A 144,179-nucleotide genomic window follows, 5' to 3' on the forward strand; every position below is an offset into this window, starting at 1 on the left:
AGGCCTGATGGTTTTTGAATGTGGAGGCAGCAGGAGACTTTGTCGTCCACACAGCAGGGGAACAGCAGACGTTACTGAACCCCATTAACACAGAAGCTAGTGTGTTTTTCTCTGTGAAGATGGCACTTCTGAACACCAACTGGCGTTGGTGGAGCCCAGGATCAAGCATGGAGCAGGCTGAGGCCTGATGGTTTGTGAATGTGGTGGCAGCAGGAGACTTTGTCGTCCACACAGCAGGGGAACAGGTGACGTTACTGAACCCCACTAACACAGAAGCTAGTGTGTTTTTCTTTGTGAAGACGGCACTTCTGAACACCAACCGGCGTTGTTGGAGCCCAGGATCAAGCATGGAGCAGGCTGAGGCCTGATGGTTTGTGAATGTGGAGGCAGCAGGAGACTTTGTCGTCCACACAGCAGGGGAACAGCTGACGTTACTGAACCCCACTAACACAGGAGCTAGGGTGTTTTTCTCTGTGAAGACGGCACTTCTGAACACCAACTGGCATTGTTGGAGCCCAGGATCAAGCATGGAGCAGGCTGAGGCCTGATGGTTTTTGAATGTGGAGGCAGCAGGAGACTTTGTCGTCCACACAGCAGGGGAACAGCAGACGTTAATGAACCCCATTGACACAGAAGCTAGTGTGTTTTTCTCTGTGAAGAAGGCACTTCTGAACACCAACTGGCGTTGTTGGAGCCCAGGATCAAGCATGGAGCAGGCTGGGGCCTGATGGTTTTTGAATGTGGAGGCAGCAGGAGACTTTGTCGTCCACACAGCAGGGGAACAGCAGACGTTACTGAACCCCACTAACACAGGAGCTAGTGTTTTTCTCTGTGCGGACAGCACTTCCGAGCGACAACTGGCTGTGTTGAAGCCCAGGATCAATCATGCAGCAGGCGGAGGCCAACTTGCAGCAAGTTTTAAATAGGTTGCAGACTACTACTGATTGTAACTGTGCTCCACTATGGCCTCTGGCTCCACTGTCTCTACTATTTCCCCTGGCCTCCAACCCCACCAGTTACTGCTCTGAAGTGGCGTCTGCACAATCCACACTTGTTCCTGAGTTACTGGGGCTCAGTCACGTCAGTTGATCCCCTGATGTTTGTCCGGCAAGGTCTCCTGCTCTGTCCACATTCCCACTACTAGTAATGGGAATGTGGACAGAGCAGGAGACATTGCCGGACACACACAAGGGGATCAACTGACGTGACTGAGCCCCAGGAACACAGGAACCAGTGTGGATCGTGCAGACGCCACTTCAGAGCAGCAACTGGCTGGGCTGGAGGCCAGGGGAAATACTAGAGACAGTGGAGCCAGAGGCCTAAGTGGAGCACGGTTAAAAATCAGTAGCAGTTCAATTGTGGAGGGAGCAGGAGACTTTGCCGTCCACACAGCAGGGGAGCAGATGGTGTTACTGAACCCCACTAACACAGGAGCTAGTGTTTTTCTCTGTCCAGACGGCACTTCTGAGCGACAACTGGCTGTGTTGAAGCCCAGAGATTACAGTTCAGGTGGTAGAAACATGAACACAACAGGAGACCTGGATTCTGTTGCCAACCAATTATTTATTCTGGTAGAGGACTGGCAAATTCTGGTGAGATCCAGGCCTTGTTCATTTTCAGAAAAGTAAGCCGGTCAACGTTATCGGAGGATAGTCGCGTGCGATGGTCTGTTAGTACACCACCTGCGGCACTAAAGACGCGTTCCAATAATACACTGGCAGCAGGGCAAGCCAGCACCTCCAATGCATACTGGCTAAGCTCTGGCCATGTATCCAGCTTTGAGACCCAAAACTTGAAGGGGGAAGAGCCATCTGGGAGTACACTGACAGGGCAAGACATGTAGTCTGTCACCATCTGATGGAAACGTTGCTTCCTGCTTACTGGAGCCGTCTGTGATGGTGTAGACATTTGTGGTGGACACACAAAACATTGCCACATTTGGGCCATAGTGGTCTTGCCTTGTGCTGAGGCGCTGCCTCTGCTCCCTCTTTGTGCCGAGCTTCCTCCACTGCCTCGATGCACAGAGCTGCTTTGTAAAGCACTGGCAACACTGCTGTCGGTTGGAATGGAAAACCAATAATCAGTCGTGTTGAGAATGTGGGCGATGCGGCGGTCGCTTCTCAGGCACTGCAGCATGAAATCAACCATGTGCTGCAGACTCCCAACTGCCAAAGAAACGCTGTCCCCTGCTTGAGTCGTCATCTCTGCGTGCTCTGCATCACCCCACCCTCACTGTACATACTGACTAGAGCATTGTGTACCTCCCTCCTCTGGAGAGATGTCTTCCTCCTCCATTGACTCCTCCTCATCCTCCTTACAAAGTATGCCCTGCCTAGGCCTTTGTGAGGAACCACGTAGCGCAGACTGTCCAGAAGCAGATGGCATTTGTGACTCGTCATCCTCCAACTCTTCCAAAACCTCCTCCCTTAGTGCTTTCAGTGTTTTTTGAAGCAGGCAGATAAGGGGGACAGTCATGCTGACTAGTGCATCATCTGCACTCGCCATCTGCGTGGAATCATCGAAGGCACGCAAAACGAGGCAGATGTCATTCGTAGAGGCCCACTCAGTGGTGCTGAAGTGTGACCGGCGCACAGTGCGACTTGTTTGCGCCTGATGCAGCTGGTACTCCATGACTGCTGCCTGCTGCTCACACAACCGCTCCAACATATGTAACGTTGAATTCCACCTGGTGGGTAGGTCACATATGATGCGATGTTCCGGAAGGTGTAATCGGCGCTGCAGAGCAGCAAGGCGCGATCTTGCCGTGCTGGAACACCGCAAGTGAGCGCACTCTATGCGGACCTTGTGCAGCAGTGCATCAAGATCCGGATCGTCCCTCAGAAAGCTCTGCACGACCAAGTTCAGCACATGTGCCAGACATGGAATGTGAGTGAGGTTGCCTAGGCCAAGAGCTGCCACCAGATTTCGGCCATTGTCACACACTACCAAGCCTGGCTGGAGATTCGCTGGCACAAACCACACGTCACTCTCCTGCTTGATGGCATTCCAGAGCTCCTGCGCTGTGTGGCTTCGATTCCCCAAAGAAATTAATTTGAGTACGGCCTGTTGACGTTTGGCCACGGCTGTGCTCATATTGGTCGTAACAGGTTCTTGCAGCGCTGTTTCTGAGGAACTTGAGTAGGAGGAGGAGTCAATGTGTAGAGACTGGATTCCTGCAATCCGTGGAGTTGGCAGAACACGTACAGCGCCACTCTCCAGATCTGTACCCGGCTCCACAACATTGACCCAATGGGCAGTGAGGGAAAGGTATCGTCCCTGTCCATGGTTACTGGTCCACGCATCGGTGGTTAGGTGGACCTTGCTACTGACGGCGTTTAGTAGCACATGTTTTATTTATCCCTCCACATGCTTTTGCAGGGCAGGGACAGCTTGCCTGCTGAAATAAAAGCGGCTGGGCACGGTGTGTTGTGGGACTGCCAATGCCATGAAGTTCCGGAAGGTGTCAGTCTCCACCAGCCTGAATGAGAGCATTTCAAGGGCCAGTAGTTTGGCAATGCCAGCATTCAGAGCCTGTGCTCGGGGATGGTTTGCCGAGTATGGCCGCCTTTTATCCCAGGCCTGTGCTACCGATGGCTGTAGAGTGGCCTGGGAGTGTGAGGATGACTGGGAACGTGGTGCTGTGGGTGGAATGTCACTGGGTCTCCGGACAACAGTGCCAGAGGTTCTTCCTTGGCGATCCTGTGAGGAAGCCAAACCAGCTGTGTGTGAGCTGGAGGAAGAGGCCCCAACACGAGCTGACGAGGTGGTAGGTGGTGCTGTACGTTGGCCTACGTCTTCAGTGTGTCTGTGTAACTCCACCTCGTGCTTGGTCCGCACATGTTTCCACATATTTGTGGTATTGAGGTTGCTGACATTTTTCCCTCTTTTAACTTTCTGATGACACAGCTTGCATTTGACAAAGCAAATGTCATCTGCAACTGTGTCAAAAAAGGACCACGCACTGCAAGTCTTGGGAGCGCCCATTTTGGCTTTTGAAAGAGGAATGCTCCTAACAGGTGCCGAAGTGGAGGCTACAGGCAACCAAGTCTGCCCCCTCCCTCTCCCTCATGTTTTGGCCGTTCGGGGAATCTCTTCCTCAGAGCTGCTCCCACCACCTTCCTGTTCCTCACGCCATGATGGGTCAAGGACCTCATCATCTACACTCCCCTCTTCAAACACCTGCTTCTCCTGGGTTGTCTCGCCAGCATCGTACGCACCAGAAAGTGGCACCTGAGTCTCGTCATCATCTGATGCATACTGAGGTGTGCTGACCATAGGCACTGGCCCACCCGCCTCTTCAGATTCAGAGGGACCAAGGTTGCTTCTCTAGGACAGATGGTGTGGCGCAGCAATGATGTTGAAGCTCCCCACAGGTGGAGCTGTAGTCCCAGGGCAGAGTAGATGAGGTTGGCAAGTGGGGAGATGGTGTAAAGAAGTAGATGTAGCAGAGTTGGGTGTAAGGCACAAGGATAAGTGGAGGACACAAGGGCATGTAGTTCCAATGCTTTACTCACAGTCTGGTGCACACAGATGCCCGCTTCGGTGCCGTGTCCTCCAAATCAGGGGCCCAGCCAACTCCCAGGCAAGGTAAAGTACACCTTTCCAGCACTCCTCCAACATGTGCCTTCTCTGAACGTGTTCACACTAGCACCTAATCTGAAGTACTTGTAGTTGCGTATTAAACTCAAGTTCCTCCTTCTTGATGTTACTTAGAACTCTACTTGTACGGCAGACAGCTGTAGCCTGCTTCGGGGACTCCTTGCTATTATGTCCCAGCTCACCCACGTTGCTGTTGTGCCGCCAAGTCTTAGATGGGAATAAAGTGGTGACGACTTCTATTCCTCCGGTTTCTGCTGCAGGAACATCAGTATCCATACAATCTCGGAGACCAGACCCCAGCCATGCGCTTCAAACTTGAGGAAGGGCTCTGCTCTGACCCTAGTCCTTAGTTCTCTTCTTCTCCTTACGTTCCGTACTAAACTATCTTCCTTCTGAAGAATCAGGCTTACTATGGCTCTTTCCTGTGCCAGCAGCTCCAGGTCACAGGAGTCTGCTGCAGCACTTCCTTCACTCCATCCCTCTCAGGGGATCTTCTCTCACAGACTGACCTTTTCCTAATATTCTCCCTCTCTCTTGTGCAGTCTAAGCTCCACCCACCTCCCAGCACTCTTCGTGTTCCAAGCAGAGAGCCACCAAGGTTGCTCTGTTACACTACTGGTGTGCGTGTGAAATGTGAGTGTTGGAGTGTGGTCAGGTGTCTCCACCTTACCTGGATAGTGGGGTACCACACCTCAGGAGGAGGTGCAGTACCTCTGTGGCAACTGAACCCTCAGGGGCGCCACATACCCCCCGTTAAACACAGCACGTCCACGGGCTGCAAGTGAAACAAAGATGTTACATAAGGAACATACAACATTTTTAAAATGCATTTTAGCAGGTAAACAATTTTTAAACTAAACTTCCCAATATGGGAGGCACTGATTCTTAAACGTTGCAGAACAAGTTAACAGACTATCTATAATTTTAACATTTTACTTAATTTAAAGTGCTATTGGCAGTAACCGTTGCTAAAAAGTTCACTACCAGTTCTGGGCCTACTATCCCTGCTGCAACATATTTTCCTTTATCATTCACATTTTCACATTCTGCTGTTTCTTCCAAACCCATAGGTGACAACCGCTGACTCCTGGTTTGTCACCTGGATTCAAACTTTATTTAAAACTTCGCATTTTTTTTTATTAAGCATTACTACGAGGCTCAGTTCTGCAAAACATTCATTCCTAATACTGCAGCTAAACGTTGCTACCAACATTTTCAAAAGGCACATTATAAAATACTTCACAGTAAGACAACAGTAATTCTTGCAAGGGTTGAACACCGCTCCCAGCCGGGATTTCTTGCAGTGCCTCTGTAGCTGATGTAGAACTTGGGTTTCAGGTAGTCCTTGTTGAAGACTGTTCATGTAAAACCAAGAGAGAGCACCTTAAGAGGCGCAAACTATTTCCATAAAGTATTTGGATCACTCCAAGTTTATGATCGCTCAGTTCAATAAAATGGGTGCCAACTGGGCGAACTGGGAAAACACAGAAAATGAGGGCACAATGGTGCCCATACCTCCCTGGGTAACAGTTCAGTTCAAAATGTACTTAGTGGTCTTGTCACTTGCATGATGAAATGCGAGGATAACGAATCTCTGGTAGGGGAAATCCGTGATGCATGGTAACACCCAACAGCTGCTCAGGCTCCTCCGCCGAGATCAGAAGACGCCGGATGGGACGCGTCTGCTCCAGCTTTGCTCTTTTCAGCAGGGACTTCTTCCACTTCTCCATCACAGTCAGCTTAGCGTCTTGGAGTTGAGAATACAACTCCGCCATTTGTTCCATGCGAAGTACTGGCCTGTTGAACGCGGTGGACGGAAACTCAGGAGTCAACCCGCTTGCAGGGGTGGTGGTCGTACCTGACATTTCCTGACGGTGTTGTTTTGGCTCCCGTGCAGGCACTGGACAGCAGCCAGTGGCAGCGGTGGTTGCTGGAGCTGCCCGGTCAGCGGGCGGTGACTGGAGTGGAGCAGATGCTGGTTCAGGGTTTGCGGAGGCCTCCGGTGGGATCTGCACGGCGCGCCAGGTCCAGGCAGGAACACGGTCCCTGCTTCACATTGAGCTCCCGGGTCCTCAGGTAACTCCTCCTGGCATGCAGCGCCCAGCGGCGGCAGCAGTGGGGAGATGGTGACAGGCGCTGCCAATGGCATGGCAGCGGCCGCGGGTTTCAAAGGTGCTGCCTGGGGGAGAACTGGTGCAGCGGCGGCAGGTACCAGTGGTGGAGGTACCGTTTCTGCAGGCCCCTCCTGGGTGCACTGCTGATCCAAGGCCTGCAGAGCCTTCTTGTCATGAACTCATTTTCTGCTCCACTAGTTGAGAGTTCCCCTTCCGTTCTCCCTCTGGTGGTGACAGGAGGTAGTGCGGTTGGTTTAAGTAGTAGTGATCTGCCACCTGATGAGGAAGATAACGATTGGATCTCTGGAGTATCAGACTGGATATAAGACAGCCGACGCCCTATCCGGGTGCTGATGATTCAGTCTGCTTCTCAAGTCCTGGACTTCAGCTCTCTTCCAGTCTTCTAAAGTTAAGTTTGTTTTTTGCTATTGTTCACACTTGCACTTGTTGGTCAATTCAGTTTTTTGTGTAATCAGCCTGCCCCTGCTGGGGCTATGCTGAAATTCCACTCCTATTAATCAGTATTTGCCAATCAGCTTTTCATCCCTTATTAGATTGGCCTCTTTTTTGCTCTGTCTCAGAATATTTCAGAGTGCTGATATAGGTTTACAAGTCTAGTGACTTCAGGGTTAATTTTGCTATCAGAAGTGTTGGACAATATTTTTGTAGGGTTTTTTTGGCAGATTGCAGACAGTGTCTTTCATTTTCTGTCCTTTTTAGTTAGCCGGGCCCCGTCGTTTGCTCAGCCTATTTTCCTGTCTTTGTTTGTATTTTCATCTTGTTTCACCGTCAATACATGTGGGGAGCTGTCTTTCCTTTGGGGTCTGCTCTGGGGCAGTTAGTTTTCCTCTTTTCCTGCTTTAGGCTTATGTAGTTCTCCGGTTGTGACGAGGCGTCTAGGACCAATGTAGGAACGCTCCATGACTGCTGCTAGTTGTGCGGTTAAGATCAGGGATCTCCAATCTGCATAGTTACCAACTTCTCTGGTTTTCTGAGACTTAGCTTGTTGTCTTTTTTTCCTCCTCGGTTTCCCATTCATAACAGAATCACCAGCCATACCGCAGATTCTAGGGTACTCAAAAGCAGGAAAGAAATGTTGGAGAAAGAACAAAAATAGTGTCAGAATTTTTTTTTTTTATTATGTATTTTTTCCTCTTTTTCTCTGGGGCCGTAGGAGGATTTTTTTCCTAATTGAGTTTAAGCAACTGTCTGATCGTGTTGAGCAGCTTGCTGCTGAAGTACAGGGAATTTCGACCTACCTTATTCAGTCACATGCTGCTGAACCCAAGATTCCTACTCCTGATGTGTTTTCTGGGGATCGGTCTAAATTTCTGAATTTTAAGAATAATTGTAAATTATTTCTTGCTTTGAAGCCTAACTCATCAGGGAGCTCTGTGCAGCAGGTTAAAATTGTCATCTCCTTGCTGCGTAGCGATCCCCAAGATTGGGCTTTTTCTCTGACACCTAAAAATCCTATTCTGACTAATGTGGATGCATTTTTTCAGGCCTTGGGGTTGTTGGATGATGAACCTAATGCCGTTGATCAAGCTGAGAGAACCCTGTTGGCATTAAACCAGGGTCAGGATCCTGCAGAGTTGTACTGTCAAAAATTCCGAAAGTGGGCGATCCTTACTACATGGAATGATAGTGCATTGGCAGCTCTCTTTCGGAAAGGTTTGTCAGAGACCGTAAAAGATGTTATGGTGGGATTTCCTGTTCCCTCTGGTCTGGATGGCTCTATGTCATTAGCCATTTAAGTTGATCGGCGTTTACGTGAACGTAAAACTACACGGGAGGCGCTGCCCTGCCACCTTTTGAACAAATGTCTGAACCTATGCAATGTGATGGGGTTTTGTCTAGGGCGCAACGTCGGGAGTTTAGAAGGCGTAATAAGCTGTGTTTTTTCTGTGGAGACACCTCTCATACTATTTCTGTCTGCCCTAAACGAGAGAGACATTTTGCACACACATTTGCTGCGGGCAGCATACAACCTAAGTTTCTTTTGGCAATTACACTGATCTGCTCCTTATCCACATTTTCCACGAAGGCTTTTGTGGATTCAGGAGCAGCGGTGAATCTGATGGATTTGGACTTTGCTAAACGTTGTGGTTTTTCCATGAAGCCTCTGCGGATGCCTATTCCTTTGAGGGTTATTGATGCTACTCCTTTGGCGGATAATAAACCTCAGTTTTGGACCCAGGTGACGATGCGGGTTGCCCCAGACCACCAAGAAAATTGTACATTTTTGGTGCTGCATAATTTGCATGATACTATTGTTCTGAGTTTTCCTTGGTTGCAAACTCATAATCCAGTTTTGGATTGGAAATCTGGGTCTGTGGTGAGTTGGGGTTGTCAGTGTGTTCTTAGGGACGCTCCTGTTTTCTCCACCTCTCCTCAGTCTCATGATATTCCTGATTATCAAGCCGATATTTCTGATGTATTTAGTGAGAGCAAGTCTGCGTCTTTGCCTCCTCATAGGAGTTATGACTGTGCAATTGAGTTGATGCCTGGGTGTAAATTTCCCAAGGGTCGGCTTTTCAACTTATCAGTACCCGAACATGATGCTATGCGATCCTATATTAAGGAGTCATTGGAGAAGGGTCATATTAGACCATCCTCGTCACCTTTAGGTGCTGGGTTTTTTTTGTGGCCAAGAAAGATGGTCCATTAAGACCGTGTATTGATTATCGTTCACTTAACAAGATGACGGTTAAATATCAGTACCCGTTACCTCTGATGTCTGATTTATTCTCCAGAGTTAAGAGTGCCTGCTGGTTTACTAAGCTTGACCTCATGGGGGAGAATAATCTTATTCGCATCAAGCACGGGGATGAATGGAAGACGGCGTTTAATACTCCGGAGGGCATTTTGAGTACCTGGTGATGCCTTTTGGGCTCACTAATGCCCCTTCTATCTTCCAGTCCTTTATGAATGATATTTTCCGTGACTTTGTGGATAAGTTTTTGATAATCTATCTGGATGATATTTTGATCTTTTCTAGTGATTGGGATTCTCATGTGGAACACGTCCGGACTGTGTTCTGGATTTTGAGAGAGAATTCCCTGTTTGTTAAGGGATCAAAATGCCTCTTTGGTGTACAGAGGATTTCATTTTTGGGACTTATCTTATCTCCATCAACTATTGAAATTTACCCGGCCAAGGTACAGGCAATTTATGATTGGGTTCAGCCTACTTCTTTGAAGGCCCTCCAGAAGTTTTTGGGTTTTGCTAATTTCTATCGTAAATTTATAGGTAATTTTTCCGGTATTGTCAAACCACTGACTGATCTGACCAAGAAGGGCACTGATGTGCCGAATTGGTCTCCTGAGGCTATCTCAGCATTTCAGGAGCTTAAGCGGAGATTTACTTCAGCTCCAGTTTTACGGCAACCTGATGTCTCTCTTCCATTTCAGGTGGAGGTAGATGCCTCTGAGATTGGTGCAGGAGCTGTTTTGTCCCAAAAAGACCCTGTCACTTCTAAGATGAATCCCTGTGCCTTCTTTTCTCGAAAGTTCTCCCCATCTAAATGCAACTATGACGTGGGGAATCGGGAATTGTTGGCCATGAAGTGGGCATTTGAGGAGTGGAGACATTGGTTGAAGGGAGCTAGACATCAAGTTGTGGTCCTCACCGATCACAAGAATTTGATTTATCTGGAGTCTGCCAAACACTTGAATCCTAGACAGGCTAGATGGGCTTTGTTTTTCACGCGTTTTAATTTTGTGGTCTCTTTTCTTCTGGGCACTAAGAATGTTAAGGCAGACGCCGTTTCTAGGAGTTTCTTTGCCGATTCGCTTAGTGTGACCGAGCCTACTACCATCCTAGGTGAGGGGGTAGTTCATTCTGCCATTTCACCCTATTTGAGACGCGCCCTGGAGGAATTTCAGGAGGATAAACCTGAGCGTTACCCAATGGGAAAATTGTATGTTCCTGACCAGTGGAGAAAGAGAGTGATGTCTGAAATTCATTTCTCCGCATTGGCTGGTCATCCAGGTATTTTTGGTACCAGAGATTTGGTGAGTCGGTCCTTTTGGTGGCCTGCCTTATCTCGTGACGTCAGGAATTTTGTACAGTCCTGTAGGACTTGTTCTCGGTCTAAACCCTGTTCTCATTCTAGTGGGTTGCTGATGCCCTTGCCGGTGCCCAAGAGGCCATGGACCAATATCTCAATGGATTTTATTTCTGATCTTCCTGTCTCTCAGAGAATGACTGTTATCTGGGTGATTTGCGATAGATTTTCGAACATGGTCCATCTTGTACCACTCCCAAAGTTGCCATCTTCTGCTGAGTTGGTGCCCTTGTTTTTACAACAGGTGGTTCGGTTACATGGGATTCCTGAGAACATTGTGTCCGACAGAGGTGTCCAGTTTGTTTCCAGATTCTGGAAAGCCTTTTGTTCCAATCTGGGAATTCAGTTTTCCTTCTCCTCCACGTTTCATCCCCAGACCAATGGACAGACTGAGAGAACAAACCAGACCTTGGAGTCTTATTTGAGATGTTTTATATCTGCTGATCAGGATGATTGGGTCTCATTTTTGCCCTTGGCCGAATTCTCGCTGAACAATAGAGCTAGTTTTGCCACTTTGATGTCACCTTTTTCTGTAATTTTGGGTTTCATCCTCGGTTCTCTTCAGGGCAAGTGGAATCTTCGTCCTGCCCAGGTGTGGACACTGTGGTTAAGAGAATGCAGCAGATATGGGACCAAGTGGTGGATAAGTTGTCACTTTCTCAGGAAAAGGCCCAGCAATTTTCCAACCGGCATAGGATCATTGGTCCCCGATTTAAAGTGGGTGATATGGTTTGGTTGTCGTCTAAGAATATTCCTATGAAGGTTGCATCTCCTAAATTTAAGCCAAGATTTATTGGTCCTTATAAGATTTTGGAAATTCTTAATCCTGTTTCGTTTCGATTGTCTCTTCCAGTTACGTTCAAGATCCATAACGTATTTCACAAATCTCTGTTGAAGAGGTTTGTTGAGCCAGTGGTTCCTATGGCAGCACCTCCTGACCCTGTGTTGGTCGATGGCAATATGGAATATGAGGTAAAGAAAATATTGGATTCTCGTTTGGTTAGACGGAGACTCCAGTATTTGGTCAAATGGAAGGGTTATGGTCAGGAGGATAATTCTTGGGTCTCTGCCTCCGATATTCATGCCAATAGATTGGTTCGTGCTTTTCACCGGGCCCATCCTGATCTGCCTGGTGGCGTGGATGAGGGTTCGGTGACCCCTCCTCATTGGGGGGTTACTGTTGTGAGTTCATTCTCACCAGTTGTGAGTTCCCCTTCTGGACTCCCTCTGGTGGTGATGGGAGGTGGTGCGGCTGGTTTGATCGGTGGAGATCTGCCACCTGAGAATGAGGATGATGATTGGATCTCAGGATTCTCAGATTGGATTTAAGACAGCCAATGCCCTATTCAGTTGCTGGTGATTCCTTCTGGCTTGTCAGCTCTTGGCTTTAAGCTCTGTTCCAGTCATCTAAAGCTAAGATTTTCTGCTAATGTTCACACTTGATTTTGTCGGTCTATTCAGTTTTTTGTGTGGTCTGCCAGCCCCGGCTGGGGGCTGAGCTGAATTTCCACTCTTATTTATCAGTATTTTGCCAATTGGCTTTTTGTCCCGTACTAGTTCGGTCTCTTTCTGGGATTTCTGGGATGATTTAGCGAATCCTGCTTTGAGCAGGGGGTTGGACCAGATGGCCCAGGAGGTCCCTTCCAACTCTACGATTCTATGATTTCTATGATTCTATGATTCTATGATTCTTTTTGCTCTGTCTCAGAATATTTCAGAGTGCTGATATAGTGGGAGAAGTCTAGTGACTTCAGGGTTAATTTTGCTATCATAAGTGTTGGACATTATTTTGTAGGGTTTTTTGCAGGTTGCAGATAGTGTCTTCCCTTTCCTTTCCTGTCTAGTTAGTTTGGGCCCCATCATTTGCTCAGCCTATTTTCCTGCCTGTGTTTGTGCCTTCATCTTGTTTCACCGTCAATACATGTATGGGGGCTATCTATTCCTTTGGGGTCTGCTCTGGGGCAGTTAGTTTTCCCTTTTCTTGCTTTAGGCTTATGTAGTCCTCCGGCCGTGACGAGGCGTCTAGATTCATCCTAGGCACGCTCCACGGCTACTGCTAGTTGTGTGGTAAGATCAGGGATCTGCAATCTGCATAACTACCAACCACTCTGTTTTCTGTGGCTTAGCTTGTTTGCTTTTTTCTCCACGGTGACCCATTCATAACATGAACCCCGGGGCCTGCTCCTAACGATCCCTGTATAGGGGTCGGCTCCACCTGGCAGCTCACCCGGGCCCCTCGGTGCCACGGTCCAGAGGGTCCACTCCTGGAGATTTGTCTCCTGACCAGCCATGGTAACAGTATAGATGTAACCGTAAAGCGAACAGCAGATATACGATACTGTTTGAGAAGCAGGCAGCTCATTACGGTGTATGGAGAAATGGAAATGTCCCTATATGTATTAACGGAGTCTCACACACACACGAAGACTCTGTATAGATGTGAACGTAAAGTGAACTGCAGATATACGATACTGTTTGAGAAGCGGACAGCTCAATATGGTGTATGGAGAAATGGAAATGTCCGTATATGTATTTACGGAGTCTCACACACACACGATGACTCTGTATAGATGTGACCTTAAAGCGAACAGCAGATATACGATACTGTTACAGAAGCGAACAGCTCTATACGATGTATGCAAAAATAGAAATGTCCGTCTATGTATTTACGGACTCACACACACGCACTGTCTATGTATAGATTGGACCGTAATCCAAACAGCAGATATACGATACTGTTTGAGAAGCGGACAGCTGTATATGGTGTATGTATGGACAATTTTAAATCTCCGTCTATTTTTTTACAGAGTCAAACACAGATAGCATGTATTTGTCTGTGATACTAGCCGGTACATGGCAGTGTGTGAGGAGTGTAAATCTCTATATGGTGTAGGTATGGAAAAATGAAAATCTACGTCTATTTTTTTCCATTGTCACACACAGATGCTGTCTCTGTATAGATTTGACCGTTATTAAACAGCAGATATAGGATATTGTTTAACAAGCGGACAGCTCTATATGGTGTATGTATGGGAAAATGAAATTCTCCGACTATCTTTTTATGGAGTCACACACAGATAGCATGTATTTGTCCATGATATCAGCTGGTACACGGTAGTGTGTGAGGTGCGTACAGCTCTTTACGGTGTAGGCATGGAAAAATGAAAATCTACATCTATTTTTTTCCGTAGTCACACACACACGCTGTCTCTGTATAGATTTGACCGTGATCAAACAGCAGATATAGTATACTGTTTGACAAATGGACAGCTCTATACGGTGTATGTAAAAATTTAAATTTCCGTATATGTATTTACGGAGTCTCACACACACACGCTGTCTCTGTATAGATTTGACTGCAATTCAAACAGCAGATATACAATAGTGTTTGATAAGCGGACAGCTCTATACGGTGTATGTATGGAAAAATGAAAATCTCCGTCTATCTTTTTACGGAGTCACACACAGATAGCATGTTTTTGTCCGTGATACCAGCCGGTACACGGTAGTGTGTGAGGAGCGTACACCTCTAAACGGTGTGTGAAAAAATGAATGCTCGCTAACTGTGCAGGCAAAAGGAATACAAGTTTTTTTGCTTTGAAAAAAGCAGTCTACATAGCAGTGTGCACACAGCAGTGCAGCTATCAGGTAGCCTTATAAGGCAGCCTAATAACCACCAGCGCTGCTGCACACAAAAGTGTGAAAAAATGAACGCTCGGTAACCATGCAGACAAAAGGAATACAATTATTTTTGCTTTGAAAAAAGCAGTCTACATTGCAGTGTGCAAACAACAATGCAGCTCAGGTAGCCTTATAAGGCAGCCAAATAACCACCAGAGCTGCTGCACACAAAAATATCCTCCCCTGTCACTGCACACTACGTGTTGTGTTGTACAGTGAAAATCGCTATCAGCAGAAGCACAGTTTTTTTTTTCCTGCCTAAACACTCTCCCTATTGAGAACGAGCAGCAGCAACCTCTCCCTATGCTAAGATCGGCAGAAGTAAGATGGCGGTCGGCGTTCAGGGCTTTTATAGCCACTGTGAAGCCACACAAAGCCAGCCAATCACTTCAATGCCCTTCTCTAAGATGGTGGTGGCCGCTCCCCATGTCATCACGCTGCCCACAGTGTGCGTCCTTGATCATTGGCTGAGAAAAGAGGTGCTGGAAGCATTATGGGAAACTCGACTTTGGTGCTCGAGTCGTCGAACTCATGGCCGACCTCACGCTATGGTCGGGTTTCGATCGGTGAAACTCAACTTTAGCAAAAGTCGGCGACTTTTGAATTTGACCTACCCGTTTCGCTCAACTCTACTTACAATTGCTTATTTTGCCCTTCTACACAGTTAATTATTTTCTATTCTCTGCTTTATGTAGAAATAGGAAGTGTCTTGTCCCCACATAGTTATCATCCCCTCTTCAACTTCTGACCCAGCTGCTTTGCTCCTCCCCTGCAGTGAATTGACTTGTGCAGTCAAAATTGACTTCCTGTTTCTACATGGAGCTTAGAAGGATTCAGCCAATCAATTTTTAATCGTGATGTTACAGACCTAATGGAAAAGAGAAGAATTAACAGAGTAGAAAGAGAAAATTATAAATTGTAAGTACACAGTGCTATATAATATGATGACTGCAATACTGTATTTATTAATGACCCTGTAAAGGGCATACAGAAAATTATAAGTGAGAGCCGCCTGATGACCCTCTAAAAACTATGAGCGAGGGTTGTATGATGACCCTGTTGATATGGTGGAGGTGGAAGAGGACAAGAAAAAGAAGAAACCATGAACCATATACCCTTCTTTTGGTGGGAAGGGGTGCATGGGAATACACCAGAAAAAAAGGAACATTTGAATTGGCTTTATGTTCTGCTGCTTACATGGTGGAGTTGAGAAGTCTGGGCCAATCCAGACCTTTTTCATTTTGATAGGAGTCAGTCTGTCAGCATTTTCAGTTGACAGGCGGATGCACATATCAGTTATTATGCCCCCGGCGACTCTAAAAACCCGTTCTGACAAAACACTAGTGGCAGGGCAGGCCAGCACCTCCAAGGCATAGAGGGACAGTTCATGCCACGTGTCTAGCTTGGACACCCAATAGTTGTACAGCAAAGAGGAATCACGGAGGATGTTGGTACAGTGGGCCAGGTACTCCTTCACCATCTTCCAAAACTTTTCCCTTCTTGTCAGACTACTCTGATCATCAGATCTTAGAAGACTAACCATCACATCTAAACAGAAATCAGGTGTGAAAGGTGCTTACTCAGGGTACCGTTACACATAACGATGTCCCAGCAATCCCACCAATGATCCGACGTGGATGGGATGTCTGGGACATTTTTAGCTGATCACTGGTGAGCTATCACATAGACAGCCCCTCCAGCGATCAGGACCAGCGAGCACGCTGGTTACCAACGTAAACATCGGGTTTCTAAGGGCTGCGCGGCCATCTCCATATGTAATCAACAAATAAAGTAGCACTTTGTAGCACTATAGCATGCAAACATGAAATATATGAAATTTGAATTACATTACTGCACTAGAAAATATGAAAATTTAGAATACTACCTCATAAATTTGCCAATTCATGTGTATCTGTCAGCCACGATAAGATGATTCTCGTTGCTGGCAACCTGCCTATTGTGAATCCTCTCTTAGGCTAAACCATATATTTATATGGGAAGGTAGGATCCTGCTGCAATCCCCACATATTTATTGACTAACAGCCTTGAAACATGCAGGGCGGGGACTTGAACATGCTCGCTCATCAGTAAAGATTAACATTACAAAGGGATTTTTGTAAAATGAAAGCTTGGACAGAGAAATTACAATTGAACTTTAACATATGGCAGAAAAGATGTAAGATCATATATTTGGACTGAGGAAACAAAATGTACAATTAGGCCGGTGTCACACTACCATAGAATACGGGTGAGTGCTATACTAGAAAACATCACATAGCACTTGGCCGAATGATAATTTATGGGGCAGCTCAAATCACATTTTATTTTATTTTCTCAGGCGTATTCAGTGTGCGTGTAAAATCGCAGCATGCTGTGATTGTACACGTATATCATCCAAGACTCGCCAATGCAAGCCTATGGGTGCAAGAAAAAATAAATAAATAAATCGCACAGCACTCAGACCATGCGAGTGCTGTCCGATTTTTAAGCACCTGTGTCCTTTGAAAAACCTGCAATTCATGTGTCATGTACAGTAAGATCACACTGACAAGCTAGAATACAACAGATAGAATAAATATATACACAAATATTACGTAGCTATAAAGATTTCAGTGACACACACACATGTATATATGTATTTATGTTTCATAGATAGAATAAAAGCCGGCAATTCATGTCACGCTTACGATAAAATCACTGCAGGAGACGACAGCATAGAAGAGATGGATTACACACAGTAAATACAAATAGAATAGATAGATATATAGATGTGAGTGACAAATACAATTAGTACAGTGTTTGCAGCTTTGTGTATATGTATTTAATTAATGAAAGATTTTTCGGAAAAAAATGACGTGGGCTCCCGTGCAATTTTCGTAACCAGCAGAGAGAAAGCCGACATCTGGGGGCCGATGTTTATAGCCTGGGAAAGGGGTAATACCCATGGAGGTTCCCAGGATATTAATATCAGCTCATAGCTGTATAATTAACCTTTACTTGCTATTAAAATGGGAACCCCTCCAAAAAATGATGTGGGGTTTCCTTATAATTAATAACCAGCAAAGGCTATGCAGACAGCAGCTGGCTGATATTAATAGTCTAGAAAGGGGCCATGGATACTGCCCCCCAGGCTAAAAACATCAGCCCAGAAAAGGAGCATCTCTAAGATCTAAGAAAATTACCCACTGCATGAGTGCCAATGTCGCATAGGTGAAGTGTATTCATTAGCCGTGAACTCGCAGGACCTGTCAGACGGCACCACGAGCAGGAGAACTGTCTCATGCTCATGGTGCCCTCAAGACAGGGAATAGCAGTTCACAGGCAGACTGCTGGATGAAAGGCTGCATGGTCACATCATGCAGCCTGCTATCTAGATGTAGCAGAGCTAAACCCGTCGTGGGACAAATGGATTAAAAACATCTCTGCGGAGAGATGAGCAATACTGTTTGTTTTTTCACCTCTTTTGCAGATGACGAGGGCATCGGGGGAATGGGCGAGGTCGTAAATATGGTTTAATTAAGATTATTAAACGAGTCTGTCTTTCTTTCAATTAAATGACTTTTTTCCGGCTGTCTGTTTTTTTACAATGTGACTATGGGGTTAGTAATGGGGGCGTCTTATTGATGCCTTTCCATTACTAACCTCGGGACTTGATGTCACTTGACAATACAAAGGTGACATCGACCCCACGCCTTTTCTAGGGCAGTTGAAAGTTGATGCTTTAGCCTGGGGGGTGTAATGCTGCTGCAGTGCAGTATAGCACAACCTCCATCAGGGGGTGCTGGTTAGGGAAGAGAGGTTGCAACATTGAGTAGCAGCACAGGCACCACATGTGGCGAAAGAGTGGTCAGACGAGCCGAGTCAGAAACAGTCAGGAGCAGAAGTAACAGAGGTCACAGCAATAGACGTGGTCAAATACAAGCCAGAAGTCAGAGCCAGATGGGAGCAGAGATAACCGAGACGTGAGACAGTCAAACAGGTCAGAAGACAAGCAAGGTCACATACCAAGGAGTCCTGGTACAGGGAGTGAACACTAAAACTAGAGGGTAGCAGGAAAGGGAAGTCATGGGAGCAGAGTAAACGGGCAGAGGACAAAACACGGTATCAAGGGGTCAGCTGCTTTATTCTGTAAGCATGGACTATCACTGACATTGGCCTACAGGCCACAGCAGACTGAATTATCCACGCATAACTCAATGAAGCAAAGAAGGTTAACTACCATATGACCAGATCGGGGCGGGAACAACAAGAAACAAACCCCGGCCTGGATCATGACAGTACCCATCTCTCAATGGGGGGGCATAGAACCCCCAGGTTTACCAGGTTAATGAGCGTGAAAGGCCCGCACCAACCGATCTGCATGGAACGAATACGCCGGCACTCACGACCGATCCTCAGGACAATAACCCTTCCAATGGACCAAATACTCAAGAGAATGTTGGAGCATACGAGATTCCACAACCTGTTCCACCTCATAATTGGTCTCGCCATCCACCACAACAGATGGCGGTTGCGAGGGAGACTCACCTGATGAAGACACCGACTGCTTCAGAAGGGCCTTATGGAACACATTGGCATCCTACATCGATGAAGGCAGGCGCAAGAAAACAGGATTAACCACCCCTAAAATTTTATTAGGACCAATAAACTTGCAACCCAACTTAGCAGAAGGATTCCTCAACCTTATATTCTTGGTGGATGGATAACCATACCTTATCCCCACCTGGTAAGCCGCCCTACCGAACGCCTTTATCTACAAAAAATTTATACTTGCCCTGAGCCTCCCCAATGTTTCTCTGAACCTCCCTCCAAACCTTCCCCAACCGCAGAAAGGCTGAATCAGCCCCTGGACACTCCGAATTCAGCTGTGAAAACTCACCAAAGTGAGGGTGAAACCCATAGTTACAGAAGAATGGGGAAGTACCAGTGGACTGATTGACACGATTATTGAAAGCAAATTCTTCCATAGGTACCGAAGAGCACCAATCATCCTGTCCGTTGATCTCGGGAGGATAGGCCGATGAAAAGGTCAGACTGCTACCCAGCCTTTCGCAAAAAGCCTTCCAGAATTTTGACAAATTGCACCCCTCTATCACACACAACACTGTCAGGCAAACGATGCAATCAGACCACATGCTCAATGAATAGTTTTGATAGAGTGTCAGCATAGAGAGACCCGCCAATGGTACAAAATGCACCTGTTTACTGAACCTATCAACAACTACCCAGATCACGGTTTTGCCATTAGAGGGGGGAAGATCAGTGATAAAATCTATGGACAGATGAGTACAGGGTCTATCTGGAATTGGCAGTGGCACCATTTCTTCGCGCATAAGTTTCACAGGAGGACACAAACCCAATGATGTCAGAAGCCAACGAGGGCCACCAAAACAGCCTAGTGATGGCTTTACGCATGGCCGAGATTCCAGGATGCCTACTCAGAGCCGAGTCATGGAACTCCCGAAGCACCCTTATCGATACTGGACAGGGACAAAGAACTTATTATTAGGTATGGACAGAGGAGCAAGAGATTGGGTCTCACGAATCTCTTATTCCAATGCCGAGGAAACTGCAGCCACCACCTCTCCACTCTGAAGAATGGAGGAAGGAGGTTCAGGAGATGTTATTGGATCTAGGCTGCGAGATAAGGCATCAACCTTCACATTCTTGGACCCCAGTCTTAAAGTTATAGAAAACTGAAAATCGGGAAAAAAAAGTGACCACTTTGCCTGTCTCGGGGTTAAACGTTTGGCGGACTTGATGTAAGACAGGTTCTTGTGATCCGTAATGACAATGATACGATGGACAGTCCCCTCCAAAAAATGTCTCCATTCTTCAAATGCCAATTTAATGGCCAATAACTGCCGGTTACCACATCATAGTTCCTTTCAGCAGAAGAAATTTTTTTAGAAAAGAAGGTACAGGGTCTCAAGTTAGTTAACGTGGTGGGCCCCTGGGACAACACAGCCCCACTCCCACCTCCAAGGCATCCACCTCCACAATAAACGGTTTAGACAAATCAGGTTGAACCAGCACAGGGGCAAACATGAAACAGTTTTTTTAAGAAGAAAATGCCACCACAACTGGAGCTGACAAGTTTTTGAGATCAGCTCCCTTACGAGTTAAATCAGTGACGGGTTTGACCACCTGAGAAAACCCCTAGATGAATTTTCTATAGTAATTAGCGAAACCTAGAAAATGCTGAAGACTCTTGAGATCTCTGGGTTGAACCCAATCCACAATAGCTTGTATCTTTCTAGGGTCCATACGAAACACCTCAGCAGACAAAATAACCCCTAGAAAGGACAATTCTTCAGCAAAAAATGAGCACTTCTCCAGTTTAGCAAAGAGAGAGTTCTCCCTGAGCCTCTGGAGAACTGCACAGAGGTGACCCATGTGACTCTGTTTATCAGAAGAATATACGAGGATATCATCCAGATAAACTACCATGAAGCACCCAATAATATCTGAGAAAACATGATTTATGAAATTCTGGAATACTGCTGGCGAGTTAGTCAGGCCAAAGGGCATAATCAAATTCTCAAACAAACTCTCAGAGGTAAGAAATGCAGTTTTCCACTCATCCCCCTCTCGCATACGGATGAGATTATATGCTCCCTTGAGGTCCAACTTAGAGAAGCACCTGGCCCCCGACAAATGATTGTACAAATCAGATATAGGTGGGAGGGGATAAGTGTTTCTTACAGTGATTTTATTCAATTATCGAAAATCGAGGCATGGGCGTAAACCACCATCCTTTTTATTAACAAAAAACACCCCACCACCACGGGAGAAACAGATGGCCGAATGTGCCCTTTACGAAGGCTATCAGAGATATACGCCTTTATAGCAGCCAACTCAGGGCCAGAGAGATTTTACAGAGGGGCTTTGGGCAATTTGGCACTGGGAACAAGATCAACAGCACAATCGAATGTGTGGTGTGGTGGTAGAACCTCAGCCTCCTTTTCGGAGAACACATCCTCAAAGTCCTTCAGGTACTCTGGAATACCCTCCAGACTGACAGATGACACAAGTACAGTAGTGAGGCAACTTCTACTACAATTAGGACCCCATTTAACAATGTCCTGAGATTATCACAGGATTATGTAACTGTAACCAGGGGAACCCCAACACCAGTCCCGAAGGCAGATTGTCCAGAACAAAACAAGAAATACGTTCTTGGTGAAAGGAACCCACTTTAAGGAGAAAGTCGTCTGAAACAAAATTGATAACATTCTTAGCCAGTGATGTTTTTTCAATGGCAACAACATGCCTAACTGTCCCTAACTTACACTTGGTCACCAAGTTAGAGTCAATAAAGAGTTAGGAGTCGGATTTCTGCGTTTACTCAGCAGGGATCCAAATCCTCACATTCTGCACTCTCCTCCTAATTATCCACTGCAGAGGAGATTGCAGAGGAGATTGCCTTGCAGCAAATCTCTCCTGTAGGCTAAGTCCTTCTGTCCTCTTACTGGGCATGCTCATGGGACGATCTCCCATTGGAGATTGGGAGTCATGTGCTCAGGTCCCGCTCCAGTTCTCGTTGGTCCATCTCAGAGATCTGGAAGCGTGCAGAAGGTCCCGGCTGCTATAAAAGGCGCGCATAGCTGTTCCGCCATGCACTAGTATAGACTATACGTGCTATGTGTGAATGGTGATGGATGTATGACTCTGGTGACTGACTCATTTGAAACCCCTTCCCTCTGATATTACGCATGGTGATAGGGAATTAGTTTAGTAGTCAGCGCCAGTCAGTGGCAAGCCTTAAGCCACTGTGCTCACCGCACCACTACGCTAGTGTCCGACATTGCGCTTGCTATCTGGCTTTGTCGTTGAGCGGCAGTGTCCTACACCGCGCTGCAGTTGCAGCCCTTCTTGGCGTTCGCAGCAGTGACGTCGCACACACGGTAGGTCTAGAGGGACGCAGCTCCTATGTCTTGGGTCCTGCTCCTGTGACCAGATACCGTGTGTGCATTAACCTGAAGCCTGTGTCTCTAATAGGTTCAGCGTTTTGTATGCTACCTGATGCCTGTGTCACTAACAGGTTCAGTGTTTTGTATGTTTTTGTTGCGGCACCTCTGTGTGTGAACAGAGCCCACTCTGCACACTCCGGGTGAAGTTGAACCCGTGTGCATCATACCGCCATATTGCTCCTCTGTCATCACTCAGCAGCGGTTGGGACACCTACTTCACGGTGGACCCCGAGCGGCGAACGCACTTTATTATTTATTTTTATTTAGTGCGTTCCGCCGTTCTTAACTTAAAGTTCATGGATGACCCGCAGTCCACGAAAGCAGTAGTGGGTGAGAAGCAACTCCCACAACTTAGTTCCACTTCCAACAATATCTTTGAAAATGAGGAAAAAGGTATCTGAGAGTATGGGTGACTTCCACAACAATCACCCTGACTCAGCTGCTTGTTAGTCGGTGGGCAGGAGGGGCAGTCCTTTTTCCAATGCCCAGGATCTCCGCAATGAAAACAAAGCTTTCCTTCTTGTCGCCATCTCCTCTTCTTCTCCTTGAGGTTGGTAGCCCTCACCTCCATGGGTTGAGACGGTGGCAAAGCAACAAGATTAGCAGTAACGAAACCTCTCACTGTGTAACTCGTCTCTCCTGCCGCCTCTGATCCATAGCCTGAGTCATAGCTTCCTTCAAAGAGCTGGGTTGTGGATGGAGAGCCAGAGCATCCTTCAGGTGAGCAGAGAGTCCTCTCATGAACTGACATCTCAGCGCAGAGTCATCCCAGGACACCTCAGTGGACCATTGATGGAACTTGGAGCTATACCACTCGGTTGTGCGCTTTCCGTGAACCAGACCCATGATAGTGTCCTCTGCCAACCTGACACGGTCCGGTTCATCATAGATAAGTCCTAGGGCCTCAAAGAAAAGAACCTATCCACTGATATCTGTTCAGGTGCAGTGGGGGCAGTGAGAAAGCCCAAGATTGGGGACCTCGGCATTGTAAGGAGATAATCCCCACCCTCTGAGTCTCATTCCCAGACGATCGAGGTCTAAGGGAAAACAATAATTTACAACTCTCTCTGAACATACAAAATTTATCTTTCTCGCCAGAAAACATGTCAGGAAGCTTAACCGAGGGTAAAACATGTCAGGAAGCTTAACCGAGGGTTCGGGAGAATGCAAAGCAACATCTACTGAATCACCAAGTTGACGAACAACATGAGGGGTGGTTCCCTGCATGGTCTTAACAGTCTCCGTCAGCTTTTTTTGTGAGTATGGGATGTGGCTAGGGCCCGATGTTCCACCGATAAATCCCGCATCATCTGTGTCAAACTGGACACCTGATCCACTAAGTTACAAAGCGGATCCATAACCAGAGAAAAAAAAAGCAAAATCCCCTTTAAATGTATGGGTCAGAGATACTGTAATGCTGCTGCAGTGCAGTATAGCGCAACCTCCACCAGGAGGTGCTGGTGAGGGACGAGAGGTGGCACATATGGCATACCCATAGGGGTATAATGTCACCCTATAGGGGTAGAATGCCGCTCCATAGGGGTAGAATGCCGCTCCACAGCAGTACAATGCAGTCCCATAATATAATGCAGCCCCACAACATAATGCACTCCCATAGTATAATGCTCTCTCATAGCGGTACAATTCAGCCCCATAGGGGTACAATGCACCCCATAGGGGTATAATGCAGCCCCTTAGGGGTATAATGCAGCCCCATAATATAATGCACCCCCATAGGGGTATAATGCGCCCTATAGGGGTATAATGCACCCCATAGGGATATATTGCAGCCCCATAATATAATGCACCCCCATAGGGGTATAATGCGCCCTATAGGGGTAAAATGCACCCCATAGGGGTATAATGCAGCCCCATAATATAATGCACCCCCATAGGGGTACAATACATGCCCATAGGGGTATAATGCGCCCCATAAAGGTATAAGGCACCCCCATAGGGGCATAATGTGGCCCCATAGGGGTATAATGCACCCCCAAAGGGGTAAAATGTGTCCCCATAGGGGTATAATGCGCACCCCATACCACGGCTTTACAACAAAATAAAAAAAGTTTCTCCTTACCTGGCCGAGCTCCAGCTATGTCTGCCATCCACGCATCTGAGGCACGGACCTTTGTTCCTGCATATGACAGTGATGTCATACGCCAGCAATGTGCCCGCTAACGTTAGCTGCCAGCCTGTGATTGGCCAGTGGCTGTTAACTGTTGCCGTGTGGGAGGAATGTCCCGCACGGCAACAAATTTGAACTGCCCATGCGTCTAAGGACACTTGGGCAGCTACTGGGCGGGCAGAATCCTGCCGCTGGGGCTGAAGACCAGAACAGAGGAAGCCCGCTGTGAGCCCCCTCTGGTCATCGGGTCCCATATGCCAGTCATGCCCTACTGCCGGCCCTGGGTGCAGCTGATTTATTTTGCAGGCAGCACTGATAATAGAGGCGATGCAGTGTAACACAACTCTGAGCGGTGCAGGCCCTGTCCAGTCACATTTATTGGTGTGTGACCTGTGAATGGTTGCTTGTGCTGTCCAACAACTCAACAAGTGCAATCATCTCCCTATTGTATCAAATCGGGCAGTGCCAAACCTTACTTAAACTCGGAACACACTGCTGAGACTTTTCAGTTATAAGTTTATATAGACCCTAATCTTTGTCCCATTCCTAATAAACTGACTCAGCTAGTTTGATACCTGCTGCTGATCCTGGATTAACTGACCTATGCATTTGCCTGATGATTTTGCCTTTGACTCTATCCTCCGAGTTCTGACTTTGGCTATCTCTTGACTTCGTCTCTGACTCACGATTTTGTATTGTATGTGCTCTCTGTGGTTTTCCTGGGCTATTCAACTATTCTATTACAGCATCTTCTTCTACCTTGCAATAACTCCATGAAGACAATCCGGGGGACCCTCTTTTAAGTCAAGATCCGAATAGAGGGGCAAAGGATGAATGTCAAAGTCCCTCTGGGAGTGGCTGATTTGAGTGGCTTGCGCAAAGTCTGTCCATAATAGCCCAATTGAATACTGGCAAGTTTCCATGTATAGTTCTCTCTTACCTCAAAGCTCTGTGGTGGAGTTCTTTTGGCTTGATCAGAGGTAGCTGGAGGTATTCTTGTTTTCTTTGCAAACATTTATTGAAAGGGCTTAATACTTAACAGGTGTCCAGGGAAGGCAATTGCCTTGGTCTAGAGCTCAGTCACCATGCATCTCTTCTCGTAAATTGCCAGGCCACACACCCTAATCACTGTTCTTATGAAGCACGCATAACAGATGAACCACAAAGTGGTAGACCATGCAAACTAAAAAAGCAAGTAGTTAAGTGCTGAAATGTGTGGTGTATTAAAATTGTCTATCCACTATTGCACATTTTATTACAGAACTCCAAACCATCTCTGTGAGTAAGAGCAGCAGAAGAATTATGACAGCTCCATAAAACTATGTTTAGACAAATTTGCTGTGGAGAAATTAAGCGGCCTACAGTGGGTATGGAAAGTATTCAGAACCCTTTAAATTTTTCACTGTCTGTTTCATTGCAGCCATTTGGTAAATTCCAAAAAGTTCATTTTTTTCTCATTAATGTACACTCTCCACCCCATCTTGACTGAAAGAAAACAGAAATGTAAATGTGGCGCCCCTGAGGATTCAGTTGCCACAGAGGTACTGCACCTCCTCCTGAGGTGTGGTGCCCCACCATCCAGGTAAGTTGGAGGCTCCTGACCACATTCCAACACCTGCACCAATCATCACAAAGTAGTGTAGCCACATTGCGACTCCCTGCTTGGAGAGTAGCAGAGCACCTTTGGTGGCTCCCTGCTTGGAACACGAAACGTGCTGGGAGGCGGGTGGAGTTAGAATACATAAAAGAGTGGGAAGGTTTAGAAGTTCAGTCAGTCAGTCAGTCAGTCAGCTGAGTGGAGAGAGTGAGGAGTGAAGATCCCTGGGAGAGGAATGGAAGAAGGAGGTGCTGCAGCAGATCTCAGTGACCTGGGTCTGCTGGCACGGAAAAGGAAAGAAAGAGAAAGACATTGAACAGAAACCTGATCTTCCATGGGACGGAAAGACTAGTACAGAACGTAGGAGTAAAAGGGAACAGAGGACATGGGTTAGCAGAGAACCCTGCCTAGAAGTTCTAAGCGCAAGGCTGAGGCCCGGTCCCCGAGGTTGTATGGATACTAAGGGTCCTACAGCAGACACCGGTGGAGTAGTGGGCTGTAAATGCACTACTCCCATCTAAGACTTGGGGGCACAACAGCAACTTGGATAGTGAGCCGGGACTTAGGAGTAAGGAGTCCCCGAAGCAGGCTACAGCTGTCTGCCGTACAAGTATAGTTCTTGGGAACATCTGTCAGGAGGAACTCCAGTGTAACTCAGTACTAGGAGTACTTCACACCAAAGGCGGTATAAGAGGAGACGTTCAGAAAGGCACATGTTGGCTGAGTGTTGGAAGGGAGCATTCCATCTGACCTGGAGGTTGACTGAGTCCCTGACCCGGAGGACACAGCACGGAGGCAGGCACCTGTGTGTACTACAGACTGTGAGTAAAGCTTTGGAACTACAAGCCCTGGTGTCCTCCATTTATTCCTGCACCAACACACCCTGTACCGCTACATCTGGGTACCCGCTTCTACACTGCCTGCGCCTCGCCTCTATCTGTACATCTACACTGCCCTGGGACTACAGCTCCACCTATGGGGAGCTTCACCATCTTGGCTGCAACACACCACCAGTCCCAGAGGATCTGCATGCAGCATCGGCTTAACATCTCACTTGCCGAACACCACATGGAGTCGCGAACTATTCATTCAAACAATTACATTTCACCATTTCAATTCCCCCATTACTTGGGCACCCAGGGCCATAGGCCGGGTCACCACCGCTGTGACACATCCCGCTGACACCGGCCCGGTACCGAGTACCCCACAGCCCTGGGAGGGTGACCCATAATCATTATTGCAAATTTATTACGAAAGAAACTGAAATATCACATGGCCATAAATATTCAGACCCTTTGTTCAGTACTGTAGAAGCACCCTTTTGAGCTAGTACATGTTAGGCACTAGGATTCTCCCGCTGTGTGGGATGGATCCCAAGTATTGTCTGGTACTGTGGTCTCCCCTTCAAGTCGAGCTGCTGCCATTGAAGCTTAGCATAGACGTTGGTCCCAGCATCTTGCTCAGGTTCATGGCATACATTTAGTTACTGCTGGCTCTCCAGCCAAGGCTATGGTAACTAGTGATATACAGGTGCAGCCTTGTGCTCTTTAGTCTAAGTCCAGAAATCACCTTATTGAGCATGTCCGTGATGTGGCGTTGTCTTATTGGTGGTCAGACGTTGGCTGCTCTAGTGATGTGACAGTTCCGAATTGGCCCGCGGGTGATGTCACGGCTGTCTAGGCGTGAGTGTTTGGGTTGGAGCTTTGGGTTGCTAGTATCATTTAGGTTCAGAGGTTGTGACTGGATACTCTATGACTCTGCCTCCATGTGTGTGTATTTGTCTACCTTCTGAGTCTGAGCTCCTTATTGTTTATTCCGCTTGGCTTAACATCTGTCTCGTTAATGTGTGCAGTTAGCACAGTTCAGTTACAGAGCAAGCCCGAACTATGTGCTGTACTTCTCTGTGAAGTCTACAGGGCTTTGTACCTAGCATCATTTGAGATATTTCTCTTGACTTAGCATCCTTTTCGTTCTAGTGTGCCGTTAGCACTGTTCAGTTACAGATCAAGCGCAACCCTTTTACACTACCTCTCTTTGAAGTTAATAGAGCTGGGTATTCTGTGTTCTGTTCATACTGTGTGGAGTTAACACAGTCTGAATAAGCTGAATGCTCACTACTTTGTTCCATCATTGTTCACTTGTAGCAGTTATATATCTCTGCACAGTGGACCCTGGATTGCAACTGCACTTTACTTTTATTTTTATTTAGTGCAATCCGTCATCCCTAACAGTACAGCCATGAGTCTTCTTGTGAATGATGTAACAAGTTTTTAACACCTGGATTTGGGTATCCTCTGCCATTCTTCCTTGCAGTTCCTCTCCAGTTCCGTCAGGTTGGATGGTGAACGTTGGTGGATGGACAGCCATTATCAGGTCTCTCCAGTGATGCTCAATTGGGTTTAGGTCAGAGGTCTGGCTGGGCCAGTCAAGAATGGTCACAGAGTTGTTCTGAAGCCACTCCTTTGTTATTTTAGCTGTATGCTTAGGGTCATTGTCTTGTTGGAAGGTGAACCTTCAGCTATGCCTGAGGTCCAGAGCACTCTGGAAGAGGTTTTTATCCAGGATATCTCTGTATTTGGCTGCATTCATGTTTCTTTCAATTGAAACCAGTTGTTCTGTCTCTGCAGCTGAAAAACACCCCTATAGCATGATGCTGCCACCACCATGTTTCACTGTTGGGATTGTGTTGGGCAGGTGAAGAGCAGTGCCTAGTTTTCTCCACACATACAACTTAGAATTATTACCAAAAAGTTCTATTTTCATCTCATCAGACCAGAGAATCTTCTCATAGTCTGGGAGTTCTTTATGTGTTTTTTAGCAAACTCTATGCAGGATTTCATATGTCTTGCACTGAGGAGAGGCTTCTGTCGGGCCACTCTGCCATAAAGGCCTGACCGGTGGAGGCATGCAGTGATAGTTGACTTTGTTGAACTTCCTTCCATCTCCCTACTGCATCTGTGGAGCTCAGCCACAATGATCGTGGGGTTCATCTTTACCTCTCTCACCAAGGCTCTTCTCCCATGATTGCTCAGTTTAGCTGGATGACCAGGTCTAGGACGACTTCTGGTGATCCCAAACATCTTCCATTTAAGGATAATGGAGGCCACTGTGCTGTTAGGAACCTTGAGTACTGCAGAAATTATTTTGTAACCTTGGCCAGATCTGTACCTTGCCACAATTCTGTCTCTGAGCTCCTTGGACAGTTCCTTTGACCCCATGATTCTCATTTGGTCTGACATGCACTGTGAGCTGTGAGGTCTTATATAGACAGGTGTGTGCCTTAACAAATCAAGTCCTATCAGTTTAATTAAATATAGCTGGACTTCATTGAAGGCGTAGAACTATCTCTAGGAGGATCACAAGGAAATGGACTGCATGTGACTTAAATATGAGTGTCTGAGCAAAGGGTATGAATACTTATGATCATGTGATATTTCAGATTTTCTTTTTTAATAAATTTGAAAAAATTTCTACAGTTCTGTTTTTTTTCAGTGAAGCTGGGGTGCAGAGTGTACATTAACCCCTTTACCCTCAAGGGTGGTTTGCATGTTAATGACCAGGCCAATTTTTACAATTCTGACCACGGTCCCTTTATGAGGTAATAACTCTGGAACGCTTCCATGGATCCTGGTGATTCTGACATTTTTTTCTCATGACATATTGTACTTCATGATAGTGGTAAAATTTGTTTGATATTACTTGCGTTTATTTGTGAAAAACATGGAAATGTGGCAAAAATTTTGAAAATTTTGCAATTTTCCAACTTTGAATTTTCATGCCCTTAAATCACAGAGAAATGTCACATAAAATATTTTAATAAATAACATTTTCCACGTGTTTACTTTACATCAACACAATATTGGAACCGATTTTTTTTTGTTAGGAACTTATAAGGTTTAAAAGTTAAACAGGGATTTCTCATTTTTACAACATTTTTTTAGGGACCACATCACATTTGAAGTCACTTTGAGGGGTCTATGTGATAGAAAATACCCAAAAGTGACACCATTCGAAAAAACTGCACCTTTCAAGGTGCTCAAAATCACATTCAAGAAGTTTATTAACCCTTCAGGTGCTTCACAGGAATTTTTGGAATACTTTAAAAAATGAACATTTAACTTTTTCACACATATTTTAATTCAGATCCATTTTTTTTATTTTACTAATGGTAACAGGAGAAATTGGACCCAAAAAGTTGTTGAGCATTTTCTCCTGAGTATGCTGATGCCCCATGTATGCAACTAAACCACTGTTTTGGCACATGACAAAGCTCGGAAGGGAAGGAGGGCCGTTTGACTTTTCAGTGCAAAATTGACTGGAATTGAGATCGGATGCCATGTCGCATTTGGAGAGCCCCTGATGTGCCTAAACAGTTGATGCCCCCCACAAGTGACACCATTTTGGAAACTAGACCCCCCAATAAACTTATCTAGATGTGTGGTGAGCACTTTCAACCCCCAAGTGCTTCACAGAAGTTTATAACGTAGAGACGTAAAAATAAAAAAATAATATTTTTTCTACAAAAATGATCTTTTCACCCCCATTTTTTTATTTTCCCAAGGGTAACAGAAGAAATTGGCCCCCAAGCGGTATTGTACAATTTATCCTGAGTATGCTGATACTCCATATGTGGGGGTAAATCACTACTTGTGCACATGGCAGAGCTCAGAAGGGAAGGAGCCCCAGATTTTACTGTTATGGTTTGCAGGTGCCATGACTGACTGGGAGAGCCCATGAGGTGCCAAATCATCACAATCCACCATAAGTGACCCCATTTTATGAACTAAACCTCTCAATGAATTCATCTAGGGTTGTAGTGATCATATTAACCCCATGAGTGTGTATACCATTTGGCAGTGAGGACAAAATAATCACATTTTTACAGCCAAAAATTTGTTTTATTCATAAATTTTACATTTTCACACAAGAAGTGGGTAAAAATGGCAACAAAATTTGTCCCATAATTTCTACTGAAAGTGGCAATACCCCATATGTGGCTGTACAGTGCTACTTAACCATGTGGAGAGACTCGGGAGGAACGGAGTGCTATTTGCCTATACAAATGAATGGGTCTGTGCACATGTCAGTGTGTTTCCACAGACCATTTGTCTGTGGGCAAAACATGCTGACATGTCTGTTTTTAATGTCAGCACGGGCCACAAAACATCCAGCACACGTGCATATGCATAATACACATGGATGTCATCCATGTAACACGCATCAGCGCTGGGGAAGTAGCGTTACAGTAAGCGCTGTTACCTGGCACTGAACACCCTGCTTGTGCCAATTGCCAGCAGAGCAGGGGAGAATGATGAGAGTTGTGTTCAGCACCCGGCGCTGGGGAACAGCGCTTACTGTAACGCTTCTTCCCTGGCGCCTGTCCTTGTGATACTGATGTGGCACACGCATGCCACACGTGTGCCGCAATTATTACACACACGGACACTGAAATCTCCGGAAATATCAGGACGAGTGAAAGAGGCGTTATAGCAGAGTTTTATGTTTGGCAGCTGTCACACACTAAAAGACGCATTTTATTGCAAAAAATAGTTTTTGCATCACCATATTTGGAGAGCTAAAATTTTTCCATATTTTTTTTCCCACAGAGTCATGTGAGGTCTTGTTTTTTTGCGGGACGAGGTAACGTTTTTATTGGTACCATTTTCAGGCACATGACTTTTTTATCGATTTTAATTCCGATTTTTGAGACGCAGAATGAACAAAAATCGGCAATTCATGAATTTCTTTTTTTGGGGGGTGTTTATACTGTTCCACGTGTGGTAAAATTAATAAAGCAGTTTTATTCTTTGGGTTGGTATGATGACAGCGATACCTCATTTCTAACTTGTTTAATGTTTTGGCGCTTTTATACAATAAAAACTATTTTCTATAAAAAATAATTATTTTTGCATCGCTTTATTCAACGAGCTGTAACTTTTTTATTTTTTCGCTGATAATGCTGTATGGCAGTTCGCTTATTACGGGACAAGATGACGTTTTCAGCAGTTCCATGTTTATTTGTATCCGTCTTTTTGATTGCGTGTTATTCCACTTTTTGTTCGTCAGTAAGATGATAAAGCATTGTTTTTTTCCTTTTTTTAAGGGATTCGCTAAAGGGCTTAACTAGTGGGACAGTTTTATAAGGCAGGTCGTTACAGATGCGGCGATACTAAATATGTGTACTTTTATTGTTTTTTTTATTTACATAAAGAAATGTATTTTTTGAAAAAATATTTATTTTTTTCTTTATTTAGGAATTTTTTTAAAAAATGTTAATTTTTTTTACATTTTTTTTACTTTATCACAGGGTGGGACATCACTATATAGTGACACTTTGCAGGGCACTGTGTCAAATCAGCAATCTGACAGGCAGTGCAGGAGGCTTGCCATTGCACTGAGAAGGAGGGAGGAGGCCCTCGGAACAACGCGATCACATCCCTGCGTGATGCTTCCCTATGCCACCGGAATGCTGCAATCTTGTTTGATCGCAATGCGCTGGGGGTTAAAGTGCCGGGAGCGGTCCGTGACAGCTCCTGGCACATGGTGCCGGGTGTCAGCTGTGATAATCAACTCACACCCGGCCATGATTAGCTACGCTCGCCCCGTGAGCGCTGCTGATAGCGTATGGCGTACTATTCTGTCCATGAGAATTAAGTCCCAGGGCACATGCATGGAATAGTACATCATATGGCAGAAAGGGGTTAAACCTTTTTCAATAAGGATTGAGTGACTGAAACTTTATCAGGATGTTGCAGGAATTTATGCATGGTATGTTTTTTTATATCAAGAATTTGTATCTGTCATAGTCTCAGTACGCCCTTCTTGCAACAAACACCAAGATACTATCTTCTAAGATCAGAATTTGCCTTGAGCTTTTATTACAAGGAATGTGTACTCAGTTTTATCTGACCTACACATAACCCTCACCTCAAGTCCATCAAACACCATTAAGATAAATTGGATATTGATTGCAAGCCAACTCTTTTTGTCCAACATTAGTGTCTTGAGTTTACAAATGATCTTTTAGCTGAATGACCATAAATTACTCCTAACTATTATGGAGACTGTTAAAGTTGCAAAAAGGATGCCCCAGAACATAATAACACCTATGGTGTGGAAATATAACATAAAACAAACACTTATAGGCGTGACAGTCAAGTATCTATTATTCTTGGCCAAATAGAGTTTTGCTATGCAGTGTTGTAGAGTAGGTTACATTTACAGTTACATTACATTTTTTTCCATTTTAACGCAATTTTAGCTTCTTGGTATATACTTTTTAAATATATACTGTATTTTTGAACTATAAAACACACCAGACCATAAGACGCACCCCAGATTTGTGAAATGGGGTTCCTTCTTACAGTCCGAATTCAGCTTACCCGAGGGAGATCAGCAGCACTGGTGGAGCGGGGTCACAGGACATGTTAGGTGGTCCGGTGGTATGACTCCCATTCCAGGCTGGTGCGGCAGGTGCGGTGGCCTCCGGGAAATCCCATTCCAGGCTGGTGGTTTTTGAGGCTCCGCCGGCGTCTTGTGAAAGCCCGGAGACCCTGCATATCCATTGCTGCGATGCGGTGGCCACCGGGAAATCCCATCCCAGACCGGTGCGGCAGATGCAGCAGGTTCGGCGGTTATGCTCTCTGGTGCGGAGGGGCTCTGCTGGCATCTTGCCCCCGGATGCCATTTTCCCAGAGGCCACCGCATTACAGAAGATTGAGATCTCGGCAACGAGATCTTGTCCTGAGATCTCGGGATGAGATCTCGTTGCCGAGATCTCAATCTTAGCATACGCTGCCCCGTCTGCCATTTTCCTGGAGGCCACCACATCGCAGCAATGGTTGTGCGTGGCCTCTAGGCTTTCACAAAATGCCGACACCAGTTGCACCAGCCTGGAAAGGGAGTATGATCATTGCCCGGCAACATTGGACTGGGACCGCCGCAGAATCGCCCGACTCCTGCTGCCGCCACAGTATTTGTAAGTATATTCTGACTATAAGACGCATCCCCATTTTCCCAAAAAATTTTTTGGGAAAAAAGTACGTCTTATAGTCCGAAAAATACGGTATATAAAAAAAGAGAAACACCGCAGAACTATCTCGTGTGAACATACCCTTACTCTTGGTTTAAACCTCCCTAAAAAAAGAATAAAAAAGAATGGTCATTTTATTCAGTGTATCTTGAAGAGTAATAAAAATATCCAATTGGCATTGTGTATCAACTGTGATTGGTTTCCAAGATTTCTGGTTGCTGTCATTTAAGAAGAACATTTGTTTACTTCTATTGAATAAAAACGCTAATATGGTTATATCATGAGAAATAGAAATTTGTCCAATGCTTACTAATAAGAATAGTAAGATGAAGATTGTACAATAAATATCAACCTAAAAACAAAGTAAAAAGATACATATCTACATATAGCAACAATCTAAAGTCCCAATACTTAACTAGCCATCACATTGACAAGCACAGTAAGATGATGCCAAGCACACCATTACCTTAAACCACATGTTCTGCCTTCATACAAATTGACACGGTGTGCAATTTAGCATACAGCATAAACCACCTTCTATCTTCCAAAATAAGCAGACTGTTTTCTGTAGTCTAACTTGTTTATTGGTGAAGAGTACAGAACATGCGGTAAAACTATAAAGAATACAAATGACATGGGTAAGTATTGGGCAGATGATCACACAGGAAGTATACAGTGTGATGCAAACTTTACATGGAATACACAGGTGTCTAATTACATCTGCTGTGTGCTGGCTACTAGACAGTTAATAACATCTCTGCACAACACTGCATTGCAAGAAAAGATATTAATCTTACCAAATATGCTTTACCAGGATAACGAATTCAAGTAGGGGAGTTACAGGAGGACAGATAAACACATGTGTCCTTATGAAATACACAGAAGAAAATGGCATCTTCCTCATCCCAGAATACATTGCTTCAATCCCACATTGCAACACTCTGTTAAAGACACAGGCTGTTAGTGCTATTAAAGACACAGCTATAAATTCAGCCACCACTAGATGGTGCTATAAGTAAACCAGCACATAATACAAACATATTTGCCCTATATTCAGAGGGCAGAACACCACATGGCTGAAATCTTTATGATCAAAAGATAAACATCTAACCTGATTCCAAGATCCAATATAAAATTCTGGAATTTAGAGTGTTTTGCAGATGTGGTTGATCTTCCTTTGCCGCTTACCAGAAAAACTCAGGTTTACTAAACCTATCACTTCTGTTGTCTCTTAATACATTTTGCTATAACTTTTGCTGTTTTAGGGGTACCTCTCTGGTCATGGGAGTGAGTATTAACTATCCCCAATTTATTCTGTTAAAAATAGTAAGTATGCTAAGAGACCGTATGAAGGCAATTGTGTAGAGCTGCTGGTTTAAGAGAAAAATCGACAACTGAAGAGCATGTTCCTACTGCCACTGTTGTGCCTAAGAGAGCAAAGGACAAAGGCTGCTGTAGAAAGTCAGCAGAGATGCCATATACTGCAAAAAAGTGGACCAGCTTCTATAAGCAGTGTAAAGAAAAGCAGCAGTAGTCTTTGAAAAACTACAGAGAGAAAAGAATGAACTATTATGTTTCACCAAGTGTGACCTTGGGAATAATTGATGGAGCATTTTCTGGTATATTCTGGTTATATGGTGGTGGTGGACAAACATGTGTACCGTGCATATATAGTTGAAACTAGAAGTTTACATCTAATGTATAAAGCTCAATGTGGATGTGTATGTATGTATGGCCGGGATTGGCATCCGCACCGTCGCAGCTACCGCAAAAAAATTTGGCACAGTCACACGTCTGGACCCCGAGAGCGTCATAGGCTATGTTGCGAGGTGAAATTTTAACCCCGCGTGTTCCAATTCACCAAACAATTTTACCCCTATCTACATAATGGGGAAAAAGTGAAAGGAAAAGTGTTGGAGGCAAATTGACAGCTGCCAGATGTGAACAAGGGGGACTTAAAGAATGAGAGCGATGGCGCCAAAGAGTATATACCGTACAGTTTCTAAGGTGGGGCCCTGACATGGGATACTCACCACACACGGGGATATGAACACACACACAAAATAAGCCACGCACTACCACGTGCTTCAACACATATACCACCCTCAGCCCACATTTCACCACACATACACTAACCTCGCCACTTAAAAGTCAAAACACAAAAGTCGCCACTCAAAACTCACCACGCTGTCCCAGAGCTGTTTAAAAGATGAAAAATGAGCTGTGATTGGTTGCTATCAGCAACAGTTTTCTTTGTAGACAGGTGTGGTAACTGAGGCCTATTATTCTTATAATTTCTATGGTGTTATCGTCCTTCTGTAAAGCTGGAAATAACACAATTTATTACCGTGCCAACAAAGACCACCCTCTGACACAGACTGCAGGGGGAGCCCAGTATCACACAGGATAGGATTAGATACCTGGCTCAGCAGTCAGTATCAGACAGGATAGGATTAGATACACAGCTCAGTAGTCAGTATCACACAGGATAGAATTAGATACACAGCTCAGCAGTCAGTATCACACAGGATAGGAATAGATACATGGCTCAGCAGACAAGAAAATAGAGGGGGAAGCCAGCACTGCTTAAGGTTAGAACGCATAAATTGGAGTGCATATGCACATAATGTCTAGCTGTATTCAAAAATGAGATATTTAGCAAAAAAATTGATCAATTCAATTGAGCCACCCCGCCGCGCCAAGGCAATCTCATATGGGGGGTCCTACTCTATATATTTTTAATAAATGCTGTGCCATTACGGCCTCCTAAATACATTTAGAGCATGACCACATCAAGTGCAATCTGTACCTGAACATTACTGGATCGCTCCCATGAAGCCAGATGAAGCAAGTGCAGATGAAGGCCAACCAGGTCTGAACACAGACATATCAGGAATGGCCTCCACACATTACCTGACCAGCAAACATAGATGAAGGGCGATGTTGGTCCAGACACAGGTGCACAATTAAATAAAGCTTGGGGCAGGGTGGGGCTGCCATGTGTGTGCACAGCAGCCTAATCCATCACAATGAACACAGAAAAATTATGGCGGACATAACCAAGCGTGCACGGCAACAGTGGTGGTGAGCCACAAACCAACAACAAGAAAATAGAGGGGGAAGCCAGCACTGCTTAAGGTTAGAACGCATAAATTGGAGTGCATATGCACATAATGTCTAGCTGTATTCAAAAATGAGATATTTAGCAAAAAAATTGATCAATTCAATTGAGCCACCCCGCCGCGCCAAGGCAATCTCATATGGGGGGTCCTACTCTATATATTTTTAATAAATGCTGTGCCATTACGGCCTCCTAAATACATTTAGAGCATGACCACATCAAGTGCAATCTGTACCTGAACATTACTGGATCGCTCCCATGAAGCCAGATGAAGCAAGTGCAGATGAAGGCCAACCAGGTCTGAACACAGACATATCAGGAATGGCCTCCACACATTACCTGACCAGCAAACATAGATGAAGGGCGATGTTGGTCCAGACACAGGTGCACAATTAAATAAAGCTTGGGGCAGGGTGGGGCTGCCGTGTGTGTGCACAGCAGCCTAATCCATCACAATGAACACAGAAAAATTATGGCGGACATAACCAAGCGTGCACGGCAACAGTGGTGGTGAGCCACAAACCAACAACAAGAAAATAGAGGGGGAAGCCAGCACTGCTTAAGGTTAGAACGCATAAATTGGAGTGCATATGCACATAATGTCTAGCTGTATTCAAAAATGAGATATTTAGCAAAAAAATTGATCAATTCAATTGAGCCACCCCGCCGCGCCAAGGCAATCTCATATGGGGGGTCCTACTCTATATATTTTTAATAAATGCTGTGCCATTACGGCCTCCTAAATACATTTAGAGCATGACCACATCAAGTGCAATCTGTACCTGAACATTACTGGATCGCTCCCATGAAGCCAGATGAAGCAAGTGCAGATGAAGGCCAACCAGGTCTGAACACAGACATATCAGGAATGGCCTCCACACATTACCTGACCAGCAAACATAGATGAAGGGCGATGTTGGTCCAGACACAGGTGCACAATTAAATAAAGCTTGGGGCAGGGTGGGGCTGCCGTGTGTGTGCACAGCAGCCTAATCCATCACGATGGATATTTTTGCCAAATATCTCATTTTGAATACAGTTAGATATTATGTGCATATGCACTTTATGTTATGCGTTCTAACCTTAAGCAGCGCTGGCTTCTTTTCTTTTTTTGCATGTTGGTTTGTGGCTGACCACCACTTTTGCCGTGCGCGCTGGGTTATGTTCGCTATTTTTTCTGTGTTCACTGTGATGGGTCTAGGCTGCTGTGCACACACACAGCAGCCCCGCCCTGCCCCAAGCTTTATTTAATTGTGCACCTGTGTCTGAACCTGCATTGCCCTTCATCTATGTTTGCTGGTCAGGCAATGTGTGGAGGCTAAACCTGACATGTCTGCATTCAGACCTGGTTGGCCTTCATCCGCACTTGCTTTTTCTGGCTTCATGGGAGCGATCCAGAAATGCTCAGGTACTGATTGCACTTAAAGTGGTCTTGCTTTTAATGTATCTAGGAGGCCGTAATGGCACAGTGTTTATTAAAAATGTAGAGTAGGACCCCCCACATGAGATTGCCTTGGCGCGGCAGGGTGGCTCAATTGAATTGATCAATTTTTTTGCCAAATATCTCATTTTGAATACAGTTAGATATTATGTGCATATGCACTTTATGTTATGCGTTCTAACCTTAAGCAGCGCTGGCTTCTTTTCTTTTTTTGCATGTTGGTTTGTGGCTGACCACCACTTTTGCCGTGCACGCTGGGTTATGTTCGCCATTTTTTCTGTGTTCACTGTGATGGATCTAGGCTGCTGTGCACACACACAGCAGCCCCGCCCTGCCCCAAGCTTTATTTAATTGTGCACCTGTGTCTGAACCTGCTTTGCCCTTCATCTATGTTTGCTGGTCAGGCAATGTGTGGAGGCTAAACCTGACATGTCTGCATTCAGACCTGGTTGGCCTTCATCCGCACTTGCTTTTTCTGGCTTCATGGGAGCGATCCAGAAATGCTCAGGTACTGATTGCACTTAAAGTGGTCTTGCTTTTAATGTATCTAGGAGGCCGTAATGGCACAGTGTTTATTAAAAACGTAGAGTAGGACCCCCCACATGAGATTGCCTTGGCGCGGCGGGGTGGCTCAATTGAATTGATCAATTTTTTTGCCAAATATCTCATTTTGAATACAGTTAGATATTATGTGCATATGCACTTTATGTTATGCGTTCTAACCTTAAGCAGCGCTGGCTTCTTTTCTTTTTTTGCATGTTGGTTTGTGGCTGACCACCACTTTTGCCGTGCGCGCTGGGTTATGTTCGCCATTTTTTCTGTGTTCACTGTGATGGATCTAGGCTGCTGTGCACACACACAGCAGCCCCGCCCTGCCCCAAGCTTTATTTAATTGTGCACCTGTGTCTGAACCTGCATTGCCCTTCATCTATGTTTGCTGGTCAGGCAATGTGTGGAGGCTAAACCTGACATGTCTGCATTCAGACCTGGTTGGCCTTCATCCGCACTTGCTTTTTCTGGCTTCATGGGAGCGATCCAGAAATGCTCAGGTACTGATTGCACTTAAAGTGGTCTTGCTTTTAATGTATCTAGGAGGCCGTAATGGCACAGTGTTTATTAAAAACGTAGAGTAGGACCCCCCACATGAGATTGCCTTGGCGCGGCGGGGTGGCTCAATTGAATTGATCAATTTTTTTGCCAAATATCTCATTTTGAATACAGTTAGATATTATGTGCATATGCACTTTATGTTATGCGTTCTAACCTTAAGCAGCGCTGGCTTCTTTTCTTTTTTTGCATGTTGGTTTGTGGCTGACCACCACTTTTGCCGTGCGCGCTGGGTTATGTTCGCCATTTTTTATGTGTTCACTGTGATGGATCTAGGCTGCTGTGCACACACACAGCAGCCCCGCCCTGCCCCAAACTTTATTTAATTGTGCACCTGTGTCTGAACCTGCATTGCCCTTCATCTATGTTTGCTGGTCAGGCATTGTGTGGAGGCTAAACCTGACATGTCTGCATTCAGACCTGGTTGGCCTTCATCCGCACTTGCTTTTTCTGGCTTCATGGGAGCGATCCAGAAATGCTCAGGTACTGATTGCACTTAAAGTGGTCTTGCTTTTAATGTATCTAGGAGGCCGTAATGGCACAGTGTTTATTAAAAACGTAGAGTATGACCCCCCACATGAGATTGCCTTGGCGCGGCGGGGTGGCTCAATTGAATTGATCAATTTTTTTGCCAAATATCTCATTTTGAATACAGTTAGATATTATGTGCATATGCACTTTATGTTATGCGTTCTAACCTTAAGCAGCGCTGGCTTCTTTTCTTTTTTTGCATGATGGCTCAGCAGACAGTATCACACAGGATAGGATTAGATACGCAGCTTAGCAGTCAGTATCACACAGAATAGTATTAGATTCACGGCTCAGCAGACAGTATCACATAGAATAGGATTAGATAAACGGCTCAGCAGTCAGTATCACACAGGATAGGATTAGATACATGGATTTTATGTGCAATATAATCATTATAATTTGTTATAACTAACCACAGTTGGTTACTATGCCCAGGCAACGTCGGGCTCTTCAGCTAGTACACTATATAAAAAGACACATATGCATGTTTTTCTCAATATCTGACATGAAATCAGAATAAACCTTTCCTGTTTTAGGTCAATTAGGATTATCATAATTATTAATATTTGCCAAATGCCAGAATAATGAGAGAGAGAATGTTTTAAAGCATTTTTATTACTGACCGCTTACCGCAAAGTCAAAAGTTTACATACATTTCATTAGTATTTGGTACCATTGCCCTTAACCTGAATGATTTGCATCAAACATTTGAGATATCCTTCCACAAGCTTCTCCTAATAGTTGGTTGGAATTTGGGCCCATTCCTCCTGAAAAAACTGGTTACCTGATCCAGGTTTGTAAGTCACCTTATTCGCACCTGCTTTTTCAGCTTTGCACATAAATTTTCCGTAGGATTGAGAACAGAGATTTGTGATGGCCCCACCAAAACATTTACTTTGTTATCATTAATCCACTTTCAGTATGCTTTGGGTCATTGTCCATTTGGGAGACCCATTTCCACCCAAGCTTTAAAATTCTTGGCTGATGGCTTGAGATGTTGCCTTAGTATTGCCACATAATCTTCTTTTCTCATAATGCCATCTATTTTGTGAAGTGCACCAGTCCCTCCTGCAGCAAAACGACCCCACAACATAATGCTGCCACTGCTGTGTTTCACAGTTGGGATTGTGTTCTTAAGCTTCCAAGCTTCTCCCTTTTTCCTCCAAACGTAACGATGGTTATTATGCCCAAAAAGTTCAATTTTAGTTTCATCAGACCATGTCTACAAAAATTAAGGTCTTTGTTCCTGTGTGCATTTGCAAACATTAATCTGGGTTTTTTTTATCTTTCTTTTGGAGTAATGGCTTCTTCATGGCAGAGTGGTTTTTCAGCCCATATTGATACAGTACCCATTTCACTGTGGATATTGACACATTCTTACTAGCTTCCGTCATCATCTTTACAAGTTCTTTTGCTTTTGTCCTTGGGATGATAGGCACATGTTGGACCAAAGAACGTTCATCTCTGGGATTCGTCTCCTTCCTCAGTGGTATTATGTCTGGACATTCCCATTTTGATTGTACTTGCGTATAATTGTTTGAACAGATGAATGAGGTACCTTCAGGTATCTTGAAATTGTATACAAGGATGAGCCAGACTTGTGCAAGTCCACAATTCTTTTCCTATCTTGGCTGATTTCTTTAGATTTTCCCATGATGCTACGCAATGAAACAGTGTGTTTCAGGAGTGCATTAAATACATCCACAGATGTGTCTCTAATTAACTCCGATGTTGCAAAAAAAAAAAAACATTCTCTCTTTCACATTTGGAAAATATTAATAACTAGCTGAAGAGCCCGGTGCTGCCCGGGCATAGTAACTAACTACGGTTAGTTAGAACTAGAGATGAGCGACTTTGCCTTTTGTTCGGGTCGAGTCGGGTTTCATGAAACCCGACTTTCGCAAAAGTCGGGTCGAACGAAATCGGCTGATTATCGTGAAAAGTCGAAGGCCGACTGAAACACGAAACCCAATGCAAGTCAATGGGGAAGAAAAGTCGGCAGTGAGTGGAGGACAGGAAACACCAACAGTGCCAATTTTAATGCCAAAAACATCAATTCTTATTACTTAAGCTTGTCAACCTTAATTTACTTTATAATAATAGTTAGGCATTGAAAACTGGGGGTTATTTGGCTAAAGTTGTGGGGGGGGTAGGGCTGGCTCCAGATTTTCGTGGGCCCTGGGCCAAAGAGTGTCAATGGGCTCCTTTAACACATGCCACAATTCATGATCCTCTGATACGGCAGAGAAATAGCGGTACAGTACAATGAAAAATACTTCACTTCTTACATCACATGACTGATATCCATTTTAAATTCTCCAATAGCTCCAAAAACGGACAGTATATTACTCCATACAGTATTATGGCCACGCATAGTGAGTTATACAGAGTAATGAGGCCCATATATTTCTCCATACAGAATCATTGGTCCCATATAATGTTCCATACAGTAGATGATGAGCTCCACATAATGCTACAGTATATGTTGGTCCCCATGGATGAAGCTCCACTGTCTTATGGGCCCAAATAATGCTCCATATATAATGGGCCCCATTTCTAATGCTCCAGTGTATAATGGGCCCTGTAAATGCTGCTCCAATGTCTGATGTCCACCTTTGGAATGCTCCAGTGTATGGTGGGCCCCATATATCATTCTCCAGAGTATAGTGCTCCCCAAAAATTGCTCCCAACCTTTAAAACAATTAAATAAGTCTCCTCGCTAGGGAATCCCTGTACTTGTCTGGACTCCTCGTCGTCCTCATCTTTCATCTCTCTGCACTTGGACTGTTTAGGCAGAGGGCGTACAGACGTGATGTCATCGCGCTGTCTGACCAGAATGTCACTATCAGGAAATGCGGAAGACATCACGGTGATGGAGCAGGGAGAGGTAAGTATTTCAACTTTGCAAGTGCTGTGATCCTGAGCAAGCAGGGGGGCCCACTCATTGGCGACGGCACTGGCACAGGGCCCCTCATAGTACGGTGGTGTGTCTGACAGCGGGTGGGCCCACCACCCTCCCACCGGCAGAGACACTTTTGCGTACTATGAGGGGCCCTGTGCCAGTGCCGTCGCTCATGAGTATGCCCCCCCCACCTGCTCAAGGAACCTGCACTTTCATCTGCATCTTCCTCTTTGTCACCGTGTTAGGTGGTATAGTATGCGGGAAGAGGAACCTGAGTTTCATCAGGGTCAGATTCTGGCTGTGTAGAGTGCGAGGGGAATGTAGTGGTCTGGGTCAATGTACCAGCAGAATCATCTAGCAGTGGCTGGGTATCAGTGCACTTGTGGCACCCCCAGGAGTATGGTCGCCACAGTGGCATTACCTTCCTCCTAGGGAGTGTGATGTCATGCTTGGGAGCAACGAAGGCTCTCTCTAGCAGTTAAACCAACACACAACACAGTTCCCACTCCAGGCCAGCAGGGAGAGCTCTGAACCTGACTGCTGAGGAGCTGCTCTCTGTGGTTGGGAGGATGGAAGTTAGGGCAGTCTGTGAAGGGAAGGGGAAGTGTGTGGATGTGAGAAGGAGAGCTGGAGGATGAGCAGAGTTAAGGCTCACTCCTAGCTGGAGCACATGGTCCGGATTCTGGTCCCCGAGTTTGTAGGGACACTGATGGTCATGCAGCAGAAACTGGAGGAAGTAGCAGCTGTAAATGCTCTGTTCCTGACTAAGGCTCAGAGGCCCCAGCAGCTACTTGTGTGAGCCAGAAGGAAAATGCTACAGCTGCCTGCCATACGAGAAAGTTTCAAAAGAGAGTCAACAGGGGGAACTTCAGTGAGCTCAGTACTGCGAGTACCTCAGATAAGCGCTAAAACGGAGGCCACACAACCTATCTGCAGAAACAGAATTTCTAATTTGCTTCCAGGCTGACCAACTCCTTCTCCATCTGTACTCTGGGTTCTGTACGGCACTTACCAAGTACAGGTAAAGGAACTGCACGACTGTGTCTGTCATCTTTCTCCTGCGCCTGGCGCATGGCTCTGCTACATCCTGCACTGCACATCATCTACCAACTTTTTCATCTGCCCTGTGACTACGGCCCTACCTGTGTAGGGCTTCTACATCTTAGCTGCACCACAACATCTGTCCCAGAGAAGCGACACTGCAGCGCTGGTCAATCTGATCAGAAACCACAGGTGGCGTCACGTATCATTCACCTATAAACGTTATTCACCCCTTTGCATGGATGCCCATGCCCACGGACCGGGTCATCACCATGACACATCCCTCTGAGACACCGGCCTGGTACCGATTAACCCCACTGCCCTGGCTGACCACCCACACTCGATGTCAGATTCATCTTGGACTGGGGAGTTCACGATTTGACTTGATAACCCAGGCATGGTATATGGAAAAGAGCTACATGGACTAATGTGGCCTGCTGCATCATTCACTTTTGGTGGGGGTGAAGGACACAAGGAAAGGGGTTCTTCCTGACCAGGAGCCAGCACTTGACGACTCAGTGCTTGCATTTTTTGAAACTTCAGAAGAGGAGGGCAAATTTGTTGGAGTCTGTTTCAGCAATGTAAGCCAAAACCAGTTCCTGATGCTCCGGCTTTGAAAGCGGTTAACCGACTCCGAGAAAAGGTAGCTTTCCAGGCGTTCCGGAGCCAGGCCATGATGCAGGCTCAACACCTCCTGCCTTAGCTGCTTTTGTGCTTTTTCCACTACCAGCAGATGCACCACCATCAGTACCAGCTGGCCCCCCCACGACCACATCCGCGGCCTCTTCCACCATACTTCCAAATTTTGGAGAAAATGTACTCAAAATAACATCAGATATATGGTATGGTATTGTATCAGAAGCTCTATACAGTCAAAGTATAATTGTCAATCTCCCTATATATTTCATGAGTGACACAGACGCTCACAGGCTCAGTATGGATTAGACAAGAATATAAAACATAGAAAAAGTGTACAGTATCATCAGATACCAGGTATATATAGTATAGTGTAAACATTCTAAATCTCCATATATATTTCAGAAGGCAGACACAGATGCTCTCAGGCTCAGTATGGATTACAACACAATATAAAAAGCCATAAAACAGTAATGGATCTGAAGCATTTAGCTGTACACAGTGTAGGGGTCATTGTCAATCTCAGTATTTATTTCCACAGTCAGAAACAGACTCTCACTTGGTCAGTTTGGATTAGACCAGAAATATAAAAAGCAGTAAATGGGTAATATATCACAAGCGTAGAGCTGTATACAGTGTTGGGGTAATTTTTAAATCTACATATAAATTGCAGGAGTAACCCACAAGCTTTCACACGCTCAGGATGGATCACACCACAATATAAAAAGAAGATCCGCAAGAAATAATCACACATGTGGGCCAATGTTCCAGGTGTCAATGATACACTTAGAGGGGTGGGTGGAGGAGGACTTCCTGGCAAAAAGGGTACAATATCACCAGATACTAGGTATATATAGCATAGTTTAAACGAACACCATCGAGCCCCATTGAAAACAATGGCAGGCAAACGCAAACACATACAAACACATAGGAAACAATTACAAAACACCTTAAAAGGTGTCCCAAAGCAGAAACAATGCTCAGAAGACAAGAATAACATATGGAAAAGGTTAAATACATATAGAAAAGAGGTGGAGGAGTAAAAGGAGGAGGAGGAGACACAGATATAGGCATGTCAGGCCCTTATAAAGTCAAGAAAGCCTGGACTAAAAATCTAAAATAAAAAAAATTTAAAATTCTAAAATCGAAGACGATCATATACCGTTGGACTTCCCACCATAAATTATGCCAACTGCCGATCGGGCGGCGTTATTCCCACGACCCTCCGAACAGCGTCCATGAAGGCAAAGTGTTTGGTTTCCGGGGGCAGTATGGTTGCAAAGCTGAACCTTAAAGGAATGTCCAGAAGGGCACCACCAGGAGTGGAGCCTGCGGCTTAATTGGACTCCACACGGGCAACCTCAACCATGCCAGCTATGGAAAAGATGGACAGATTGCAAGCTTTGTCGATTCTGTGGGTGGTGGTGCATGGCCGATGTTAGTTGTGCAAGCGATTTGTCAGCTTAATTTCGTTAACGAACGAGACTCCGGCATGACCCCGCGGTCCGCGTCCAGCTTACTAGAGGGACACGCGAGGCTCTGGCATGCGGGATCGAGCAATAACTGGTCTGTCATGCCCTTCCTTACATGTCCGGGGCTGCATGCGCGCTACACTGAAAGGACCAGCATGTGTCGCTTACAGGTGCGGATAACCCGCTGAACCCCGTTAATGATGGTGATCTGGGATTCCAATTCTTCCCCGTGTACGAGGATTTTCCAGTAAGTGCAGGTCAACCGGAATTCCGGAATTAGGCCTAACTAGCATTCCAGAAAGAATGTGAAAAAATTATTTGTCCAAACCATAGGTGCTGTAGCTTGCTTAACAGCTGGGCTCCTCTGCTGAGTAGCACGCAGTTCTTACATAAACAGGTGGGTCGCCCTCCCAGGGCTGTGGGGAACTCGGTACCGGGCCGTTGTCAGGGGAATGTGTCACAGCAGCGGTGAACCGGTGCGTGGCCCTGGGCGCCCAAGCAATGGGGAGATGTAGTTAATGGTAGAATAGTTTGTGATGCCACCCGTGGTGTTTGGCAATTATGGTGTTAGGCCAACGCTGCATACAGATCCGCTGGGACTGATGGTATGTGCAGTTTAGATGGTAAAGCTCCCCACAGGTGGAGTTGTAGTCCCAGGACAGTGTGGATGTAGCTAGCACGGGGATGTAGCAGTGCCTTAAGCGTAGCGCTTTATAGTGTGAAGCACCCCAGTCCTTAGTTACTCTGAAATGCCTCTCCTCCGATGTTCCTAGAATGTTACTTGTATGACAGACAGCTGTAGCCTCTCTCGGGGACTCCTCTCCTGAGTCCTGGCTCTCTATTCGATTACTGTTGTGTCCCAAGTCTTTGGTGGGAGCAGGGCATTTACAGCCTCCTACTCCTCTTGTATCTGTGGTAGGACCGTCAGTATCCGTACCACCGTAGAGACCAGACTTCAGTTCGGTGCGCTCTCAAGCTGAGGGAGCTCGCCTACTGCAGCTCAACCTTTCTGCTTCGTTCTCTCCGTCTGCACACTTCAACCTCCGCAGACTATCTGACCACTCCTACCTCTCGGCCCTCAGAGGACACCCTTCCCCTACATCCTGGTTCAGAGTTCCCCCTGCTGGCCTGGAGTGGAACTGTGTTGCATGTATGGATTGACTGTGAGAGAGAGCCATCATTGCCTCCAAGCCTGGCATTACCCACCCCTGGAGGAAGGCAAAGCCAGTGTGGTGACCATACTCCTGGGGGGCGCCACATTCCCCCCTAGTGAAAGTCAGCACTCCTGGGCTGATCAAAAGAAAACATAGATAACATATAAACATTTGAACAATAATATTTGTACAAGATTTGAAAAAGGAAAAATGTGCAAAAACCAAGAGCTCAAAAATGGTCCTATGATGATAAGTCCAGCATCAATGTCCATGGTCCATTCCTGGGCAAATGGTAAACTATTTATAAATAAAGTTTTTGACCACACACAAGTGCTGTGGTTCAGTGTCCATGAAACAAAACTGGTAACTTTTAAAAAGGGAACTGTTACAGGTTACCTGTAGGTACAAAACCTTGAAAAACAGTTACATATTTACATTCAATTTCAATATTTACATTTACTTTAGATACGGAACCTAACTGGTAGTACACCCTGTGTGGTACGAGTGGATCTACGTAACACTGGTACTGTAGTGGGTCTTACTGTTTGTCTGGTTCTAACTACTGGTGTTGTGTGCACTGCTCTGGAAACACTCCTAGTAATTCTACATGGCACAGGGATACGTGATGGTCTAGGAACTCTTGGACTCACCATAGGTACTACAGGTCACCACTGCCAGGGCGAGGGTTCTCTGGCTCCACTTCTGGTGTGGCATCTGCTACCTGATTCTCCTGATCTCCAGGGTCTTCTTGAGCCCCATCTTCCTGTGCTACTACTTGGGGAAACAACAACACCGGTACCACTACTGCATCATTAACTCTAGTCCAATTCGCAGGAAACTCTCCAAGCACTGTGCTGACTTTCTTTTCTTCCTCCACAGGTGGGACGATAGCTGGTTCTTCCGCTCTTTCCTTCAACTGGTCAGGGCACAGCTTCAGGTGGTCTCTGGAAATGGCTGCCGAGGTCTCTCTTCCTTCTTTGCTAACAAGGCAGACTTTAGTATTATCAAAATTCGAAGGCAGGATGGTATAGGGTTCAGCCTCCCATTGGTCATCCAGCTTATGCAATCTCCTCTTCCTCTTCAAGACTTGTTCTCCTTGCGAAAAGGGAACGGCAGGTGCATTTTGATTGTAAAGCCTTTCCTGCTTCTGTCTTGCCTGGGCCAGACTCTTCTCCACACACTCCTGGCCTGTTCTATACTGCTGCTGCCTCACCTTGTCCCAGTCAGCTTCTGGCGATGTTACTTCAGGCGCCAGGACTCCCATGTCCAAATCCACATGCAGCCTACCTGGTCTCGCTCTCATCAGGTATGCTGGAGTACAGTTGGTAGAGTTCACTGGAATATGGTTGTAGAGGTCTACGAGATCTGCCTGCTTTTTGGGCCACAGATTCCTCTCCCCCAAGGGCAATGTCTTCAGCAGGTCTATCACTACCTGGTTCATCTTTTCGCACATGCCATTGGTCTGTGGGTGATACAGTGTTGTCCGGATCTTCTTACAACCATACAGGTTACAGAATTCATGAAACACTTCTGCCTCGAAAGCTGGACCTTGATCAGTAAGCACTCTCTCAGGGTACCCATGTGGTCTACAGAAGTGCAGTTGGAATGCTCTGGCTGCCGTTCTGGCAGGTTGATCTTTGACAGGCACAACCACCAGGAATCTTGAATAGTGATCCACAATGGTAAGGGCATAGAGATAGCCTGACCGGCTTGGAACCAGCTTCACATGGTCCAGGGCTACTAACTCCAGGGGCTGTTTGGTGATGATTGGCTGTAAGGGAGCTCTCTGGCTGACTCGATCCTTTCTGCGCAGGTTACACTGTCCACACTCCCAGCACCATTTCTCAACGGCCTTCCTCATGCCAGTCCAGTAGAACCTCTCTCGGAGCAATACTTCCAACTTCTTCCATCCAAAGTGTCCAGCTCCATTGTGGTATGCCTCCAGTACCACCGATGTATCTCTCTTTGGTACTACTACCTGCCAGACTAGCTCATGAGTGCGGGCATTGATGCTTCTCTGACACAGCTTCCCTTCATATAATAACAGCTGACCTTTCTCCTTCCACAACTGCTGGGTTTCTTCAGGAGCATCTGAATCTGGGCGTGAGTCAGCTTGTAGCAGTAGCTCCTTCACCAGGCGGACTGCAGGGTCATTATCTTGCATTTCTGCCCAGTCATGATGGGGCAATGGATTCAGGGTGACTTCTCTCAAGCCAGACCGCGGGTCTCTCACTCCCTGAGCACGTTGGGCAGCCAATGGCCGGTGGAAGGGAGGCAACTCTATCTCTTCAAGAGCCTCAGGGTCTTCTCCTGCATCTGGCAGATTAGGTATCCTGGATAGCGCATCAGCATTGGCATTCTTGTGCCCTGCTCGGTACTTGATGGTAAACTCATAATTGGATAACCGAGCCATCCATCGCTGCTCCAGTGCTCCTAGCTTGGCAGTGTCCAAGTGGGTCAACGGATTGTTGTCCGTGAAGATTGTAAATTTTGCAGAAGCCAGGTAATGCTTGAATCTTTCTGTCATCCCAGACTATGGCCAGGAACTCCAACTTGAAAGAACTGTAATTATCAGGGTTCCTCTCAGTGGGACGCAGCTTCCTGCTGGCGTAGGAGATCACTCTCTCTCTTCCATTCTGTACCTGCGCCAGTACTGCTCCCAATCCAACGTTGCTGGCATCCATGTACAGCACAAAGGGTTTGGCATAATCTGGGTAAGCCAGAACTTCGTCACCTGAGAGGGCCATCTTCAGTCTGGTGAAGGACTTCTCCAATTCTTCAGTCCATTCAAACATGGAATTCTTCTGCTTGCCTTTCTTGGACTGCCCCACCAGAAGGTTTTGCATCGGGGTGGCTATTTCAGTAAAGCCTTGGATAAATCTCCGGTAGTAGCCTACCAATCCAAGGAATTGGCGTACCTTGTGGAGGTTGCTGGGCTTCTTCCAGTCCGGATGACCGTGACCTTGTCAGGATCTGGAGCCACACCGTCTGCACTGACCACGTGACCAAGGTACTGTACCTTAGGCTTCAAGAGGTGCCATTTGGAAGGCTTCACCTTCAGGCCAAAATTGGACAAAGCTTCAAATACTTCTGCCAGGTGGTCCAGATGCTCTTCATAGGTCTTGGAGAAAAAATTACATCATCCAGGTACAACAGGACCGTCTCAAAGTTCATGTGTCCCAGGCAGCACTCCATCAGCCATTGAAATGTTCCTGGAGCAGTGCAGAACCCAAACGGCATATAATTGAACTCACAGAGACCCATTGGAGTAGTAAATGCAGTTTTCTCCTTGTCTGCCTCTGCCATGGGAACCTGCCAATACCCACTGGTGAGATCCAAGGTGGAAAAGTAATTAGCAGTTTTAAGTGCAGCTAAGGATTCCTCAATCCTAGGTAATGAGTAGGCATCTTTATGTGTAATGCTGTTAATTTTCCTGTAATCAACACACATTCTCATGGCACCATCCTTTTTCTTTACAAAAACAATTGGAGCTGCCCAGGGGCTACAACTGTCCCTAATGACCCCAGCTTTATTCATCTCTTTCAACATACTCTTAGCACATTGGTACTGTGTTGGGGGTATAGGTCTGTACCTCTCCTTTATGGGTAGATGGTCTCCTGTGGGGATATGATGTTGGACCCCTTTTGCCTGCCCAAAATCTAGTGGGTGTTTGCTGAATACCCGCTCATACTCTTGTGTCACTCTGTAAACCCCATTTCTCTGGTATGAAGGTGTAGAGTCAGTTCCCACCCACAGTTGCTGACACCACTCTTCTAGCTGCTTTACAGGGCCATTGTCCTCCACCGGGTCGGATGAGACCAAAGGCTCTGCTGCCTGCAATGAGTTGCTATTAACGGTGAGCAGCTTGGCAACTGTGGCGTACCGAGGTATTGTGGCTTCCTCCTTCCCACAATTCAAAAGGCGTACAGGTACTCTCCTTTTTGTACATCAACCACCCCTCTGGCTGTCAGGACAGTGGGCCTACTTTCAGAGTATACTGGTTCCACCAATGCCTGGTAATCCTTCCCTCTAAGGCATATAGCTGCCTGACATCATATCAACATTTCACTCCTGGGGGGTATTACAATGGGGAAAGCATCACTCACTCTGACACTGCCAATCTCTCCGCCAGAGAGTTCTACCTGTTACCTTTGCATCAGGGCTCAGATCTCCTTCTGCAGGACTCTTTGTTCCTGTTACATCACCTGCTGCCACGCTCCCCGCTGCTCCCCCTGTGCCGCTCGTGGCCGCGTCCTCTGCTCCGCCTCACGAGCGCCGGCGCGCTCTCCTCTCCCGGCGCGCTCCCGGTAGGCGCGCGCATCCTCCTGCGTCCTCTCCTCCGCCGCCGCTGCCGGCCTTCCGTGCCCGCCGGGTGCGCCTGCGCACTGCGCGCCACTAATCCTGCTTTCACTGCTCCACCTCCTGTCCCCTCCTGACCCGGAAGCGCTGCTTGCCGCCCTTTATCTAGCAGTCCCGCCTCCTGCTCGGTGCCTGACTATCCATTGTGCCTAGCACGGCTTATTCAGGTCCCCTCTGCTCTGCACTTCTCCTGCCTAGCGCCTTGTCCTGTTTCCTCTGTGCCCAGTCTCCTCTTGTTATTGCTCTCTCTGTTTTTTTTCCCTAGTGTCTGCTTCATCACCGGTCTCCAGCTCCCGCCGCAGGGTCTACCTCTGTCTGCCTGGATCCGTACCTGCCTAACCTAACCTTGTGGCTATCCCTGTTCTCTCCCTACTGTGTCCCCGGGTACCAGCTTCCGCGGCGATAGTCTCTCCGAGGCTTGTCCCAGACGCTCCCTGTATAGGGGGTGGTCCACTTGGCCAGCTCGCCTCGAGGAGGTTCGTCGTCGCGGTCCTGCGGGTTCACTTCCGGTTCCCCTCAGTTCTCCAGCATAACAGTTCCCCGCAACCAGCAGTCTCAGCCACCTGTTGCAACAAGACAATAACTTCGGACAAACAGTTTTCAATTACATTTGTACCAAGAGTCAACATGGGATTACATTCACGTCGATCAATGTCAACAATTATCAGACCTTGTGATTTTAGCTCCACCCACCCCACTTTAACAGTAATTTCCTTGCATCCAATCTGTGGCAAGGTATGACCATTACTTGCAACTACTGTTAGTTCATCAGTTGGGCTACGGGTGAGTTCAGAATCAGCCCAGAACCTCTTGTACAAAATATACGGCATAGTGGTCACCTGGGAGCCAGTGTCCAGCAAAGCATTCATGGGGATGCCATCAATTACCACAGGAAGGAAAGGTATCCCTCCCACATACTTGGCTCTCCAGTTCTTTGGGCCTGCTGAACCTACTCCTGGGGGTTGGCCCTTTGTCTCAGGGGTTGCTCGTTTAAAGGACAGTACCTGGCCAGATGACCTGCCTTGTAGCAGCGGCGACAGATGGGACGTCCGTCCTGGTCATAGCGATCGTTGTTCCTTCCTCGAAGTGGTGGGGTTCTCCTCCTCCGGAGCCACGGGACATCCTCTGGACTGGAAGCAAGCTGGACCTTTTCTTTGGAGGAATCCTGCAGGGACTGCACGGTCCTGGTAAGTGCGGCCATTCCCTTGGTCAGCTCCTGGACCTGAAGACGCAGCTCCTCTGTTGGATCCTTATCCAGAGTCTGGGCATCAGCCTCCACTGGGATGGAAGGACAAGGCGTTGTTTCCTGATGGTTGGTGATCGCTAGGCGCCTCTGGGGTGCTGGACGGCTGTCAGTGGGTTCCTGCAGTACCCGTATAGCTTTATCCTTAAAATCAGCAAAGTTCAGACCAGGGGTTTGCATGGTTAGGATACGTAGCTGCCCCCTGTGGGTACTAGACAGGAGTCCTTCAATGAACTGCTCTTTCCACAGTTTATCTTCTTCTTTTACACTGTCAGGATCAACTTGCTCAACTGCTCGCAGCGCCTCCTGCAGGTTGAGGGCATAGTCCCTGATACTGTCTTGTGCCCTCTGTTTACAGCCAAAGAACCGCATCTTGATCTCAGCTGCAGTACGGGTGTCAAAGGTGCTCCTCAGCTTGGCCAGGACCTATGCAACAGTCTCTTTATCGGCAGCTTGCCAGGCCTTCACCTCCCTCAGTGCTGCACCCATTAGCTGCCCAATCAGGATATTCACTTACTGGTCATCAGACAGAGGGTAAACTTTAAACAAGCTGCACAGTCTTTCTTTAAATTCGCTCAAGGTGTATGACTCATCCGAGTATTGCGGTAGCCAGGCCGCTCCCGGTATGTAGGTCATAAACAGCGGCATTATGGGGACCGCTGCGGCGGGTGCTTCTCCTGGCGGTACCGCGGGGTTGGCGGCAGCGTCCGCCGCTGCATTGGCTTGTGGCGCGGACATCTTCTCCCCCCCTAGTTAACGTTAGCCAGGGCCGGGGGTTGCGGGAGCTCACCGGCGGCCGCTTCGCAGGCCCGATGCTCCGGGCTGTAGGCCTCAGCTCCTCCTCTCACGCGCTGTCCTCTCTTCCCGCGCGGCACTTCACTTCTTCGTGCTCTGCGGCAGGCTCCACCCACGAAGGCCATCCCTTTTTCTTCCCGCGCGCTCCAAGCAGCATGGCAATGGCGATTTCTGGCGCCAAATTCACACAGTTCACAATCACAGTCTATGGCACACAGGACCCGGGGATACCGGGCTCTGTAATCCTGTTCGTGACGCCAAATTGGGTCGCCCTCCCAGGGCTGTGGGGTACTCGGTACCGGGCCAGTGTCAGGGGAATGTGTCACAGCAGCGGTGACCCAGTCCGTGGCCATGGGCGCCCAAGCAATGGGGAGATGTAGTTAATGGTAGAATAGTTTGTGACGCCACCCGTGGTGTTTGGCAATTATGGTGTTAGGCCAACGCTGCATACAGATCCGCTGGGACTGATGGTATGTGCAGCTTAGATGGTAAAGCTCCCCACAGGTGGAGTTGTAGTCCCAGGGTAGTGTGAATGTAGCTGGCACGGGGATGTAGCAGTGCCGGAAGCGTAGGGAACACACAGCGGTTGTAGTTTCTGTACCTTTACTGAGTATATGCTGTCCAGGGTCTTGGTTACAGATGATATGGAGCAGGTTTGCCTGGAAGCAATTCAGGGTTCTCTCTCACAGATGGGCTGTGCAGTCTCCTTTCCTAGCGCTTTATAGTGTGAAGCACCCCAGTCCTTAGTTACTCTGAAATGTCTCTCCTCAGATGTTCCTAGAACGTTACTTGTATGACAGACAGCTGTAGCCTCTCTCGGGGACTCCTCTCCTGAGTCCTGGCTCTGTATTCGATTACTGTTGTGTCCTAAGTCTTTGGTGGGAGCAGGGCATTTACAGCCTCCTACTCCTCTGGTATCTGTGGTAGGACCGTCAGTATCCGTACCACTGTGGAGACCAGGCTCCAGTTCGGTGCACTCTCAAGCTGAGGGAGCTCGCCTACTGCAGCTCAACCTCTCAGCTTCGTTCTCTCCGCCTGCACACTTCACCCTCCGCAGACTATCTGACCACTCCTACCTCTCGGCCCTCAGAGGACACCCTTCCCCTACATCCTGGTTCAGAGTTCCCCCTGCTGGCCTGGAGTGGAACTGTGTTGCATGTATGGATTGACTGTGAGAGTGACCCATCATTGCCTCCAAGCCTGGCATTACCCTCCCCTGGAGGAAGGCAAAGCCAGTGTGGCAACCATACTCCTGGGGGCGCCACACAGGCAGCATAGCTTGGTTCACGGGTGGGCAACTCTGCGAGTAGCAGACAGTGCTTACATAAACAGGCGGCATAGCTAGGTTTACGGGTGGGCTCCTCTGCTGAGCAGTAGACACAGGTACTAGGCCCAAAGTATTGACTGGGCTAAATGGAATTAAAAAATGGTTCTTACATAAACAGGCGGCACAGCTTGGGTCACGGGTGGGCTCCTCTGCTGAGTAGCAGACACAGTTACTAGGCCCAAAGTATTAACTGTGCTAAATGCAGTCGAAAACTGGTTCTTTCATAAACAGGCGGCATAGCTAGGTTCATGGGTGGGCTCCTCTGCTGAGTAGCAGACAGTGCTACAAGGCCCAAAAGGATTTTCTGGACAAGATGTGGTAAAAAATTATTAGAAACATACACGGTGTAGCTCCTTGACAGGTGCACTACACCACTGGCTACCAGACACAGCTACTATGCCATGAAACTGTCTATTAACATTTAAAACCATTATTAATGTGAAAATAAAGTTACGCTTTGGATGAACAAACCGTTCTCGAACGGAACCTCTAACAGTCGAATTTTAAGCAAAGTGTTCGAGTTCAACGAACGGCTCGAACATCGCCCAAAACAGCTCGAATTTGAACTTGACGAACAGGTCGACTTGAACACCGCTCATCTCTAATCAGGAGGCAGACTCAGACGGTCTCAGGCCCAGTAAGGATTCAACAAGATTGTAGAAAGTTGAGAAAGGGTACAGTATCACCGGATAACAGGTATATATGTAGCATAGTTTACACATTAAAAATCTATGTCTATATATCAGGAGGCAGACTCAGACGGTCTCAGGCCCACTAGGGATTCGACAAGAATGTAGAAAGTTGAGAAAGGGTACGGTATCACCGGATAACAGGTATATATGTAGCATAGTTTACACATTACAAATCGATGTCTATATATCAGGAGGCAGACACAGACGGTCTCAGGCACAGTATGGATTTGACAAGATTGTAGAAAGTTGAGAAAGGGTATAGTATCACTGGATACCTGGTATATATAGCATAGTTTAAACATTAAAAATCTCTGTGTATATTTCCGCAGTCCGACAAAGACACTCACAGCCTCAGTATGGATTAGACAAGAATCTAAAAAGTAGAAAAAGGGTAATGTATTTGAAGTGTACACCAGTATACACTGTTGGTGTATTTTTCAATCTTCATATATATTTCAGTCTCAGTAAGACAGTCCAGACTCTCCACAAGAGGTAACGAGATGGACACAAGTACAGATGGAAAGTCGAGTGATTGCAGAAATTTGGGAATTACTAATCATGGGAAAAACTCCCGGGAGAATTCTCAGAGACGATGCTGACCCTCAATTACTTTGTCTGTGGAGACAGCGAAAACAGTTCTTGTGAAGAAAGGTTTGCTGTATCGCAGTACCATGGATCCCATCACTGTTACTCATCTCCATGAAATTGTGATCACAGGGAGAGATGTAGACATTGTCCTCACTGCCTATCATGATCTGTCAGGTAACTTTGAAGTGCAAAAGACAGAAGGCACAGGCCATAGGCGATTCTATTGGATTGGCATGAGAGGACACATTTAAAAATGTGGGCAGGAATGTCACACGTCTGTGAGTCGGAAAACCATGAAAGCTGATGATAAACCACCACTGCGTCTCATTGTGAGTCGGTGTCCATAACAAACGGAAGCCATTGATCATCTGAAGATAGAGCCCAGTAGGACAGGGCATAGCTACGTCTTAACCATCATCTATCAGTTCACCAAATTTGTTTTGGCAGTCCCAGTGAAGGATTTAACAGCCCTGACTACACAACGGTGGAGCAAGGAGAGGTAAGTATTGCAAGTGCTGGGGCCCTGAGCAAGCAGGGGGGGCCCACTCGTGGGCGGTGGTACTGGCACAGGGCCCCTCATAGTACGCCGGTGTGTCTGACAGCGGGTTTGCACCCCCACCGTCAGAGACACTTGATTGTACTATGAGGGACCCTGTGCCAGTGCCATCACCCAAGACTGGGCCCACCCACCTGTCCAGGGCAACGGCACTTGCACGGGTGCATGCGCTAGGTGGTGACCCCGGCCCTGGGGGGGAGGCAACCCAGTTAGGGAGGTTGAAAAAATGGCATATGTTGATGTTGGACATTCAGCAGCTGAAAATGGAGGAATTGGAAAAGTCAGAGGAAGAAGAGGACAAAAGCGATCCTTTTTCCGGGCAACCTACGTGTCAGCAGGGGAAGGTGGGACAAAATCCTTTGAAACCCATGCATGGTTCATTTTAATGAAGGTTAGATCATCAACATTTTGGGTCGACAGACGGGTCCTTTTTTCTGTCAGGATTAATCCAGCAGCACTGAAGACTCTTTCGGATAGCACACTAGCAGCAGGGCTAGCGAGCTCCTGTAAGGCATATTGTGCCAATTCAGGCCAGGTGTCCAGTTTAGCGGCCCAATAGTCAAAGGGGAATGACCTGTGTGGGAGAACATCGATATGAGAGGTGAAGTAGCTTGTAACCATAGTTGAAAACTGCTGTCTCCTGTCACTTTCAATCGATGCGGTATTACCAGTCATGTGAGCGGTACTTGAAAAATCTGTCCACAACATGGTCATGAAACCCCTGTGTCTAACGCCACTTTGGCTGTGAGCATCACGAACACCTCTTCCATGTTGCCCCCTACGGCTCATGGGAGAGCCATCACCGCCGCTGTGTGCTGGGAATGCCTCAAACAAACGGTTTACCAGAGTTGCTTGTTTGTTAGCCAGTATTAGCTCTAGGTTCTCCTGTGGCATGATGTTTTGGAATTTGCCTTTATAGCGTGGATCCAGGATGCTGGCCAACCAATAGTCGCCATCATTCATCATTTTGGCAATGCGGGGGTCCCTTTTTAGGATCTGCAACGCATAATCATACATGTGGGCCAATGTTCCAGGTGTCAATGATGCACTGCGAGTGCTGGGTGGAGGAGCACTTTCTGGCAAATCAACATCCCTCCAGTCACGGACAAACCCTGCACCTGACCTTGCCACATCAACATTTTCTCTTGTCCCCTGAGAAGCATCCTCCTCCCCTAAATAATCATCCCCATCATCTTCCTCCTCCTCTTCCTCTTCTTCCTCCACCTCGTCCACGAGACTTCCCTGAGCAGACAATGGCTGACTGTCATCAAGGCTTCCCTCCTCCTCTTCCTCCTCGGCTGCAGATGCCTGATCCTTAATGTGCGTCAAAGTTTGCATGAGCAGACGCATAAGTGGGATGCTCATGCTTATGATGGCGTCATCAGCGCTTACCAGCCGTGTGCATTCCTCAAAACACTGAAGGACTTTACAGAGGTCTTTCAGCTTCGACCACTGTACACCAGACAACCTTTATGTCTGCCTTCAAACTGCCTATCCGTGTATCCTCCCACAAATGCATTACAGCCTGCCTCTGTTCGCACAGCCTCTGAACCATGTGCAGGGTGGAGTTCCTCCTTGTTGCAACGGCGATAATTAGGCGGTGCTTGGGAAGGTGGAGCAATCGCTGCAGCTTCTGCAGACTACTGGAGTGTACGGGCGACCGGCGGATGTGCGAGTACAGACTTCGCACCTTATGGAGCAGGGCTGTTAACTCTGGATAATTATTGAGGAAGCACTGCACCACCAGGTTCAATGTGTGACTCAGGCACAGTATGTGTCTGAGTTTTGAAAGGTCTATGGCTGCCACAAAATTCTGGCCGTTATCACTAACTATTTTGCCTGCCTCAAGATGTAGACTGCCCAGCCTTGACTCAGTTTGTCACTGCAAGTAGTCGGCCAGTACCTCCGCGGTGTGTCTGTTGTCGCCCAAACACATCATCTTCAACACAGCCTGCTGACGCTTACAACTAGCTGTTCGATAGTGGGACACCTCTTGTGCAACACTGGCAGCTGCGGATGGAATGCTCGTGCGACTGCGCTCTGTGGACGATCTTTTGCTTCTGGAGGAGGAGGGTCGAACGCCTACAGCCAACTGTTTCCTATACCGTGGGCTAGGCAGCACTGTCCCACCGTCGCTGTCCCCTGTGGACCCTGCATCCACCACTTTAACCCAGTGCGCAGTGATGGACACGTAACGGCCCTGGCCATGCCTACTGGACCATGCATCTGTTGTGAGGTGCACCTTTCCACTCACTGATTGCTTGAATGCATGGACAATGTGGTCTTTCACATGCAGGTGGAGGGCTGGGATGGCTTTTCGAGAAAAGAAGTGCCGACTGGGTAGGTCATAGCGTGGTACTGCGTAGGCCATGAGCTCGCGGAAAGCTTCGCTTTCAACCAACCGGTAGGGCATCATCTCTAGCGAGATTAGTTTGGCAATGTGGGCGTTCAAACACTGTGTACGCGTATGAGAGGATGAGTACTTTCTTGTCCTACTGAGAGTCTCTGGTAGAGTGAGCTGGACTTGAGAGCTGCATATGGTGGAACTAGCGGTGGATAGGGCGGACTGAGGGAGGGTTGGTGATGGTGATGGTGTTGGTGGTCTTGCTGATGGCCTAGATTCAGTCTTTCGTAGCAACAACATTGTGATTCCCTGACTGCTATGGCCTTGCGACGACACCTCAACATTTGCTGCTGGTGGTGTGCTAACCAATGGGCTTACAGTGGGGGAAGCAATGTAGCGTTGCAGACTACCTTCATTCGGAGCAGGTGCACATGTGGCACGTGAGGTTTGGTAGTCCGTCCACGCTTGCAAGTGCATGGTGGTTAAATGTCTAAGCATGCAACTGGTATTCAAATTTCTCAGATTTTTCCCTCGGCTAAAGGTCTTTGCGCACCTCTTACAGATAACCTTTGCCTGATCATTAGGATTTTGTTCAAAAAAGTGCCACACTGCACTCTTCCTACTATGGAAGACATTTTGAGGCCTTGCACGCTGTGCTAATTTGACCGTCTGGCCAAGCTGTCCTGCAACTCTTTTGGTTTTTGTAAACCGTTTTTGGACTGCTATGGGCCTGCCAGAAAACAGCTGTTGCGATGTCGATGCCTGCTGCGGATCCTCCTCCTCCTCTTCTGAGCTTCTGGCAGCGGCACCCTCTTCCCCCAATGGATGCCAATCCGGGTCAACAACTGGGTCATCCATCACCTCCTCTTCAATTTCATGTGCACCTTCCTCTGTGTCACCATGCAAGGTGGTATAGAATGCGGGAAGGGGCACCTGAGTTTCATCAGGGTCAGATTCTGGCTCAGTACACTGCGAGGACAATGTAATGCTCTGAGTGAATGTACCAGCAGAAAAATCTAGCAGTGGCTGTGCATCAGTGCACTCCATATCCGGTTCATCTTGGACTGGGGAATTCATGATTTGACTTGATAACCCAGGCATGGTATGTGAAAAGAGCTCCATGGAGTAATCTGTAGTGTGGCCTGCCACATCCTTCACTTTTGGTAGGGGTGAAGGACACAAGGAAAGATGTTGTTCCTGACCAGGAGCCTCCACTGACGACTCAGTGCTTTTATTTTTTGAAACTTCAGAAGAGGAGGCGATAGAGCTGGAGGCTGTGTCAGCAATGTAAGCCAAAACTTGTTCTTGAAGCTCCGGCTTTAAAAGCGGTTTACCTACTCCCAGAAAAGGGAGCTTTCGAGGTCTTGTGGAGCCAGACGATGACGCAGGCTCAAAACCTCCTGCCTTAGGTGCTATTGTGCTTTTGCCACTACCAGCAGATGCACCACCACCATCAGTACCAGCTGGCCCCCCCCACGCCCACATCCGCGGCCTCTTCCACCATACTTCCAAATCTTGGAGAAAATGTACCCAAAATAACATCAGATATATGGTACTGTATCATCAGAAGAGCACAGCGTACAGTTGGGGAGAATTGGAAGCTCCCTAGAGATGTTAGGAGGCTGAACTATTATCTCAGGCCCACTATAGATTACACCTCAATGTAACAGGCTGAAATTGGCTGGTGTATGACAATGTTAGGCATCGGGTTCCAGCAGCTGCACAGCGGGAATCCAGAGCCTTGCATCCTGCGGTCTCCTATTCTTCTCCGACCGCTCAGGAGCCTGCACAGTAATCTCAGCGTCGAAGGCGCTCTGCTCAGACCAGCTCTGTAGGACTGGTTGTTGCTGTCACCTCTGGGTCAGCAGTAGCAGCGCTGGTTGCCCTGCAGCAAGCCACTCCAGTGGTTAAGTCCTCTCGTCACGCTTCTGGGCATGCTCACGAGACGATCTCCCATTGAAGATCGGGAGTCACGTGCTCAGGTCCTTCTCCTGATCTGATTGGTCCATCCCAGAGATCTGGAAGGTCCCGCACGGCTATAAAAGGTCCGCATGGCCGCTCGGCCATGCGCTGGTGTAGTCTCTAATTGCTACTGTGTGAATGATGATGGATGCATGAACCTGCGAATGACTCATTAAGATCCCCTCCCTCTGATATTACGTGTGTGGATAGGGACTTAGCCTTAGGGTCAGCGCCAGTCAGTGGCATGCTACAAGCCACAGTGCTCATCTCCACAGAGCTAGCGTCCGACAGTGCCCCCCTCCTGGGTATTGTCATATAGCGGTTGAGTCATTTGCTGCGCTGCGGTCAGCAGCACTTGTGGGCGTCCGCGGTCGCGACGCCGCACGCACGGTAGGTCTAGATGGACACCAACCCTGTGTCTTGGGCCAGAGTCCTGTGACCATATACCATGCATGCACACTGCTGAGACCTGTGAGGTCAACAGGCTAGGCATTTATGTTTATGCCTTAAGGCGACTCTGTGAATATAACAGAGTACGCCCAGTGCACACCGGGTGACGTTCAACCCATGTGCGATATACCGCCATATTGTGCGTCTGCCATTATATAGCAGCAGTTTAACACCTCTGCACGGTGGACCCCGGGCGGCAAACGCACTTTCTATTATTTTATATGTAGTGCGTTCCGCTGTCCCTAACATTACACTAGCGCCAGGGTCTTGCTAGTAATGGCGGACCTGCAGCAGCTACAACGGTACATTCGGCAGCTGGAGAGCAGGTTGGCGGCTATTGAGAGCTCCACCTCAGCTGCCAAAGCTACAGTGGCCGCTGCTCAGGCAGTCGCAGAGGCTGTCTCACGCGTGTCCACACCCACGCCTATGCCGACAATAACCCGCCTCCTGTTGCCAGATAAGTTTTCCGGTGACAGCACCTCCTGCAGGGGTTTCGTGAGCCAGTGATCTATCCAGCTGGAGTTACTGGCCTCACGATTTCTCACAGAGCAGGCAAAGGTGAGGTTTATTGTCTCTCTCCTAACAGGCAGGGCATTAGAGTGGTCTACGTCATTGTGGGAGCGTCATGACCCCGTGGTTCAGGGCGCTGCTCAGTTCCTCACGGCTCTGAAGCAGGTCTTTTTAGGACCACGGATCATGCACGACACCTCTCTCCAATTATTGGCCCTAACACAGGGGTCTCTCTCGGTCAGCCATTATGCCGTCCGATTCCGGACCCTGGCTTCCGAGCTGGAGTGGCCTGAAAAAGCACTCGTCCCTGTGTTTGGGAGAGGGTTAGTGGAGCATGTCAAAGATGCCCTATCGACCAGAGAGGTCCCCACAAGTTTGGAGGAGTTGATTGCCATCTCCACCCGCATTGATCTCCGGTTTACGGAGCGTGGGCTGGAATGTGCGCAATCCAGACGAAGGGTTAATTTGGGTCCCACCTTCTCCGAGCCACTAAGATTTCCTGCTCAGGAGCTTACACCTTCTGAACCTATGGAGGTGCTTCGCGCCGGCCCCAAGCCACGTCCGGTGCGAGGCTTCGCACGCTGTTACCAGTGCCGGCAGTTTGGTCACTCGGCTAGCTCGTGTCCTCTGTGGTCGAAAAAACGATCACGTCCAGTGGTCGTAGGTGGTGGTCTAACTAATATGAAAACCTTTTCCCCCTAACCAGTATGCCGAGGGACATTAGATAGCGGTGCTTCCACCTGGGAGGTAGAGGTCACGGTGGACTCCGGGGCAGAAGGAAACTTCATGTCCTCATCCTTTGCCCAAAAGCACGCTATTCCGCTGGTACTACTGCCTCGTCCCTTGACCATCAGGGTGGTTGACGGTGCGCCTTTACCATCCCAAGTTACACACCAGACAGCACCTCTTGGTTTCTCAATCTCACCCTCTCACCACGAGACGTTGTCCCTGTTCATTTTGCCAGATGACATCCACCAGGTGCTTCTCAGACTTCCGTGGCTCCATTACCATTCCCCTCATATACACTCACTGGCCACTTTATTAGGTACACCTGTCCAACTGTGTGTTAAGACTTAATTTCTAATCAGCCAATCACATGGCGGCAACTCAGTGCATTTAGGCATGTAGACATGGTCAAGACAATCTCCTGCAGTTCAAACCGAGCATCAGTATGGGGAAGAAAGGTGATTTGAGTGCCTTTGAACGTGGCATGATTGTTGGTGCCAGAAGGGCTGGTCTGAGTATTTCAGAAACTGCTGATCTACTGGGATTTTCACGCACAACCATCTCTAGGGTTTACAGAGAATGGTCCGAAAAAGAAAAAAAATCCAGTGAGCGGCAGTTCTGTGGCCGGAAATGCCTTGTTGATGCCAGAGGTCAGAGGAGAATGGGCATACTGGTTCGAGCTGATAGAAAGGCAACAGTGACTCAAATTGCCACCCGTTACAACCAAGGTAGGCAGAAGAGCATCTCTGAACGCACAGTGCGTCGAACTTTGAGGCAGATGGGCTACAGCAGCAGAAGACCACACTGGGTACCACTCCTCTCAGCTAAGAACAGGAAACTGAGGCTACAATTTGCACAAGCTCATCGAAATTGGACAGTAGAAGATTGGAAAAACGTTGCCTGGTCTGATGAGTCTCGATTTCTGCTGCGACATTCGGATGGTAGGGTCAGAATTTGGCGTAAACAACATGAAAGCATGGATCCATCCAGCCTTGTATCAACGGTTCAGGCTGGTGGTGGTGGTGTCATGGTGTGGGGAATTTTTTCTTGGCACTCTTTGGGCCCCTTGGTACCAATTGAGCATCGTTGCAACGCCACAGCCTATCTGAGTATTGTTGCTGACCATGTCCATCCCTTTATGACCACAATGTACCCAACATCTGATGGCTACTTTCAGCAGGATAATGCGCCATGTCATAAAGCTCGAATCATCTCAGATTGGTTTCTTGAACATGACAATGAGTTCACTGTACTCAAATGGCCTCCTCAGTCACCAGATCTCAATCCAATAGAGCATCTTTGGGATGTGGTGGAACGGGAGATTAGCATCAGGGATGTGCAGCCGACAAATCTGCGCCAACTGTGTGATGCCATCATGTCAATATGGTCCAAAATCTCTGAGGAATGCTTCCAGCACCTTGTTGAATCTCTGCCACGAAGAATTGAGGCAGTTCTGAAGGCAAAAGGGGGTCCAACCCGTTACTAGCATGGTGTACCTAATAAAGTGGCCAGTGAGTGTAGATTGGTTTTCGGGGAGTATACTTGGTTGGAGCAAGGACTGTGAGGGAAGGTGCATGAGGGGCACTGTTCAAGTAGCATCCACGGAGGTGCCCGCGGATCTTTCCGCGCTCCCTGGACACTACCGGCAGTACGCGGACGTCTTCTCCAAAACATCAGCGGAGACCCTTCCGCCGCACCATCCTTATGATTGCCCGATAGACCTATTGCCAGGCGTGGAGCCTCCTAGAGGTCGCATGTACCCTCTATCTCTCCCGGAGACAGAGGCCAAGTCACAATATATCCGGGAGAACCTGGCAAGAGGGTTTATCAGAAAATCGGTGTCGCCGGCTGGTGCAGGGCTCTTCTTTGTGCAGAAGAAGAGTGGGGAGTTGCGCCCCTGCATTGACTACAGAGGTCTCAACGCCATTACCGTAAAAACAAATACCCTCTTCCTTTGATCTCTGAGTTGTTTGACTGGTTGCGAGGGGCCCGGATCTTTACAAAATTAGATCTACGGGGGCGTACAACCTGATCCGCATACGCGAAGGAGACGAGTGGAAGACAGCCTTTAATACCAGGGATGGCCACTATGAGTATCTGGTCATGCCCTTCGGCCTCTGTAATGCGCCTGCTGTCTTCCAGGACTTTGTAAATGACTTCTTTCGAGATATGCTCTCTACCTCGGTGGTGGTCTATCTGGATGACATCCTCATCCTTTCTCCAGATGTGGCCTCTCACCGGAGAGACGTCTGCAAGGTCTTCGACCATTTGCGGGCGAATTCTCTCTTCGCCAAGCTGGAGAAGTGCCAGTTTGAGCAGGAGTCCTTGCCGTTCCTGGGCTATATCATCTCGGCCCAGGGGTTGGCTATGGATCCTGCCAAATTGCAAGCGGTAATGGACTGGCAGGAGCCCCATTCTCTAAAAGCGGTGCAGCGCTTTTTGGGGTTCGTTAACTATTACCGCCAGTTCATTCCCCACTTCTCCACACTGGTAGCTTCTTTGGTCGCTCTCACCAAGAAAGGAGCCAATCCAAAGGTTTGGTCAGAGCAGGTCTCCACGGCCTTTTCGGCCCTGAAAACTCATTTTGCTGGCACTCCCATCCTCCACCGTCCCGATGTGGATAAACCCTTTATCCTAGAGGTAGATGCCTCGTCCGTTGGTGCAGGAGCTGTCCTTTTCCAGAAGGATGCTAAAGGTCGGAAGCATCCCTGCTTCTTCTTCTCAAAGACCTTCTCACCAGCGGAGAGAAACTACTCCATCGGAGACAGGGAGTTGCTGGCCATGAAATTGGCCTTTTCTGAGTGGAGACATCTCCTGGAGGGAGCCTGGTTTTCCTTCCAGGTGTACACTGACCATAAAAACCTGGTCTACTTGCAAACGGCCCAGCGCTTGAACTCTCGTCAAGCTAAGTGGTCGCTCTTCTTCTCCCGCTTCTGTTTCACCTTGCATTACCTGTCTGGAGAGAAGAACGTCCGTGTGGATGCTCTTTCTCGCTCGTTGGTCTCAGCGGAGGAAGAGGAGGCTGAGCCTCGGCTAATTGTCCCCACAGAGAGCCTGAGGTGTTATGAATGAGTCACCGTAGGAGGCAAAAACAGAAATACAAGCTAAGTCCAGAAAACCAGAGAAGTTGGCAACTATCAGATTGCAGACCCCTGAACCTATCAACACAACTAGCAGTAGCCGTGGGGGGTTCCTACGATGCCCTAGAACCCCTCGATCACAGCCGGAGAAATAACTAGGCCTAAAGAAAGAAAGGGGAAATCTAAACTGCCCCAGAGCAGACCCCAAAGCAATAGGCAGCCCCCAACATATAATGACGGTGAAGCAAGATGAAAACACTAACACAGACAGAAAGATAGACTGAGCAAAGACGGGGCCCAAAACTACCTAGATAGGAAAGGACAGGAAGGCTGCTGTCTGCAATCTGCCAAAACCCTATCAAAGACATAAGCCAACAAGCTGATATGAAAAAGGCCCTGAAGCAGCTAGGCTTCAAAAACTAAATCAGCACTCAGGTATTTTCAGAAGACAGAGCTAAAGGAATTCAGCACACCCCAGCAGGGAATGGCAGAAATCCAGAAAAACAAAGCAAAACAAAGTCAAAGCACCAATGCAAAAGGCCGAGCAGCAAACTTAGCATTAGAGGAGCAGGAATTCAGACTGGTCTCCAAGGATCCCACAGAGAAATCACCCGCAGGGCAGAAGGGCGTCGGCAGCCTTATATCCAGCCAGTAACTCCACTCAGCCAGTCATCATCATCAGCCTCAGGTGTTTGATAATCAGGCTCACTACCTTTCTTCACCAGAAGAGGTAGTTCCTCGGGCCTCAGTAATGAAGGGGAAAATGAACTCACAACAGTACCTCCCCTTGAGGAGGGGTCACCGAACCCTCAACTACGCCACCAGGGCGATCAGGGTGAGCCCGATGAAAGGCACGCACCAATCTTTTGGCATGAATATCAGAGGCAGAGACCCAGGAATTATCCTCCTGACCATAACCCTTCCACTTAACCAAATACTGGAGTCTCCGTCTAGCCAGACGGGAATCCAGTACTTTCTCTACCTCATATTCCATGTTACCTTCAACTAATACAGGGTCTGGAGGTGCCACTCCCGGAACAACAGGTTCAACAAACCTCTTCAACAAAGATTTATTTGAACACATTATGGATTTTAAATGTGACAGGAAGAGCCAAATGAAAAGAGACTGGATTAATAATCTCCACAATCTTGTAAGGTCCAATAAATCTAGGCTTAAACTTAGGAGAAGCCACCTTCATAGCAATATTTTTTGATGATAACCACACCATATCACAAACCTTAAACTGGGGACCAATGGTCCTATGTCGGTTGGAAAACCGCTGGGCCTTTTCCTGGGAGAGAGATAACTTATCCACCACTTGGTCCCAGATCTGGTGCATTCTCTCCACCACAGTGTCAACACCTGGGCAGGCAGAGGGCTCCACCTGCCCTGAAGAAAATCGAGGATGAAACCCAAAGTTACAAAAAAAAGGTGACATCAAAGTGGCAGAACTAGCTCTATTATTTAAAGCAAATTCGGCCAAGGGCAAAAATGAAACCCAATCATCCTGATCAGCAGAAATAAAACATCTCAAATATGACTCCAAGGTCTGGTTTGTTCTCTCTGTCTGCCCATTGTTCTGAGGGTGAAAAGCAGAGGAGAAGGACAACTGAATTCCCAGCCTGGAACAGAAAGTTCTCCAAAATCTAGACACAAACTGGACTCCTCTGTCAGATACAATGTTCTCAGGAATCCCGTGCAAACGAACCACCTGTTGTAAAAACAGGGGCACCAACTCAGAGGAAGACGGCAACTTAGGGAGTGGTACAAGATGAACCATCTTAGAGAACCTATCACAAATCACCCAAATAACAGTCATCCTTTGAGAGACAGGCATATCAGAGATGAAATCCATTGAAATATGGGTCCATGGCCTCTTGGGGACAGGCAAAGGCATCAACAACCCACTAGAGCGAGAACACGATTTAGACCGGGAGAACGTCCCACAGGACTGCACAAAATTCCTGACATCACGAGACAAGGAGGGCCACCAAAAAAAAATGACTCACCAGATCTCTAGTACCAAAAATACCTGGATGACCAGCCAAAGCAGAGCAATGAACTTCAGACATCAATCCCTTCTTCCACTGGTCAGGAACATACAACTTTCCACTGGGACAATGCTCAGGTTTGTCCTCCTGGAACTCTTCCAGAGCACGTCTCAAATCGGGCGAGATGGCAGAAAGAACTACCCCTTCGCCTAAGATGGTAGCAGGCTTGGTCACCACAGGAGAATCAGCAAAGAAGCTCCTAGAGAGGGCGTCTGCCTTGACATTCTTCGTTCCAGGAAGAAAAGAAACCACAAAATCAAAACGTGTAAAAAACAAGGCCCACCTAGCCTGTCTAGGGTTCAAGCGCTTAGCCGACTCTAGGTAAATCAAATTCTTGTGGTCAGTGAGGACCACGACTTGATGCTTAGCTCCCTCCAACCAATGTCTCCACTCCTCAAATGCCCATTTCATGGCCAACAGTTCCCGATTCCCCACATCATAGTTACGTTCAGATGGAGAGAACTTTCGGGAAAAGAAAGCACAGGGATTCATTTTAGATGTTACAGGGTCCTTTTGGGACAAAACTGCTCCTGCACCAATCTCAGAAGCATCCACCTCTACCTGGAATGGAAGTGAGACATCAGGTTGCCGCAAAACCGGGGCGGAGGTGAATCTTCGCTTCAGCTCCTGAAAGGAAGAAACAGCCTCCGGAGACCAATTTAACACATCAGCACCCTTCTTAGTCAAATCAGTCAATGGCTTGGCAATACTAGAAAATTTTGCTATAAATTTCCGATAAAAATTAGCAAAACCCAAAAACTTCTGGAGGGCCATCAAAGAAGTGGGCTGAACCCAATCGTAAATGGCCTGTACCTTGGCCGGGTCCATTTCAATAGTTGATGGGGACAAAATAAATCCCAAAAAAGAAATCCTCTTTACTCCAAAAAGGCATTTAGATCCCTTGACATACAGGGAATTCTCCCTCAAGATCCAGAACACAGTCCGAATATGTTCCTCATGAGAATCCCAATCCTTGGAGAAGATCAAAATATCATCCAGATAGATAATCAAAAATTTATCGACAAAATCTCGGAAAATATCGTTCATGAAGCACTGGAAGACAGAAGGGGCATTAGTGAGCCCAAAAGGCATCACCAGGTACTCAAAATGTCTCTCCGGAGTATTAAACGCCGTCTTCCATTCATCCCCATGCTTAATGCGAATAAGATTATACGCCCCCCTGAGGTCAAGCTTGGTAAACCAGCAAGCACCTTTAACTCTGGAGAATAGATCAGAAATCAGGGGTAACGGATACTGATATTTAACAGTAATTTTGTTGAGGGCACGATAATCAATACAAGGTCTTAATGATCCATCCTTTTTGGCTACAAAAAAAAAACGGCACCTAAGGGTGACGAGGATGGTCTAATATGACCCTTCGCCAACGCCTCCTTAATATAGGATCGCATAGCCTCGCGCTCGGGTACAGATAAATTGAAGAGCCGACCCTTGGGAAATTTACACCCCGGGCTCAGTTCAATTGCACAGTCATAACTCCTATGAGGAGGCAGAGACTCAGACTCATTCTCACTAAATACATCATAAAAGTCCGCCAAATAATCATGAACATCATGCGACTGAGGAGAGGTGGAAAACACCGGAGCCTCACTAAAGGCACACCGACAACCCCAACTCACCACAGACACAGATTTCCAATCCAAAACTGGATTATGAATTTGTAACCAGGGAAACCCCAGAACAATAGTATCATGCAGATTATGCAACACCAAAAATCTGCAATTTTCTTATTGGTCTGGGGCGACCCGCATTACCACCTGGGTCCAAAACTGAGGTTTATTTTTAGCCAAAGGAGTAGCATCAATCCCCCTCAAAGGGATAGGCGTCTGCAGAGGTGTCATCAGAAATCCACAACGTTTAGCAAAATCCAAGTCCATTAGGTTTAGGGCTGCTCCCGAATCCACAAAAGCCTTGGCGGAAAATGTGGACAGGGAGCAGATCAGAGTAATAGCCAGAAGAAACTTAGGTTGAACACCCCCAACAGAAAACGTGTGTGCAAAGCGTTTCTCTCGTTTAGGACAGACAGAAATAATATGCGAGGCATCTCCACAGAAAAAACAAAACTTATTACGCCTTCTGAACTCCTGACGCTGCTCTCTGGAAAAAACTCTATCACATTGCATAGGTTCAGACATTTGTTCAACAGGTGGCAACACCTCTCGTGCAGCTTTGCGTTCGCGCAAACGTCGATCAACCTGAATGGCTAATGACATAGAATCGTCAAGACCAGAGGGAACAGGAAATCCCACCATAGTATCTTTTACGGCTTCTGACAACCCCTTCCGAAAGAGAGCAGCCAAGGCATTATCATTCCAGGTAGTAAGTACTGCCCACTTTCGGAATTTTTGACAGTACAATTCTGCAGAATCACGACCCTGGTTCAATGCCAGCAGGGTCTTTTCAGCCTGATCAATGGCTTTAGGTTCGTCATACAACAACCCCAAGGCCTGAAAAAATGTGTTCACATTAGTCAGAATAGGATCATCTGGTTTCAAAGAAAACGCCCAATCCTGGGGATCGCCACGCAGCAAAGAGATGACAATTTTAACCTGCTGCGCGGAGCTCCCTGACGAGTTAGGCTTCAAGGCTAAAAAATTATTTACAATTATTTTTGAAATTCAAAAATTTAGACCGATCCCCAAAAAATACATCAGGTGTAGGAATCTTTGGTTCAGCAGCTTGTGAATGAGCAAGGTAGGCGGAAATTCCCTGCACTTCCGCAGCGAGCTGCTCCACACGATCAGACAATTGCTTTATCTCCATTGAGAGAAAAAAAATTCCCCCTACGGCCTCAGAGATATAGAGGAAAAAATATACACACCCTTTTTTTTTTTTTTTCAATTCTTTCCTGCTATTGTGTACCCTAGGATCTGCGGTATGGCGGGTGATTCTGTTATGAATGAGTCACCGTAGGAGGCAAAAACAGAAATACAAGCTAAGTCCAGAAAACCAGAGAAGTTGGCAACTATCAGATTGCAGACCCCTGAACCTATCAACACAACTAGCAGTAGCCGTGGGGGGTTCCTACGATGCCCTAGACCCCTCGATCACAGCCGGAGAAATAACTAGGCCTAAAGAAAGAAAGGGGAAATCTAAACTGCCCCAGAGCAGACCCCAAAGCAATAGGCAGCCCCCAACATATAATGACGGTGAAGCAAGATGAAAACACTAACACAGACAGAAAGATAGACTGAGCAAAGACGGGGCCCAAAACTACCTAGATAGGAAAGGACAGGAAGGCTGCTGTCTGCAATCTGCCAAAACCCTATCAAAGACATAAGCCAACAAGCTGATATGAAAAAGGCCCTGAAGCAGCTAGGCTTCAAAAACTAAATCAGCACTCAGGTATTTTCAGAAGACAGAGCTAAAGGAATTCAGCACACACCAGCAGGGAAAGGCAGAAATCCAGAAAAACAAAGCAAAACAAAGTCAAAGCACCAATGCAAAAGGCTGAGCAGCAAACTTAGCTTTAGAGGAGCAGGAATTCAGACTGGTCTCCAAGGATCCCACAGAGAAATCACCCGCAGGGCAGAAGGGCGTCGGCAGCCTTATATCCAGTCAGTAACTCCACTCAGCCAGTCATCATCATCAACCTCAGGTGTTTGATAATCAGGCTCACTACCTTTCTTCACCAGAAGAGGGAGTTCCTCGGGCCTCAGTAATGAAGGGGAAAATGAACTCACAACACTGAGGACCGTGGCTCCGGTCTCTCTTGAGGCAGTTCCGCCGGGCAAGACCTTTGTCACTCCTCCCCTGCGGCCAGAGGTCCTCGCGTGGGCACACGCGTCCAGGGTGGGTGGTCACTTTGGCATTAAATGGAACTCCTGACAAGGTCTTATTGGTGGCCGCACATGGCTCGGGACACTAATGAGTACATTCAATCATGTATCTCTTGTGCTCGGAACAGGTCCTCTAGGCAGAGGCCGGCTGAGTTACTGTATCCCTTGCCGGTGGCAGACAGACCCTGGGAGATGGTCGGCATGGACTTTGTGGTCGGCCTGCCCAAATCTGGTGGCAGCACGGTCATCTGGGTGGTCACCAATCATTTCTCTAAAATGGTGCATCTGGTGCCTCTCGCACGGCTGCCTTCCGCTCGTGGTCTCGCCGCACTGTTCATAAAGCACGTATTTCATTTGCACGGTATGCCAGATAAAATGGTCAGTGACGGAGGTCCCCAGTTTGCATCTCGATTTTGGAGGGAGCTCTGCAGTCTACTCAGTATCGAGCTCAATCTGTCCTCAACATATCATCCCGAGACGAATGGGTTGGTTGAGAGAGCCAATCAAACTCTGGTCACATACCTGTGACATTTTGTCTCTGCCAGGCAGGATGACTGGGCATCCTTACTACCGTGGGCTGAATTTGCCCTGAATAACGCAGTGGCTGATTCCACTGGTCAGACGCCGTTCCTTCTCAATTACGGCCAGCATCCACGCTTCCCTGTCCCGATGCCAGTGTCTTCCACTGATTCCAGGGTGGCAGACTGGGCAGTGGAGGCTCGCGACATTTGGGATCGCACCCAGGATGCTATTCGTGCCTCTAAAGAGAGAATGAGAGCGTCAGCCGACACACATCGGCGTCCCGCTCCAACTTTTGCCCCTGGTGACTTGGTGTGGCTCTCTGCGCGTAATATCAAGCTGCGGGCCGAGTCCTCCAAGTTCGCTCCACATTGGCCCCTTCAAAGTCCTCGAGCGCATCAGCTCAGTGGTCTACCGTCTGGCTCTTCCGCCACACTTGGCCATCTCTGACGTCTTCCACGTGTCCCTTCTCAAGCCAGTTCACATGGCTCAGTTTTCCGAGTCATCTGCCGGGACATCAGACCTCTCCTCGGATGATTTTGAGGTCAACGCCATTGTGGGATGCAGGATTGTGCGTGGCAAAAAATTTTATTTGGTGGACTGGAAGGGTCATGGTCCTGAGGCCCGGACAAGGGAACCGGTGGAGAACATCAATTCTCCGCTCCTGATGGCGGCATTTGAGCGTACCGAGGCTCAGAGGGGAGGGGGTCCTAGGAGGGGGGGTAATGTTAGGCGTCGGGTTCCTGCAACTGCAGAGCGGGAATCCAGAGCCTTGCATCCTGCGGTCTCCTATTCTTCTCCAACCACTCAGGAGCCTGCACAGCAATCTTGGCGTCGCAGGTGCTCTGCTCAGACCAGCTCTGTAGGACTGGTTGTTGCTGCCACCTCTGGGTCAGCAATAGCAGCGCAGGCTGCCCTGTCCTCTTGTCACTCTACTGGTCATGCTCACGAGACGATCTCCCATTGGAGATCTGGAGTCACGTGCTCAGGTCCTTCTCCTGATCTGATTGGTCCATCCCAGAGATCTGGAAGGTCTCGCACGGCTATAAAAGGTCCGCATGGCCACTCAGCCATGCGCTACTGTAGTCTCTAATTGCTACTGTGTGAATGATGATGGATGCATGAACCTGCGAATGACTCATTAAGATCCCCTTCCTCTGATATTACGTGTGTGGATTGGGACTTAGCCTTAGGGTCAGCGCCAGTCAGTGGCATGCTACAAGCCACAGTGCTCATCTCCACAGAGCTAGCGTCCGACAGTGCGCGCCTCCTGGGCATTGTCATATAGCAGTTGAGTCAGTTGCCGTGCTGCGGTCAGCAGCACTTGTGGGCGTCCGCGGTTGCGACGCCGCATGCAAGGTAGGTCTAGATGGACACCGACCCTGTGTCTTGGGCCCGAGTCCTGTGACCATATACCATGCGTGCACACTGCTGAGACCTGTGAGGTTAACAGGCTCGGCATTTATGTTTATGCCTTAAGGCGACTCTGTGAATATAACAGAGTACGCCCAGTGCACACCGGGTGACGTTCAACCCGTGTGCGATATACCGCCATATTGTGCATCTGCCATTATATAGCAGCAGTTTAACACCTCTGCACGGTAGACCCCGGGCGGCGAACGCACTCTCTATTATTTTATATTTAGTGCGTTCCACCGTCCCTAACATGACAAAGTACAAGGTGTGTATATAGTATTGGGGAGAATTGGAAGCTCCCTAGAGATTTTAGGAGGCTGAACCATTATCTCAGGCCCACTATAGATTACACCTCAATTTAACAGGCTGAAATTGGCTGGTGTATGACAATGTACAAGGTGTGTATATAGTATTGGGGAGAATGGGAAGCTCCCTAGAGATTTTAGGAGGCTGACAATGATGCTCTCAGTCCAAGTATGGCAGCAGGCAGCCTAATAAGCAGGACTGCTGCAGACAACAGTGTGGAAAAATGAACGTTTGGTAACTGTGCAGAAAAGAGGAAGAAAAGTATTTTTGCTTTTAAAAAAGCAGTTTGCACAGCAGTGTGCAAACAGCAATGCAGCTATCAGGGAGCCTTATAAGGCAGCCTAATAACCAACAGAGCTGATGCACAAAAATATAGCCTCCCCTGTCACTGCACACAAAGTGTTGTGTTGTTCAGTGGAAATCGCTAACAGCAGAAGCAGTTTTTTTGTTCTTCTTTCCTGCCTAACGCTCTCCCTTATTCAGAATCAGCAGCTGCAACCTCTCACTAATGCTAATATCGGCAGAAGTAAGATGGCGGTCGGCGTGCACGCCCTTTTATAGCCCCTGTGACGCCACACAAAGCAAGCCTATCACTTGCATGCCCTTCTCAAAGATGGTGGTGACCGATGCCCATGTCATCGCGTTGCCCACAGTGTGCGTCCTCCATCATTGGCTGAAAAAGGGCGCTGGAAGCATCATTTGAAACACGACTTTGGCGCTCTGGTCGCCGACCTCGTGGCCGACCTTACGCTATGGTCGGGTTTCGTTTCATGAAACCCGGCTTCAGCGAAAGTCGGCGACTTATGAATTTGACTGACCCATTTCGCTCAACTCTAGTTATAACAAATTATGATTATATCTATATATATATAAAGCTAAGTGTAGAGCCCTGCCAATTCCGCATAGCCACATTCACTATAAAGCCAGAGCTACCAGACTACTACCCCTAATATCCCACATCATCCCATCAGCCAGAGCCACTGAACAACAACCACTAATATCCCACATCATCCCGTCAGCCAGAGCCATCGGACTACTACCCCTAATATCCCACATCATCCCGTCAGCCAGAGCCACCGGACTACTACCCCTAATATCCCACATCATCCCGTCAGCCAGATCCACTGGATTACTACTCCGAATATCCCACATCATCCCATCAGCCAGAGCCACTGGATTACTACTCCGAATATCCCACATCATCCCGTCAGCCTGGAGTCAGAACCAGAGCGCTGAGTGGAACGGTCCTAACTTCCATACTGGGGATCCCTTTAAGAGAGGCCTGGCGTCTGAACCAGAGCGCTGAGTGGATTTGCCCTGCCTTCCATACCAATGATCCCTTTAATAGAAGCCTGGGGTGAGAATCAGAGCACTGAGGGATTTACCCTAACTTCCATAACAGAGATCCCTTTAAGAGAGGCCTGGGGTCAGTACCAAAGTGCAGAGTGGATTTTCCCTCACTTCCGTACCGAGGATCCCTTTAAGAGGGGACTTGGGTCAGAACCAGAGCGCTGAGTGGATTTGCCCTAACTTCCATACCGGGATCCCTTTAAGAGAGTCTGGGATAAGAACCAGAGCGCTGAGTGGATTTGCCCTGACTTACATACCAATGATCCCTTTAATAGAACCCTGGTGTCAGAATCAGAGCTCCGAGGGATTTGTCCTAACTCCCATACAGGAGATCCCTTTAAGAGAACCTGGTTTCAGTACCATAGCATTTGAAGGCAATTGCCCTGACGTCCATACTGGGGATCCCTTTAAGAGAGGTCTGGGGTTAGAATTAAAGCGCTGGATGGATTTGCCCTGACTTCCATACCAGAGATCCCTTTAAGAAGGGCCTGGGGTCAGTAACAACACACAGAGTGGATTTGCCCTAAATTCCATTCCAATGATCCCTTTAAGAGACCCTGGGGTCAGAACTAGAGATGAGCGACTTTGCCTTTTTAAGGGTCGAGTCGGGTTTCATGAAACCCGACTTTCTCAAAAGTCGAGTCGAACGAAATCGGCTGACTTTCGTGAAAAGTCGAAGGTCCGACTGAAATACGAAACCCAATGCAAGTCAATGGGGAAGCAAAGTCGGCAGGGAGTGGAGGACAGTAAACACACCTACATGCCGGACCGCTTTTTTAAAGTGCACGAAAACTCTCTCTCTCTGATACCTGATGGGTATATAGGCACGGGAGGGGGGATTCATATCTGTCATGTGCTCTCTGCTCCTTACATGGACACTCAGGGCCATGGACTGGGTCACTGCCACCACGACACATCCCTTTAAGACACTAGCCCAGTACCGAGTAAACCCACAGCCCTGGGGGTGATCCAGATGCACTAATAAAGGACAAGATTTTTATTCCATTTTCATCTCCTCCATTCAATATTTGCATGAGCTGGACAGCTGGACAATTTTTACCTGGGAGTCGGCCGGCAGGTGATCCATGTTCTGCACGTGTCTAATGAGAATTGGATTCAAACACATCTGGTTGAGTGAGCTGATGAAAATCCTAGTATCTGGGTGACCTTATGCCACTCCTGGTACAAAAATTTAAGCAGTTCTTCTTTGGTTGATGGCTTGTTTCTCTCCATCTTCCTCTTGATTACATTTCATAGGTTTTCAATGAGGTTCAGGTCTGGAGATTGGGCTGGCCATGACAAGGATTTTATGTGGTGGTCCTTCTTCCACACATTGACTGACCTAGCTGTGTGGCAGGGCGCATTGTCCTGCTGGAAAAACCTGTCCTCAGAGTTGGGGAACATTGCATGAGCAGAAGAAATCAACCGTTTTTCCTGGATAACCTTTCATGTGGCTTGATTCATACATACTTCGCAAAGATTAACCTGCCCAATTCCAGCCTTGCTGAAGTATCCCCAGATCATCTCCAATCCTCCACCAAATTTCACAGTGGGTGCAAGACACTGTGCCTTGTATGCTTCTCCAGGTCTCTGTCTAACCACTAGACGACCAGGTGTTGGGCAAAGCTGAAAATTAGACTCATCAGAGAAGATTACTTTACTCCAATCCTCTATGATCCAATCCTTATGGTCTTTGGCAAACTTCAGTCTGGCTCTGCTTTGCTTCTCATTGATGACAGGCTTTTTTCTAGCTTTACATGACTTGAGCCCTGCCTCTAGGAGGCTGTTACGAACTGTTCTTGCCGTGCACTTCACCCCAGCTGCCATTTGCCACTCCTTTAGTAGGTCTCTTGATGTCATCCTGCGATTGCTGAGTGACATTCGAATAAGATGACGATCATCCCGGTCAGTGGAGAGTCGTTTTCGCACTCTGCCAGTCTGTACCTTTGCTGTCTCCAAAGTCTGCTGCTTGACCTGGTTGTAATGGACCGCCGCCTTAGAAATTTTAATGATGGAGGCAACATTATGCTCACTGTATCCCTCTGCTAGTAAAGCCAGAATTGAGCCCTTCTTTTCCTCACTTAAGACTTTCTTTTCAACTCCTTTGGCATGGTTAAAAGTTATCTTTTCATTCCTATTACTTAGGGGATATTACTTGTTAGGAACGGCGGAACGCACTAAATAAAAATAATAATAAAGTGCGTTCGCTGCTCGGGGTCCACCGTGAAGTAGGTGTTACAACCGCTGCTGAGTAATGGCAGACGAGCAATATGGCGATATAATGCGCACAGGTTCAACTTCATCCGAAGTGCGCAGAGCGGGCTCTATTCACAAACAGAGGCACCGCTACAAAAACATACAAAAAGGCTGAGCCTGTTAGAGTCACAGGCCCCAGGTAAGCGCACACACGGTATAAGGTCACAGGAGCAGGAACTAAGATAGAGGGGCTGCGTCCATCTAGACCTACCGTGTGTGCAGCGTCGCTACTGCGAACGCCAAGAAGGGCTGCAACTGCAGCGCGGCGCAGGACACTGCCGCTGGATGACACAGCTACAAAGCAGGCGCAATGTCGGACGCTAGCGCAGAGGTGCGGTGTGCACAGTGGCCTAAGGCTTGCCACAGACTGGCGCAGACTACAGAACTAATTCCCTAACCACATGCGTAATATCAGAGGGAAGGGGTTTCATAATAAGTCAGTCACCAGAATCATACATCCGTCACCATTCACACATTGCAGTATAGTCTATACTAGCGCATGGCGGAATGGCCATGCGCGCTTTTTATAGCAGCCAGGACCTTCAGAAGCTTCCAGATCTCCGAGATGGACCAATGAGATCTGGAGCAGGACCTGAGCACATGACTCCCGATCTCCAGTGGGAAACCGTCCCATGAGCATGCTCAGTAGGAGGATAGAGAGACTTAGCCCCTGGAGAGTTTTGCTGCAAGGCAATCTCCTCTGCGGTAGATAAAGAGCAAGAGACCGCAGAATGTAAGGGTCTAGATTCCTGCAGAGCAGACGCAGGAACCTGACTCCTAACATTACTAGCACTTGTTTTGCCATCCAGCTTGTCCTATTGCAAGAGGATTGTGGACACCACAGCTGGGATTTTTAAAACTTTCTTTCAGTAAATTAGATTTGGTTCAGGTGATCACCTAATCAGAAGCACATTAAGTAGAACGAGGTGTACTCTGGTTGGAATTCAACCGACACTGGAATGGAATGGCTGTCACACATGTAGAGAAGCTGATTTTTTATAAAACTGTGCAGTGGTCTCTTAGTTTTTGGCAGAGCTGTATGTCTGAACATCATATAGTTACAGTGAATGCAGGGAAATGAAGAGATTATTAAGGGAAAAAACAGTTGAAATTAGAATTTTACATACGGTATATAAAAAGACACATATGCATGTTTTTCTCAATATCTGACATGAAAGCAAAATAAACCGTTCCCATTTTAGGTCAATTAGGATTACCATAATCTCAATATATAAAAATGAATGTGTGTGTGTGTATCACCAACCAATCACGAAGCATCTTTCATTTCACCAGAGCTGTTCAAAAGAAGCTGAGCTGTGATTGGTTGCTATGAGCCACAGTTTTCCTTGCAAACAATCACTAAGCATCTTTCATTTCACCAGAGCTGGTTAAAAGAAGCTGAGCTGTGATTGGTTGCTATGACCAACAGTTTTCCTTGCAAACAATCACTAAGCATCTTTCATTTCACCAGAGCTGGTTAAAAGAAGCTGAGCTGTGATTGGTTGCTATGACCAACAGTTTTCCCACTTGACAACACCTCAGCAGACATTGACATGGTGGGAGAAATCTAGCATAGCTGGGAACATAATATAAGCTGGGAACATAATGTCTAATGGATCGTAGTTTGTGTGACTCTCAATCACAGGTGTTTTTTTCCACACCATTTTCAATTGAATATCCTCATATAGTTAATATAAGAAATTGGCATTTTCCAGTTTTGAGGCAGGATAAAAAAATCAACAACATTTTAGGTAAGGAGTGCGTTTTGTAACTAAAAAATCCAGGACTTTGGCCAACATTTTGTCACCTATTTTATATGTGGGATCAAATAATTTAGAAAAAAGAACTTATTCTTGGCTAGAAAGTATGGGTATCTATAAATGTGGCATGAGTAGATGAGGATTATGTCAATATATGCAAAAGACCACTAAATTTAGAGCAAAAGATGCACAACATGAATAACTATTACATTTTTTTGCTAATTGCAATTCCAGATTTGTAATATATTTGTTTTCTTGCCAGGCATGTAAGGTGCAATATGTGGGATTGACCACACGTAAATTAAAGCAGAGAATTAAAGAACATGTATCAGGAGCCACTGCGAGCAATAGCAATGAAAAACGTTCTTTGTCAGGAGTGTCTAGACACTTTAAGGTGTGTGCACACGCTGCGGATCCGCAGCGGTTTTGGTCCTGCGGAGTACCATTAAAATCAATGAAAAATGAAAACCACTGTGCAGACAGTGCAGATTTTTCCGCTCGGATTTGCTGCGGTTTCAAAACCGCAGCATGTCAATTCTTTGTGTGGATTCCGCTGCAGTTTGGCACTTGCTCCATGGCAGGTGTCAAACCGCAGGGGAAAACCGCAGGCTAAATCGCAGAAAAACTGCAGATAAACTGTAGGTCTTTTGACCTGCGGATTTACCTGCAGTTTTTGACAAATCCGCACGGAAAAATCCACAGGACAATCTGCAGCGTGTGCACACACCCTCAAGGAGGTTCATGCCAGTAATATGACTTCTATGAGAGCAACTGCCATTGAACAAGTAAGGCTATGTGCACACGCTGCGGTTTTTGCTGTGGATCCTCTGCGGATTTGGCCGCTGCGGATCTGCAGCAGTTCTGCAGACAGTGTACAGTACAATGTAAGTCTATGTGATTTACATTCTGCTGTGCACATGCTGTGGATTTTCAACTGCGGAAAAGCTGCGGTTTTGAATCCACAGAAAGAATTGACATGTCAATTCTTTTCTGCGGATTCTGCTGCGGCTTGCCACCTATTCCATTGTCCAGGTGGCAAACCGCAGGGGAAAACCGCAGGCCAATTCACAGAAAAACCGCAGGTCAATTCACCTGTGGTTTTACCTGCGGATCCGCAGATACAAGTCCATGGGTGAATCCGCAGCGTGTGCACATAGCCTAAAGAGGGCAGTGAAAGGAGAGGATACAGTGTCTACTTTGAGAGCCTTAGAGGCAGCGTGGATCTTAAAATTAGACACTTGTTTCCCTAAAGGAATGAATTATAAAACAGATCTGATGTATTTTTATTAAATTACGTTTTTCATGTATAATGTAATAAAGATATGTGGACTACGCATATTTATTTATATGCATTTTCTATGTATTTATATATATATTGTTGAAGGGTATTGTTGTATTTTTACTATTTGTACTTGCTACATTGTGTATGGATTTAGTTGCCAAAATATTTGTATAACATTCAGGCTGGGCTGGGTGTGATTTTCCTCCATCGGGTATTCAGGTGACTGGTATATGCTTAATTGACATGTATTGTGAATGGTTATAACCTTATAGTATATGCCTTTATTTATATATATATATATATATATATATATATATAGCGTTATAATATTTTTTTTATAATATGACTTAGGGCACTATTGCCTGAAATGCATCAGCTTGTTTTTATGATGCACTAATAAAGGACAAGATTTTTATTCCATTTTCATCTCCTCCATTCAATATTTTCATGAGCTGGACAAGTGAGTGATTTGCATAAGGTCACCCAAAAGCAGCGTGAAAAACTGGTGGAAAGCATCCCAAGACACATGAAAGCTGTGATAAAAAAAAATTATGGTTATTCCAGAAAATATTGATTTCTGCACTCTTCCTGAGTTAAAACATTAGTATTGTTGTTTCTAAATGATTATGAACTTGTTTTCTTAGCATTATTTGAGGTCTGCAAGCACTGCTTTTTTGGTATTTTGACCATTTCTCATTTTCTGAAAATAAATACAAAATTTACTGCTTGGATATTCAGAGACATGTTGTCAGTAGTTTATAGAATAAAAGAGCAATTTACATTTTACTCAAAAATATACCTATAAGGCTGGTGTCACACTAGCGAAAAATATGGATGAGTGCTATGCGCAAAAACAACGCATTGCACTCGGACCAATGTTAATCTAAGCTCTATAAATGGAGCCATTATCAGAAGCTTTGACATGCTAATTAACTTAGAAACTGCTCCTGACATCCCGCAAGAACACCTCCACAGAGTCCACCATCATGTCCACATACATCAACATGGAAATGCTTATCATTCTGGTCCAAGAGAGGCCAGAACTGTGGGACCAGAGGGACGCACATTATTCTGACCGAGCCTGAAAAGAGGCGGCATGGAGGAGGATGTGTCCAAATGTTTAATGATTATGAGGACAGGCCATGTGAAAGCCAGTAACAAATTCGTAAGTTCTATCCTTTATTAAAAATCATATTAATGCGCAAAATAACACGTTTTCCCATTAGACCCTATAATAATAATATGTGTAGGTTTTGGCCATTCTGTGTAATATATCTGATGTTTAAATGACACATTACTAGTAGAGTTGAGAATTCCGATACCGCAAGTATCGGGTATCGGCCGATACTTGCTGTATCGGAATTCCGATACCGACATCCGATATTTTTTCAATATCGGGCACGGGCATCGGAATCGGAAGTTCAAAGTTGATTGACAGCCGAAATGACGTAATCATGATGCGCGGTGTGTGCGCATCATGATGCGCCGTCATTTCGGGCCTTCCGGGGGTCTCTGCCGGCCTGCCGGGGGGCTGTGGCGGCCTGCCGGGGGGCTGTGTGGACTGCCCGGGGTCTGTACCGACCTGCCGGGGGGCTGTGCCGGCCTGCCGGTGGTCTGTGCACCCTGTGGGGGTCTGTACCGGCCTGCCGGGGGGCTGTGCCGGCGTGCCGGGGGGCTGTGCACCCTGTGGGGGTCTGTACCGGCCTGCCGGGGGGCTGTGCTGATGTCCGGGGGTCTGTGCAGGCATCGTCCGATGGGACTACAAGTCCCATCGGGCGATGCCTGCTACCATGACAGTGATTGACACATTAGCCAATGATGGGACAGTAGTAGTCCCATCATCCGGCTAATGTGTTACATGTAAAAAAAAAAAAAAAAATACTACATACATACATACTACATGCATGCTACATGCATGCTACATACATACCACATATATACTACATGCAGGCTACATGCTACATACATACCACATATATACTACATGCATGCTACATACATACTACATGCTACATGCATGCTACATACATACTACATGCTACATACATACTACATATATACTACATGCATGCTACATACATACTACATGCTACATGCATGCTACATACATACTACATGCTACATACATACTACATATATACTACATGCATGCTACATACATACTACATGCTACATACATACTACATACATACTACATGCTACATGCATGCCACATACATACTACATGCTACATACATACCACATATATACTACATGCATGCTACATACATACTACATGCTACATGCATGCTACATACATACTACATGCTACATACATACTACATACATACTACATGCATGCTACATACATACTACATGCTACATACATACTACATATATACTACATGCATGCTACATACATACTACATGCATGCTACATACATACTACATGCTACATACATACTACATATATACTACATGCATGCTACATACATACTACATGCTACATGCATGCTACATACATACTACATGCTACATACATACTACATACATACTACATGCATGCTACATACTACATGCTACATGCATGCCACATACATACTACATGCTACATACATACTACATACATACTACATATATACTACATGCATGCTACATACATACTACATACATACCACATGCATGCTACATACTACATGCTACATGCATGCCACATACATACTACATGCTACATACATACTACATACATACTACATATATACTACATGCATGCTACATGCATGCTACATACATACTACATGCTACATACATACTACATACATACTACATACATGCTACATACATACTACATGCTACATACATACCACATATATACTACATATATACTACATGCATGTTACATACATACTACATGCTACATACATACTACATGCTACATACATGCTACAAACATGCTACATACATACTACATGCATGCTACATACAATACATTCATACAATACATACATAGACATACAGTACATATAACATAGAGTAACATACTTACCAATACTTGTCACATTGTTCCCCGAAGCCATTGTCTTTTACGGAATAAATATTAACATAACAAACCACAAAAATACTCACCCATGAGCCGAAGCAGTCCACGAGTGTGTCCCACGACGATCTTGGGTAGAGAACTGCAGCATTAGCTGATGCTGCCGCTCTCTACGGGCTGCAGGAATCCAATGACGGAAGGTAGGTATCCTTCCACACTGTATTCCTCTGCCACTTAAAAAAAAAAAAAGTCCCTAGTCTCACTTTATGGTAAAAGCTGTGTGGGAATTTCAGCAGCAGGCCTGGAGTGGGGATGCAGCACTGACCGAGAGAAAATATATTTATTATGATCGGCTGTCATTTCTGGTTCCCATTCTGGATCTCAGACCGTTAGTACATAAATCACACCACATTTCACATATGCTGTTTAGGGTCATATCTACAATGGTTTTTCACATTTGAAAACAGAACTGAGTCCAGTCCAACCTCACTCAGAGGGAGACAGGGTCTGATTCGGAGGCCATTATTGATCCAGTCGGGGTAGGTGAAGAGGTGGCTGGCCCATCTTCTGAACCTTCCAGCTGCATCCCACAGCCTCCAAAAATATTTTTGAAGGGATTGTAGAGTCAATTGAAACACCAGATACCTGGTGTTTCAATCCCACAGCCTCCACCAGCACCAGCACCAGACCAAGCACCAGACCCAGCACCAGCAGTGGGATCATGCAGCCTGGATGTAGCGCAACAGGAGGACCAGGGAAATAGCAGCAGCCCTACTGTGCTTCTTGAGGCCTCACCCCAGTCTGCCGTCATACCCCGCCATGGCTGAAGAAGGAGAGACATCCCTGCCTCTGATACAAGGAGGCATGTCAATAAGGGGGTGTTAAATTATCTATCCAGGGCTGCCCAGGATGATGGTGAGGAGGCCTGTGCCTGCAGCCTGGTCCGGTACCTCCGTCCTCTACCCCGGGAGGTCAGACTGCGTGTGCGAGGATCCATTCAAATCCTGATTGATGCCTGCACACCCCCCAATAACTCATATGAGGTTTTTGAGTTTTGGGAGCGGTGGCAGCTGTCACCCCGTAATCAGCTCAGAATTTCCCCAAACCCAGAAGTGCAGGCTCAATCAGGCTCTGAGCCACCTCCTCCATGGCCAAATTGGGGGTATGCATCACATAGCTACCAAAATACACAGGAGTATCATCTCCAATATCCCTCTGGCCACTTCTATAGTCAGCACAAGGATCCTGGCCACATCACCCATCCTGGGCCAGAATATGTACCCACACAGGGTGATCTCCAAGTTGGGAATAAAACCCAGCACCAAACTGAAGCTGGACTCCCGCCATCCCCACCACCAACCTACCAGAATTTATAAATTGTGGTTTTGAGTTATTTTGCGAACGCAAATTTCTGTATTTTGCTAAAGTTTTGTTTTAACAAATATGCAAAAAAATGTTTGCCCAAATTTGAATGGGCACAAAAGCCATATGAGTTAAGTATGTTTTTTTATTTTCCAAAGTTGTATTTTGGCTTTATGAAAAGTTAGTCATTTACAAGTTTTGTATGTTATTTAACCCCTTTCTGTCATCTGACGTACTATACCATCCATGGGACCCGGGCCCCTATGCCCATGGACGAGATAGTATATCATAGCGATCAGCGGCGCTCAGGGGGTGAGCGCCGCTGATCGCGACCGGGTGTCAGCTGATTATCAGAGCTGACACCCGGCACTATGTGTCAGGGGCGGTCACGGACCGCCCCCGACAAGTTAACCCCTGGCACACTGCGATCAAACACGATCGCAGTGTACCGGGGGTTTAGGGAAGCATCGGGAGGGAGCGGGCTCCCTCCGTGCTACCCTGAGACCCCCGCAGCAGCGCAATGTGCAGCGCTGCTGCAGGGGTCTCCTTCCCTGCATGTCCCTGGATCCAAAATGGCGGCGGGAACCTTCGGGGGCCTGCAGGGAGCCGGCTTCCTCAGTGCCTGCAGAGCGCAGGCACGAGGAAGCCTTCTGCAGTGCCTGTGACAGATCGCTGATCTGTCACAGTAATCTGTGATGTGACAGATCAGCGATCTGTCACATGACAGTTATGTCCCCACTGGGACATTGTAATAAAGTTAAAAAAAAAAAAGTGTAAAAACAATTTATAAAAAAATCGCTAAATAAATTGAAGAAAAAATTATTCCCTAATAAATTCATTTTTTGGAAATTAAAAAAACAAAACAATAAAAGTACACATATTTAGTATCGCCGCGTCCGTTACAACCCAACCTATAAAACTGTCCCATTAGTTAACCCCTTTATTAACCCCTTTATTGAACCCCTTAAAAAAATAAAAATAAAAAACAAAGCAAAAAATAAAGCTTTATCATCATACCACCGAGCAAAAAGTGCAATAACGCGCGATCAAAAAGACAGATATAAATAACCATGGTACCGCTGAAAATGTCATCTTGTCCTGCAAAAAACGAGCCACCATGCAGTGTCATCAGTGAAAAATTAAAAAAGTTATAGCTCCCAGAATAAAGTGATGCAAAATAATTATTTTTTATATAAAATTGTTTTCATTGCGTAAAAGGGCCAAAACATAAAAAAAGACATAAATGAGGCATCGCTGTAACCGTACTGAGCCGAAGAATAAAGCTGCTTTATCAATTTTACTGCTCGCTGAACGGTGTAATCGCACCCCCCAAAAGAAATTCATGAAATGCTGATTTTTGTTCATTCTGCGTCCAAAAAATTTTTATAATAAAAAGCGATCAAAAAATGTCACGTGGCCTAAAATGGTAGCAATAAAAACGTCAACTCGTCTCGCAAAAAATAAGACCTCACATGACTCGGTGGATCAAAATACGGAAAAATTATAGCTCTCAAAAATGTGGTGATACAAAAACTATTTTTACAATAAAAAGCGTCTTTTAGCATATGACAGCTGCCAAACATAAAAACCCGCCATATATAGTAAATAAAAACCCCCTTTATCACCCCCTTAGTTAGGGAAAAATAATAAAATTAAAAAAATGTATTTATTTCCATTTTCCCATTAGGGTTAGGGCTAGGGTTAGTGCTAGGGTTTGGGCTAGGATTAGGGCTAGGATTAGTGCTAGGGTTAGGGCTAGGGTTAAGCTGGAGTCACACATAGCGACTTACCAGCGATACCGACACCAATATCAAGGTGTCAGGATCGCTGGTAAGTCGCTATGTGATCGCTGGTGAGCTGTCACACAGACAGCTTCTCCAGTGATCAGCACAGCGATGTCGAGCGCCCGGCATCGCTCGTCATCCCTGTAAAAATATAATTAAAATAAAAAATATTGTTATTCTCACCTTCCGACGTCCCGCGCAGCCTTCCTCTCTCCACGCTCCGGTTCCAGTAATCCCTTGCGAGAATGACCGCGAGACGACATGGTCTCGCGGGAGCGCGATGTCTCGCGGTCATTCGTGCAAAGGATCACTGGGACCAGAGCGTGGAGAGAGGAAAGCTGTGCGGGACGTCGGAAGGTGAGAATAACAATATTTTTTATTTTAATTCTATTTTTTACAGCTGATCGCTGGTCTCCCACCTGTCACACTCAGCGATGCGTGATGGCCAGCGGGAGCCCAGCGACCAAAAAAATGTCCAGAGGTTTCTTACAGCGATCAGCGATACCGGCAGGGGGGCCGCTCGCTGAAAGCTCTCACACACAGCGATCTCGCTGGTGAGATCGTTGTTACGTCACAAAAGTTGTGACTCAGCAGCGATCTCGCTAGCGAGATTGCTATGTGTGACTCCAGCTTTAGGGCTAGGGTTAGGGCTGAGATTAGGGTTAGGGGTGTGTTGGGGTTAGGGTTGGTGTTAGAATTGGGGGGTTTCCACTGTTTGGGCACATCAGGTGCTCTCCAAGCGCAACATGGCGTCTGATCTCAATTCCAGCCAATTCTGAGTTGAAAAAGTCAAATGGTGCTCCTTCCCTTCCAAGCTCTACCATGCGCCAAAACAGTGTTTTACCCCCAAATATGGGGTATCAGCCTACTCAGAACAAATTGCAAAACAACTATTGGGGTCCAATATCTCCTGTTACCCTTACGAAAATAAAAAATTGGGGGCAAAAATATCATTTTTTGTGGAAAAAAATATGATTTTTTAATTTTCACGCCCGGGCGTTATAAACTTCTGTAAAGCACTTGGGGGTTCAAAGTGCTCACCACACATCTAGATAAGTTCTGTTGGGGGTGTCTAGTTTCCAAAATGTGGTCACTTGTGGGGAGTTTCAACAGTTTAGGCACATCAGGGGTTCTCCAAATGCGACATGACACCAGCAGACCATTCCATCAAAGTCTGCATTCCAAAACGTCACTACTTCCCTTCCGAGCCCCGACGTGTGCCCATACAGAAGTTTTCTCCCACTTTTGGGGTATCAGCATACTCAGGACAAATTGGACAACAACTGTTGGGGTCTAATTTCTCCTGTTACCCTTGGGAAAATAAAAAAAATTGCATACTAAAAGATCATGTTTGTGGAAAAAACATGATTGCTTTTATTTTCATGCCCAGGCGTTATAAACTTCTGTGAAGCACTGAGGGGTTCAAAGTGCTCAACACACATCTAGATTAGTCCCTTAGGGGGTCTATCTTCCAAAATGGAGTCACTTGTGGGGGGTTTCCACTGTTTAGGTACATCAGGGGCTCTCCAAAGGCAACATGTCACCCGCAGACAATTCCATCAATGTCTGCATTCCAAAACGTCACTACTTCTCTTCCGAGCCTGACGTGTGCCCATACAGTACTTTTCTCCCACATATGGGGTATCAGCTTACTCAGGACAAATTGGACAACAACTTTTGGGGTCAAATTTCTCCTGTTACCCTTGGGAAAATAAAAAAATTGGGGACTAAAAGATCATGTTTGTGATGTACAATGTCTGCAAGATATGTTTTCTGTTGCAATGTGCTAACAAACCCTCCATTTTCTTTGAGAAGCTGCCTGCCAGTGTCTCAGTTACATTGCACACTACAGCAGCTTCCCTTCCCCCGAGTGCCATAAACCAATTTCCTGTCACCCCATTTGGTTTCTCATGTGCCTCGGCTGAAAGAGAAGAAAAAAGTGCGGGAAAAACTTCTTTGTTTGAAACGAATAAAACTATGAGAGACTATACCATAAGAACCAAATACCCTAGAGATATGAAAATCATATTTTTGTAACCTGAGCGGTCCCAGCTTCGAGACCGCGTATGTTTCGAAGTTCTACCCTGTCCAGAACATGAGATAGGATTTGCGCCCAAATGGACGGTCATATCGCATAGATGTTTGATGTTTTCTTGATGGGCTCATTACGCTGGGAAACATGATACCACTGATGAGTCCATACCAGCTTCTCCCATAAAGTTATAGCTAATCTAAGTTTTGTAGCCAAAACATAACTTGGATAAGAGAGGTGGGATCAACCCAGAATGCACCTCTCTGTGATGTCACATAGGAAAGTCTATAAGGCATTTCCTGGGCAAACCAGCTGAGAACAGCTGCAGAGTCCGTGCTGACAAGAACTCAGATGAGCGGAGAAGTGCAGCTCCGCCTCCACCCACCTTAAAGCCACATGGTCTGCCTAAGGAACAATATGGAACTGTGAGTGTAATCTCTTTGTTTTCTCCACTTTTATTTTATACCTGTACTGTACATATTTTATGTCTCAATTTTATAGCAACTTTTATCTGTAATCACTGTCCTCTTTCGGAAAATAAATGAAATAATTATTTAGATCTGTCTCTATGCTCTAAGACTCGAACTATACGCCTTTGTTAGATAATCGCTACTAATTCAAGGGGTTTGCCACGGACCCTCTTAATTTAACACTGTGAATTAAGTAACCGTGACTGGTGGCAGCGCGTTGTGCACGGCTATTGCGGCTTGCTGGCAGTCTAGAAGGGTCTTATATTGCTGAGTAAGGGGCTTCAGCCACAGCATTGATAATTCCCTTACTGCAGAAGCCTAATTGCCGGTTCACAACAGGCAGCCCGTCCGGCGACTAATTATCCTAGGTGCAGTTCCCTGACTGACCTGAGGGTAAGGGGGGCGCAGGAGAGCTGCGAGTTCCAAAGTGGAACTGAGAAAGTGGGATATACATAAATCCCCGCAGTACTTGGAAGATTGATAGCAGTGGTGGGGCATCCAAATTAAACTCCCCCTGCGGCAAATTGTAGAGCGAGATTAGCTTGCTGGATATTTTTGTCACATGGTGCCGGTGGTGGGATAACTAAGATAAGCCCCAACGGTGCCTGTGATAGCCGTGTGCCGGCATTGTGTCACGTCCCTCCATCCGCTGATACACCCGTGTCAGTGGTGGGATTGTGACATAGTGGTGACACAGGGTCCGCTGTCCGTCGCGTTTTGGTGGCAGCGGGACCCCCGTTAGTGTCGCCCGTAAGTAGACGAATGGCGGTGGGCTGTTCGTCACATATTGGTGGCAGAGCGGTGGGATAATCCTAGAGCATTAGTGATTTGGTTTGAGCAATCATTCCTCTCACTAAAAACCTGCACGGTTCCTGCGGGAATCCTGCATCATAGGTTTTGGAGAACAGACTCAGTGGTTACTAGTCCTGAGACATTAGTGTATACTTGCAAGTATCCCCCTCCCGTTTCTTCGTTTTTCTTTTTCTATCTTTTATTTGGCAACCATGGCGGCAAAAGGAGAACCTTGGTACAACCGGCAGACAAAGGAAGTTCTTGCTGTGTTATGCACGTACCAAGGCCTTGACGCCACGAACAAAAACAGAGCTCAAATGATCGCGGCTCTAGTGCAGCTGGACAACAACCAGAATCCAGCGAGCGCAGAAGTTGGCCCAAGTTGCAATGGGGCTGCAGCAGAGGCTCCACTCCTGAGCGCTGGCCCCACATTCAACCAGAACGGGGTGGACCCCTATCTGCAAATGGCCTTGGACGAACTCCCCGCCGAAGACAGGGATGGGCGGGTGAGGCTGATCCAGCAATATCGGCAGGAGGCCCAAGCCGAACGTGAGCGCCAAGCTGAGGCTGAGAGGGTCGAGCGTCAAGCCCAGGCTGAGAGAGCTGAGCGCCATGCAGAAGCTCAGAGGGCCCATGAGCTGGAGCTGCTCCAGCGGGGGTGGAATGCCCCCACAGCCCGAAGCCGTGAGCCCAGCAGCGTCCAGACTCCTAAACCCCGGCCAGAGCATTTTCCTGTGATGGAAAAGGATGGGGACTTGGACACGTTTCTGCGAGCCTTTGAGAAAGCCTGCAGACAGTACCGACTGCCCGAAGACCAATGGGCCAGGTACTTGACCCCAGGGCTAAAGGGCAAAGCTCTGGAGGCGTTTGCTTCTCTTCCGCAAGCGCATGATGATGACTATGACGCCATAAAGCAGGCGCTGATCGCCAAATACCGTCTGACACCTGAGGTATACCGAAAGAAGTTCCGGCACCTCCAACGTGGCCCACACGATAGCTACAGTGATGTGGTGCAAGGACTCAGGACCCACTTTGACCAGTGGATCCATGGACTGTCCGTTGAAACCTTTGAGCAGCTACGGGACCTGATGATCAAAGACCAGTTCCTGCATCTCTGCCCAGCTGAGGTCCGACAGTTCATCCTGGACCGCGAACCAACGAACGCGGACAAAGCGGCGCAGATCGCCGACAACCACGAGGCCAACCGGAAGCCCGAGACGCGGAGGCCAGTCGCCACCAGCTGGAAAGGGGGTAAGCCAGCAACCAACCCCAATGCCCCAGCTAGCCGTCCCTCCAGAGGCCCTGTCCCTGTTGCCAACAACAGGCCGGCTGCTGACAGTCGCCTGTGTCACCACTGCAAGCGGCCTGGTCACTTCTCTTACACCTGTCCGGATAGGCCGAAGAACCCCCCAGCCAAGGCCCCCGGGCCCAACGCCTCTGTTCTTTTGGTGGGAGGTGTGGTTGGGAGGGCTGACAACAACGTTCAACCTGTTCAGGTGGGGGCCCGTCTTGCTACAGGCCTCAAGGACACCGGGGCTGAACGAACCCTCATCCGTCCTGGACTGGCGGCCCCTGAAGAGTTTGTTGAGGGGAAAACCCTGACTGTCACCGGGATTGGAGGCACCCGTTGTCCCTTGCCAGTGGCACGAGTTTATCTCGATTGGGGTGCTGGGAGCGGGTTGAGGGAGGTGGGAGTGTCTGAAAATTTGCCCACTGATGTTTTATTGGGGACTGACTTGGGGAGGATGGTTGCATACTATGTCCCTGACACCCTTCCCCAAACTGATAATAAGGGTAACGTTAACCCTGATGATGTTGATGATGGGAAACTGAATGTGTTACCTGCTAATGCCTTGATGAGTAGTGATGCAACTAACAACCATTCTTTCCCAAGGTATGATGCTGATGCTGATGTGAATGTACCAAAGCAAACTGATAACCATTCTTTTCCTAGGAATGATGATGTTGATGTATCTGTGCCGACTGAACCCGTTAACCCTTTCTTTGAAACGGTAGATGTGTCCACAGGTACCGAGGTGCTCAGCCCCGTCACTCTGCGGAGTGAGACGGCTGAGGAACCCCTGGCAGGAGCAAGCAACGGTGCTCAAGAGAATGAGGAAGGTAATGCCATGCAGCTGACCAGTGCCACCGAGGAAGGTAACTGGCCCATAAGTAGCACTGCTCCTAAAGTGTTGGGGGTGGATGGGGAGGTAGAGCCCAGGGCAGCACCGGCTGGTGGGTCTGTAGAAATCCCCAGGGAGACAGCATACATAGCAGCTGTCACACGCAGTCAGAGTGCCCAGATCGCAGGTAACGCACTGTCTTCTGGACCCTCTGCTGCTACAGGAGAGACTGAACCAGAGGTGAACCCAGAGCCAGTTCCAGAGGGTCCCAGTAAAGGAGGTACTCTGACGTCACTTCTGGCAGCCTCCAGCATGGAGTTCCAGGCTGCTCTGCACTCAGATGCCAGCCTGGAGAAATTGAGAGGTCTCGCCGAGACGCCCACCTCCAAGCCTGATAAGGAGAGGGTGTTCTGGGAACGAGGAAGGTTGTACCGGGAGACAGTACCCGGAGATCCTAAAAAGGAGTGGTTGAGGGAAAGACAGCTGGTCGTCCCCTATCAGTTCAGAACCGAGTTGTTGCGGATTGCCCATGAGATTCCACTCGCTGGACACTTGGGGATCAGCAAAACAAAGGCACGGCTGTCTCAACACTTCTATTGGCCCAAGATGGTGACAGATGTAACACACTACTGCCGCTCCTGCGCCACCTGTCAAAAAGTGGGTAAGGCAGGGCCTGCTCTTAAGGCTCCCCTTATTCCTTTGCCGGTGATAGAGGAGCCTTTCCAGAGAATCGCGGTGGACATTGTAGGACCGCTGTCCGTCCCCAGCAGCTCCGGAAAGCGATACATTCTCACCGTGGTAGACTACGCTACCCGGTACCCAGAGGCAGTAGCTCTGTCTTCAACCAGGGCAGATAAGGTGGCTGACGCACTGGTGACCATCTTTCCAAGGGTAGGATTTCCCAGGGAGATGCTTACCGATCAAGGGCCCCAATTTATGTCTCGCCTAATGGAGGCTCTCTGTGAGAAAATGCAGGTGACGCACCTGGTATCGAGTCCGTATCACCCACAGACTAATGGTTTGTGTGAACGCTTCAACGGTACCCTCAAACAGATGCTCCGCATACTGGTTGAGACCCAAGGGCGCGACTGGGAGCGGTACCTCCCACACCTGCTGTTCGCTTACAGAGAAGTTCCACAGGCCTCGACCGGGTTCTCCCCCTTCGAGCTCCTGTATGGCAGGCGAGTCCGGGGACCCCTTGGGTTGATAAGAGAATCCTGGGAAGATGAGCCAAACCCCACAGAAGTGTCCATCGTGGATTATGTCATGCGCTTCCGTGACAAGATGCAGACCTTGACGCAGTTGGTGCATGACAACATGACGCAGGCTCAGGCTGACCAGAAGCACTGGTACGACCAGAACACCCGGGAGCGGACCTACCAGGTGGGCCAAAAGGTGTGGGCGCTGGTCCCTGTACCAACGGATAAGCTTCAGGCAGCCTGGGAAGGCCCGTACGTCGTCCACCAACAGCTCAACCCGGTCACCTACGTGGTCACGCTTGACCATGCTCGGGGTAGGCGCAATGCCTTTCACGTCAACATGCTGAAGGCGCACTACGAACGTGAAGCTTGCATCCTACCGGTCTGCAATCTGCCAGAGGATGGGGAGGAAGATTCCCTCCTGGACATGCTGGCCCAGGCCAAGGCCAATGGGTCCATTGAGGACATGGAGATAAGTGGTTCGCTCACCGTGTCCCAGCGGTTGCAGTTGATGGCCACCCTGGAACTCTTCCGGCCCGTGTTCACCAACCGTCCTGGGAGGACGGAGTTAGCAGTTCATGAGGTGGACACCGGGAATCATGCCCCATTACGGCGAACACCTTATCGGATCTCTGAAACGGTGCAACAAGTCATGCGCCAAGAGGTCAATGAGATGTTAAGGCTGGGAGTGATTCGACGGTCAAAAAGTGCGTGGGCTTCACCTGTAGTCCTCGTGCCTAAAAAGGATCGAACCACCCGGTTCTGCGTGGACTACAGGGGGCTCAACGCCATCACAACCTCTGATGCCCACCCAATGCCGCGCATCGAGGATCTGCTCGAGCGGTTGACAAACGCCAACTACATATCCATCATGGATTTGAGTCGGGGATACTGGCAGATTCCCCTGAGCCCTGAGGCGCAGGAGAAATCCGCCTTTATCACCCCCTTTGGACTGTACGAGTCCACGGTCATGCCCTTCGGCATGAAGAATGCCCCTGCCACTTTCCAGCGGATGGTCAACCACCTGCTTCGGGGACTGGAGGAGTACGCGGTGGCGTACTTAGACGATATTGCCGTCTTCAGTTCCACCTGGGAGGAACACCTTCAGCACCTCCAGGAGGTGCTCAAGCGTCTTCACCAGGCAGGCCTGACCATCAAGCCGGGGAAGTGCCAGATAGGCATGCGCGAGGTCCACTACCTGGGGCACCGGGTAGGCGGGGGTTCCATGAGCCCGGAGCCAGAAAAAGTGGACGCAATCGTGTCCTGGCCCACCCCCAGGACCAAGAAACAGGTGAAGTCCTTCTTGGGCACTGCAGGGTACTATAGGCGGTTTGTACAGGACTATAGCGCCCTTGCCAAACCCTTGACTGACCTCACCAAGCAGAGGCTACCCCAAACAGTCAACTGGACAGATGACTGTGAGGCGGCTTTCCAAGCTTTGAAAGCAGCCCTGTGCAACTCTCCAGTGTTGAGAGCAGTCGACAGCAGTCGCCCGTTTCTGGTACAGACCGACGCCAGCGAGTTTGGCCTCGGTGCTGTGCTTAGCCAGGTCGACTCGGGGGACCAAGAGCACCCCGTGTTGTACCTGAGCCGGAAACTTTTGCCGAGGGAAGTGGCATACTCGACCATCGAGAAGGAGTGTCTGGCCATGGTGTGGGCACTGCAGCGTTTGCAGCCCTACCTGTACGGGCGCGCCTTCACGGTGGTAACTGACCACAACCCTCTGAGCTGGTTGCACACAGTGTCCGGAACCAATGGAAGATTGCTCCGCTGGAGCCTTGCCCTTCAACAGTACGATTTTACTGTAAAACACAGGAAGGGCAGTGAAAACGGCAATGCCGATGGGTTGTCCCGCCGGGGCGAACCCGCTGAGGTGCGCATGGCCGATTACCGAGAGGTAATGCCTCCTTAGCGCCCTCTTAAGGGGGGAGGTGTGATGTACAATGTCTGCAAGATATGTTTTCTGTTGCAATGTGCTAACAAACCCTCCATTTTCTTTGAGAAGCTGCCTGCCAGTGTCTCAGTTACATTGCACACTACAGCAGCTTCCCTTCCCCCGAGTGCCATAAACCAATTTCCTGTCACCCCATTTGGCTTCTCATGTGCCTCGGCTGAAAGAGAAGAAAAAAGTGCGGGAAAAACTTCTTTGTTTGAAACGAATAAAACTATGAGAGACTATACCATAAGAACCAAATACCCTAGAGATATGAAAATCATATTTTTGTAACCTGAGCGGTCCCAGCTTCGAGACCGCGTATGTTTCGAAGTTCTACCCTGTCCAGAACATGAGATAGGATTTGCGCCCAAATGGACGGTCATATCGCATAGATGTTTGATGTTTTCTTGATGGGCTCATTACGCTGGGAAACATGATACCACTGATGAGTCCATACCAGCTTCTCCCATAAAGTTATAGCTAATCTAAGTTTTGTAGCCAAAACATAACTTGGATAAGAGAGGTGGGATCAACCCAGAATGCACCTCTCTGTGATGTCACATAGGAAAGTCTATAAGGCATTTCCTGGGCAAACCAGCTGAGAACAGCTGCAGAGTCCGTGCTGACAAGAACTCAGATGAGCGGAGAAGTGCAGCTCCGCCTCCACCCACCTTAAAGCCACATGGTCTGCCTAAGGAACAATATGGAACTGTGAGTGTAATCTCTTTGTTTTCTCCACTTTTATTTTATACCTGTACTGTACATATTTTATGTCTCAATTTTATAGCAACTTTTATCTGTAATCACTGTCCTCTTTCGGAAAATAAATGAAATAATTATTTAGATCTGTCTCTATGCTCTAAGACTCGAACTATACGCCTTTGTTAGATAATCGCTACTAATTCAAGGGGTTTGCCACGGACCCTCTTAATTTAACACTGTGAATTAAGTAACCGTGACTGGTGGCAGCGCGTTGTGCACGGCTATTGCGGCTTGCTGGCAGTCTAGAAGGGTCTTATATTGCTGAGTAAGGGGCTTCAGCCACAGCATTGATAATTCCCTTACTGCAGAAGCCTAATTGCCGGTTCACAACAGGCAGCCCGTCCGGCGACTAATTATCCTAGGTGCAGTTCCCTGACTGACCTGAGGGTAAGGGGGGCGCAGGAGAGCTGCGAGTTCCAAAGTGGAACTGAGAAAGTGGGATATACATAAATCCCCGCAGTACTTGGAAGATTGATAGCAGTGGTGGGGCATCCAAATTAAACTCCCCCTGCGGCAAATTGTAGAGCGAGATTAGCTTGCTGGATATTTTTGTCACATGGTGCCGGTGGTGGGATAACTAAGATAAGCCCCAACGGTGCCTGTGATAGCCGTGTGCCGGCATTGTGTCACGTCCCTCCGTCCGCTGATACACCCGTGTCAGTGGTGGGATTGTGACATAGTGGTGACACAGGGTCCGCTGTCCGTCGCGTTTTGGTGGCAGCGGGACCCCCGTTAGTGTCGCCCGTAAGTAGACGAATGGCGGTGGGCTGTTCGTCACATATTGGTGGCAGAGCGGTGGGATAATCCTAGAGCATTAGTGATTTGGTTTGAGCAATCATTCCTCTCACTAAAAACCTGCACGGTTCCTGCGGGAATCCTGCATCATAGGTTTTGGAGAACAGACTCAGTGGTTACTAGTCCTGAGACATTAGTGTATACTTGCAAGTATCCCCCTCCCGTTTCTTCGTTTTTCTTTTTCTATCTTTTATTTGGCAACCATGGCGGCAAAAGGAGAACCTTGGTACAACCGGCAGACAAAGGAAGTTCTTGCTGTGTTATGCACGTACCAAGGCCTTGACGCCACGAACAAAAACAGAGCTCAAATGATCGCGGCTCTAGTGCAGCTGGACAACAACCAGAATCCAGCGAGCGCAGAAGTTGGCCCAAGTTGCAATGGGGCTGCAGCAGAGGCTCCACTCCTGAGCGCTGGCCCCACATTCAACCAGAACGGGGTGGACCCCTATCTGCAAATGGCCTTGGACGAACTCCCCGCCGAAGACAGGGATGGGCGGGTGAGGCTGATCCAGCAATATCGGCAGGAGGCCCAAGCCGAACGTGAGCGCCAAGCTGAGGCTGAGAGGGTCGAGCGTCAAGCCCAGGCTGAGAGAGCTGAGCGCCATGCAGAAGCTCAGAGGGCCCATGAGCTGGAGCTGCTCCAGCGGGGGTGGAATGCCCCCACAGCCCGAAGCCGTGAGCCCAGCAGCGTCCAGACTCCTAAACCCCGGCCAGAGCATTTTCCTGTGATGGAAAAGGATGGGGACTTGGACACGTTTCTGCGAGCCTTTGAGAAAGCCTGCAGACAGTACCGACTGCCCGAAGACCAATGGGCCAGGTACTTGACCCCAGGGCTAAAGGGCAAAGCTCTGGAGGCGTTTGCTTCTCTTCCGCAAGCGCATGATGATGACTATGACGCCATAAAGCAGGCGCTGATCGCCAAATACCGTCTGACACCTGAGGTATACCGAAAGAAGTTCCGGCACCTCCAACGTGGCCCACACGATAGCTACAGTGATGTGGTGCAAGGACTCAGGACCCACTTTGACCAGTGGATCCATGGACTGTCCGTTGAAACCTTTGAGCAGCTACGGGACCTGATGATCAAAGACCAGTTCCTGCATCTCTGCCCAGCTGAGGTCCGACAGTTCATCCTGGACCGCGAACCAACGAACGCGGACAAAGCGGCGCAGATCGCCGACAACCACGAGGCCAACCGGAAGCCCGAGACGCGGAGGCCAGTCGCCACCAGCTGGAAAGGGGGTAAGCCAGCAACCAACCCCAATGCCCCAGCTAGCCGTCCCTCCAGAGGCCCTGTCCCTGTTGCCAACAACAGGCCGGCTGCTGACAGTCGCCTGTGTCACCACTGCAAGCGGCCTGGTCACTTCTCTTACACCTGTCCGGATAGGCCGAAGAACCCCCCAGCCAAGGCCCCCGGGCCCAACGCCTCTGTTCTTTTGGTGGGAGGTGTGGTTGGGAGGGCTGACAACAACGTTCAACCTGTTCAGGTGGGGGCCCGTCTTGCTACAGGCCTCAAGGACACCGGGGCTGAACGAACCCTCATCCGTCCTGGACTGGCGGCCCCTGAAGAGTTTGTTGAGGGGAAAACCCTGACTGTCACCGGGATTGGAGGCACCCGTTGTCCCTTGCCAGTGGCACGAGTTTATCTCGATTGGGGTGCTGGGAGCGGGTTGAGGGAGGTGGGAGTGTCTGAAAATTTGCCCACTGATGTTTTATTGGGGACTGACTTGGGGAGGATGGTTGCATACTATGTCCCTGACACCCTTCCCCAAACTGATAATAAGGGTAACGTTAACCCTGATGATGTTGATGATGGGAAACTGAATGTGTTACCTGCTAATGCCTTGATGAGTAGTGATGCAACTAACAACCATTCTTTCCCAAGGTATGATGCTGATGCTGATGTGAATGTACCAAAGCAAACTGATAACCATTCTTTTCCTAGGAATGATGATGTTGATGTATCTGTGCCGACTGAACCCGTTAACCCTTTCTTTGAAACGGTAGATGTGTCCACAGGTACCGAGGTGCTCAGCCCCGTCACTCTGCGGAGTGAGACGGCTGAGGAACCCCTGGCAGGAGCAAGCAACGGTGCTCAAGAGAATGAGGAAGGTAATGCCATGCAGCTGACCAGTGCCACCGAGGAAGGTAACTGGCCCATAAGTAGCACTGCTCCTAAAGTGTTGGGGGTGGATGGGGAGGTAGAGCCCAGGGCAGCACCGGCTGGTGGGTCTGTAGAAATCCCCAGGGAGACAGCATACATAGCAGCTGTCACACGCAGTCAGAGTGCCCAGATCGCAGGTAACGCACTGTCTTCTGGACCCTCTGCTGCTACAGGAGAGACTGAACCAGAGGTGAACCCAGAGCCAGTTCCAGAGGGTCCCAGTAAAGGAGGTACTCTGACGTCACTTCTGGCAGCCTCCAGCATGGAGTTCCAGGCTGCTCTGCACTCAGATGCCAGCCTGGAGAAATTGAGAGGTCTCGCCGAGACGCCCACCTCCAAGCCTGATAAGGAGAGGGTGTTCTGGGAACGAGGAAGGTTGTACCGGGAGACAGTACCCGGAGATCCTAAAAAGGAGTGGTTGAGGGAAAGACAGCTGGTCGTCCCCTATCAGTTCAGAACCGAGTTGTTGCGGATTGCCCATGAGATTCCACTCGCTGGACACTTGGGGATCAGCAAAACAAAGGCACGGCTGTCTCAACACTTCTATTGGCCCAAGATGGTGACAGATGTAACACACTACTGCCGCTCCTGCGCCACCTGTCAAAAAGTGGGTAAGGCAGGGCCTGCTCTTAAGGCTCCCCTTATTCCTTTGCCGGTGATAGAGGAGCCTTTCCAGAGAATCGCGGTGGACATTGTAGGACCGCTGTCCGTCCCCAGCAGCTCCGGAAAGCGATACATTCTCACCATGGTAGACTACGCTACCCGGTACCCAGAGGCAGTAGCTCTGTCTTCAACCAGGGCAGATAAGGTGGCTGACGCACTGGTGACCATCTTTCCAAGGGTAGGATTTCCCAGGGAGATGCTTACCGATCAAGGGCCCCAATTTATGTCTCGCCTAATGGAGGCTCTTTGTGAGAAAATGCAGGTGACGCACCTGGTATCGAGTCCGTATCACCCACAGACTAATGGTTTGTGTGAACGCTTCAACGGTACCCTCAAACAGATGCTCCGCATACTGGTTGAGACCCAAGGGCGCGACTGGGAGCGGTACCTCCCACACCTGCTGTTCGCTTACAGAGAAGTTCCACAGGCCTCGACCGGGTTCTCCCCCTTCGAGCTCCTGTATGGCAGGCGAGTCCGGGGACCCCTTGGGTTGATAAGAGAATCCTGGGAAGATGAGCCAAACCCCACAGAAGTGTCCATCGTGGATTATGTCATGCGCTTCCGTGACAAGATGCAGACCTTGACGCAGTTGGTGCATGACAACATGACGCAGGCTCAGGCTGACCAGAAGCACTGGTACGACCAGAACGCCCGGGAGCGGACCTACCAGGTGGGCCAAAAGGTGTGGGCGCTGGTCCCTGTACCAACGGATAAGCTTCAGGCAGCCTGGGAAGGCCCATACGTCGTCCACCAACAGCTCAACCCGGTCACCTACGTGGTCACGCTTGACCATGCTCGGGGTAGGCGCAATGCCTTTCACGTCAACATGCTGAAGGCGCACTACGAACGTGAAGCTTGCATCCTACCGGTCTGCAATCTGCCAGAGGATGGGGAGGAAGATTCCCTCCTGGACATGCTGGCCCAGGCCAAGGCCAATGGGTCCATTGAGGACATGGAGATAAGTGGTTCGCTCACCGTGTCCCAGCGGTTGCAGTTGATGGCCACCCTGGAACTCTTCCGGCCCGTGTTCACCAACCGTCCTGGGAGGACGGAGTTAGCAGTTCATGAGGTGGACACCGGGAATCATGCCCCATTACGGCGAACACCTTATCGGATCTCTGAAACGGTGCAACAAGTCATGCGCCAAGAGGTCAATGAGATGTTAAGGCTGGGAGTGATTCGACGGTCAAAAAGTGCGTGGGCTTCACCTGTAGTCCTCGTGCCTAAAAAGGATCGAACCACCCGGTTCTGCGTGGACTACAGGGGGCTCAACGCCATCACAACCTCTGATGCCCACCCAATGCCGCGCATCGAGGATCTGCTCGAGCGGTTGACAAACGCCAACTACATATCCATCATGGATTTGAGTCGGGGATACTGGCAGATTCCCCTGAGCCCTGAGGCGCAGGAGAAATCCGCCTTTATCACCCCCTTTGGACTGTACGAGTCCACGGTCATGCCCTTCGGCATGAAGAATGCCCCTGCCACTTTCCAGCGGATGGTCAACCACCTGCTTCGGGGACTGGAGGAGTACGCGGTGGCGTACTTAGACGATATTGCCGTCTTCAGTTCCACCTGGGAGGAACACCTTCAGCACCTCCAGGAGGTGCTCAAGCGTCTTCACCAGGCAGGCCTGACCATCAAGCCGGGGAAGTGCCAGATAGGCATGCGCGAGGTCCACTACCTGGGGCACCGGGTAGGCGGGGGTTCCATGAGCCCGGAGCCAGAAAAAGTGGACGCAATCGTGTCCTGGCCCACCCCCAGGACCAAGAAACAGGTGAAGTCCTTCTTGGGCACTGCAGGGTACTATAGGCGGTTTGTACAGGACTATAGCGCCCTTGCCAAACCCTTGACTGACCTCACCAAGCAGAGGCTACCCCAAACAGTCAACTGGACAGATGACTGTGAGGCGGCTTTCCAAGCTTTGAAAGCAGCCCTGTGCAACTCTCCAGTGTTGAGAGCAGTCGACAGCAGTCGCCCGTTTCTGGTACAGACCGACGCCAGCGAGTTTGGCCTCGGTGCTGTGCTTAGCCAGGTCGACTCGGGGGACCAAGAGCACCCCGTGTTGTACCTGAGCCGGAAACTTTTGCCGAGGGAAGTGGCATACTCGACCATCGAGAAGGAGTGTCTGGCCATGGTGTGGGCACTGCAGCGTTTGCAGCCCTACCTGTACGGGCGCGCCTTCACGGTGGTAACTGACCACAACCCTCTGAGCTGGTTGCACACAGTGTCCGGAACCAATGGAAGATTGCTCCGCTGGAGCCTTGCCCTTCAACAGTACGATTTTACTGTAAAACACAGGAAGGGCAGTGAAAACGGCAATGCCGATGGGTTGTCCCGCCGGGGCGAACCCGCTGAGGTGCGCATGGCCGATTACCGAGAGGTAATGCCTCCTTAGCGCCCTCTTAAGGGGGGAGGTGTGATGTACAATGTCTGCAAGATATGTTTTCTGTTGCAATGTGCTAACAAACCCTCCATTTTCTTTGAGAAGCTGCCTGCCAGTGTCTCAGTTACATTGCACACTACAGCAGCTTCCCTTCCCCCGAGTGCCATAAACCAATTTCCTGTCACCCCATTTGGCTTCTCATGTGCCTCGGCTGAAAGAGAAGAAAAAAGTGCGGGAAAAACTTCTTTGTTTGAAACGAATAAAACTATGAGAGACTATACCATAAGAACCAAATACCCTAGAGATATGAAAATCATATTTTTGTAACCTGAGCGGTCCCAGCTTCGAGACCGCGTATGTTTCGAAGTTCTACCCTGTCCAGAACATGAGATAGGATTTGCGCCCAAATGGACGGTCATATCGCATAGATGTTTGATGTTTTCTTGATGGGCTCATTACGCTGGGAAACATGATACCACTGATGAGTCCATACCAGCTTCTCCCATAAAGTTATAGCTAATCTAAGTTTTGTAGCCAAAACATAACTTGGATAAGAGAGGTGGGATCAACCCAGAATGCACCTCTCTGTGATGTCACATAGGAAAGTCTATAAGGCATTTCCTGGGCAAACCAGCTGAGAACAGCTGCAGAGTCCGTGCTGACAAGAACTCAGATGAGCGGAGAAGTGCAGCTTCGCCTCCACCCACCTTAAAGCCACATGGTCTGCCTAAGGAACAATATGGAACTGTGAGTGTAATCTCTTTGTTTTCTCCACTTTTATTTTATACCTGTACTGTACATATTTTATGTCTCAATTTTATAGCAACTTTTATCTGTAATCACTGTCCTCTTTCGGAAAATAAATGAAATAATTATTTAGATCTGTCTCTATGCTCTAAGACTCGAACTATACGCCTTTGTTAGATAATCGCTACTAATTCAAGGGGTTTGCCACGGACCCTCTTAATTTAACACTGTGAATTAAGTAACCGTGACTGGTGGCAGCGCGTTGTGCACGGCTATTGCGGCTTGCTGGCAGTCTAGAAGGGTCTTATATTGCTGAGTAAGGGGCTTCAGCCACAGCATTGATAATTCCCTTACTGCAGAAGCCTAATTGCCGGTTCACAACAGGCAGCCCGTCCGGCGACTAATTATCCTAGGTGCAGTTCCCTGACTGACCTGAGGGTAAGGGGGGCGCCGGAGAGCTGCGAGTTCCAAAGTGGAACTGAGAAAGTGGGATATACATAAATCCCCGCAGTACTTGGAAGATTGATAGCAGTGGTGGGGCATCCAAATTAAACTCCCCCTGCGGCAAATTGTAGAGCGAGATTAGCTTGCTGGATATTTTTGTCACATGGTGCCTGTGGTGGGATAACTAAGATAAGCCCCAACGGTGCCTGTGATAGCCGTGTGCCGGCATTGTGTCACGTCCCTCCGTCCGCTGATACACCCGTGTCAGTGGTGGGATTGTGACATAGTGGTGACACAGGGTCCGCTGTCCGTCGCGTTTTGGTGGCAGCGGGACCCCCGTTAGTGTCGCCCGTAAGTAGACGAACGGCGGTGGGCTGTTCGTCACAATGTTTGTAGAAAAAAATATGATTTTTTTATTTTCACGCCCGGGCATTATAAACTTCTGTGAAGCCCTTGGGGGTTCAAAGTGCTCACCACACATCTAGATAAGTTCCTTGGGGGTCTAGATTCCAAAATGGTGTCATTTGTGGGGGGTTTCCACTATTTAGGCACATCAGGGGCTTTCTAAACGCGGCATGGTGTCCAATCCCAATTCCAGCCAAAAAAGTCAAATGGCGCTGCTTCCTTTCCAAGCTCTGCCATGCGCCCAAATAGTGGTTTACCCCCACATATGGGGTATCAGCGTACTCAGGACAAATTGCAAAATAACTTTTGGGGTCCTGTTATCCTTGGAAAAATAAAAATATAGGGTGAAAAGATCATTTTTGTGGAAAAAATATGATTTTTTAATTGTACGGCTGTACGTTATAGACTTCTGTGAAGCCCTTGGGGGTTCAAAGTTCTCACCACACTTCTAGATAAGTTCCGTGGAGGGTCTAGTTTCCAAAATGGGGTTACTTGTGGGGAGTTTCCACTGTTTAGGTACATCAGGGCTCACCAAACATGACATGGCGTCCGATCTGAATTCCAGCCATTTGCATTGAAAAAGTAAAACGGCTCTCCTTCCCTTCTGAGCTCTGCCATGCGCCGAAACAGTGGTTCCCCCCACATATCAGGTATCAGCGTACTCAGGAGAAATTGCACAATAACCTTTGCTGTCCAATTTCTCCTGTTACCCTTGGTAAAATAAAAAAAATTGGACCTGAATTAAATTTTTTGTGAAAAAAAAATTAAATGTTCGTTTTTTTAAACATTCAAAAAATTCCTGTGAAGTACCTGAAGGGTTAATAAACTTCTTGAATGTGGTTTTGAGCACCATGAGGGGTGCAGTTTTTAGAATGGTGTCACTTTTAGGTATTTGCTATCACATAGACCCCTCAAAGTGACTTCAAATGTGATGTGGTCCCTAAAAATAAAATGGTGTTGCAAAAATGAGAAATCGCTGGTCAAATTTTAACCCTTATAACTTCCTAACAAAAATAAGTTGGTTCCAAAATTGTGCTGATGTAACATAAACATGTGGGAAATGTTATTTATTAAGTTTTTTGTGTGCCATATCTCTGTGATTTAAGGGCATAAAAATTCAAAGTTGGAAAATTGCTAAATTTTAAAATTTTTTGCCAAATTTCCATTTTGTTCACAAATAAATGCAAGTTATTTGAATTAAATTTTACCACTAACATGAAGTACAATATGTCACGAGAAAACAATGTCAGAATCACCGGGATCGATGGAAGCGTTTCAGAGTTATTACCTCATAAAGGGACAGTGATCAGAATTGTAAAAATTGGCCCGGTCATGAACGTGCAAACCACCCTTGGGGATTAAGGGGTTAATTCATAACTTGTACATCAAAATATTTCAACATTTGCCACAATGTAAATGAAAGCACACACAAACTTCAAGAACAAACAGGCTTTTAAAGGAACAAAATAAGTGAAAATTACAACATAGATACAGCATTCTCTTGCCAGGGAGTAGCCCCCTGAGGTCTTACAAAATAATAAGTGAACACATCACGTACTTTGAGTCAAGAGAGCGGACGAGGAGGAGGGATCACATGTGGAATAGGCATACCCACTGTCATGCCCGCCATGTCTGTTATGCCGCATGAACCCTGGAGCAGTGTGCACGCGCACCGAACTATCATGCCCGCCATGTCTGTTATGCCACATGACCCCTGGAGCAGTGTGCACATGCACTGAACTATCATGCCCATTATGTCTTATGCTGCAAGATCCCTGGAAGCAGTGTGCACATGCACCTCGTGACTGTTGTGCTGCAAGATGCCTGGAGCAGTGTGCACGTGCGCCTCATCTCATGGCTGCCTGCCATTGCCAGTGCGCATGTGTGTTTTTACCTCATGGCTACACGCCGTTGCTTTGTGACCAGCCGTCTCTCCTTTGCCTGCAGCAATCCTCTCTGTGTTCCTGGAGACCCTGATCATGTGACCTTTCCTGTTGTGAGTTCATTTTCCCCTTCACTACTGAGGCCCGAGGAACTCCCTCTTCTGGTAAAGAAAGGTAGTGAGCCTGATTATCAAACACCTGAGGCTGATGATGATGACTGGCTGAGTGGAGTTACTGACTGGATATAAGGCTGCCGACGCCCTTCTGCCCTGCGGGTGATTTCTCTGTGGGATCCTTGGAGACCAGTCTGAATTCCTGCTCCTCTAAAGCTAAGTTTGCAGCTCGGCTTTTCGCATTTGTGCTTTGACTTTGTTTTGCTTTGTTTTTCTGGATTTCTGCCATTCCCTGCTGGGGTGTGCTGAATTCCTTTAGCACTGTCTTCTGAAAATACCTGAGTGCTGATTTAGTTTTTGAAGCCTAGCTGCTTCAGGGTCTTTTTCTTATCAGCTTGTTGGCTTATGTCTTTGATAGGGTTTTTGCGGATTGCAGACAGCAGCCTTCCTGTCCTTTCCTATCTAGGTAGTTTTGGGCCCCGGCTTTGCTCAGTCTATCTTTCTGTCTGTGTTAGTGCTTTCATCTTGCTTCACCGCAATTATATGTTGGGGGCTGCCTATTGCTTTGGGGTCTGCTCTGGGGCAGTTTAGATTTCCCCTTTCTTTCTTTAGGCCTATTTAATTCTCCGGCTGTGATCGAGGGGTCTAGGGCATCGTAGGAACCCCCCACGGCTACTGCTAGTTGTGTTGATAGGTTCAGGGGTCTGCAATCTGATAGTTGCCAACTTCTCTGGTTTTCTGGACTTAGCTTGCATTTCTGTTTTTGCCTCCTACGGTGACTCAATCATAACAGAATCACCCGCCATACCGCAGATACTGGGGTACTCAATAGCAGGAAAGAATTGTAAAAATAAAAAAAAAAAAGTGTGTATATTTTTTCCTCTATATCTCTGAGGCCGTAGGGGGAATTTTTTTTTCTCTCAATGGAGATAAAGCAATTGTCTGATCGTGTGGAGCAGCTCGCTGCGGAAGTGCAGGGAATTTCCGCCTACCTTGCTCATTCACATGCTGCTGAACCAAAGATTCCTACACCTGATGTGTTTTTTGGGGATCGGTCTAAATTTTTGAATTTCAAAAATAATTGTAAATTATTTTTTGCCTTGAAGCCTAACTCGTCAGGGAGCTCCGCGCAGCAGGTTAAAATTGTCATCTCTTTGCTGCGTGGCGATCCCCAGGATTGGGCGTTTTCTTTGAAACCAGATGATCCTATTCTGACTAATGTGAATGCATTTTTTCAGGCCTTGGGGATGTTGTATGACGAACCTAATGCCATTGATCAGGCTGAAAAGACTGAAAAGACCCTGCTGGCATTGAACCAGGGTCGTGATTCTGCAGAATTGTACTGTCAAAAATTCCGAAAGTGGGCAGTACTTACTACCTGGAATGATAATGCCTTGGCTGCTCTCTTTCGGAAGGGGTTGTCAGAAGCCGTAAAAGATACTATGGTGGGATTTCCTGTTCCCTCTGGTCTTGACGATTCTATGTTATTAGCCATTCAGGTTGATCGGCGTTTGCGCGAACGCAAAGCTGCACAAGAGGTGTTGCCACCTGTTGAACAAATGTCTGAACCTATGCAATGTGATAGAGTTTTTTCCAGAGAGCAGCGTCAGGAGTTCAGAAGGTGTAATAAGTTGTGTTTTTTCTGTGGAGATGCCTCTCATATTATTTCTGTCTGTCCTAAACGAGAGAAACGCTTTGCACACATGTTTTCTGTTGGGGGTGTTCAACCTGAGTTTCTTCTGGCTATTACTCTGATCTGCTCCCTGTCCACATTTTCCGCCAAGGCTTTTGTGGATTCGGGAGCAGCCCTGAACCTAATGGACTTGGATTTTGCTAAACGTTGTGGATTTCCTATGACACCTCTGCAGACGCCTATCCCTTTGAGGGGGATTGATGCTACTCCTTTGGGGAAAAATAAACCTCAGTTTTGGACCCAGGTGGTAATGCGGGTCGCCCCAAACCATCAAGAAAATTGCAGATTTTTGGTGTTGCATAATTTGCATGATACCATTGTTCTGGGGTTTCCCTGGTTGCAAATTCATAATCCAGTTTTGGACTGGAAATCTGTGTCTGTGGTGAGTTGGGGTTGTCGGTGTGCCCTTAGTGAGGCACCGGTTTTTTCCACCTCTCCTTAGTCGCATGATGTTCCTGACTATTTGGCGGACTTTTATGATGTATTTAGTGAGAATGAGTCTGCGTCTTTGCCTCCTCATAGGAGTTATGACTGTGCAATTGAACTGAGCCCAGGGTGTAAATTTCCCAAGGGTCGGCTCTTCAATTTATCTGTACCCGAGCACGAGGCTATGTGATCCTATATTAAGGAGGCGTTGGAGAAGGGTCATATTAGACCATCCTCTTCACCATTAGGTGCTGGGTTTTTTTTCGTGGCCAAAAAGGATGGTTCATTAAGGCCTTGTATTGCTTATCGTGCCCTCCACAAAATTACTATTAAATATCAGTATCCGTTACCCCTGATTTCGGATCTATTCTCTAGAGTTAAAGGTGCTTGCTGGTTTACCAAGCTTGACCTCAGGGGGCGTATAATCTTATCCGCATTAAGCATGGGGATGAATGGAAGACGGCGTTTAATACTCCAGAGGGACATTTTGAGTACCTGGTGATGCCTTTTGGACTCACTAATGCCCCTTCTGTCTTCCAGTGCTTCATGATCGACATTTTCCGAGACTTTGTGGATAAATTTTTGATTATCTATCTGGATGATATTTTGATCTTCTCCAAGGATTGGGATTCTCATGTGGAACATGTTTGGACGGTGTTACGGATCTTGAGGGAGAATTCCCTGTATGTCAAAGGATCGAAATGCCTTTTTGGGGTACAGAGGATTTCATTTTTGGGATTTATTTTGTCTCCGTCAACTATTGAAATGGATCCGGCCAAGGTAGAGGCCATTTATGATTGGGTTCAGCCCACTTCTTTGATGGCCCTTCAGAAGTTTTTGGGTTTTGCTAATTTTTATCGGAAATTTATAGCAAAATTTTCTAGTATTGCCAAGCCATTGACTGATCTGACTAAGAAGGGTGCTGATGTGTTGAATTGGTCTCCGGAGGCTGTTTCTTCCTTTCAGGAGCTGAAGCGAAAATTCACTTCTGCCCCGGTTTTGCGGCATCCTGATGTCTCACTCCCGTTCCAGGTAGAGGTGGACGCTTCTGAGATTGGTGCAGGAGCTGTTTTGTCCCAAAAGGATCCTGTAACATCTAAATTGAATCCCTGTGCTTTCTTTTCCCGAAAGTTCTCCCCATCTGAACGTAACTATGATGTGGGGAATCGGGAACTGTTGGCCATGAAATGGGCATTTGAGGAGTGGAGACATTGGTTGGAGGGAGCTAAACATCAAGTCGTGGTCCTCACTGACCACAAGAATTTGATTTACCTGGAGTTGGCCAAACGCTTGAACCCTAGACAGGCTAAATGGGCCTTGTTTTTTACACGTTTTGATTTTGTGGTCTCTTTTCTTCCTGGCACTAAGAATGTCAAGGCTGACGCTCTTTCTAGGAGCTTCTTTGCTCATTCTCCTGTGGTGACCAAGCCTGCTACCATCTTAGGCGAAGGGGTAGTTCTTTCTGCCATCTTGCCCAATTTGAGACGTGCTCTGGAAGAGTTCCAGGAGGACAAACCTGAGCGTTGTCCCAGTGGAAAGTTGTATGTTCCTGACCAGTGGAAGAAAAGAGTGATGTCTGAAGTTCATTGCTCTGCATTGGCTGGTCATCCAGGTATTTTTGGTACTAGAGATCTGGTGAGTCGGTCTTTTTGGTGGCCCGCCTTGTCTCGTGATGTCAGGAATTTTGTGCAGTCCTGTGGGACTTGCTCCCGGTCTAAACCTTGTTCTCGCTCTAGTGGGTTGTTGATGCCTTTGCCGGTCCCCAGGAGGCCATGGACCCATATTTCAATGGATTTCATCTCTGATATGCCTGTCTCTCAGAGAATGACTGTTATTTGGGTGATTTGTGATAGGTTCTCTAAGATGGTTCATCTTGTACCACTCCCTAAAGTTGCCATCTTCTTCTGAGTTGGTGTCCCTGTTTTTGCAACAGGTGGTTCGCTTGCACGGGATTCCTGAGAACATTGTATCTGACAGAGGAGTTCAGTTTGTGTCTAGATTTTGGAGGACGTTCTGTTCCAAGCTGGGAATTCAGTTGTCCTTCTCCTCTGCATTTCACCCTCAGACCAATGGGCAGACGGAGAGAACAAACCAGACCTTGGAGTCGTATTTGAGATGTTTTATTTCCGCTGATCAGGATGATTGGGTTTCATTTTTGCCCTTGGCCGAATTTGCTTTAAATAATAGAGCTAGTTCTGCCACTTTGATGTCACCTTTTTTTTGTAACTTTGGGTTTCATCCTCGATTTTCTTCAGGACAGGTGGAGCCTTCTGCCTGACCAGGTGTTGACACTGTGGTGGAGAGAATGCACCAGATCTGGGACCAAGTGGTGGATAAGTTATCTCTCTCCCAGGAAAAGGCCCAGCGGTTTTCCCACCGATATAGGACCGTTGGTCCCCAGTTTAAGGTGGGTGATATGGTTTGGTTATCATCAAAAAATATCGCTATGAAGGTAGCTTCTCCTAAGTTTAAGCCTAGATTTATTGGGCCTTACAAGATTTTGGAGATCATTAATCCGGTCTCTTTTCGGTTGGCTCTTCCTGTCACATTTAAAATCCATAATGTGTTTCATAAGTCCTTGTTGAAGAGGTTTGTTGAACCAGTAGTTCCTGGGGTGGCACCTCCGGACCCTGTATTGGTTGAAGGTAACATGGAATATGAGGTAGAGAAGATACTGGATTCCCATCTGGCTAGACGGAGACTCCAGTATTTGGTTAAGTGGAAGGGTTATGGTCAGGAGGATAATTCCTGAGTCTCTGCCTCTGATATTCATGCCAAAAGATTGGTGCGTGCCTTTCATCGGGCTCACCCTGATCGCCCTGGTGGCGTGGATGAGGGTTCGGTGACCCCTCCTCAAGGGGGAGGTACTGTTATGAGTTCATTTTCCCCTTCACCATTGAGGTCTGATGAACTCCCTCTTCTGGTGAAGGAAGGTAGTGAGGCAGATTACCAAGCACCTGAGCTGGGAGAGGATGACTGGTCGACGGGGATCTCTGACTGGATATAAGGCAGCCGACGCCCTTCTGCCTCGCTGGTGATTTCTCTGTGGAATTCTAGGAGACCAGTCTGATTCCTTCTCCTCAAAAGCTAAGTTTTCTGCTTTGCCTTTTTGCATTTGTGTTTTAGTTTTAGTTTGCCTTGCTTTTCTGGATTCTGCCATTCCCTGCTGGGGTGAGCTGAATTCCTTTTTTGTCGGTTTGCTCTGTCTTCAGAAAATACCTGAGTACTGACAGTCTTTTTGAAGCCTAGCGTCTTCAGGGCCTTTTTCCCGGTCAGTCTGTTGGCTATTATTTTGATAGGGTTTTTGGCAGATTGCAGACAGCAGCTTTCCTATCCTGTCCTATCTAGTTAGCTTGGGCCCCATCATTTGCTCAGTCTATCTTTCTATCTGTGTTAGTGTTTTTTCTTCTTGCTTCACCGTCATTATATGTTGGGGGCTGCCTATTGCTTTGAGGTCTGCTCTGGGGCAGTTTAGATTTCCCTTTCTGTCTTTAGGCTTGGCAGTTCTCCGGCTGTGATCGAGGGGTCTAGGGCATCGTAGGAACCCCCCACGGCTACTGCTAGTTGTTGTTGATAGGTTCAGGGGTCTGCAATCCGATAGCTGCCAACTTCTCTGGTTTTCTGGACTTAGCTAGCATTTCTGTTTTTGCCTCCTACGGTGACTTATTCATAACAACGCACCATGTCTGGAGATCTGTCGTGCCTCCTTGCCTGAATCCTGGTTTGCCTGCCGGATGCCCGGAACCTGCCGATCGCTGCCAGAGACTGTAAGCCTGACGACTGCGGCCTGATGTCCAGAGCTGATGTCCGCAGCCTGATCCTGTTGATCGTTGCCAGCTGTCCGGAGTCCGATGCCATCGAGCCTTGCTTGTACCTAGGTGTGCCATCTAGCACGTACCATTCCTTGGACCTTGGCGTGCCACACACGCACATTGCTGTGTTTTCCTGTTATCACGTCTAGCACCTGATGTTACCCTGAGTTTGCCTTAATGAAGATACCTTGAATTCACGTCTTGTCTTATCTTGTTTCCTGCATGTCCTTTGTTGTCAGACACTCGTATTTAGTGTCTAACTGAGCCGGCTGTCTGGTTCCAGCAGTCGTGGTTGCTCACCCCCTTGGTCTTGCCCTTGACACTCCCTGTATAGGGGGTGGTTCCTCACAAGGTCAGCTCGCCATAGGTGGGTGGGTGCCACGACCCAGTGGGTCCACTCTAAAGAAAACTACTCAGCGTAAGCTGACTCCGTCACGCCCACATTGCCAAACACAACTTCAGCCTCTTCAGATGAGGAGCAATGATGTATTCGGGTGAATTTATGTGGGATCACACATGCTTTAATGACCTCATTAATGCTAGCTTCACTCAGCTGAATGGCTGACTGGAGGACCCGCCATTTGGCACAAAGAATGCCAAAGGCGCACTCCACCAGTTGTCGTGCGTGTGATAGGCGCAAGTTAAAGATTCTATGCCAGTCGTCTAGGTTTCTACGGGGATAGGGCCTCATTACATGACGGGTCAATTGAAAGGCCTCATCTGCCACAAGGACATAATGCACAGGTTCAATATCGGAGCCTGGAAGCTGGTGTGGTGGTGGTAGGTTCAACTGATTATTTTGCAGCTGACGACAACCCATAATGGAAGAATTAAAGACTCTAGAGTCTCCAGTTCTTCCATAGGCCCCAATATCTACAATTATAAACCTGTAGTGACTGTCGAACAGGGCCAACAAAACTACAGAAAAATATTGTTTATAATTATAGAATTGGGACCCTGAGTTTGGCAGCTTACGCACACGGATGTGCATCCAGGGTTCCAATACAATTGGGAAAGGGACAGTGCTCCTCAAATCCCCTGGAAATCTGCAACCAGTCTTCCATCTTTGGCTCAGGCATGACCACTTGATGAAGTCATGACTAGATTTCGGAACAGGTAGACCAGACTATGCCTGATATTGTGGATTTCCCTATCAAAAATTCATGATGTAGTGCCGCATATGACAGACCAGTTGTGACGAAGCTACAGTTGTGGCTATAAGTATTGACACCCCTGCAATTCTGTCAGATAATACTCAGTTTCTTCCTGAAAATGATTGCAAACACAAATTCTTTGGTATTATTATCTTCATTTAATTTGTGTTTAATGAAAAAACACAAAAGAGAATGAAGCAAAATCAAAACATTGATCATTTCACACAAAACTCCAAAAATGGGCCAGACAAAAGTATTGGCACCCTCAGCCTAATACTCGGTTGCACAACCTTTAGCCAAAATAACTGCGACCAACCGCTTCAGGTAACCATCAATGAGTTTCTTACAATGCTCTGCTGGAATTTTAGACCATTCTTATTTGGCAAACTGCTCCAGGTCCCTGATATTTGAAGGGTGCCTTCTCCAAACTGCCATTTTTAGATCTCTCCACAGGTGTTCTATGGGATTCAGGTCTGGACTCATTGCTGGCCACCTTAGAAGTCTCCAGTGCTTTCTCTCAAACCATTTTCTAGTGCTTTTTGAAGTGTGTTTTGGGTCATTGTCCTGCTGGAAGACCGATGACCTCTGAGGGAGACCCAGCTTTGTCACACTGGGCCCTACATTATGCTGCAAAATTTGTTGGTAGTCTTCTGACTTCATAATGCCATGCACACGGTGCAGCAAAGCAACCCCAAAACATCAGGGAACCGCCGCCATGTTTGACTTTAGGGATCGTGTTCTTTTCTTTGAATGCCTCTTTTTTTTCCTGTAAACTCTATGTTGATGCCTTTGCCCAAAAAGCTCTACTTTTGTCTCATCTGACCAGAGAACATTCTTCCAAAACGTTTTAGGCTTTTTCAGGTAAGTTTTGGCAAACTCCAGCCTGGCTTTTTTATGTCTCGGGGTAAGAAGTGGGGTCTTCCTGGGTCTCCTACCATACAGTCCCTTTTCATTCAGACGCCGACGGATAGTACAGGTTGACACTGTTGTACCCTCAGACTGCAGGTCAGCTTGAACGTGTTTGGATGTTAGTCGAGGTTCTTTATCCAACATCCGCACAATCTTGCATTGAAATCTCTTGTCAATTTTTCTTTTCCGTCCACATCAAGGGAGGTTAGCCACAGTGCCATGGGCTTTAAACTTCTTGATGACACTGCGCACGGTAGACACAGGAACATTCAGGTCTTTGGAGATAGACTTGTAGCCTTGAGATTGCTCATGCTTCCTCACAATTTGGTTTCTCAAGTCCTCAGACAGTTCTTTGGTCTTCTTTCTTTTCTTCATTCTCAATGTGGTACACACAAGGACACAGGACAGAGGTTGAGTCAACTTTAATCCATGTCAACTGGCTGCAAGTGTGATTTAGTTATTGCCAACACCTGTTAGGTGCCACAGGTAAGTTACAGGTGCTGTTAATTATACAAATTAGAGAAGCATCACATGATTTTTCGAACAGTGCCAATACTTTTGTCCACCCTCTTTTTTATGTTTGGTGTGGAATTATATCCAATTTGGCTTTAGGACAATTCTTTTTGTGTTTTTTCATTTAAGACAAATTAAATGAAGATAATAATACCAAAGAATTTGTGTTTGCAATCATTTTCAGGAAGAAACTGAGTATTATCTGACAGAATTGCAGGGGTGTCTATAGTTTTGGCCACAACTGTAAAGGAAAAGATAATATAAACTTATATTAGCTAACATGTTCAAGGTTAAAACAAATCACATTCATCAAAGTTACAGTGTCTAACTAGCAAGCCATGCAATAACAACATTAAAAGAGTTCCAATGGCTATGTGATTTTACAAACAAATACATATTATTAATAATGCGAGTTTAGATTTTGAATATATATTACAACTAAAACAACCTACAATATACTACATTTCGAAACATCATCAACATAGAGTATGAGGAGGAGAAATACATACCGTAACGTAAGGATAAGGCGCTCCTCAGCAGAAATAGATTTGCGCATCCTGGTGTCCTGAAAGCTGATCCCAGGGTGCACTGTCTTCAATAAAAGATTAAAGGTGGCAAGGCTCATACGACAATATTGGTAAAACTTGTTGTGATTGGTCTGCAGAGAAGCATAGAGATGGTGGAAATGGCCTTTAGTGAGGAGTTGCTTCAAAAGCGGATGGACCCACATTCATCTCCTCCTCCTCGGATCCACAATCACTGGGTATGGCTGCTCAAAGCGGCGTGACAAAACCCATTCGTATAGCACCCACTCAGTAGGGGTGAAAATATGACTGTCTGACATATTTCACACAAACCATAAATACACCAATACAAGCACGGAACCAAAATGGCCAGATTGGAGGTTGGCACCTGTTGTAGGGGCAATAAATAGGGTTTCTGATGATCATTTAAATTATTTTCAGGCCTCAAAACCGTTAAATGTCCATTTTGCAAGTTTGCTAGAAAAAAACGCAATACGGATGCCATACGGATGCTTACATGCGAAAAAACGCAGCCTCAAATTGCCAACAGATCAGATATGGATTACTGTTCATGGAACATTTCTGCGTATTACAACCGTAAAATACGGACCGTATTTTTATACGTTGTGTCTGACTCCGGCCTAAAGAGAAAAATCAGACAAACTGAACATTTTGCAGTGGTTTCTTAATTTTTACCAGAGCTGTATTTTCACAGTTCATGTGACTTTATATTGATCTGGCTGGTCTGAGTGAGGTTTTTCATAAGATTATGGCATAGCTTTAATGAGGTCAAAAACCTTGCATTATGACTAAAACAGTGCTTCATTAGTTGTAGATACATATCTTTGTAATAGCGCAGTTAATAAAGCCATCTCTGAATTAATTATATAGCTCCAGGGAAAATTGCACACTTTGTCGCTATTGCAAAAAAATCTGAACTTATTGTGACTTTAAGTAATTTCTCTAGGATGAATTGCTTTGCCAGAGTAAATGTCTTTTTTATGCTGTGTTATATCATGGAGATGTCACCTATTTCACCCTTAAGACTGAACATCTTGGTTATTTATCAATTTCTTTTTATGTCTACTTCTGCAATTTACTTTAAAAGTGATTTTCCTCCATTACATGCTAGAACCTATGTGTGAACTAGTTATTTGCTTCACTCATTTTAGAACCAGGAAAAACTTTACTGAAAAAAAAATAATGTCTTGTGAAAGTTATTTTCTTTTCTATGAAAAAGGCACAAAACTGCTTTTTGATTTGCATGTGATTTATTTTCAATTCCCATATTTTCCTTCTTCCTTCTTTCTACATTTTCCTTCTTCTATGAAAGGATAACCTTCCAGAACATCATTTTCTAATATTGCAATTGCATGATTGTCTCTAAAATGTTTTATGTAATGCTCGATGTAGAATGGACCCCATATAAGGCTCCATACAGAATGTGCCCCATATAATGCTCCATAGAGAATGGGCTCCATATAATGCTTCATAGAGAATGGGTCCCATATAATGCTCCATAGAGAATGGGTCGCAAACAATGCTCCATACAGAATGAAGCCCATATAATGCTCCATACAGAATGGGCCCTATATAATGCTCAAAACAGAATAATGGGCCCCATATAATGCTCCATGCAAAATAATGGATCCCATTTAATGCTCCATACAGAATGGGCCCTATATAAGGCTCCATAGAGAATGGGCTCCATATAATGCTCCATAGAGAATGGGTACCTTATAATGCTACATATGAAATGAGCCCCATTTAATGCTCCATACAGAATGGGCCCCGTATAATGCTCCATACAGAATGGGCCCTATATAATGCTCAATACAGAATAATGGGCCCCATATAATGCTCCAGACTGAATGGGTCCCATATAATGCTCCATACAGAATGGGCCTGATATATCTAATATATAAAGCTCAAGTGTGTATGTATGTGTGTATGTGTGTATGTCCAAGATTGGCATCCGCACCGTCACAGCTACAGCCACAAAATTTGGCACAGTCACACGTCTGGACCCTGAGAGCGTCATAGGCTATGTTGTGAGGCAAAATTTTAACCCCGCGTGTTCCAATTCAGCAAACAATTTTGCCCCTATCTACATAATGGGGAAAAAGTGTATGTATTGGCATCTGCACCGTCGTAGCTACAGCCACAAAATTTTGCACAGTCACACGTCTGGACCCCGAGAGCGTCATAGGCTATGTTGTGAGGTTAAATTTTAACTCCGTGCGTTCCAATTCACCTAACAATTTTACCCCATCTACATAATGGGGAAAAAGTGTATGTATGTATTGGCATCTGCACCATCGTAGCTACAGCCACAAAATTTTGCACAGTCACACGTCTGGACCCCGAGAGTGTCATAGGCAATGTTGTAAGGCACAATATTAACCCTACGCGTTCCAATTCACCAAACAATTTTGCCCTTATGTACGTAATGGGGAAAAAGTGTATGTACTGGCATTTGCACCGTCATAGCTACAGCAAAAAATAATTTTGCACAGTCACACGTCTGGACCCCAAGAGTGTCATAGGCTATGTTGTGAGGCGAAATTTTAACCCCGCGCATTCCAATTCATAAAACAATTTTGCCCCTATCTACATAATGAGGAAAAAGTGAAAGGAAAAGTGTTGGAGGCAAATTGACAGCTGCCAGATGTGAACAAGGGGGACTTAAAGAATGAGAGCGATGGCGCCAAACAGTATATACCGTACAGTTGCTAAGGTAGGGCCCTGACATGGGATACTCACCACACACGGGGATATGAACACACACACAAAATGCGCTACACACTTCCACATGCTTCAACACATATTCCACCCTCAGCACACATTTCACCACACATACACCAACCTCGCCACATAAAAGTCGAAACACAAAAGTCACCACTCAAAACTCGCCACGCTGTCCCAAAGCTGTTTAAAAGATGAAAAATGAGCTGTGATTGGTTGCTATCAGCGACAGTTTTCTTTGTAGACAGTTGTGGTAACTGAGGCCTATTATTCTTATCATTTCTATGGTGTTATCGTCTATTAGATACACGGCTCAGCAGACAGTATCACACAGAATAGGATTAGATACACGGCTCAGCAGTCAGTATCACACAGGATAGGATTAGATACACAGCTCAGCAGAAAGTATCACACAGGAGAGGATACTTGGGTAATCGTTTAGTTAATTTGTGTTGCAAATTTGTAGTGTTGAATATATGATGTGAAATGGTTTTATGTGCAATATAATCATTATAATTTGTTGTAAATAACCACAGTTGGTTACTATGCCCAGGCAACACCGGGCTCTTCAGCTAGTTGCTCTATAAAGAATGCGCTCCATACATTAAACAATAAATTATCAAAAATTTACCTCTCCTTGCTCCCCGCTGGCCGCAGCTTCGTTCTCCTCATCTCCAGTGTCTTTTTCTGATCTTCTGCATTGCTCAGTGCAAAAGGTGCGCTGTAGTGATGTCATCGCACCCTCTACCCTGAGACATCAGAGTCAGAAGATGGGGAAGAGACAGGACCTGCAGCCAGCAGGGAATAAGTAAAGGTAAGCATTTCACACAGTTTAAAGCAAGGGGGTCCAGGTGCCAGCGCCCAACTCACAGACCCCATAACGCACTGGTGTCCCCAGTATGGTGAGCGTGCCCCCCTGCTTGCTCAAGGCCCCAGCCCTGGGTGGGGTATATCAAAACTAGTAAAGGTATAATTTAAGCAGTTGCCCATGGCACTTATCTAACAGTTTTGTTTCAATTTTTTCTGTAGCTCCTTTCTTTTTGTCTTCCTACCCTGGATGATTACAGCGGACCCTGTGGATCATTATTATTTCAATAAATGGTGGAGAGCAGGAAACATTGGTCTTCTCCCTCATAAGGGGTATTGGCATACTCAGGAGAAATTGCATAACAAATTTTGGGGGTACATTTTTTCCTGCTACCATTGTCAAAATAAAAAATTTTAGATCTGAAGTAAATTTTTGGGGAAATGAATTTTTTTCCACATTCCAAAAATTCATGTGAAACACCTGAAGAGTTAATAAACTTCTTGAATGTGGTTTTGTGCACCTTGGAGAGTGAAATTTTTAGAATGGTGTCACTTTTGGGTATCTTCTATCATATACAGTTGTGGCCAAAAGTATTGACACCCCTGCAATTCTGTCAGATAATACTCAGTTTCTTCCTGAAAATGATTGCAAACACAAATTCTTTGGTATTATTATCTTCATTTAATTTGTCTTAAATGAAAAAACACAAAAAGAAATTGACCTAAAGCCAAATTGGATATAATTCCACACCAAACATAAAAAAGAGGGTGGACAAAAGTATTGGCTGTTCAAAAAATCATGTGATGCTTCTCTAATTTGTGTAAATAACAGCACCTGTAACTTACCTGTGGCACCTAACAGGTGTTGGCAATGACTAAATCACACTTGCAGCCAGCTGACATGGATTAAAGTTGACTCAACCTCTGTCCTGTGTCCTTGTGTGTACCACATTGAGCATGGAGAAAAGAAAGAAGACCAAAGAACTGTCTGAGGACTTGAGAAATCAAATTGTGAGGAAGCATGAGCAATCTCAAGGCTACAAGTCCATCTCCAAAGACCTGAATGTTCCTGTGTCTACCGTGCGCAGTGTCATCAAGAAGTTTAAAGCCCATGGCACTGTGGCTAACCTCCCTAGATGTGGACGGAAAAGAAAAATTGACAAGAGATTTCAACGCAAGATTGTGCGGATGTTTGATAAAGAACCTCGACTAACATCCAAACACATTCAAGCTGCCTTGCAGTCCGAGGGTACAACAGTGTCAACCCGTACTATCCGTCGGCGTCTGAATGAAAAGGGTCTGTATGGTAGGAGACCCAGGAAGACCCCACTTCTTACCCCGAGACATAAAAAAAGCCAGGCTGGAGTTTGCCAAAACTTACCTGAAAAAGCCTAAAACATTTTGGAAGAATGTTCTCTGGTCAGATGAGACAAAAGTAGAGCTTTTTGGGCAAAGGCATCAACATAGAGTTTACAGGAAAAAAAAGAGGCATTCAAAGAAAAGAACACGATCCCTAAAGTCAAACATGGCGGCGGTTCCCTGATGTTTTGGGGTTGCTTTGCTGCCTCTGCCACTGGACTGCTTGACCGTGTGCATGGCATTATGAAGTCAGAAGACTACCAACAAATTTTGCAGCATAATGTAGGGCCCAGTGTGACAAAGCTGGGTCTCCCTCAGAGGTCATGGGTCTTCCAGCAGGACAATGACCCAAAACACACTTCAAAAAGCACTAGAAAATGGTTTGAGAGAAAGCACTGGAGACTTCTAAGGTGGCCAGCAATGAGTCCAGACCTGAATCCCATAGAACACCTGTGGAGAGATCTAAAAATGGCAGTTTGGAGAATGCACCCTTCAAATATCAGGGACCTGGAGCAGTTTGCCAAAGAAGAATGGTCTAAAATTCCAGCAGAGCATTGTAAGAAACTCATTGATGGTTACCTGAAGCGGTTGGTCGCAGTTATTTTGGCTAAAGGTTGTGCAACAAAGTATTAGGCTGAGGGTGCCAATACTTTTGTCTGGCCCATTTTTGGAGTTTTGTGTGAAATGATCAATGTTTTGCTTTTTGCGTCATTCTCTTTTGTGTTTTTTTCATTTAGGACAAATTAAATGAAGATAATAATACCAAAGAATTTGTGTTTGCAATCATTTTCAGGAAGAAATTGAGTATTATCTGACAGAATTGCAGGGGTGTCAATACTTTTGGCTACAACTGTAGACCTCTCAAAGTGACTTCAAATGTGATGTGGTCCCTAAAAAAAAGGTGTTCTAAAAATGAGAAATCACTGGTCAATTTTTAACCCTTATGACTTCTTAACAAAAAAAAATTTGGTTCCAAAATTGTGGGAAATGTTACTTATTAATAAATAATAATTATAATAATAATTTTGTTTCTATAGTGCCAACATATTCCACAGCACTTTACATTATAGAGAGGGCTTGTACAGACAATAGACATTATAGCATACCAATAAACACATAGATCAAAACAGATACCAAGAGGAACGAGGGCCCTGCAGGCAATCTTACAATCTATAAAGTATTTTGTGTGACATAGCTCTGTGATTTAAGGGCATGAAAATTCAGAGTCAAGAGGAAGAAATCATCTGCACCAATGGCCAATTTTTCTCACTTTGATCCATGGCTAGACGAAGTTTGGTACAAGCATAAACCAAAACCTCATCAACAGATGTTAACCCCGTTGGGTGAAGGTGATCCATTTGTGATGAGACTCAGATATTTGAGGCATACACAGACTGTACTATGCTCTCAAGGCAGGAAGAGGAGGAGGTTGACTCTCAGGGCAAGGAGTGGGAGAACAGAGAGGATGATGATGAGGTAGTAGATAATTCTTGGTGTAAACACAGAGGAATGCAGCTGAGTAGCTCAGCACCGCAGGAGGAGGAGGAATATGAGGAGGTTACTTAGACACAGAGTTATGCAACCATGACAACCAATGCATCCTGAGGCCCAACTATGGCAGTGGATAGCAGCGTTCATGGTTCTGCAGTTGCCTATCTTGGGTCTTTTTTTCTGACCAGCAAATGTTTGGAAAATAATGTTAGCTGTTAACTTTTTAAAAAAGACCTAGTAGAGTAAAAAAAAATAAAATAATTTCAGTACTATATGCATGGACTGGCACATGCGCGATCAACATGCATTAATCTGGGAATGTCACTGTGCTAAAATGCAGACTAGCGGGTCACCAACCATCATCCACCATATCAACTGCATCTTCTGATTCTTCCTCCTCCCTCTCCATGGCAAGTGTTGTCACACAGGTCTCTGGCTGAAGAAGTTCCACTTGATTACCCCCTACAGTTGGGGTAACTGAGAGCCTGTCAGCTGATATGGAATTGGACATGCCTGCTGTTTTTGTCTGATCTTACATACCAAGCACACCCCATCTTTCTCAATCCACCGTAACATCTCTGACTTCACCTCTCTCATAGCCCAGCAGCTTGTCATGCTCACCCTACTCCACCCTGTGTCAGCACAGCAACAAACCCACATTTGTGCAGTTGTGCTCACATAAAAGATTCTTTACTCCTACTGTACATATGGCAAAGCTAACAGCTTGAATTTCATCATCTTCAATATAATAATAATAACCTTTATTTATATATTGCAAACATTCTGCATAGCTTTACGAGTCAGCAGTTCTTATAAAACAGTCAAAATTAACAAGTTTAAAATAATAAAGCAATTAAAACAAAAATAATGATCACCCTGCTCTTCAGAACGTACAGTCTACAATGAGGTGGGGGTGACACAAATTACAGGTGCTTATTAACAATAATGGTACAACCATGTTAAGGAAGTGGGGGGTAGATAAAGGCTGGCTGAGCCTTTTGGGTATGGTTGAGTTTGATGGCGAATTATGTTTAGAGAAGTAGAGAATAAGCTATACATATAAAAAGGACTTCGATTAGGGAACGTGATAAACTGCCCTAAACAGATGTGTTTTTAGGGAGCACTGAAAAATGTCTATGTTGTGGTTATACTCCTAATTTCATGGGGGTCAAAGGATAAGAGGTGAGTGTGACCGATCGCACAGGGGAATGAGGTGTCGACTTCGCTCACCTGGGGGGAGGGGAGAGAAGGACCCAGCAGGGATCGGCTCTCTGGTGCCACTACTTGCCCCAGGTCAGTCAGGGAAATGCCCTGAGGGAAAATAGTTGCCGGAAAGGCTTCCCTTATAGGTACGAGTTAATGAGGCTCTCCCAGTGAGGGGGGATATATATCATCAGTCCAGGCTGGGAATATATATATATATATATATATATATAAACCTCCTGGCCATCACTAACATAGTTCCTCACTAAAACAGTATGGTTTGCTGCCACAAGTTCCTCGTTAGAAAAAAGCCCCCTCCGACAGCAGGCTTATATCAGGTCAGAAACCAACCCGGGTATGGTATAAAAACCAATGGAGCATGCGGATGTGGGGATTCCTGTATCGAGATAAAATATCAGCCCAAGATTAATTTTATATTTAATCGCCGAAAAGGCGCACAAGAAATATACAGGTATATATTTACAAGAACACTATACAGGTGTACAATCAAGAGTGTAGTACAAGGATAGAGTATAGATAGGTTGCAATTACCGTGTTATGTAGCATGTGACAACAGGGAGGCGCTGATGGATCACAAATCCAAATCTTAGTTATGTGGTTTTCCAGGCTGTGTCAGCTAATGGATCCTAGTGCAGCTTCTCTCCTCCCATCTCTGAGGGTATGATTTTATGTTTAGAGCTGTGGAGGCTCATAACTTTCCGCTTGAAGCTCTGAATGGAATGGCAGCGGTGCCACTGGATTCTGATGGATTTTATCTGCGCATAGAGACTAAATATGCCTACCGTGTGTAATTCCTGATAGCTATGCTTTATAACTCAATAATGCAGAGTACTACAAGTGGCTGCCGGGCTCGGGCATGTGGGGGAAGGAATGACGATTCCAATTATGTGCTCAGCTAGTCTCATAGATATTGCATTCTGTTATTATAGGTCATTTTCCAGATTCAATACATCAAAGCCTTGCTGTGACCTGTAGTGCCTGAGTTACACAAAAGGAATTTAGTTTGGCTGTGCCTGCACTAGAACTTGTTCCTGTAGTTTTTAATTAAAGAAAAACATTGCATTGCTTTTTATGGCCTTGGGGAATGCATGCCAAGGGAGGGGGCTGAGTGGTCTGAAGCAAGTATTTTCGGGCCAAATTTTATATTGATGGGGAATTCCATCAGAAATCAAAATTATATAATTCTCCCATATCTCACAGTGAGTCATCTAGGTAGGAGATTGAACTGAGCTGGACAAAGTCCACATCAGGGGTGCTACCATCTGTGTGTCTCTTTTTTTTAAGTCTAGGTCTGCAGACAGGTTCATATCACCGCCACAACATGACAATGTGTGTTATTAAAGGGATAAGAAAGGACACCACTTATCAATGCAACACCTGCCCTGACAAACCTAGCCTGTGTATAAAAGAATATTTTAACCCTTTACCGACATCAGGCGTAATAGTATGCCGATGTCGGTATCCCTATCTTTGATGTGGGCTCCGGCGGTGAGTTTTGAACAGCTGTCATGTGCCTGCAATATTCGCGGGTGGAATCGCAATCCATCCGCAGCTATTAACTAGTTAAATGCCACTGTCAAATGCTGACAACGGCATTTAACAAGCGCTTCCGGCCGTCGGGCTGGAAATACGCTCACCGGTGACCCGCGTCATGTGACTGCGGGTCACCGGTTTTTCGGCATGACAACTGGAGGTGCCGAATTGCTATGATCGAATTGCTATGATGCTGTGGATATCGGAAATTGGCACAATTTTTTTTTATTAGCAACGTTTGGAATTTTTTTCACCTCTTAGATAAAAAAGAACCTAGACATGTTTGGTGTCTATGAACTTGAAATGACCTGGAGAATCATGATAGGTCAGTTTTAGCATTTAGTGAACCTAGCAAAAAGTCAACCAAACAACTATTGTGAGACTGTACTTTTTTTTGCAATTTCACCGCACTTGGAATTTTTTTCCCATTTTCTAGTACATGACAGCAGCATTTAAATGATTTGCGAGTCACAGTTGCATCGGCATGACAACCAAAGGTCAAGAACAATGAGGGTGAAATCATAGAAAGCGATGTGGGAAAAGCAAATGTGTTAAATACTTTTTTCTCAACAGTGTTCACACAGGAAAAGGATTTGCCAGGGGAAATGCAGAGTGATAATGTAAACTCCCCATTAAGTATTACCTGCCTAACCCAGGAAGAAGTGCAAAACCGCCTTAGTAAGATTAAAATTGACAAATCACCAGGCCCTGATGGCATTCACCCTCGGGTATTAAGGGAGTTAAGTAATGTGATAGACAGGCCTCTATTCCTTATATTTAAAGACTCTATAGAAACAGGGTCTGTTCCTTTTGATTGGCGGCAAGCAAATGTGGTACTAATATTCAAAAAGGGGTGTAAAAGGGAACCTGGAAACCATAGGCCGGTAAGCTTAACATCTGTTGTAGGTAAAATTTTTGAAGGGTTTCTAAGGGATGCCATTATGGAATATCTCAATGTTAATAAATGTTTAACTCCATATCAACATGGATTTATGAAGGATCGCTCCTGTCAAACTAACCAGATCAGCTTCTATGAGGAAGTAAGCTCTCAAATGGACCAAGGAGAATCATTGGATGTCATTTATCTCGACTTCTCTAAAGCATTTGACACTGTCCCACATAAAAGATTGGTAAGTAAGATGAGAAAGCTTGGGCTAGGGGAAAATGTGTGTAGATGGGTAGGTAGCTGGCTTAGTGATAGAAAACAAAGAGTGCTTATTAATGGTGCATACTCAGATTGGGCCAGGGTTACTAGTGGGGTACCACAGGGTTCTGTATTGGCCCCCCTACTATTTAATATATTTATTATTGATCTGCTTACACAGTAAAATATCAGTATTTGCAGATGATACAAAACTATGTAAGGTAGTTAACACAAAGGAGGACAGTTTGCAACTGCAGACAGATTTGAGTAAATTGGAGAATTGGGCTGAAAAATGGCAAATGAGGTTTAACACAGATAAGTGTAAGGTTATGCACATGGGAAGGAGAAACAGATGCTACAATTACTTACTACATGGGAAACTGCTGGGGAAATCAGACATGTAAAAAGACTTAGGCATCTTAGTCAATAAGAAGCTAAATTGGAGTGCCCAGTGTCAGGCAGCTGCCACCAAAGCAAATAGGGTCATGGGATGCATTAGAAGAGGTCTAGGGACACGAGATGAAAACATAATTCTCCCTCTGTACAAATCACTCGTCAGACCACACTTGGAATATTGTGTGCAATTTTGGTCGCCGGTGCTCAAGAAAGACATTACTGAACTTGAAAGGGTTCAAAGGCGGGCTACTAAAATGATAAATGGAGTTGGTTCACTATAATACCCAGAAAGGTTATCAAAATTAGGTCTATTTACTCTAGAAAAGAGAAGACTTAGGGGAGACTTAATATATATGTACAAGTATATCAGAGGGCAATACAGAGATCTCTCCAATGAACTGTTTGTACCAAGGACTGTGACAAGAACAAGGGGACATTCTCTTCGTTTGGAGGAAAGGCAATTTTTACACCAGCATAGAAGAGGGTTCTTCACGGTAAGAGCAGTGAGGCTCTGGAATTCTCTTCCTGAGGAAGTGGTGATGGCCAACTCACTGAATGAATTTAAGAAAGGAGTGGATGCTTTTCTTGTGAGTAACAGTATAGAAGGTTACGAATAAGAGAATATTATAGGTAGATGGTTGACCAACCTTAGGGGAAGTAATTTTTTTCCCTATGGAGAAAATTGGCTTCTACTCTGTGGGTTTTTTGCCTTCCCCAGGATCAACAATGCAGAACAGCTGCACTAAAATAGGCTGAACTAGATGGACATAAGGTCTTCCTTCAGCCTTCAAAACTATGTTACTATGTTACTATGTAGTCAGTGCCGAATTGCTATGGGCACCACCCAGTGGTCGGCTCTCATAGCAAGTCAGTAATTCTGCTACACAGGAGAGGATTAGACACATGGCTCAGCAGTCAATATCATACTGGATAGGATTAGAATCACAGCTCAGCAGTCAGTATCACACAGGATAGGATTAGATACACAGCTCAGCAGTCAGTATCACACAGGATAGGATTAGATACACAGCTCAGCAGTCAGTATCACACAGGATAGGAATAGATACACGGCTCAGGAGACAGTATCACACAGGATAGGATTAGATACACAGCTCAGCACACAGTATCACACAGAATAGTATTAGATAGATGGCTCAGCAGACAGTATCACACAGAATAGGTTTAGACACACGGCTCAACAGTCAGTATCACAGGATAGGATTAGGTACACGGCTCAGCAGTCAGTATCACACAGGATAGGGTTAGATACACGGCTTAGCAGATGGTATCACACAGGATAGGATTAGATACACAGCTCAGCAGTCTGTATCACACAGGATAGGATTAGATACAGGGTTGAGCTGTCAGTAACACACGATAGGATTAGATACACAGCTCAGCAGAAAGTATCACACAGGAGAGGATTAGGTACACAGCTCAGCAGACATCACACAGCATAGGGTTAGATACACAGCTCAGAAACAGGATGTGCCAAAGGAGAGGACATTTTCATTCCAAGAATTCCACTCATTCCATCTGATTTGTTTTTTGATTTTAAACGCCTCCAGTTTCCAGTTCAACTGCTATTTGCAATGTCCATTAACAATGCTCAGGGACAGTCCTTGAAAGTAGTAGGGATTGATTTGCAATCTCCATGCTTTTCTCATGGTCAAATTTACGTGGTCTGTTCAAGAGTTGGAACTGCCAAAAATCTGTTCATCTTTGCACTGAAAGGAAAAACCAAAAATGTTGTTTATCAAAAGGCTCTTGAATGAGTTGAAAATAAAATACTATCAATACTTGGATAATCGTTTAGTTAATTTGTGTTGCAAATCTGTAGTGTTAAATATATGATGTGAAATGTTTTTATGTGCAATATAATCATTATAATTTGTTATAACTATCCACAGTTGGTTACTATGCCCAGGCAACGCTGGGCTCTTCAGCTAGTTACCTCATAAAATGACTAAGGTCAGAATTGTAAAATTTAGCCTGGTCATGAAAGTGTAAAAGGATAGGGTTGTTGAAGGGGTTAAAAAGACTGAACATATGAACAGGAAGTTGTTTTTCTTCTGTTTTTTTTTGTTTTAGTTCTTTTTTTATTTTTTTTTTAAGCTCTTTCATCCAGGTTCCAAGTAGAATGCACTTGAAAAAGATGTCATTAGCACATTTCCTTTAAATATAGATCAAACTCTTGACCTTGTCTGAAACATATGGACAATATGCTTTTTAAGCTTTTTAATCTTTGATTTCCAAATGCTATTTTTAAATTATTTCTCAATGTAGCTATATAGTTTTGTTTTTTGTTGTATGAGCTCTATTTTTAGTGTCGTCATTGTAGAAAAATTACAATATATTACAAAGAGATGATATAATCGGCCAAGGATTTGCCAAATCATGTGGATTCTACGGGGATCGTGTTGACTTTTACATCTCTCCAGACCCCAGAGCATAAAAAGCACAGAATTTACAAAATAAAATAAACACTTGACCACTCACCTGTTCCAACGTTTCTGCATCCCGCGGTTTGGCCCTCTGTGTGTCTTATTTTCCTCCTCCCCATTGGATTCATCTTTTTTGGCCTCTTCCCTCGGGGCCATAGCTTCCATATCAACTAATCCACTGACACTGCCCTGCACAGTGACTGCCGAGGCCTTGGGAGAGGAGCCAACAAATATTTTACCTCTACAGAGACTGAAAACATTAAGGTTGTACTGAGTAAACTGACCATACCAATAAGCTCTGAGCATCTAAAAGAGAAAATAAATAGTTTGGCAACAGAATGTGTCTGTGAGATTTTAGCATAGTATAACACTGCTGTGAATCCATACAAACCGTAAAAACAGATATGCTGTTTCTGGAAAATATCAGCTAAGTTTTTATAATCCTATACAGCAGGTGTTTTGTTTTTAAAATGAAGAAGTTATGGTTTGTAAATTAGATATGAAGAAATATTCCTTTTTGGGGTCCAAAAATGATTTGCTAATCACAAAAAGTTTAGGTTCTTAACAAAGCTTTTTATGAAGTTGTCCAAATGTTATCCCATGTTTTCTAGAAAGAAACAGGTGTGCTGTTTTCAAAGTGAAGAAACTATAGCTTTTTATCACCAAAACTTTTATAAAATGTGCCTTATTTTGGAAACAGTTTCATGTTTGTGTGCATTTCCCAATCGCAATAGTTCTGTCTAGCACTATGAAATACAGTGAACCAACAGAGAGATGTATGGCTGTCATGACTGTGCAGTTGCTGCAGCAGGAGCAGCATGGTGGGGAGTTAGAACAAGGAAGGCAATGAGCTGTGTGGCACTATAGGGCCAGCAGCAAAAGCACTGGCAGCAGCAGGAGTAGTCTACCACTATGAAACACAGTGGGCATGCAAGGAGGTGCGTGGCTGTATAGTGGCTGCAGCACAAGCCGAATGGAAGAGAATTTGGACAGGCAAGCAAAGAGATGAGTGTCAGTTTAGGGACAAAGGAGAAGAGAGAAAGATACTACATAATGATGAGCACTGATGGATATTAATACAATATAAAAATGTTTATTCATTTACCCATGCCTGATTCATTCTGACAAATGTTTTCCATGCTTGTGGCAGATAACCTGATCTGCTTTAGTGTGAGAAATTCACCAACTATACTGAATATTTCTGACATGCCAGTGGAGGTTGAACATGACAAATGCAAGGTTTTCCACCCTTGAAGTAGATAAACTAGTCTGCTCTGGTATGACAAAGACACTAGCCATGCTGAATAACCTCTCTGACAGTTCAATGGAGACAGTGCATAACAGTACACCCATAGCAAACTAAGTCAGTTCTTGTAACCTGTCGATCTGCCACTTCTACCTAGGCTGTAAGGTGGAGAGAAATTGCTTTCTCCATCTGTCCCAGAAAGTATTGGAGAGACTTTGGACTTGTCCCATTGATGTCTGTAGAGGTCCTTGTTGCTGAATTCTCCCAGTGGAGAGCTAGGAATGTCAGTCTTCTGAGTGAGTAACATGGTGGGAATGAGAATGATTGGATCTTCAGTGTCACTGGAGAGTGCAGTCAATGGTCTGGCATTCATGATGGCTGAAACTTCTGCCAAGAATGTAGTCAAACCTTCGTGTGTGAGTCTTGTGCTACCTTCTTGCAAGAAGATAAGTCAAAGATTCTACATGCTATTCCTATCATCCTCTCCCAAGCACCTCCCATGTGAGAAGAGTGTGGTAAATTGAAGGTCCAGGTACATCCCTGCTCACTCAAGTACCTTTCCACACTGGTAATGTCTAGGTTGTAAAGAATTTGAAGTTCTTTCACTGTTCCTACGAAATTTGTGCCTCTATTAGAGCGAATGTGCTTCATGGTGCCTCTGATCGCAATGAAACGTCGGAGTGCATTTATGAAACTTGAAGTGTCCTTGGATTCAATCACTTTGATGTGGACCGCTCTGATGGACATGCAGGTAAACATAACTGCCCAGCATTTGGGTTGACTAGGGCCCGAATACATCAAGTCCGACGTTGGCAAAGGGAGGATCCATACTAAGTCTGTCTTATGGGAGATTGGCCATCTTTAGGCTTTGAGTCGCGCCGCAGAGTTTGCAACAAGTACATAGTTAAAGATGAGTTTACTCACACATCTCTTTGCTCCGACTATCCATAGTCCAGCAGTTTGTAGATTCCCTTCGGTAAGCAATCGGCCCTGATGTTTCACCAAAACATGATGGTGCTGTACGAGCAGAGTAGTCACATGGTGATGACTAGGAATTATTACAGGGTGTTTTTCCACGAATTCCACCTTGACTTCCTGAAGACGACCTCCAATTCTTAACAGCTCATTTTTGTCAATGATTGGATCAAACTTTTTCAAGACACTGTCTCTAGAAATGGGTTGACCTTTGTTGAGGTTGTCTATTTCTTTGGCGTAACACTCATGTTGTATGGTATGAATTATTGTGTTCTTGGCATTTTCCAGGTTTGGAGCGGTAAAGGCGTGCTTACAGTGGTGCCAACCTTTACAAGACTTCTGACTGGTGGGTGATGTTGACTTGTAAGACTGAGCCACATGAATTAAACAAGCAATGGCACGAACAAGTGAGCTTCAGGTTGAAAACCTACTGAAATGATGGGATTTGAGGTGATTGTCTGAAGTCAACGTACTTAGAGCGGATACCTGAGGGCGGATTTCTTCATCTGCATCTGGATCTACGAGTACAAAGATGTCTGATTCGTCACTGTAAGGTGTAGAATTGTATAAGAATGCAGGGCCCGTAAACTAGGTCGTGTCCTTAAGGTGTCAAGATTTAACAGATCTAGTTGCGTGGTCCGCAGGATTGTGGTGCGTGGACACATAGCACCACTGTTTAGGGCAGGTGGATCTCCTGATCTTTAGCACCCGATTTCTGACGTAAACATAAAAGCGTCGAGTTTTGTTGCAAATGTACCCAAGCACTAACTTCCTGTCTGAGTAGAACTCAACGTCCTTGATTTCCAGGTCAATTTCTGTTGAGATAAGTTCAGCTAACTCTACTGCTAGCACAGCCGCACAGAGTTCCAGTCTGGGTATTGTGTGCTCTTGGACTGGCGCTACTTTTGCCCGGCTCATAACAACATGGCATTGTTCCTTGATGTCAGTAGTTTTCAGATACGCTATTGATGCAATAGCTTTGGTTGAGGCAATGAAGAAGATACAGAGCCTTTGAGTCTTGACTTCTGTTGATGGCATGGAAGCGAATGGTCATGCCACGTAAAGATCTGACAAGGCTTCTAAAGATTTCTTCCATCTTACCCAGAAATCTCTCTTCTCCATGGGAAGCGGATTATCCCTTTCAGACATATCTTGGCTGAAGTCTCTCAACATAATTTTACCTTGGATAGTTACAGGGGTTACAAATCCTAGAGGATCGTACAGGCTGTTTATCACGGACAGGATGCCTCTACGTTTGAAAGGTTTTTCTTCTTCGTTGATCCGAATCCCAGAGCAAACCAAGGTTCTGTTGCATGGGAAGGGAGTCTGTGTCTAAATCCAAGTCTTTTAGATCAGTTGAGTAATCTTGAGAGGGAAAAACTGCTATCATTTTTTGGCTGTTGGAAGCAATTTTGTGCAGCCTCAAATTGAACAAAGCGAGCATTTCTTGTGTCCTCTTTAGGAGACTAACTGCCGATTCATCTGTGGGTGTGGATTTCAAGCAGTCGTCCACTTAGAAATCCTTCTCCACAAACTATCTAACATCTGACCCGTACTTTGCTGCGCCCTCTCTGGCTGAATGTCTAAGACCATAGATGGTGACAGCAGGGAAGGGCCATTCCTGAAGATGTGTACTTTCATCCAATACTCCACGATGTCTTTGTAGGGGTCATTATTGAGGTACCAAAAAAACCTCAAATAGTTTCTATGTTCTTTTTTGACAAGAAAACAATGAAACATCTGTTGTATGTCAGCCATGAATGCCACTGCATCTTTGCAAAAGCGAAGAAGTACTCCTAGAAGTCTGTTGTTGAGGTCTGGGCAAGACAAAAGGACACCTTCATATCTGGTGCTTGAGTCAAATACTACTCTTATCTGACCAAGTTTCTTAGGATGATACACGCCAAAAATGGGTAGGCACCAACATTTCTCGGAATCTTGAAGTACAGGTGCAATTTCTGCATGGTCATTCTGAAGTATTTTCTCCATGAAGGCAAAGAAGTGCTCTCTCATTTCAGGTGCCTTCTGAAATTTGTGTTTGAGGGAGATAAATCGACTGTAGACAGGTTCTCTGTTGTTGGGTAAACGTTGCCTCTGGGGTTTAAATGGTAGAGGGGCCATCCAACTCTTTGACTCATCTCTTACCATCTCTCGATCCATGATGTCCAAAAACAGTCCGTCTTCTATGTACATGGAAAACTATGCACCCTATGTGATCTTGGTCGCCGTCACATGTGTGGTCTTCACAGGAAGGATCAGCTAATGGACAAGGTAGAGGAGCATTGTGTGGCAACTCTTTTACCAGGAAGGTACTCTTACATGGCTGGAAGAGAGATGGACATCCATTTTCAAGAGTATTGGTAAGCATGCTGTCGACTAAGGCTGGCTTGTGTGCTCCTCCTTGGCAGACATCTCCTATGATGACCCTTTCAAGGTCGTGCCTCTGTGTGTATGGAGCGTTCCTGGAGCCGTTTATACATTCTCTAGCCTTGTGGACTTGTAGTATATCTCTTCCCAGAAGTAGAGCCATTGGGGTTCCTGGAACCATCTCAGGTATCAGCTGGGCTATACGTTTTAGATGGGGGTGATGTGTCGCCACCTCCCGTGAAGGTATTTCTGACCTGTTGTCAGGAATCTGGTTGCACTCCAGGATGGTCGGTAACGATAGGCAAGTTTGGCCATCTATGAACTCCACCTTGTATATGGTAAGCTTTTCTCCCCGCCATCTCAATGGTACCTGAACACATCCTCAGGGTGTAGGGAGAACCAGGGCCTACAATGCTGAAGTTGTCAAAGAAGATGGACCTGGCTAGGGACCTGTAACTTTGGTCATCCAGGTTTGCGTATATCTTGAGGGCTTTGTCCTTGTGGCCTGCAGGATAGACTCAGACAAGGTAGATTTTTGAACAGGGCCTTCCTTCTGTGAGTCCCTTACAGATCTCCATACATTTAGAACTGACCTCAGGGGTGTCTTCCTTGGTGTCTTTCTGCTTCTCATCGTGCTCCTCTGCTTGTGACAACACTCGTGGAGGTGATCCAGGGTGCAAGGCTGTATTGTGATTCGTGCTGCTGCATTCTGCACATTTCACGCTAGCTTCATAGATCCTGGCGAAGTGAGAGGTTGTGGCACAACATTTGAAACAGATGTTGTTCTCCTTGAGGAAACCTTTGCGATCCTCTAAAGACTTCTTCCTGAAGGCTCTACATTTTAGTAGAGGATGTGGTTTCTTGTGTAGAGGACAATGTTTACTGATATCTTGAGGCTTGCTCTCATCCGGAGGAGGTTTATTCACGTTGTGAGGAGGGCCTGTGGAAACAATTTAAGTTTTGTGGACTGCCACGTGTGTCTTACCTGGTTTAACACCAGGGGCAGTGGAACAAAGACTGAGTAAAGTCAAAACTAGGGTCATTTCTAATCCTAGATTGTTTGGTGACAAAATCAACAAGTACAGTGAAAGGAGGGAATGATACATTATGATTTTGTTTATACTGTGAACCACATGTAATCCACTTTTCTTGTAGGTTCTAAGGAAGTTTCTGTACTATCGGATTGATACCCTTAGCAGTGTCTAAGAATGCCAATCCGGGCAAGTCTAATTCCACCTGGGCAACCTGTAACTCATTAAATAAATCACTCAAATCTCTAAGCTTTAGATAACCTTTAGGTCCTATCTTAGGAAAATCATCAATTCTTTTATATAAAGCATTCTCTATAACTTCTACTGTCCCATAGCATTCATCAAGTCTTTCCCAAACTTTACGTAGACCTGTGCGAGGATGCTTTACATTAATGTCTCTCAGTCTTTTGTCCTGCTCAACCGACACACTTCCGAGCCACTTTACTAAGAGATCTAACTCCTCAATACAAGAAAGGTCCAGACCATGAATGGCATTACGGAACGAGTCTCGCCATGACCTATAGATCTCGGGTTTGTCAGTGAACTTTACAAGTCCTTTTGTAACCAGTTCTCGGCGGGCAAAGAACTTTGTCCATGGTGGCTCCATCAGTACTGGCATGAGCCGGTGTGTAATAGTCATGTCTAGTGTGTGGTGTATCACCATACCTGTAGGACGCTTCTGACTCCGGATAGTCTGTGCGGCACCTTGTTGGTGAAGAAGGTGTCTGCTTAAAGCGGGATGGGAGCTGTACCTTCTTCTCAGTGGAACGGTAGCTGCGGTCGACATCTCTGTGCTGGACCTCTCCTCGTTTATGGTAGTGAAGTTCTGGGTTGGTTCTTTGGTAATCGGCATAGGCTGATCGATATGATGCATTAGAGCTGTCATCTATGCCGGAATGTTGACGGATGTACTTTGCGACGTGCTGCACTGGATGCTGCAAGTCTTTCTAGCTCTGCTTGCAAACATGCAGTTTCCGCTTCTCTCTCTGCCTGCAAACGTGCAATTTCGGCTTGCAGGCGGCCGTTTTCGGTCTCTCTCTGTGCCTGCAGACATGTGTCTTCCATTTCTCTCATTGCCTGCAGACATGCTGCTTACATATCTCTCGCTGCCTGCCAATGTGTGGTTTCTGTATCTTGCTCTGCCTGTCTCAGCTTTAAATCCATCTCTCGTTCAGCGAAGGAGGATCTTGCTTTGGCTGCTTCGGCCTCGGCACGAGTGACAGTAGCGATTTCTACTATTGACGACCTGCCAGAACTTGCTCATGACCTCGTGTTGAGTGAGGATGTGCTGTTTCTAGACATTGTGCGCTTAGCTACGTATTGATGAGTATACTGGCTGGAAACAGTTTATGCATGGCGGCTTCAGTGTGGTGGGAATGATGAAGCGCTTGATGGTGGGCTTCACTCTTGGTACTTGTGACTGTATGGTGGCCGCTGCAGTATCTGCAGGCAGTTCGGTGTGGGTAAAAGCGTCTCCTTAAGTCGTATTCACTATCGCAGGCGTCTAGCATCTGTTTTATTGTTCTGCCTTCATACACGTTGACACAATGTGTAATCTAGCATACAGCATAAACCACCTTCTATCTTCCAAAATAAGCAGACTGCTCTCTGTAGTCTAACTTGTTTATTGGTGAAGAGTAAAGAACATGAGGTAAAACTATAAAGAATAGAAATGACATTGGTAAGTATTGGGCAGATGATCACACAGCTAACACAATTACAGGAAGTATATGGTGATGCAAACTACATAGAAACACACAGGTGTCTAATTACATCTGCTGTGCACTGGCTGCCATACAGTTAATAACATCTCTAAACAAAACTGCATTGCAAGAAAAATATTAATCTTACCAGACATGCTTTAACCGGATAATGAACTCAAGTAGGGGAGTTAACAGGAGGACAGATAAACGTGTGTCCTTATGAAATACACAAAATAAAATGGCATCTTCTTTATCCCAGAATACACTGCTTTATTCTCACAATGCATTGCTTCAATCCTACAGTGCATTGCTTCTGTTAAAGACACAGACTGTAAATGCTATCAAAGATGCAGCAATAAATTCAGCCACCACTAGATGGTGCTAACTAAACCAGCACATAATGCAAACATATTTGCCCTGTATTCAGAGGGCAGAACACTATATATGATTGAACCAGGCTGTTCAGCTGATCCATCTGTCTTGGCAGTTTGTCACATTGGCAGATAAACCATTTTGTTCTTTCTGTCAAATATAATGTAGAGGTTGCTGCTGCCTCAGTTACTTAAAGAAGACATAATAGTGGCACAGGCAGGGAGAACATTGTGTCTGTGTGTATTGCAGAGAGGTCTGCTGATCAGTCATGTGGGCGGCAGTCGAAAGCTTTGCAAAGAAGGTGCATACTTAAAAAAATTCCCCCAATTTCCTTTTAAAATGATGGTTGGTTTAAAATCCTGGCTATTCATTTGTCATCCATTGCTTCATATTAATAATACAGCTGCCCAGCATGACCAAGGACCTTGTTGCTTCATTGTAATCACTTTGTTGCAATGGTTAGTTTTAATAATCAGCCAGATGTTTTTAGGTGCATTGTTTACATAGTTGCATAATCAATGTTTGTCTTTTAGAATATTCCATTTTATTAGTGGCACTCAGTATTTCTGTCTGTGATGAATATATAATCAAATAAATAAGGCAGTACTCTGTACCGCCATAGCTTGCAAACATGAAATATGAAAGCTAAACTGCATAACGGCATTAGAAATGTGAAAAATTGAGAATTCTTAATGCATAAATTGGCCAATTCATGTGTACCTGGAAGCCAGGTTAGGCCGGTTTCACAAGTCAGTGGCTCTGGTACTTGTAGTGATAGTTTCCTCATGTACCAGAGATACTGACACAAGTAGGCCCATTAACATGAATGGTTCTCTGCACATGTCAGCGTGTTTTCATGGACACACGGTCCATGTGCAAAACACGGAGACATGTTTGTGGAAGCACACGGTCCGCAAAACGTGCTGAACACGTGCACACGGAGAACAGTTCACACTGTCCTCCGTGTTCACGGACGGTCGCTGGAGAAGAAGCGCTACAGTAAGTGTCATTCTTCTCTCCTGCTCTGCCGGGAACAGCGAGCAGGAGAGAAAGAATGAATGAAAACCCGATGTGGGGTCCCCTTCTGTTTGTGAACCAACTCGGCAATTTCAGTCGACTTGACCTTCATCAGTTACGTATCAAATGTAGTTTAAGATACTGGCGTTTGTTAGTGGCCCATTTAAGTCAGCTTCACTAATGGTATAATGCCATAAATGCTTGAGAGCAAGAAAGAGTTTCAATCTTGTTTCATGACAGGGTTAAAGCGCAAGCTTGGTCCTCCTGGGTGAAAAGGAGCAGTGTGCACTGACCACTGATGTTATAAGTAGCATTAAAATTCATCTATTCTTAGTAAAATGCCATTAAGCTTTTTATTAAGCAGGATCACTTGAATAATTTTGAATCAGTTAAAATACACACTGGTTGTTAGTTTATATATGTTTAACACAACATGCTTCATGATTTGACTCCTTTGAGTTGGCATTTTTCTTTGTTGATTTGATATTATAGTGATTTTTTGGCAGTCACCTTGCTCCTCTATTTTTGCTTGTAGTCTCTGTTGTGATTTTCATATTGATTCTTTAATAAAATATTGATTTTTTGGAATTATACTCAATTTTGCTTCTTGGTGTTAAGTAGTTATGTGAGTAGAATAATGTGACTAATTGGACATTTGTGTAACGAGCACCTGTTCACACCTAGCCTATGTTTGGATGTGACAGTCATTTTTTTTTAAATTTGTGATAAATATATATACATGTGATTGAGCTTTTTTGTGTTGGATTTTGAAGGAGAGGTATTCGTTCTCACGTGAACACACTTGGTGGATTACCTTTAGCAGCTATACTTTTTAAATGTTTTTAATAATATGTCATTATTGCTTGTGTATGTTGTATAATATTACATTTGGTGATACTGACTCATTAGCACACTTCTTTTCTTTTTGCATGACTGTTCATCTCTTTCCAAAATCAACTAGAAGATTTTGATTTCATGAAATATATTCCTTAGCCCTCGATTCCTGTGGGTTAGGGTCTTATGGGGCATAGCAAAAACAGGCATTATTGATGAATTTGAAAATCCCCTTTGTACAACATTAAGGCCTCTTTCACACATCAGGTTTTCGCTGTCAGGCGCGATCCGGCGCTTTTGACAGAAACCGGATCCGGATCTGGCGAAATGCAATGCCGGATCCAGTTTCCCCCCCATTGACTTGCATTTGCGCCGGATCGCGCCGGATGGCCATGCGTTTCATCCGGTTTTCGCTGGATCCGGCAATGTGTCGCGATCCGGCGTCTGGAAAAAACGGCTACTGTAATGTTTTTTGTCTCCGGCGCGTCCGGCTTTTTCACACAATGAAAGCCTATGAGCGCCGCAATGCGCCTGATCCGGCGAAAGGTTTTCTTGGTCTGAGCATGCTCAGTAGCTCTGCCCACAAGACATATATAAAAGCAAGACAGTGGGACCCACAGCCACACCCAACATGCCACCCAAGAAAGCAACCAAGCGCAGCAGGAGAAGGCAGGAGACCACTGCAGCACCATCAGCACCACCACCACCCCAAATGGAGCAGCAAATGGAACATGCTGAGGAGGGGAGGCCAGCAGCAGATGAGAGACGGTAATTATCAAATCCCCCATTCCTCCAAACTAGGGCTATTGAATATCAAGATATTCATTGGCCCTTTGTTTCTCTTTATTCAACAGCCGCCCAATAGATGCAGCAGCAGCAGCAATGGCAGCAGCTGGAACACCACCCACAGGCATGGAGTGTGGCCACCAGGAAGACAGCACATCATCTTCTGGGAGCCCTCCCTCGCATCGTCAGCGTTTGACGGTAAATTTTTATTTCCAAAATCCATCATCTCTGTAATATATGTCTATTCATTGCCTTTTATTTCAAAACAGGATTCACAAGATGAAGAGGAGCTCCCAGAAGAAGAAGGAAGGGGTGGACAGACACTTGGAGTGGGCTCACAATTGGTAAGTTTTTTGCATCAAACGCAGAAACACAACATCACACTACACACAACACATAGAAAACAATGTTCTGCAGACCACACACAGCAAACAAATGCCTATATCCAAAGACATAACATTTTTTGTTTTCTTCTCTAGTCTTCCCAATCTGGTGCTCGGCCAAGAGGTCCTCGCAGTGCCTCCCAGGGTCGTCGGCGACAGCAACGCGGCGGTCACCAGCGTGTAAGTATAAATATTTTTGCTTTGTTTTTTTGCACTTTTTATTTCATTTCTTTTGTGGAGGCTAATTATGTTATTTTTGTCTTTTTCTTTAACAGCCTTCACAGCGTGCTCCCGACTCTGACGGTGAGGATGGAGGACTCGATGTGGACCACCTCATCGATCTCGTCAGAGAAAGGGAGCCGCTCTGGAATATGGCTGACCGCCGCCACGCTGACCTTATCGTTACCCGACGACTCTGGGAGGAAATCTGTTCGCTCCTTGTGGGCCGCTGGGAGGACCTCGATGTTCGGGCCCAGATTAAAGAGCGTAAGTATATACAGTACCGGTTGCTTGATGTAAACCAGTGTTTCCCGAACTCCAGTCCTCGTGGTCCCCACGGATCATGTGTTCAGGATTTCTATTTACTATGGAAATCCTGAAAACATGACCCCTGGGGACCATGAGGACTGGAGTTTGTGAAACACTGATGTTGTATACTAACCACTCCTTTCTCGTTTCAGGGAACAGAATTGTGAATCGGTGGCGGTCTGTGAGGGATCGTTTCAAGAAGGAGTTCAATAAAGAGATGCGGGCCCCGAGTGGATCTGGAGGACGCAGGAGCAAGTACAAGTACGCACAAGCCCTGTCGTTCCTCCGGGAAACAATGGTCACTAGAAGGTAAATATTACACACCACATGTGAAAAAAAATGTTAGATGTAACTTTTTTTTTTCAGCCAGGGCCATACCATGTCAGTATTTTAATTGTTTTTTTTCTCTTTATTCCACAGCACGGTGAGCAGCACTCGGGAGCCTGCACGATTGGACCCTTCTGAGGCGATCCCTGAGGAGACCGGCACCGAGGGACACTTCGACCGCCCCGGTACATCTGCACCTTCCCAGCCTTCCCACACATTCGACCCATCTGTCCCATCCACCAGGACATGAGCATCGTGGCCGCCTACATTACATGAAGCTGCTGGTGGGGAGATCGCTTTCCCTTTACCCCACCCTTCTGCCCCTGCCACCTCTAGTACACCTGCGGGTACTGGGCGGCAGCGGCAGAGGGGTCAGGAAAAGAGTTATGCACCAGAGTTCTTGCATCTGAATGCATCTTTCCAGAACTGTCTAAAAGTCTTGTCAGAGCAAATCTCCGCAGGCTTTCAGCAGATCAACTCCAGCATTCTGGAGGTGAAGACACTTCTGCAAACCATGCATTCAGAAGCAAGATCTTCGCCAAACCACACCTTTTTCAGGTCTGTTGTGGAGCGCATGGCAACACTATCTCCTACCCAGCAGATGCATGTAATGCATTCGTGCCACGGTGCTCTACAGCAGGTTACCTCCCAACCTCCACCTCCCACCACTGTAGTTCCTCCACCTGCACCCCCTCCAGCCACTTTCCATCCTCCCCCTCCTATTACATCTGCACCCCCTCCAGCCACTTTCCATCCTCCCCCTCCTATTACATCTGCACCCCCTCCAGCCACTTTCCATCCTCCCCCTCCTATTACATACCAGCAACCTCACCAGTACCAGCAACCTTCCCAGTACCAGCAACCTCCCCAGTACCAGACATCTCCCCACTTCCAGCAACCTGCCCCATACCAAACTCCTTCCCCGTACCAAACTCCTTCCCCGTACCAAACTCCTTCCCCATACAACTTTCCATCAACATCATCTGCTCCTACAGTCCCTGCCCAACCCTCCACTCCACCGCCCACCACCTCTTCTGCCTCCCACATGTCCACCCATTCTGTAGCTTTTTCCACACCATCACCTCTAACTGTTCCTTCCCCACCACGATCCCAGTCCTCTCTCCACACTCCCATTGTCGAAGTGTCCCGCAGCCCCTCCAGCAGTATTTCCACCCCACACTACACCGAGTTATAATGTTTTTTTTGTAATAAAAATGCCCATTTGGTTGGTTTCAAACCTTTATTAAAAAAGTTTTTTTAACTTTAAAAACAGTTTACACAAAAAAAAATATTTTAAATAAAAGTTAAATTATTGTTTACACTGGTTGTCTGTCATTTCTTTCTGCGGCGAAATATGTTTAAAAAAAAGGTTAAATACAGGGTATTTAAAAGGTAAAAAGGTATTCAAAACCAGGTATGTAACTGTGGGTAAATTTTAGCTTTTTGCCACAGTTGTGTTCCTGGTTGTGTTTGAAGCAAAGTATTTCACCTGAAAAGTTGTGTTTATTGTTGGTGATTTCCTAACAATGTACACAACTTTTGTTAAAAGGTGAAATACTTTGCATAAAACACAACCAGCACACCTGTGGCCTAAAGCTAAAAATAGTAAGACCATGACAAGATAGCCAACTTTGGTTGGCAAAGGTATATACTGTTGGTCCAGAAGGTACACAAGTTTGGTTAGGGCACAAATCTTTCACACTCTGTCATCCTGCCAGTGTACTCTGCCTTGAGGTGACATAAAGTATAGTGCAAAATTGTCCCTCATTACTGAAACCGTCACAGAACTTCTAGTGGTAATATTTCCAATGACAACATCCATCTTCGCCAGTAACTTGCTCTTCTCTCCAACCTGCACTTTCTCCTCTACAACCTGTCAAAGAAGGGCTGTAGGAACATGCTATATATAGTTTTCCAGTAGCCAATCCCATTCGGAAGGCCACAAGGGTCAATTTTAAAAACCGGATCCGGTGTAATCCGTCGAAAAACGGATAGAAAAACGGATGAACCGGATGAGACGGATCCGGTTTTGTCTGTCAAGAACAAGACGGATCCGGCAGAAAACCGGATCCGGCACATCAGGTTTTACAAAACATTTGCCGGATCCGGCATTCCGGCACGACGCCGGATCGCGCCTGACGCCGAAAACCTGATGTGTGAAAGTAGCCTAAGTGTTATAGTGGTGGAGGAGATGAACTGAGTAGACTCCAGCTTAAGGTGTCACTGTCAGAGGCAACATCGTCCTGCTGTGATTGAGGTGATTGATTTAACACTGCTGTATTAAGGCCTCTACTTGTTCCTCACTAATATGCTTGGCAAAGAAAAAGGTGGCCAAATTTGACCTGTGATTGGTGCTGTTACTGCTGAGATGGCTGCTGCTAGCAGTTCTGACTGCTAGAGGCTAACACACTCTTATCCATGATATTAGATTTTTTCTTTTGCATTAACAAATTCGTTCCTCGTGGGTATGGCAGACCCTTTAAAAAAAGGTACACTGTTTAATTTGCTTCTGAACTGTTAACAAACTTGAAAACAATGATGGGAAAGCGAGCCATCAGCTGACGTACCTTCTCATATCATTCCTCCTCTGTGTCTGAGCTCTGTGACGTTTCAGTGTAGAGGGCATGATAACTTCATTACAGTGAGCCCTCTGTGCCGAGCAGTGCAGAGGGTCAGAAGATGCACTGCAGAGACCAGAGCAGTGAGGACCAGGGAGAGGTGAGTATTTGTTTATTTATTTTCTATGTATGGAAGACTATGTGGTGCCCATATTAGCCTAAGGAGGACTATGTGGTGCCCATATTAATGTATGAAGGACTATATGGGGCCCATATTACTGTATGGAGGACTATATGGGGCCCATATTCCTGTATGGAGGACTATATGGCTCACATTATACGGTATGGAGGACTATATGGATCCCATTATACTGTATGGAGCACCATATGGAGCCCATTATACTGTATGGAGGACTAAGTGGTGCCTATGATATTGTAGGGAGGACTATGTGGTGCGCATAATAATTTATAGAGGACTATGTGATGCCCATAATACTGTATGGAGGGTTATGTGGTGCCCATAATAGTATATGGAGGACGATGTGGAGGCCATTATACTGTTTGCTGGACTATATGGGGGCCGTTATACTGTTTGAAGGTCTATGTTGGGGGGGCATTAAACCGTTTGCAGGTATTTGTGGGGGCCATTATAATGTTTGCAGGATTATATGGGGCTATTAAACTGTTTGCAGGACTAACTAGGGGCCATTAAACTGTTTGCAGGACTATGTGAGGGGGCCATTATATTGTTTGCAGGACTATGTAGGGGGGCATTAGATTTTTTGCAGGAATATGTGGGGGCATTATACAGCTTTCAGGTCTAGGTGGGGAGGAAATATAATGCTTGCAGGGCTACATTGGGGGCCACTTTTCTGTTTGGAGGGCTATGTTGGGGACCATTATACTGTTTTGAGGACTATGTGTGACCACTATACTGTATGTAAGCAATCATACAGTGTGAAAATTTTTGTGGGGTCCTTATACTGTGTAGAGGGCTGTGTGTGGGTCAGTATACTGCTTGGAGGGCTTGGTGGGGGGTCATTATGCTATTTGTAGGGCTAGTGGGGGCCATTATACAGTGTGGATGATTGTATAGTTTGTTGAGAGGTGATTGTGAGGGAGGGGAGAACATTAGAGTCATCATACTATGTGTGGAGAGTACTGTGGAAGAATTCACTGTTATCATACTGTGTTTCGAGAGGACACAATAGTTGGCATAAAACTTCATGGGGTCAATAAAAAGCAATCTAGGGGTTTCAATAGTAAGAAAATGACTTTGTAAGGAATGCAAAGTTGTGAGATATGCTCTTCTGTGACCCTGACAAATATTAACTTTTTTTGTGGGTGGTTCGGGGCCCAAATGGAATTTCTGCTATGGAGCCCCATGATTTCTATGTAGGATCCTGTTCATAGCAGCTAACTTTCAGATTTTCTTTTGTTATATCGTATTGCTTTATTGCTAAGAAAATATGAGGGTCAATTCCCTTAGGTAGTTTACCAATTAGACAGCAAAATCAGAATTAATTTCATAATTAACTACAACAGACTAGTAGATTTGCATCTTAAAAAATACAAAATCCTTTATTGAAAATATTCAATAAAAACATGATTGCTCTAGGATGGATCCAATGGCAAGAAGTGATGGCAAAGCGACACGTTTCGATCACATATGTGATCTTTGTCCAAGCTTGTAAAACACCACAGCCCCCACAGCTTTAAAGAACCATAAGCCAATGAAAATCCTAACAATAGATCATGTGACATAATAAAGGTCCTAAAACTAAACAAAATCATTAATTCTTAATATAACAACAAAAATTGCATAACAAAATAT

Source organism: Dendrobates tinctorius, unplaced genomic scaffold (assembly GCF_039654945.1).
Source record: "Dendrobates tinctorius isolate UK_male_01 unplaced genomic scaffold, ASM3965494v1 ptg000250l, whole genome shotgun sequence".
NCBI lineage: Eukaryota > Metazoa > Chordata > Amphibia > Anura > Dendrobatidae > Dendrobates > Dendrobates tinctorius.